Source organism: Salvelinus alpinus, chromosome 29 (genome assembly GCF_045679555.1).
Source record: "Salvelinus alpinus chromosome 29, SLU_Salpinus.1, whole genome shotgun sequence".
Lineage (NCBI taxonomy): Eukaryota > Metazoa > Chordata > Actinopteri > Salmoniformes > Salmonidae > Salvelinus > Salvelinus alpinus.
The window spans coordinates 45,487,383-45,631,561 of NC_092114.1; the positions used below are offsets into that span (position 1 = coordinate 45,487,383).

Genomic DNA, 144,179 nt, shown 5'->3' on the forward strand with positions numbered 1-144,179 from the left:
TTTTCAACACATTAATGTTTCTTATAAAAAGAAGTGATTGTGACGTGGTGAGGTTGGACCCAGGTGCAGAGAAGAGACCAGACGAGGAATCACAGGTTAAGGATAAACATAATACTTTCAAAAAGTTGAAATGTTCAGAATGGCCCAACTTAGATTGCTTGACAAAGGATTTTTGATACTATTCATACTTTTTGACTACAGTGGTAATTAGCATAAATGTGTATAAAACGTCATGGATTCAATGCCAAAAATAAGAACACCGGGGGAAAAAATTATGCTACCGCTCTTAACGACTTCAGCTAAAAACATTAAAACAACATTAAGATTTTCAAAACCATAAATACTTTAAACAAGCTAGCAAGCGCACCACATTTTCTTCAGTAAATGTACTTTTCTAGTTATTATTATTGTATTCTGCCCACTCTAGAGCTTCAACGATTTAAGCTATTCAATGAAACCAACTTCCAAATGTCCAGACTACCCCAACTTAGATTTCATTGAGATTTTTTTTTAAATAGAATTTATACTTTTTAAACTATAACAATATTTAAATGAGATCAACATCTGTTTTAATGGTCAAAAAAGGGCCATAGACTTGAATGTAAAAAAACCTCCTCTTTCACCCTTTCAGCTATCAACTCCAAACCAACGTTGAGGTGTTCAGAATGGCCCAACTCAGATTGCTTGTCGAAGAATTTTTGATACTTTTTGAACTATACCCATTTTAAATATACATAATTTGAAAGAGAGATATAGCAATACAGTGTTAGCCTTTCAACATGGTGTCACGTTCCTGACCGGTTTTCTGTTAATTTTGTATGTGTTTAGTTGGTCAGGGCGTGAGTTGGGGTGGGCATTCTATGTTTTGTGTTTCTATGTTTAGGTTAGTGGTAATTAGCCTTATATGGTTCTCAATCAGGGACAGGTGTTTGACGTTTCCTCTGATTGAGAACCATATAAAGGTAGGCTGTTAACACTGTTTGTTTGTGGGTGATTGTCTTCCGTGTCTGTGTATGTTGCACCATACGGGACTGTTTTGGTTTGTTCGTTTGATGTAGTTTGTTCCTGTTCGTGAGTTCTTCGTGTATTTATGTAAGTTCCATGTTCAGGTCTGTCTACGTCGTTTTGTTATTTTGTAGTTTGTTGAAGTGTTTTCGGGTTTTCGTCTTTTCTTTAATAAACTTCATTATGTCAAATTATCACGCTGCGCTTTGGTCCAATCCCTACTCCTCCTCTTCTTCCGAAGAGGAGGAGGACACCCGTTACACATGGTCCTGCTCCCTGGCCAACTAATCTACAAAACGAACTTTAAAACATTCAGCCTATCCTAATTTCAAAATCTTTAAACTATAACTATATAAATGTGCATACATTAGCATAATACAACCCACCAACAATAACCCTTTAACCGTTCAAGCCAGAGACACTAATTCTACTTTCACATGTTCATGCTATTCTAACTTCACATTCTTAAAGACTTTGATCAACTATAACTATACACATTTCAATAAATGTGAATAAAAGAACTCACCAACAGTAAAACTCTTGAACCGTTCAACCAAACTAACTTTCACGTGTTCAGGCTATCCTAACTTCAAATTCTTAAAAACATTTATCAACTATAGCTATATAAATGTACAGAAATTAGCATAATATAACTCACCAACAGTGACTCTTGAACCGGTCAAGCTAGAGGCACAAAACACACTTTTAAATGTTCAGGCTATCCTATCCAATCAATCAGCCAATCAATCAATACATGTTTAAATAAAGCATGTATTGATTCATTGGCTGATTGATTGGATAGGATAGCATACTTACTTTCATTTATATATTCACAAGGAGGAAGTATTTTCTTATGATGAGTTATTATTATGAGAGAAAATAGGGGTCTTTCAGCAATGTTGAAATGTGTTTGTCTTTAATTTGTAAGGTGCCTTGGCCACACAAATGGGGACATATTATCTATTATATTTTAAAAAGGTGATCCATGTGAGAGACCCTTTAATGATCAATTATCCCTGTTTTCAGAGAGCTGAAGAGACATCGGATTTGATGAGCTGTGAATGTGTGAAAAGCCCCCACTCTCGTTTATACAGAGACTTAAGGAGATTCACTGTTTTATATGTTGATTTCGAATATGATGGACAGTGTTAATCATAGCAAACTGTAGTTAGTGGCTGGTGACAGTAGTTCCATTTGATATTCTGTGATGTCTTACCGCTTTTCAACACATTGGGATCAACTGATCCAGAGAGGATTGTCAGGAGCCCAAATTAATGCGCACAACAGCCCTCGAGGAATTGAGCTTAACGCCTTTCTAATTAAGATACACATTGATATTTCCCCCGCTCCGAGCTTCCAGACTTTACAGCAGCATTTCCTTTAAGAACCTAGCTCTACAAATAAAGCCCTAAGTTTAGCAACAGCTGTTCAGATGCCATGCTTACCTGGCTGCTTCTGCCATGTCAGCTGTTCTTGTAGTCCACTGCCTCCACCATCCATTCATCCTGAACTGTGCCACTCAGAGGATTGGTATCTGTCCAAAGGGTCAGGCCTCACCTCAGTCTGTGACCATGTGTGTGAACTAGCTAACAAGGAGACAAGCATGAGACAAAGCATGAAAAACATGATAACCCCCGCCATTCCTACACATGTATTGTGTGAAAAGACTCAAGAATAAGCAAGTGTCCTTTTTCTGTTTTGAAAGTGCTTTTGAAATGGAGTGTGTTGTCACTCTCTATAATAGCCTACTGGTATGGTTTAAGATTGAGGCTCGAGGTTGAACAGCCAAAACATTATATGGTTTACCTCAGTGTTTGTCATGTAGACGGATGTTTGCTTTGATAAGCGACTCATGCTTCCTGCCGGACTATGGGCGGGAAGCATGAGTCGCGTAGCCTAGGCCAACATGTAAAATGGAAAAGAAATGAGAGGGATGATGGAAGCTGATTTTTGACAGTCAGGTTCTAAATTCTGTCCAGTTGACAATATATTGTCACAACAGTGATACAGTAGCCTAGGGCTATTTGGTTAACCATCTATGAATAATTAGCAAATTCTTCCTGTTATAAAAAATAAATACATTTGAGCAGTTGCCAAATAAACAACAGGCCTACCTACAGCTGGAACCAGCCTTCCATCCGACCATCCCCATTTTGAAGCATGCTGATGAGATTCTTCATTGATGTCATACGTTCTTACAAGTTCTCAGTGGAACTAGAGTCGGCATCTGTTCCATTGTCGGGACCAGACGGTGCAGGTTGTCTAGGGAATTCTACCCGGCGTCCGCCATGCACCCAGTAGGCTAGGTTACAGATGGCTTATCTCACAATAAATGACTCAGAAAACAATAAAATGTGTCCAAATCACCTAAAGGTTATCTCCCTTCACTAATGGAATACGATTTTTTTAAGGAGGAGAATGTCAATGGATTAGGCTATAGCACTCCCTTGGTAAGCTTTTTTGAAAATCAAACTAACATTAATCATCATTTCCAACATTCTCCAAACATGCAATCCTCAGGCTAATGTCAAGCAATAACTGATGGTGGCAACACATGAGCTATCATGTTACTTACACGCAGATGACGATATTGAGTCGCTTCATTTTACCGTCCAAAGGGAATGTATGCAGCCGGCTATACACTCGTATCCCACGTGGACCGGTTTTTGTACGTCTCCATTCAGGCTGCAAAGGCATCAATGTCCTCTTGAATTAGATTTAATGGCAAAAAGGTGGGTGAAAAAACAGAGAAAATATGCACACTTTCTTTGGCTAATGCTAATTCCTGACATTGCGTACAGCGTTCAGACCAAGGGTAAACAACAGACTGTTGCAACTTGACTGGCTGAACACGATACACAACATCCAGGACTAGCATTTCGACGCTAGCATGGTGGAGGAAAATAGTGTTTCATAAAGATAGCATGGATAGTTTCCATGTTTTTTTTCCGCCTTCTCACTATTAAATTGAGTTAAGGAGGAAATCGACACCTTTGCAGCCTGAATGGGGAATGTTTTATGTACGAACCGGTCCACGGGGGATACGAGTGCATACATTCCCTTTGGATGGTAAGATGAGGCATTTATTCTTGAAGTGATGATTTATCTTATAACCAGTTTAGCCCAAAGAGCCAAAAGAGCTACAGTACATCCTACCTCTACCCCCAGAAAACATAAATAAATCATGCAAAATGTAAGTATTAAATTAATGTACAAGTCTAAAGGAGACTGACTAAGCCTGTGCATGCAGAGAGCCAAGGTGACAACTATCTATCTTTCAATTAAACCCATAAATGTCAGATATAATCAGGTTTTAATATCTATAATTGCAACGAGACACCAGTTAATGTTCCTCTGCACCTCTTTCACCTCCAGCTAAACAGCTTTGTCATTGGAGTGAAAAGCAGGAGAGAGATAGAGAGAAGAGAGAAAGAAAGAAAGCAGGAAGCACAATCATTCCCAATCCTCATCCTGAGGACACAAAGGGGTGCACTTAGCACTAAGTAACACTTGATTCAATGAAAAAACGTATCATCAAGCATTTAGTTGAATCAGGTGTGTTACAGTAGTCCTAGGGAAAAAACAAACATGCACCATTTTGGGTCCCCAGGACCTGGATTGGGAAACAGTGACGTAAAACATGAAAGAGAAATCTAACTTGCCCTCTTTTCTCTCTGATGTGGACATTACTGCATCTGATATACAGTTGAAGTCGGAAGTTTACATACACCTTAGCCAAATACATTTAAACTCAGTTTTTCAGTGTTTTAAGAATGTGGAATGTCAGAATAATAGTAGAGAGAATGATTTATTTCAGCTTTTATTTCTTTCATCACAAGTTGAGTGTAAGTTTACATACACTCAATTAGTATTTGGTAGCATTGTCTTTAAATTGTTAAACTTGGGTCAAACGTTTCGGGTAGCCTTCCACAAGCTTCCCACAATAAGTTGGGTAAATTTTGTCCCCTTCCGGCTGACATTGCTGGTGTAACTGAGTCAGGTTTGTAGGCCTCCTTGCTCGCACACGCTTTTTCGATTCTGCCAACAAATGTTCTATAGGCTTGAGGTCAGGGCTTTGTGATGGCCACTCCAATACCTTGACTTAGTTGTCCTTAAGCCATTTTGCCACAACTTTGGAAGTAGGCTTGGTGTCATTGTCCATTTGGAAGACCCATTTACGACCAAGCTTTAACTTCATGACTGATGTCTTGAGATGTTGCTTCAATATATCCACATAATATTCTTTCCTCATGACGCCATCTATTTTGTGAAGGGCACCAGTCCCTCCTGCAGCAAAGCACCCCCACAACATGATGCTGCCATCCCCGTGCTTCATGGTTGGGATGGTGTTCTTCGGCTTGCAAGGCTCCCCCTTTTTCCTCCAAACATAACGATGGTCATTATGGCCAAACAGCTCTATTTTTGTTTCATCAGACCAGAGGACATTTCTCCAAAAAGTACGATCTTTGTCCCCATGTGCAGTTGCAAACCGTAGTCTGGCTTTTTTATGCCGGTTTTGGAGCAGTGGCTTCTTCCTTGCTGAGCGGCCTTTCAGGTTATGTCAATATAGGACTCGCTTTACTGTGGATATAGATTCTTTTGTACCTGTTTCCTCCAGCATCTTCACAGGGTCCTGTGATGTTGTTCTGGGATTGATTTTCACTTTTCGCACCAAAGTACGTTCATCTCTAGGAGACTGAACGCGTCTCCTTCCTGAGCGGTATGATGGCTGCGTGGTCCCATGGTGTTTATACTTGCATACTATTGTTTGTACAGATGAACGTGGTACCTTCAGGCGTTTGGAAATTGCTCCCAAGGATGAACCAGACTTGTGGAGGGCAACAATTGTTTTCTGAGGTCTTAGCTGATATCTTTTGATTTTCCCATGATGTCAAGCAAAGAGGCACTGAGTTTTAAGGTAGGCCTTGAAATACATACAGGTACACCTCTAATTGACTCAAATTACATCAATTAGCCTATTGACATCTAAGCATCTAAAGCCATGACATCATTTTCTGGAATTTTCCAAGCTGTTTAAAGGCACAGTCAACTTAGTGTATGTAAACTTCTGACCCACTGGAATTGTGATACACTGAACTAAAAGTTAAATAATCTGTCTGTAAACAATTGTTGGAAAAATTACTTGTGTCATGCACAAAGTAGATGTCCTAACTGACTTGCCAAAACTATAGCTTGTTAACAAGAAATTTGTGGAGTGGTTGAAAAACAAGTTTTAATGACTCCAACCTAAGTGTATGTAAACTTCCGACTTCAACTGTATGTGTCAGTCCCTTTTGTAGACTTCTCCGGTTAGCGTACCAAGATTAGAGAGAAACTGACAGGGGCACAGGGAGCGAGGGGAGGAGGGACGGGGAGAAAGACTGAGGGAGATAGATGTGTGGAGACATGAATGGCTTGCAGGTGTTTTGTGGTGAGCAGAGCGAGAGAATGGGGGATGGAGAGAGAGACAGAGAGATGGAGTAGTAGGTTGGTTTTCCCCACGTTGTCATTATGTTTTATGGGTGCTAAGTTTGTGCTCTCAAGTGGAGATATATTACTGTAAGCACAGGCCATGTGATGAAGGTGTTAGTGTGGATGAGTGGGTTGTGCGTGTCAGTATGTAGGATGGAAATAGTTCAAATGAGTATATGAGAGAGGGAATGGGGGAGCAAGATCTTAACAGGAAAAGACAAGGACCAAAACAGAAATCGAAGATAAACACACAAACTGTAAGAGAAAGAGAAAGTTTAGGGCAAGGTAAGGTGGAGGTGAGATAGAAGATTAAAGAAGAAAAAGAAACATAAATGGAGACTGAAAGGTCGTGCTAAATCCAACAAGCTCTCACAGTTTGTCAGAATTAGACATTCATCCATGTTTCTCAAACGTCAAGTGTTTAGTAACTTCTCCGTATCATTCCAAGGTTAAGTTTAGGCATTAACTCATAATTCTTAAGGTTAGGCATTAACTACAAATGGTTAAGGTAAGGGTTAAGGTTAGGGATAGGCTTAAAACAAAAAAACAACTTTCTATCGCTGGATTCGAACATGCAACCTTTGGAACCGCCCTAGCAAAACCAAAGCCTCCTTGAAGGTAACAACACTCACTGCTGCTCCTAGTGGCCGGTTTCCACGTCATCTCCCGACGTCCTTAGACATGGATGGACATCTAATACTGACTTGTATCACGGGTGACGAGCCTGGCTAAATCATTCTTAGAAAGAACGTTCCTGACAAAACAACTTAGCAACTGAAAAATTTAACTTAGGATATAGATGTATAAAGACTTTTTCTAAAAGTATGATTTTTATTGTCATCATTTTAATCATTGTCATTCTTAGTTCAATTTACATGTTTTTAAATGGATTCTTGTCAAAGGTAAACACAATTCTTGTTGTTGTCTCCAACATTAGTAAATGCTTTTTTTTAACCCCCCCGGCCCCTAACATAAACTAACATTACTGAAGCACATACTCTCTCTCATACACTCCTGCATATTCAGATCCTACAAACAAGTCCCTCAACGAATACGAAAAGTCTAAAATGCACACATACTCGACAGCGCGGACAAGCACACTCCTAATACATAAATACGCACAATAATGTGCACGCATATGCCTTTTCTCTCTCACTCTCTCTGACACACACACACACACACGAATTCAGCCCCTACCAGCATGTCTATAAAGTTATATTACAATGCACTATCGTCATTTCTCGTGTCAAGAATTTTAAGTGCAGCACTGGAGGAGTGATGGTTTTTATCCAGTATCACCTCTCCTCTTATTTCCCCCGTGCTGCTGGCATAAATGCTATGGTTAAATGTAATGCTTTATAACATGTGAGAAGAATAGTTACACCTCTCCTCAAAAGTCTAAACTGGCATACATCCATGTACTGTACTTAACAGAAGCAAATGCTTTAGCAAAAATAAAAAAGTAAAAAACATTTGGTACAATAGCTTAATGAAAAAATACTTGGAAATGTACACGAATAAACAAGCAAATCAATAAATAATGTAAACAAATGTGTAAATAAATGTTAATAAACCATACAGCATTGTCATCGAAAATGCAATCCTAATATTGTCAGACTTTATAGTATAAAACAGTAAATCTGTGGACTGCTGTCTGTTTGCACATTCACGCATGTTTACAAAATGGCGACTAAAGCAATCTGTGACACAAATCAGTTTCCTCAGGCACTGTGACTACTGTATTTGTTAGTTACCACAGTGACTGAGATTGCAATAATGAACAGCCCTGATTCGGTAACCTTTGAAAGTGATGGGGACAAAATAATAATAATCAGGTCTGGATTTGTAGGGTATTTGTTGTTATGAAATGTTTAATATTGTAATTTGTGGCAATAGAAACCATTCTGTTGACTATTGATACAAGATTGCTACCTGGAACACAGACAAAGTGTTATGGGTAGATGCATCAGGCAAAAACACAGACCTGTGCTTCTGGAAATGCCCTCAAAGCACAGGTGCAGTCTCTTTTATTCCAGTTAATAAGGTTTGAAGGCAGATATGAAAACAGATCTAGGACCAGTTCTTGAAGGGCACCGTCTATTTTGTCCTTGACATGTGGGCTTTGGACCTTTCTATGCACCACAAAGCCACAGTTAGAGAACATCTAGAGGAGATGGATAAGGGCTCTCGAAAGCCTTATAGAGATTCTCTTAACATATTTCTGTCTTCCGGTCAACACCATCAACACCTGGGCATCGGTGTGACCAACTCGTATCTATGACAGTAAAAGATGTGTTAACAGCCGGTAGAATGGCAGCAGTGTAGAGAAATGGCTGCAAGTTTATGGCACAGCACAGTGGATCTTGGCAGATTCCAGCATGGTCCACAGTACTGCAGCACTGCCAAGTCCAGTTGAGTCCCGTCCATCAAAGCCCATTGGACAGTCCATTGGTCAGGCTCAGTGGAGCCCAGTCCAGTTATGTCCATCCTACTCCACAGAGCTCAAAGGTCCTCCATATTGGGACTAGCTGAAGACAATGTCATGCGAGTTCCTTCGCAGATAGACAGGCAGCCATACTCCCATTACAAATCCCACTGCACATGTCCTACTTTAACTGTGTGTGTTTAGCCAGAGGCAGCCTAGGCATGTTGGCAGTATCATGTCTAAGTCTGAATGCCATTTTCTGCTTTTGGTCTGTGTGGTGGCACACCAAATGCATGAAATGCAGTGGCACATATGCAAGTAGTGTATGCCCGACAATGCATGAACCAAAGATGCCATGTCGCACAAACTGTGTATCAACAGTGACTACAGTTGAGTTAAGATAGAATTGAGTGAGTACGATTTGAGAGTAAGTCCTGTTTTTATGGTAGTGTCAAATTGATTGTAATTCTGGCTTTTGATTGGTTGAATTGTATGACCTTTACTTGGTTCCCTCTCACTTTCTAATTGAACCCAGGGTCAATGGATACAGAGCCCTTCAGTCCAAGCGGTTCAGGTATCCATGTGATGTCACTCGAGGACACAGTCGCTAGGAAACCAGGAGGGCGGAGATGAGCAGTGTTGCCACGGTGAGCAGAAGGCGATCGCGTGATCGGCTGCTGCCACTGACGCTCTTCTCCAGTTTGGGAATTTCAGGGTTAAATTCATCTGTGGAGAGAGAGAAAAAGAGAGAGAGAGAGAGACAGAGGGAGCGCGAGAGACAGACAGAGACAGACCGAGAGAGTGCGAGAGAGTGAGAGAAACCATCAAATGACACATTAACTCAATCAATCTACAGCCGATGTTGTGCAATGCATACAAATAATGCACATCCACATGTAGAGAACAAACAGAGAAATGTAACAAAAATCGGCAATTATCACCAGTGCTGCTACATATGATGCCGTATTCCCTCTTGGGAGGAGGAATAAACACACTTTGTTGTTCATCTTTTAAAATGTACGCATATTTTTCTTCTAATGATTCGACTTCATCTAGCAGGATTTGCAATTAAATTAAATTAACATAGAACAAACCCATTGATTAGGCACAATCCTGCATTAGCTGGAGAGAAAGAGAAAGAGAGAACAGGGAAAAAATAACTCTCATTCTCAAAGTAAGCTTGGGGTGTGTGACCAGAATCCTGAGCCTCCCTATAGGCGATAGATTGTGGCTTGGGGTGGCAGGTAGCCTAGTGGTTAGAGCGTTGGGCCAGTAACCGAATGGTTGCTGGATCGAATCCCCGAGCTGACAAGGTAAAAGTATGTCGTTCTGCCCCTGAACAAGGCAGTTAACCCACTGTTCCCCGGTAGGCCGTCATTATAAATAAGAATTTGTTCTTAATTGACTTGACTAGTTAAATAAAGGTGAAAAAATAGGCCCCTATGGGGACAGACACTGAAGAGTTAACGAACTAAGAGAGACACACACACAAGATGTGACACTGATACGACGAATGACACTTGGCGGCAGATTTTTTTTCCCGTTGACTCAAGAGAAAGAACAGCATCCAACTCGACCGGTTTGTCTGTGCGTCTGTCACGTCAAAACCATTCTTATAAATATTAGGAAACATGTCTGTCGGCTACGACGATGACACAACCCTGACATCTACACCAGTGACATGGTCAAATAAAGTAATATGGTAAAGTGATAGGGCTGAGTCCAGTTGAGTACATGTGGTAAACTGAGACTGTTCCAGCTGACAGCCCATAAAGTTAGATAGAGGACTCCAGATGGATATAACCCATTTTACCATGCCATTGAGGGCCTCTACCATTTTAAAGCAGTCAACTGGGTGGGGATTCCTATGGGTTTTGAGCGATCAGATGGGATGGCCTATGGTCAGTTAATGGCTTTAAGCTAAATCACCACCATCTAGTCTCAATAATAAACACAGAAGATTTGATTCAGGACTCCAGCACTGCAGGTGGTGGTAAATCAACAATATTAACTTTACACTTCTTTCAAACACAAAAGAAAAAGAACATTGACTACTTGAAGATAGCCTCAATAGCAATGCCCATGCTGTCACAGATGCCATAATTGCACAAATACAAAGATGAGTTCTTTATTTAACTCTATGAGATTAGCTGACAAGGTATTCATCAGTATGTTATCTCAGACAGGGAGGGGCGTTGAGTGAGTTTGTTTCATAGAAACTGTAAGTGAGTGTTAACCTGAACAGGAAGTTAGTATGCTGCAAAGTTAGAGAATATTGACACTGTATTAGGTGGAATAGTGTCCCTGATTGTATGAAGTAGATTGTATAAATGATTGTATAAATGACAGGGTAGATCAGCTTTAATATTGAAGATAGATTGTGACTTCTATCAATGTAATTCTCTGCATCACTTCCAATACCCCACATATTTGTTTGTAAATATATACTGAACAAAAATATAAACGCAGAAATTTCAAAGATTTTACTGAGTTCATATAAGGAAATCAGTCAAATTAAATAATTTCATTAGGCCCTAATCTATGGATTTCACATGCCTGGGAATACAGATATGTATCTGTTGGTCACAGATAACTTTAAAAAAAAAAAAAAAGTTGTGGCGTGATCAGAAAACCAGTCAGTATCTAGTGTGACCACCATTAGCCTCATGCAGCGCAGCACATCTCCTTATCATAGAGTTGATCAGGCTGTTGATTGTGGCTTGTGGAATGTTGTCCCACTCCTCTTCAATGGCTGTGCGAAGTTGCTAGATATTGTCGGGAAATGGTACATTGAGTATGCAGGCCATTGAAGAACTGGGACATTTTGAGCTTCCAGGAAATGAGTACAGATCCTTGCGACATGGGGCCGTGCATTTTCATGCTGAAACATGAGGTGATGGTGGCGGATGAATGGCACAAGAATGGGCCTCAGGATCTCGTCACGTTATCTCTATTGACATCGATAAAATGCAATTGTGTTGTCCGTAGCTTATGCCTGCCTACTCCACGACCCCCACCGCCACCAAGGGGCACTGTTCACAACATTGACGTCAGCAAACTGCTAGCCCACACGACGCGGTTGTGAGGCCGGTTCTCCAAAACGACGTTGGAGGTGGCTTATAGTAGAGAAATTAACATAAAATTATCTGGCAACAGCTCTGGTGGACATTTGCACGCTCCCTCAAAACTTGAGATATCTGTGGCATTGTGTTGTGTGACAAAACTGCACGTTTTAGAGTGGCCTTTAATTGTCCTCAGCACATTACCTGTGCAATGATTATGCTGCTGAATCAGCTTCTTGATTTGCCACACCATTCAGGTGGATGGATTACGTTGGCAAAGGAGACATTTTCACTAACAGGGATGTAAACACATTCATGCACATTTGAGAGAAATTAGCTTTTTGTGCTAATGGAATTTTCTGGGAACTTTTAACATGGGACCAACACTTTACATGTTGCGTTTATATTTTTGTTCAATATATATATATATATTTTAATATATTCCCCTTCTTTATTATTTTTCGCAACCCCTACCACCCCTCCCCTAATTGGAGTAATACTTAGGCTTCTACTTCCAGCTTATACATACCATATACATTTTACGGACACAATATATTTTACATTAGTTATATATTTTTTTTGTTTTTAGTCCCACCCTCCAGCTACCCTCAACCCCTTCCATATATCTCTGAAGGCCATCCAGTTTTGATTTATAATTGCAATATATTTTTCCACTGTGCTATGATGTTTCACCACATTTGTGAACCTTTCTATTCTCATAGTTTCTACAGATTGTAAATTAAAGACAAACATTTTTTCTAAGAGTATTCTTATGTTATTGATCAATTGACTATGACTTTTCAAATCACGCAGCAGTGCTATATGCAGAGTTAGCTCCAGGTAAATGCTACAATGCTGATGCTCCAGATACTCAACTAGTCTAAAGAAGGCCAGTTGTATTGCTTCTTTAATCAGAACAACAGTTTTCAGCTGTGATAACAATTGCAATAGGGGTTTCTAATGATCAATTAGCCGTTTAAAATTATAAACTTGGATTAGCTAACACAACGTGCCATTGGAACGCAGGAGTGATGGTTGCTGATAATGGGCTTCTGTACGCCTATGTAGATATTCCATTAAAAATCTGCCGTTTCACACTACAATAGTCATTTACAACATTAACAATGGCTACACTGTATTTCTGATCAATTTGATGTTATTTTAATGAACAAAAAATGTAGTTTTCTTTCAAAAACAAGGACATTTCTAAGTGACCCCAAACTTTTGAACGGTTGTGTAACTCCACCAGTCCTATTTTTTTTAAATGTTGAAAAAAATGATGCTTTTTTTCAATCAATTTGTTAATTCTGGTGCTTAAACTGAAATTGCAACCAGATTTCAATTTTTTTTTTATGTTGAAAAAAATGATGCTTTTTTTCAATCAATTTGTTCATTCTGGTGCTTAAACTGAAATTGCAACCAGATTTCTATGACTTGTACATGGCCAGCGAGGCCATCAGGGTTACACAAGTGTTTATGGGTTATGACTTCTATTGTGTCCTCTTTATTGATGCCACTAATCCATAAAGTACAGAAAGATGCATCAGGAGGCCCCAAGGCATTTGGGTTGTTTGGACTATGTGCGTTTACTTTATTTATTTTCCTCCATAAATTCGGTCATGAGCCATCCGGCCACCATTGAACAACTGTGTGTGTGTGTGTGTGGTTGTATGGGTTTGTGACAGAGAGAAAGAAAGAAAGATAAATAAATAAATATAATGATGTGTGTGAGTGTGTGCCTATCAAGGTGGTATTCAGAACACATATAAATAATATTATGCCATTACTGAGAGAAAAAGAGGGGGGGGGGGGCAGCAAGAGCGGGGGAAAGCGTCAGAGAGAGCACATCAGGATAGAATTGAGAGCACTCACCAATGTTGTGTATTTTGATATTGGGCCTGACTGTGTAGTCAGGTGGAGTCTGACTGGAATCATCACCATGGGAGACTTAGAGAGAGAGGAACACAAATATGCAAAGTCATTAAAATGCACACACTACCTATTTTACACAGAAACTTCCTTATAAAGTGCACTACTTTTGACCAGAGAGCGGGTTCCATCTCAAATGGCATCCTATTCCCTATATAGTGCACTACTTACAGTGCCTTAAGAAAGTATTCACACCACTTTACTTTTCCCCAATTTTATTGTGTTACAAAGTAGGATTAAAATGGATTTAATTGTCATTTTTTTGTAAACAACTTACACAAAACTCTGTAATGTCAAAGTGGAAGAAAAATTCATACATTTGTAAAAAATGCATGAAAAATAAAACACTAATATATCTTGATTAGATAAGTATTCAAGTCAATACATGTTAGATTCACCTTTGGCAGCGATTACAGTTGTGAGTCTTTCTGGGTAAGTCTCTAAGAGCTTTCCACACCTGGATTGTGCAACGTTTTCCCATTATTCTTTTCAAAATTCTTCATGCTCTGTCACATTGGTTGTTGATCATTGATATACAACTATTTTGAGGTATTGCCAACTCCAAAGTAGATTTGGCCTTGTGTTTTAGGTTATTGTCCTGCTGAAATGTGAATTCATCTCCCAGTGTCTGGTGGAAAGCAGACTAAACCAGGTTTTCCTCTGGGATTTTGCCTGTGCTTAGCTCCATTTAATTAATGTTTTATCCTGAAAACCTCCCCAGTCCTTAAGGATTATAAGCATACCCATAATATGATGCAGCCACCACTATGATTGAAAATATGGAGAGTGGTAAGCAGTAATGTGTTATATTGGATTTGCCCCAAACACAACACTTTGTATTCAGGACAAAAAGTTAATTGCTTTTCCAAATGTTTTGCAGTATTACTTTAGTACCTTGTTGCAAATTTTTTATTCTGTACAAGCTTCCTTCTATTTATTCTGTCAATTAGGTTAGTATAGTGGAGTAACGACAATGTTGTTGATCCATCCTCAGTTTTTTCCTATCACAGCCATTAAACTTTGTAACTATTTTATAGTCCCCATTGGCCTCATGGTGAAATCCCTGAGCGTTTTTTTATTTTTTATTTATTTAACTAGGCAAGTCAGTTAAATACCAAGGCCCTTCTCCCCCGATTGCTCAGTTTGACTGGGCAGCCAGCTCTAGGAAGAGTATTGGTGGTTTCAAACTTCTTCCATTTAAGAATGATGGAGGCCACTGTGTTCTTGGGGACCTTCAATGCGGCAGACATTTTTAGTATCCTTCCCCAGATCTGTTCTTCAACACAATCCTGTCTCGGAGCTCTACGGACAATTCCTTCGACCTCATGGCTTGGTTTTTGCTCTGACATGCACTGTCAACTGTGGGACCTTACATAGACAGATGTGTGCCTTTCCAAGTCCATTTAATTGAATTTACCACGTGGACTCCAATCAAGTTGAAACATCAAGGATGATCAATGGAAACAGGATGTACCTGAGTCTCATAGCAATGGGTCTGAATACTTATGTAAATAAGATATGTTTTTGTTTTGATTAAATTTGCAAAAATATCTAAAAACCTGTTTTCACTTTGTCATTATGGGGTATGGTGTGTAGATTGACGAGGAAAATGTTTTATTTAATCCATTTTACAATAAGGGAAAGGGTCTGAATTCTCTCCGAATGCACTTTATATAGTGCTACAGTTTATAGTACACCGTATAGGCCTAGGTCAGAAGTAGTGCACTATAAAGGGAATACGTGCCATTTGGGACACATCTTGTGTGAATGCCAGGATACTCCAGTCCAGTACATAAAGATATACTATGAGGTGAAGCTATCGAGCAGAAGATGAAGGCATATTCACTGAGAGGGAAAGTACTACGCACACTGATAGTCTAGACTTGGCATTACATTAACATCAGCTCAGTGAGATTTTAAATGAGAATGCACATTGCTTATCCATATTCTATTGCACTGCAAAGAGGGATGTAGCATATGGCACAAGATACGAGGCATATGGTAAGTATGTGTATTTGTAGAGAAAAATGGTCTCAAAACAAAAGGGATAGGGAAGAGATAAAGTGGAATGAGAATAGCAGATAGCAATTGGGTTCAGATGATAGCTAGGCTATTAAGCAGACCTTGCAGAGTAATGGTTGTCGTTTGTAAAGTAAACACTATCACACACATTGGAAAACACACGGACACACACACACTTTATATCCACTTTATACCCCAAAACACACACAAGTGGACACTTCAATAGATTAGCCCTGACACTCAGAGAGGAGGTTAAGGTGATGTGTACACAGAAGCTGACACTGGCCTGAGTGTGGGATGTATTAATGCTGACAAGGTTAGAGAAGTAGGGAGAGCTTTCAGCACAGGGCTTTGATCAAAGGCCTGCAGGGGAGAGAGGCTACTGGAGTTAAAATTACACAGAATGTCACTATCAGAGAGAGAATCAACTATCAGAGCGATGGGGAGAGGAGAGAGCGAGAAACAGAGAGAGAGAGAGAGAGAGGGAGAGGGAAGTTGAAGGGAGAGGCAGAGAGAGAGGATAGAGAGAGGGAGAGAACGAGAGAGAGCAGAGCGGCTGAGAAAGGGGGAAAGCATCAGAGGGAGAGAGCACATCAGGATAGAAGAGAGATTTCCTATCAAACACTATTAGAGCACTGAGACCCAGAATAACACTGTACATTACTACCAATGCCCTGGAACACAGAATAACATAGATCATCATACAACCCTGGAACACAGTGATATATATAACCTCACTATAAGAACACTGGGAAATCACTGTCAAAACCTGTAGCCTCAGGTCTCCAGTGTCAACTTTGTGTGTGCATGTGACTGAGCGTCTGTATACCTGAGAGAGAGAGAAAGAGATAGAGGGAGAGAAAAAGAAAGAAAGAGAGAGAGAGAGAGAGAGAGAGAGAGAGAAAGAGAGAGAGAGAGAGAGAGAGAGAGAAAAAGAGAGAAAACGAGAGAGAGAGAAAAAGAGAGAGAGAGAAAGAGAGAGAGAGAGAGAGAGAGAGAAAGAGAAAGAGAGAGAGAGAGAGAGAGCGAGAGAGCGAGACCCACCCGTGGAGCAGCAGACGTAGACTCTCAGTCTCAGGCAGCTGTGGCCGTGGTGATGGGTGGGCGTGGCTTCAACAGAACACAGATACAGGTCAGCCATGTGCCATCTAGAGGCCAGTCTATGAACTAACATGGCTTTGGCTTTTTTGGCACAATATGGTTTTGTCCCATACGGCACCATATTCCCTACATACTGCACTACTTTGACCTATATACCCTGGACAAAAGTGCAGTACATAGGGAATAGGGTGCCAAATGGGATGCAACCAAAGTGAAATGGTCATTATAGTTTATTACAGCAGTTTAACACAGTTACTGTATAGTGGTACGTTTATTCAAAGAACAAAGTATATTTAGGAGTGTGGTGTAAGAGTTAAATGACCTAAAGTAGTTTAATGACTCACAAATTGAATGCTGTTATAGTCCAACTCTAACTTACTAAGGTATGTGGGTGAGTGCTACACATTGCTAATAGCTGAAGCGAATTCCCACTTACGATGTAAAGTACCTGCACTTGGGAAAGAGCTATATAGATAGCCCATGCAACCTATTGTCATTACTTGACTATAACACTATGTAGAGAATGAGTATCTCAGCTCCTTACAGATGTAGTAGTACAATCATCATTACATCATTATTATACACTACCGTTCAAAAGTTTTAGAACACCTACTAATTCAAGGGTTTTCCTTTCTTTTTACTATTTTCTACATTGTAGAATAATAGTGAAGACATCAAAACTATGAAATAACACATATGGAATCATGTAGTAACCAAAAAAGTGTTAAACAAATTAAAATAGATTTTAGATTCTTCAAAGTAGCCACCATTTGCCTTGATGACAGCTTTGCACACTCTTGGCATTTTCTCAACCAGCTTCACCTGGAATGCTTTTCAAACAGTCTTGAAGGAGTTTCCACATATGCTGAGCACTTTTTGGCTGCTTTTCCTTCACTCTGCGGTCTGACTCATTCCAAACCATCTCAATTTGGTTGAGGTCGGTGGATTGTGGAGGCCAGGTCATCTGATGCGGTCTAGGACACTGCATCTCAGTGCAAGAGGTATGAATACAGTCCCTGGTTCGTATCCAGGCTGTATCACATCCGGCCGTGATTGGGAGTCCCATAGGGCAGCGCACAACTGGCCATCATTGTAAAATTTGTTCTTAACTGACTTGCCAAGTAAAATAAAGCTTTAAAAAAAATGCAGCACTCCATCACTCTCCTTGGTCAAATAGCCCTTCCACAGCCTGGAGATGTGCTGGGTCATTGTCCTGTTGAAAAACAAATGATAGTCCCACTAAGACCAAACCAGATAGGATGGAGTATCGCTGCAGAATGCTGTGGTAGCCATGCTGGTTAAGTGTGCCTTGAATTCTAAATAAATCACAGACAGTGTCACCAGCAAAGCACCCCCACACCTCCTCCTTCATGCATTACGGTGGGAAATACACATGCGGAGATCATTTGTTCACCCACACCGCATCTCACAAAGACACGGCGGTTGGAACTAAAAATCTCAAATTTGGACTCCAGACCAAAGGACACATTTCCACCGGTCTAATGTCCATTGTTCGTGTTTCTTGGCCCAATAAAGTACATTTGTATTATTGGTGTCCTTTAGTAGTGGTTTCTTTGCAGCAATTTGACCATGAAGGCCTGATTCACACTGTCTCCTCTGAACAGTTGATGTTGAGATGTGTCTGTTACTAGAAGTCCGTGAAGCATTTATTTGGGCTGCAATTTTTGAAGTTGGTAACTCTAATGAACTTATCCTCTGCAGCAGAGGTAACCCTGGGTCTTCCATTCCTGTGGCGGTCCTCATGAGAGGCAGTTTCATCAAAGCACTTGATTGTTTTTGCGACTGCACTTGAAGAAACTTTAAAAGTTCTTGAAATTTTCCGTATTGACCTTCATGTCTTAAAGTAATGATGGACTGTTGTTTCTCTTTGCTTATTTCAGCTGTTCTTGCCATAATATGGACTTTGTCTTTTACCAAATAGGGCTATCTTCTGTATACCACCCCTACCTTGTCACAACACAACTGATTAGCTCAAATGCATTAAGGAAAGAAATTCCACAAATTAACTTTTAAGAAGGCACACCTGTTAATTGAAATGCATTCCAGGTGACCACCTCATGAAGCAGGTTAACCTGTTAGTGTGTAGGGGGCGCTATTTTCACTTTGGGAAAAAATCGTGCCCAAATGAAACGGCCTTGTACTCTATTCTAGATCGTACAATATGCATATTATTATTACTATTGGATAGAAAACACTCTTAAGTTTCTAAAACTGTTTGAATTATATCTGTGAGTAAAACAGAACTCATTTTGCAGCAAACTTCCAGACAGGAAGTGAAAAATCTTATATCGAGGCTCTGTTCCAGGGCCTGCCTATTCAACTGGCTTATATCTATCGATATACATGCACTTCATACGCCTTCCACTAGATGTCAACAGGCAGTGGGAGGTGAAATGGGGTGTCTAGCTTGATCTGAGGTCGAACAAGAGCTTTTGGAGTGACAGGTCTGGAAATTTCATTGTCTTCGAAGGCGCGAGAAGGAACCCCAGATTGCCTTCTGAAAAGCGTTCGGTATACACGGCTAATATCTCCGGCTCTGATTTTATTTGATACATGTGAAAATATCATCGTAAAGTATGTTTTTTCAACAGAGTTTTATCAGATTATTCAACGTTTATCGGGACTTTTGGAGTTTTTCGTTGTTTGCGTCGAGAGAAGATGGACATGTTCGCGCCACTTGGCTAGCTAAGGTTGCTAATTCGACAGGAGAAAAGGACATTCTAAAACCAAACAACGATTTATTCTAGACCAAGGACTCCTTGTACAAGATTCTGATGGAAGCTCAGCAAAAGTAAGAAAACATTTATGATGTTATTTCGTATTTTTGTGTGAAATGTTTAGTCCTATTCACCGCCCTTTTAGCGGGCGCTGTCTCGCAATAACGCAAGCTGTATGTCGTACTAAAGTTATTTTTAAAAATCTAACACAGCGGTTGCATTAAGAACCAGTGTATCTTTCATTTGCCATACAACAAGTATTTTTATGTAAAGTTTATGATGAGTTATTTGGTCAGATTAGGTGAGTGTCAGAAATATATCTGGACATTCTGGGAAAAAGTTGCTACATTTTCACAATGTATAACCACGGTTTTCAGCTCTAAATATGCACATTTTCGAACAAAACATAAATGTTTTGTGTAACATGATGTTATAAGACTGTCATCTGATGAAGTTGTCCAAAGGTTAGTGATTTATTTTATATTTATTGCTTGTTTTTGCAAAAGCTATCTTTGCGGTGAATAAATGCGGTTGTGTGTTTGGCTATTGTGGTAAGCTAATATATTTCTATATTGTGTTCTCGCTGTAAAACACTTTAAAAAATCGGAAATATTGGCTGGATTCACAAGATGTTTATCTTTCATTTGCTGTACACCATGTATTTTTCATAAATGTTTTATGATGAGTATTTAGGTATTTCACGTTGCTCTCTGTAATTATTCTGTCTGCTTCGGTGCTATTTGTGATTGTAGCTGCAATGTAAAACTATGATTTATACCTCAAATATGCACATTTTTCGAACAAAACATAAATGTATTGTGTAACATGTTATAAGACTGTCATCTGATGAAGTTGTTTCTTGGTTAGTGACTAATTATATCTATATTTTGTCGGTTTTTGAAAGCTACCTATGCGGTGGATAAATAGCGTTGTGTGTTTGGCTATTGTGGTGAGCTAACATAAATATATATTGTGTTTTCGCTGTAAAACATTTTAAAAATCGGACATGTTGGCTGGATTCACAAGATGTTTATCTTTCATTTGCTGTATTGGACTTGTTAATGTGTGGAAGTTAAATATTTCAAAAAAATATTTTTTGAATTTCGCACTCTGCGAAGGCAGCGGAATGTTGTGGGTGTTCCGCTAGCGGAACCCCGGGGCGAGAAAGGTTAACTTCTTTGGGGTAGAACAACAAGGAGGAATTTGGACATAAATGATGGACATTATCGAACAAAACAAACATTTATTGTGGAACTGGGATTCCTGGGAGTGCATTCTGATAAAGATCATCAAAGGTACGTGAATGTTTATAATGTTATTTCTGACTTATGTTGACTGCACAATATGGCGGATATATTTGTGTCTTGATTGGGCTCTGAGTGCCGACTCAGATTATTGCATGGTTTGCTTTTTCCGTAAAGCTTTTTTGAAATCTGACACAGCAGTTGCATTAAGGAGAAGTGCATCTAAAATTCCATGCATAACAGTTGTATCTTTTAGCAATGTTTATTATGAGTATTCCTGTAAATTGATGTGGCTCTCTGCAAAATCAAAGGATGTTTTGGAACTTCTGAACGTAACGCGCCAATGTAAACTCAGATTTTTGGATATAAATATGAACTTTACCGAACAAAACATACATGTATTGTGTAACATGAAGTCCTATGAGTGTCATCTGATGAAGATCATCAAAGGTTAGTGATGAATTTTATCTCTATTTCTGCTTTTTGTGACTCCTCTCTTTGGCTGGAAAAATGGCTGTGTTATTCTGTGAATAGGCACTCACCTAAGATAATCGTTTGGTTTACTTTCGTCGTAAAGCCTTTTTGAAATCGGACACTGTGGCTGGATTTACAACAAGTGTATCTTTAAAATGGTGTAAAATACATGTATGTTTGAGGAATTTTAATTATGGGATTTCTGTTGTTTTGAATTTGGCGCCCTGCAGTTTCACTGGCTGTTGAAGAGGTGGGACGCTACCGTCTCACGTACCCTAGAGAGGTTAAGAGAATGCCAAGAGTGTGCAAAGCTGTCATCAAGGGAAATATAAAATATACACCGCTCAAAAAAATAAAGGGAACACTAAAATAACACATCCTAGATCTGAATGAATGAAATATTCTTATTAAATACTTTTTTCTTTACATAGTTGAATGTGCTGACAACAAAATCACACAAAAATGATCAATGGAAATCAAATTTATCAACCCATGGAGGTCTGGATTTGGAGTCACACTCAAAATTAAAGTGGAAAACCACACTACAGGCTGATCCAACTTTGATGTAATGTCCTTAAAACAAGTCAAAATGAGGCTCCGTAGTGTGTGTGGCCTCCACGTGCCTGTATGACCTCCCTACAACGCCTGGGCATGCTCCTGATGAGGTGGTGGATGGTCTCCTGAGGGATCTCCTCCCAGACCTGGACTAAAGCATCCGCCAACTCCTGGACAGTCTGTGGTGCAACGTGGCGTTGGTGGATGGAGCGAGACATGATGTCCCAGATGTGCTCAATTGGATTCAGGTCTGGGGAACGGGCGGGCCAGTCCATAGCATCAATGCCTTCCTCTTGCAGGAACTGCTGACACACTCCAGCCACATGAGGTCTAGCATTGTCTTGCATTAGGAGGAACCCAGGGCCAACCGCACCAGCATATGGTCTCACAAGGGGTCTGAGGATCTCATCTCGGTACCTAATGGCAGTCAGGCTACCTCTGGCGAGCACATGGAGGGCTGTGCGGGCCCCCCAAAGAAATGCCACCCTACACCATGACTGACCCACCGCCAAACCGGTCATGCTGGAGGATGTTGCAGGCAGCAGAACGTTCTCCACGGCGTCTCCAGACTCTGTCACGTCTGTCACATGTGCTCAGTGTGAACCTGCTTTCATCTGTGAAGAGCACAGGGCGCCAGTGGCGAATTTGCCAATCTTGGTGTTCTCTGGCAAATGCCAAACGTCCTGCACGGTGTTGGGCTGTAAGCACAACCCCCACCTGTGGACGTCGGGCCCTCATACCACCCTCATGGAGTCTGTTTCTGACCGTTTGAGCAGACACATGCACATTTGTGGCCTGCTGGAGGTCATTTTGCAGGGCTCTGGCAGTGCTCCTCCTTGCACAAAGGCGGAGGTAGCGGTCCTGCTGCTGGGTTGTTGCCCTCCTACGGCCTCCTCCACGTCTCCTGATGTACTGGCCTGTCTCCTGGTAGCGCCTCCATGCTCTGGACACTACGCTGACAGACACAGCAAACCTTCTTGCCACAGCTCGCATTGATGTGCCATCCTGGATGAGCTGCACTACCTGAGCCACTTGTGTGGGTTGTAGACTCCGTCTCATGCTACCACTAGAGTGAAAGCACCGCCAGCATTCAAAAGTGACCAAAACATCAACCAGGAAGCATAGGAACTGAGAAGTGGTCTGTGGTCACCACCTGCAGAACCACTCCTTTATTGGGGGTGTCTTGCTAATTGCCTATAATTTCCACCTGTTGTCTATTCCATTTGCACAACAGCATGTGAAATTTATTGTCAATCAGTGTTGCTTCCTAAGTGGACAGTTTGATTTCACAGAAGTGTGATTGACTTGGAGTTACATTGTGTTGTTTAAGTGTTCCCTTTATTTTTTTGAGCAGTGTATTTTGATTTGTTTAACACTTTTTTGGTTACTACATGATTCCATATGTGTTATTCATAGTTTTGATGTCTTCACTATTATTCTACAATGTAAAAAATAAAGAATGAATGAGTCGGTGTTCTAAATCTTTTGACCGGTAGTGGACTTCTATACAGACTTAGAATAGAAATATTCCACTCACATATGTAGTAGTACTCGTGACCCACGTTGAACTCGTAGCCCAGGGAGAAGGCGCTGTAGCGCTGGAACTTCTCAGAGAATTTGATGGGTGCGTGGGGCGCGTGTGGCCGGTTGCACTCCCAGCGCTTGAAGCCCATCTGGGGGTCGCAGGTGCGGTAGCCACGGTAGCTGACCATGTAGAGGACGTACTGCTCGGCCACAGTGCGCTCCAGTGTTCCCCGCTGGTTGGCGGCGGTAGTGTTGTAGTGTGGGCAGTAGATGTCCAGGTAGTCGTTCACCGCCACCTGCACCGTGTAGCCCTCCCTCCGTAGACTGGCGAGAGAGAGAGAGAGAGAGAGAGAGAGAAGAGACAGCAGGATGGAGGGAAGGACAGAGAGGGAGGGAGGGAGAGAGAGTGGGGGAGGGAGGGGGAGAGAAAGGAGAGAAAGGTGGAGGGAGATGGAGGAAGAAGAAATAAAGACAAAAGGAAGGAAAAAGAAAGGAAATACAATGGTGAGTAACAGCATAGTATAACACCCTTATCAGGAAGGGACTACTTTACAAATAGTAATGTTCTCACTCTATTCACAGTCCCAAAACCAACCAGGGTTTCTGCAGAAAATAATACCCAATCCTTCAAGCCTACTGTCATTCTCATGAGCATGACATAGTCTGGGTCAGTGAGGCGGAAGGAGATCATGCCATTGGAGACATGTAGCTCTTCTACCACAGGAAGGAGGGATACACTGACATGTGAAGAGTCCCATGCACCCACGGCGACCGAACACAGTGTACCAGTGTGTTAGCAGGTACCGAAGGTCAGTCTAGGGTTGGGAGATGTGAAGTGTGTGTGTGTGTGCGTATACAGTCAACGCTTTAGCCTTAGGTGAGGAAATGAGGTGACATGATTTAACATCCTACCCAATAACATGGTTGTTAATCATACCATGTACAGTTGAAGTTGGAAGTTTACATACTCTTAGGTTGGATTCATTAAAACTCGTATTTTCAACCACTCCACAAATTTCTTGTTAACTTCTTATGGCTGGGGGGCAGTATTGAGTAGCTTGAATGAATAAGGTGCCCAGAGTAAACTGCCTGCTACTCAGGCCCAGAAGCTAAGATATGCATATTATTATTCGTATTGGATAGAAAACACTCTGAAGTTTCTAAAACTGTTTGAATGATGTCTGTGAGTATAACATAACTCATATGGCAGGCAAAAACCTGAGAAAAAAATCAAACCAGGAAGTGGGAAATCTGAGATTTGTAGTTTTTCAACCCTTTGCCTATCCAAGATAGAGTGGAAATTTGGTCCGATTGCACTTCCTAAGGCTTCCAATAGATGTCAACAGTCTTTAGAACCTTGTTTGAGGCTTCTACTGTGAAGGAGGAGGGAATGAGAGCTGTTTCAAAACCAGAGGTCTGGCAGAGTGCCATCAGCTCATTCTCGCTCACTCCCGTGAGAGTTAGCTGCGTTCCATTCCATTTCTAAAGACAAAGGAATTCTCCGGTTGAAACATTATTGAAGATTTATGTTAACCTCTTATGGCTCAAAAATCAGCAGTAAGTATCAGCAGTGGAAAGAGGTGGCCATTTCAAACGGCCTCGTACTCAATTCTTGCTCGTTCAATATGCATATTATTATTACCTTTGGATATAAAACACCTTCTAGTTTCTAAAACAGGTTTAATTATTTCTCTAAGTGAAACATAACTCTTTTTACAGCCCATTTTCTGTAAAAAGTGACATTTCCAAGAAGCTATGTCTCTCTTCAAGATACTCTCTATAAAAGGCCTTGGCACTTAGGACTGTACAAACACGTCACACATCTTCCCCTGGTTGTCATGCGGAAGTGAGAGAAAAAATGACTTGATTATCTCTGTCAGGGACTGAAAAGAACATCTTTGAGTGATAAGTGCGCACTTTATTTTTTTTTCTGGGCGCGAAGTAGGAACTGGACTGCGCTCCTGGAAAACACTCGTTATAGGTGAATATGACCTCCAGCTTCGATTTTCTTTGATACATGTCACAATCTCATCCTAAAGTATGTTTTTTCAATATACTTTAATTATATTATTGAAATTTATTCTGGACTTTAGACGTGATGCGACGCAAGAATTTTGTCAAGACGGAGAGGTTAGCACGGCATGGCCAGTGTGCCATGCTAATTCAACAGGGACATCGTTCGTTCTAGGTCCAAATGAACACGGTTCTGAACAAAGGACCCTTTGGAGAACATTCTGATGGAAAATCAACAAAGATAAGGAACCAATTTGGGATGCTTTTTCATATATCTGTCGAACTGTGCTATCGCTAGCGTTTGACTAGAATCAATGCTGCTGTGTGTTAGCTATTGTAGTAAGCTAATATAACGATATATTGTGTTTTCGCTGTAAAACACTTCAGAAATCGGAAATATTGTCTGTATTCACAAGATCTTTCTCTTTCATTAGCTATCCACCATATATTTTTCTGAAATCTTTTCTGATGTGAAATTAGTAGTTGACGTTGGTGTCTGTTTTCTCTGGCTACTGCCGTGCGATTTCTGACTGTAGCTATGATGGTGGCTAAGATGGTAGCAGTAATGTAAAACTGATTTATAGCTAAAATATTCAACTTTTTCGAACAAAACATAGATTTATTGTGTAACATGTTATAGGACTGTCATCTGAGGGAGTTTTTTCTAGGTTATTTAGGTTAGTTCTAGGTTAGTTAGGTTGGCTTTGCATGCTAGCTGCATGCTAGCTGCATGCTACCGGTGCTGTGAAAAATATCTGTCTCTCTTTTTGTATTTGGTGGTGAGCTAACATGAATATATGTGGTGTTTTCGCTGTAAAACATTTAAAGAATCTGAAATATTGTCTGTATTCACAAGATCTTTCTCTTTCATTAGCTATCCACCATATATTTCTCTGAAATGTTTTCTGATGTGTAATAAGGTAGTTGACGTTGGTGTCTGTATTTTCTCTGGCTACTCCCGTGCGATTTCTTACTGTAGCTATGATGGTAGCAGTAATGTAAAACTGATTTATAGCTAAAATATGCATTTTTTTTGAACAAAACATAGATTTATTGTGTAACATGTTATAGGACTGTCATCTGAGGTAGTTTTTTCTAGGTTATTTAGGTTGGTTTTAGGTTAGTTAGGTTGGCTTGTGCATGCTACTTCATCCTACTTGTGCTGTGAAAAATGTCTGTCCTCTTTTTTATTTGGTGGTGAGCTAACATAAATATATGTGGTGTTTTCTCTGTAAAACATTTAAAAAATCGGACATGTTGGCTGGATTGACAAGATGTTTATCTTTCAAATGCTGTATTGGACTTGTTAATGTGTGAAAGTTAAATATTTTACAAAAATAGATTTTGAATTTCGCGCCCTGCACTTGAAGTGGCTGTTGTCATATTACGCCCGGTGCCGGGCTTGCAGCCTGAAGAAGTTAAAAACATCCTAAAGATTGATTCTATACATCGTTTGACATGTTTCTACGACCTGTAACGGAACTTTTTGACTTTTTGTCTGGACCTAGTGCTCGCGCCTCATGAATTTGGTTTTGTGACCTAAACACGTGAACAAAAAGGAGGTATTTGGACATAAATGGACTTTATCGAACAAAACAAACATTTATTGTGGAACTGGGATTCATGGGAGTGTATTCTGATGAAGATCATCAAAAGTAAGTGAATATTTATAATGCTATTTCTGACTTCTGTTGACTCCATAACATGGCGGGTACCTGTATGTCTTGTTTTTGTGTCTGAGCGCCATACTCAGATTATTGCATGGTGTGCTTTTTCCGTAAAGTTTTTTTGAAATCTGACACAGCGGTTGCATTAAGGAGAAGTGGATCTATAATTCCATGTATAACACTTGTATTTTCATCAACATTTATGATGAGTATTTCTGTAAATTGATGTGGCCCTCTGCAAAATCACCGGATGTTTTGGAAGCAAAATATTACTGACCATAACGCGCCAATGTAAACTGAGATTTTTGCATATAAATATGAACTTTATCGAACAAAACATCATTATAGTGATTTTTGGATATAAATATGAACTTTACCGAACAAAACATACATGTATTGTGTAACATGAAGTCCTATGAGTGTCATCTGATGAAGATCATCAAAGGTTAGTGATGAATTTTATCTCTATTTCTGCTTTTTGTGACTCCTCTCTTTGGCTGGAAAAATGCCTGTGTTTTTCTGTGACTAGTTGCTGACCTAACATAATCGTTTGGTGTGTTTTCGTCGTAAAGCCTTTTTGAAATCGGACACTGTGGTGGGATTAACAACAAGTTTATCTTTAAAATGGTGTAAAATACTTGTATGCTTGAGGAATTTTAATTATGAGATTTCTGTTGTTTGAATTTGGCGCCCTGCACTTCCACTGGCTGTTGTCATATCGATCCCGTTAGCGGGATTTCAGCCGTAAGAAGTTAACAAACTATAGTTTTGGCAAGTCGGTTAGGAGATCTACTTTGTGCATGACACAAGTCATTTTTCCAACAATTGTTTACAGACAGATTATTTCACTGTATCACAATTCCAGTGGGTCAGAAGTTACCATACACTAAATTGACCTTTAAACAGCTTGGAAAATTGCAGGAAATTATGTCATGAGGGTACCACGTTCATCTGTACAAACAATAGTACACACGTATAAACACCATGGGACCACGCAGCTGTCACACCGCTCAGGAAGGAGATGCGTTCTGTCTCCTAGAGATGAACGTACTTTGGTGAAAAAGTGCAAATCAATCCCAGAACAACATCACAGGACCCTGTGAAGATGCTGGAGGAAACAGGTACAAAATAATCTATATCCACAGTAAAGCGAGTCCTATATTGACATAACCTGAAAGGCCGCTCAGCAAGGAAGAAGCCACTGCTCCAAAACCTGCATAAAAAAGCCAGACTACGGTTTGCAACTGCACATGGGGACAAAGATCATACATTTTGGAGAAATGTCCTCTGGTCTGATGAAACAAAAATAGAGCTGTTTGGCCATAATGACCATTGTTATGTTTGGTGGAAATAGGGGGAGGCTTGCAAGCCGAAGAACACCATCCCAACTGTGAAGCACGGGGGTGGCAGCATCATGTTGTGGGGATGCTTTGCTGCAGGAGGGACTGGTGCACTTCACAAAGTAGATGGCATCATGAGGCAGGAAAATTAGGTGGATATATTGAAGCAACATCTCAAGACATCAGTCAGGAAGTTAAAGCTTGGTCGCAAATGGGTCTTACACATGGACAATGACCCCAAGCATACTTCCAAAGTTGTGGCAAAATGGCTTAAGGACAACAAAGTCAAGGTATTGGAGTGGCCATCACAAAGCCCTGACCTCAATCCTTTAAAAAAAATTGTTGGCAGAACTGAAAAAGCGTTTGCGGGCAAGGAGGCCTTACAAACATGACTCAGTTACACCAGCTCTGTCAGGAGCAATGGGCCAAAATTCCCCCAACTTATTGTGGGAAGCTTGTGGAAGGCTGCCCCAAACGTTTGACCCAAGTTAAACATTTTAAAGGCAATGCTACCAAATACTAATTGATTGTATGTAAACTTCTGACCCACTGGGAATGCGATGAAAGAAATAAAAGCTGAAATAAATAATTCTCTCTGCTATTATTCTGGCATTTCACATTCTTAAAATAAAGTGGTGATCCTAACTGACCTAAGACAGGGAATTGTTACTAGGATTAAATGTCAGGAATTGTGAAAAACTGAGTTTAAATGTATTTGGCTAAGGTGCATGTAAACTTCCGACTTCAACTGTATACTCATTATCATAATTGTACAAAGCATTATTATACAAACTTATTATGCTTATCTTGAAGGGATGGAAAGGACAATTGATGAGATGTGAGGTATCCTTAGCTGTGTCAGGATAAATGGCAGGGGAAATCTGCAACAACTGGAGCGGTATTTACTACTATGTAACATTAGGCGGCAGTATTGCGTTGCATTCAGCCCTAGGGTTTCCTCTCTCACCCTCTTCCTCTCAATTACAATCTCTCTCACACACACACACACACACACACACACACACACACACACACACACACACACACACACACACACACACACACACACACACACACACACACACACACACACACACACACAGAGAGAGAGAAAATGAGGAAACGCACACATGAGTGAACGGTCACACACATGCACGCACGCACGCACAGACACAATACTAGGTCAGGTCTCAAGGGAGATTATTATTCAATTACAAAATGAGGATCACCTCGCTCTCTCTCTCCCTCCCTCTCATTATAGTGTAGTAACATTGCTCCTTTTCTGGGTATTTGTCTCTACCACAACCGATACCTCTGTCTTTTCCCTTCTCTTTGTTTGCATTACACACATGCAGAGAGAGAAGAACATCATATCCCTTAACCACTGTTCTTTCCCTGGCATCAATCTTATCTCATCGCTCGTACCCCACTCCTCTCTCAGATGTTGGATGACAGATTTTTGTCTCGCAGTGTTGTAAAAAGAAACACAGCCATGCTTCAAAGGGACTATATTTAGAGAGAGTGGGAGAGACGGGAGGGAAGAAAACGAGAGAGGGGAAAGAGAGAGAAAGAGATGGAGAGAGGGGGGAGGGGAGACAGAAGACTAGAGTAAGAGATAGTAAAAGAGGGAAAGGAAGAGGAATGATGGAGAATGTGATGACGGGGAAACTTGGATGCAACTGGGGTATAAATACATAGGGAAAGGAGCTTCTGTCATTGAGAGAGTAGGCGGAAAGGAATGAGTGAGGGTGTGCATTTACAAGTGGGTGTGTATATTATGTGTGCATGTGTGTGTGTGTGTGTGTGTGAGTGAGTGAGTGAGTGTTGAACACCGAGGCTTTAGTAGCACACTCTATGCATAACACATAACACAAGGACAGAATGTTAGATCACAGTTCTGTCATAAAGGCACAGAAAGAGTCAGAGGAGGGAGGAGGATGCTTTGTAGGTGTGTTGAATCATAGACTTATATACAAAACAAAAATATGAATGCAACAATTTTATTGATTTTGCTGAGTAACAGTTCATATGAGGATATCAGTCAATTGAAACAAATTCAATAGGCCCTGATTTCACATGACTGGGAGTACAGATATGCATCTGTTGGTCACAGATAAAAAATAAATAAAATGGGCCTCACAATGGGCCTCAAGATCTCGTCACGGTATTTTTATTCATTCAAATTTCAATCGATAAAATGCAATTGTGTTTGTTGTCCGTAGTTTATGCCTGCCCATACCACCCCACCGCTCACCCACACAACGCCATACACGTGGTCTGCGGTTGTGAGGCCGGTTGAACGTACTGACAAATTCTCTTAAGTGACGGAGGCGGTTTATGGTAGAAAAATTTACATTCAGTTATCTGGCAACAGCTCGGGTCGATATTCCTGCAGTCAGCATGCCAATTAGAAGCTCCCTCAAAACAGACATCTGTGGCATTGTCCTGTGTGACAAAACTGCACATTTTAGAGTGTTCTTTTATTGTCCCCCAGCACAAGGTGCACCTGTGTAATGACCATGCTATTTATCAGCTTCTTGATATGTCACACCTGTCAGGTGGATGGATTATCTTGGCAATGCTCACTAACAGGGATATAAACAAATGTGTGCACAACATTTGAGAGAAATAATCTTTACGTGCATATGGAACATTTCTGGGGATCTTTTATTCCAGCTCATGAAACATGAGACCTACATATTTTATATTTTTGTTCAGTGTATAAGCAGTCCACTTAGTGACCCATGACACTTTAGGTGTTGGGGCAAGGACTGGTGGGGAGAAGGGAGGAAGATTTAACAACAGAGAAAGGGAGAAGAGGAGGAAGAGGAGGAGGGCTAGTAGGGGAATCTAAGCAGGACAAAGAGAGGAAAAACACAAGTGAATAAAACGGAGAGTAAGTGAGGCAGAGGGAGAGACAGAGATGTAGTGCACCCCAGGGATACACATATATGTAGTAGTGCAGGGAAAAAAGAGTGATGGTGCCTTTCTTTCTCATCCTGTCTCGCTCTCTCTCTCCCCGCTGTGCATTGTCTCTGTGTCGTTTCTGCTGTATCATCATCATTTTCCTATGAGTGGGAAAGCACTGCTCGTTAGTACAGCCGGCAGAAGCTGGTGAAGACAGCCTAGCAAGGGGGGAGCGAGGGAGAGAGGGGAGTGACCAAGACAAAGAGGGCACCACTGTACCTTGCACCACTAAAACAAGCATTTTGAGAATACAGCCGCTATCAATAAATAACAAAGATACTGTAAAAGAGAGAGACCACAGTGGACAGAAACTAGTGGTCTGTTCTGCAGTGGAAGATCTAAACAAAATCCAAAATCCAATTTCCAACCAAACCAACCTCCATTGTGAATGAGCATAAACAAAATGTCCATTACATCACAGACAATAATACTGTTAGAGTAACAGCATTGACTGTTAGTAATAGTATATCTACATGCTGTTTACATGCAGGCTGCTGTCTGACCATCATATCCAACCAAACCTCTTCATTGTGGATGAGTATAAACAATATGGTCATTACCTTTACATCACTGTCAATACCCTCACAGTTAAAGCATTGACTGTTAGTAATAGTAGATCTCTAGATCTACACGCTGTTCACATGCACGTTGCTGTCTGACCTAGCCTGACGACTCACACTAAATTATTCCGCTGCTCTATAAATCACTTCATACTTTAGTCTGAGATTGCCATCGCACACATAAAATGGTCAATACCGTTACATGATTCATTATGTTACATGGTTCATTATAGTTACATTCATGTCCCTGCTGTTACAGTAACAGCATCGACTGTTAGTATTAGTAGTGTTAGTGTACAAACATATAAAGGCAACATGTAAAGTGAGCTGAAATAAAAGATCCAAGAAATGAAAGAAATGTCCCACAAAAAGCTTATTTCTCTTAAATGTTGTGCATAAATTTGATTACATCCCTGTTAGTGAGCTTTTCTCCTTTGCCAAGATAATCCATCCATCTGACAGGTGTGGCATAAAAGGAAGCTGATTAAACAGCATGGCCATTACACAGGTGCACCTTGTGCTGGGGACAATAAAAGGCCACTTTAAAATGTTCAGTTTTGTCATACAACACAATGCCATACATGTCTCAAGTTGAGTGAGAGTGCAGTTGACATGCTGACTGCAGGAATGTCCACCAGAGCTGTTGCCAGAGAATTTAATGTTAATTTCTCTACCATAAGCCGCAGCCAACATCCTTTTAGAGAATTTGGCAGTACGTCCATACCATTCCTGCCAAAATATGATCAAAGAACAGAACAGGACCATGTTTTGGTGTGGTTTGCATTCAGCAGTGAGCAAATGTTGCAAGATATTGAAGAAAATTAAGATAATATGATAAGTCCAAACGGCCTCACAACCACTGACCACGTCTAACCGTGCAAGCGCAGGACCTCCACATCCGGCTTCTTCACCTGCGGGATCGTCTGAGACCAGCCACCAGGACAGCTGAACAGCTGATGAAGCTGAGGAGTATTTCTGTCTGTAATAAATGCCTTTTGTGGGGAAAAACTCAATTCTGATTGGCTGGGCCTATGCCCTCCGAGGCCCACCCATGGCTGCGCCCCTTCCCAGTCTTGTGATATCCATAGATTAGGGCCTAATTAATTTATTTCAATTGACTGATTTTATTATATGAACTGTAACTCAGTAAAATTGTTGAAATTGGTGCATGTTGCATTTCTATTTTTGTTCAGTAATACATGCCGCTCACATTCAGGTTGGTTTCTTAGTCTGACCATCAAACAACCTTCATTCAATCCCAATACAAGCATCATGACATCTTCAATCATCTCCCTCAAGGTCACCATTAAGGATTTACAGTTGAAACACAGGCGCAATCATGGAATAAGTGTACCAGTAACATAGTGATGCACAATCAGTTTCTTCCTCTGATTTCTCCAATCGTCTAACTAATAAAAGGCCGACAGGCTCCTCTAGCTGCGGGACGAGACAGGGACAGGCTCTGCTGCTTTTCCCCGTACCTTAGCACCAAAAGTCATTACATCGTCTCCAAGTAAAAGTACACACAGTCTCCAGCAAATCCTCCCTCCGCTGATTGGGTTAGCCTCGTAATTAGTGCACGGTTTACAGTGTTCCGATCCAAAATGGAGGCTGAAAATAAATGCTGAGGCGTGGGGGGGAAAAAAGAGCTAGATGCTACAGCCTTTCAGGTCTGGGATTACCCCTGGATCTGACTGGAGTATACTGTAGTGATGATTCAGAGATGACTCAGAATAGTGGTGGTGGGTGCTACTCTACACATTACACACACACACACACACACACACCACCAGTCTGTGTAATTCAGTCTGACTGCACACATTAGGGAAACAGGTCCCCATAGTGGAGCAAGGTCTGGCTGCAGATTGGAGCTACTAAATGAATACAGTCCAATGACTGTAGTGATTCCAGCATGTGACAGTCTCTATCTCAGGCAAAACAGCCAATAGAGGGAGCAGGTGGAAACTGTCCGCTCTCTGATTGATGGAGAGCTGATAGTGAAAGACCACCAGGTGATGTCACACAACAACAAATAAATGGCAGACTTTGAAGTACATTCTTTACAGTGTACTTTAGAAGTACAGAACTACTAGCCTATAATAACTTATGTTCTATCAACAGAAGTATGAGAGTGTGCCAGCATCCCAAATGGCACCCTATTCACTATTCTGTGCACTACTTTTGACCAGGGCCCGGTTTCCCAAAAGCATCTTAAGGCTAAGTTCATCACTATTGGATCCTATGTTCTAACAATGAACTTAGCCTTATGATGCCTTTGGGAAACCGGGCTCTGGTCAAAAGTAGTGCACTGTAAGGAATGGGGAGCCATTTGGGACACAGCCCCATCTCTGAAGGTGAGTCTCTAATTGTGAGTGGATATTAAAAGGCCTCCAGCTCACCTTTATTCATTCTCAAAGTGCCTCCTGATGAAAAGCAGATCTCATTCTCCCTCTCTCTTTCTTCATCTAATACCTCGTTCTCTCAGAAGAGCTGTATTGATACCAATACAAAAAGCTGTGGTGCGGACGAGCCTCGCTCTGCTCGCTCTCTGAGAGCGCACTCTAAATGGGTTCTGTCAGAGAATGGAGACTCTCATCACAGTCAATTCTCCACAGTGCCCATCTCAGTGGGAATGTCAGGCACATGTGTTGCGGCGAAGGCATACGAGAACACAGTGCTTATCTTGTAGACATGCCTCCTCTCAGGCTACAGGCCACATTGATGAGACAACGGTGTAGAAGAGCCAAGGGGTAAGAGGACTCCCGGAGGAGGTATGTGGACACGCATGCGCGCACAGACACGTGCGCACAATAGGACACACATACGCACTCTAGCAGCACTCACGCATGCAAACACACACAAATATGAAATACTTTATTTGAATCCACAAATCACATTACACTCGAGAAGGATTCCAACATTTCTAAGGACACGGATATTTGGACACTTATGGATACAGATAGCACCTCCTTCTCCACAGAGCTAGGCTGCCCATGACTGCTGACACGGAGCAGTACCTTGTTAACTGCTTTGCCTCGGTCTTATGCAGGACTGCAATCTGAAGACCATGTACCGTCAGCCTATGTAGATGGCCGAGACTCCCGAATATCAGCACCACAAGCTTGCACTGATAACCGAGGTTGTTCAGGCGTGACACGAGAGGCTGGTATTTCAGTAACTTGTCAGCAAAGGCCTGCTCCATGTATGAGTGAAAAGAGCAACTCACTTCCAAAATAAGCACCTCCCTCTGGCGTCCCGCCTCAACAACAATATCTGCCATAGTTTGTATACAAGAAAACACATCATCGTCAACATCGAACCAGCCTCCAATGACAAGAGAATGTCTGTGAATGTGTGCTGTCGGTGATGCTACCGGTCTCACCTCAGTACCTATCAAGTCGACAAGGCAGTCATGTCTAGCTATGTACAGGTCTTGTACGAACGGCAACCATTAACAACATGTGCAACAGACTCCATTACATTTGACTTGTGTGAGACACACACACACACACACACACACACACACACACACACACACACACACACACACACACACACAAACACACACACATTGTCAACAGACAAACACATAAATCGAAGAACAAAGATTGCCAGCGAACAGCCCGAGGAATAAAAAAGTAAACCCAGGACGAAACACACTGAAGCCATAAGACAACAGAACCATACCTACTTCTAAGGTTTCAAAGAGCAGTGTCTGAGCTTTGAAGTGTGGGGTATGAGAGCCTCAGCAGCTCTCATAGGAAGTCTGCTACAGTGGGGTGTTAGCTTCACAAACCTAACTCTTTAAGCCTCTCCTTTGGGTTCGCACAGACAGCGGGAGAGAGGATGGAGAGGGAGAATGATGAGAGAGAGTATGAGAGAGCAAGAGAAAGGGAGAGAGGAAGAGAGAGATAGAGAGAGAGAGAGAGAGGGAAAGAACAGAAGAGAGGAAATTGGAGAGAAGTAGAAAGGGAGAGAGAGAGGAGAAAAGAATGCTACTCATATTGTCTGGGCCTTCAACAGTGCCAACCTCAGCAAGCCCAATAGAGTAAGGTGGACTTTTATGTCTGAGCCAGAGTAACTGCAGTGATTTATGCAAACGTACACACACACACACACACACACACACACACACACACACACACACACACACACACACACACATACGGACGCACACAAATCCACGGTATGCAAATTTAGCTCCATTTTGTTTAATATTTGTCCTGAAACTCACCAGTCCTTAATTACAAGCATACCCATAACATGATGCAGCCACCACTATGCTTGAATATATGGAGAGTGGTACTCAGTAATGTGTTGTATTGGATTTGACCCAAACATAACATTTTGTATTCAGGAAATAAAGTACATTTCTTTGCAATATTATTATATTACTTTAGTGCCTTGTTACAAACAGGATGAATGTTTTGGAATATTTGTATTCTGTACAGGCTTCCTTCTTTTCACTCTGTCAATTAGGTTAGTATTGTGGAGTAACTACAATGTTTTTGATCCATCCTCAGATTTCTCCTGTCACAGACATTAAACTCTGGAATTGTTTTAATGGTGAAATCCTGAGAGCGGTTTCCTTCCTCTCTGGCAACTGAGTTAGGAAGGACGTCTGTATCTTTGTAGTGACTGGGTGTATTGATACACCAATCAAATGTAATTAATAACTTCACCATGCTCAAAGGGATATTCAATGTCTTAATTTGACCCATCTACCAATAGGTGCCCTTCTTTGCGAGGCATTGGAAAAACTCCTTGGTCATTGTGGTTGAGTCTGTGTTTGAAATTGACTGCTGGACTGAGGGCCCTTACAGATAATTGTACATGTGGGGTTTCAAGATGAGGTAGTCATTCAAAAATCATGTTATACACTATCACACCCTTTGCCATAACAAAGGGGTTGAATACTTATTGAATGAACACATTTCAGCTTTTCATTTTCTATGAACTTGTAGAACATTTTTAAAACTCTTCTTTGACATTATGGGGTATTGTGTGTATGCCAGGGGTGTGAATACTTTCTGAAGGCACTGTATATCCCATAAAGCAAACCGTGTGAAAATAATTACAACATACACATACAGAAACAGCAGGGGAAAAAAACACTATGTATGCTCCAGAGAAGGCCTCTTTCTGCCTGGAGCAGTACTGAGGACACGGGAGCAGTGCTGTGGACACTGGAGCAGTGCTGTGGACACTGGAGCAGTGCTGTGGACACTGGAGCAGTGCTGAGGAAAATTCAAGTATCGGCTAATCTGTATCCTGATATGAGGTGAGTCCGTGCCATACAGGTTTAGAGCAGCAAGAGCAGAGCGGCGGAAGATGGACCATATTTTGCTTCCTGAATAATTGACTGGCACAAGAACATTTGGTATCTCTCTCTGTTTATTCCATCTCTCGCTCTCTCAGGGCCATGACTTGGGCGGCAAGTACATAAAGACCTTACTTAACAGGAGAGAATACATACGTTCAAGGTATTCTCTGTGATAAAGCATTGAAGTGAGTGAACCTTTGTCAAGCTCTTCTCCAAAGTAAGTTCCTTATTCTGACTGTCTATGTAATACCCAGACAAAGACAGTCTGCAAGTTTACTTAAGCTGTAGGATGACTATTTTTCTTCTAATATGGATTCAAGGTTCTGATGAATGGAAATAAGGGACCACAATGTAAATAAGTAATTGACTGTCATCCCTGACAAGTGTTAAAATGTGCGTGTTTTGACAAGACAATAACCAAAAATGTTAAATTGTCAAATAAAATCATTGAACAGTTCATTGGCTGGCTCGTCAAGGACTGCCAACTATATTGAGAAGACAAAGATGGGCATTAGCTGGAATTACATGGCAAAGGAAGTAAACTCAGCAAAAAAAGAAACAGCCCTTTTTCAGGACCCTTTCTTTCAAAGATAATTCGTAAAATCCAAATAACTTCACATACCTTCATTGTAAAGGGTTTAAACTCTGTTTCCCATGCTTGTTCAATGAACCATAAACAATTAATGAACATGCACCTGTGGAACGGTCGTTAAGACACTAACAGCTTACAGACAGTGGGCAATTAAGGTCACAGTTATGAAAACGTAGGACACCAAAGAGGCCATTCTACTGACTCTGAAAAAACCCAAAAGAAAGATGCCCAGGGTCCCTGCTCATCTGCGTGAACGTGCCTTAGGCATGATGGAAGGAGGCATGAGGACTGCAGATGTGGCCAGGGCAATAAATTGCAATGTCCGTACTGTGAGACGCCTAAGACAGCGCTACTGGGATACAGGATGGACAGCTGATCGTCCTCGCAGTGGCAGACCACATGTAACAACACCTGCACAGGATCAGTACATCCGAACATCACACCTGCGGGACAGGTACAGGATGGCAACAACAACTGCCCGAGTTACACCAGGAACGCGCAATTCCTCCATCAGTGTGCAGACTGTCCGCAATAGGCTGAGAGAGACTGGACTGAGGGCTTGTAGGCCTGTTGTAAGGCAGGTCCTCACCAGACATCACCGGCAACAACATCGCATATGAGCACAAACCCAACGTCGCTGGACCAGACAGGACTGGCAAAAGTGCTCTTTACTGAAAAGTCGCGGTTTTGTCTCACCAGGGGTGATGGTCGGATTCGCGTTTATCGCTTAAGGAATGAGCCTGAGGCCTGTACTCTGGAGCAGGATCGATTTGTAGGTGGAGGGTCCGTCATGGTCTGGGGCGGTGTGTCACAGCATCATCGGACTAACGCTGTGCGTTACAGGGAAGACATCCTCCTCCCTCATGTGATACCCTCCTGCAGGCTCATCCTGACATGACCCTCCAGCATGACAATGCCACCAACCATACTGCTCGTTCGGTGCGTGATTTCCTGCAAGACAGGAATGTCAGTGTTCTGCCATGGCCAGCGAAGAGCCCGGATTTCAATCCCATTCAGCACATCTCGGACCTGTTGCATCGGAGGGTGAGGGCTAAGGCCATTCCCCCCAGAAATGTCCGAGAACTTGCAGGTGCCTTGGTGGAAGAGTGGGGTAACACCTCACAGCAAGAACTGGCAAATCTGGTGTAGTCCATGAGGAGGAGATGCACTGCAGTACTTAATGCAGCTGGTGGCCACACCATATACTGACTGTTAATTTTGATTTTGACCCCCCTTTGTTCAGGGACACATTATTCAATTTCTGTTAGTCACATGTCTGTGGAACTTGTTCAGTTCATGTCTCAGTTGTTGAATCTTGTTATGTTCATACAAATGTTTACACATGTTAAGTTTGCTGAAAATAAACGCAGTTGACGTTTCTTTTTTTGCTGAGTTTGTGTGCTCAACCAAGTGCAGCATAATAATAAACAATCTCATACTTTCCAAATTCACAGAACCCACCATCATTGAAATCCCACTCCAGAACTGGTTGTTACGTTCCCCACCAAGAAAACCAAATAATGTCGCTCAAACAGAAGGGGGAACTAACAAAGAGTCACTGACAACAACCAAAACAGGTGGGGTTATAGGAGGGGTTCCAAACTTAATGACCGGAAGCAAACAAAAAAGTCTAGCAAAACTAAAACAGGGAAAATCAGACAAATGGATGTTTTTCTATAAATCAATTAGCGAGAGCCAACTAAAGGTGTGGACCATCCGCATCTCTCAAGACAACAGGAGCAGGACCTGTACGCTCTCGTTGGCTGCCCCTCGCTTCATACTCGTCGCCAAACCCACTGGCTCCAGGTCATCTACAAGTCTCTGCTAGGTAAAGCCCCGCCTTATCTCAGCTCACTGGTCACCATAGCAGCACCCACCCGTAGCACGCGCTCCAGCAGGTATATCTCACTGGTCACCCCCAAAGCCAATTCCTCCTTTGGCCGCCTTTCCATCCAGTTCTCTGCTGCCAATGACTGGAACGAACTGCAAAAATCACTGAAGCTGGAGACTCATATCTCCCTCACTAGCTTTAAGCACCAGCTGTCAGAGCAGCTCACAGATCACTGCACCTGTACATAGCCCATCTGTAAATAGCCCATCCAACTACCTCATCCTCATACTGTATTTATTTATTTATCTTGCTCCTTTGCACCCCAGTATCTCTACTTGCACATTTATCTTCTGCACATCTACCATTCCAGTGTTTAATTGGTATATTGTAATTACTTCGCCACCATAGCCTATTTATTGCCTTACCTCCCTTATCCTACCTCATTTGCACATGCTGTATATAGGCTTTTTCTACTGTATTATTGACTGTATGTTTGTTTATTCCATGTGTAACTCTGTGTTGTTGTATGTGTCGAACTGCTTTGCTTTATCTTGGCCAGGTCGCAGTTGCAAATGAGAACTTGTTCTCAACTAGCCTACCTGGCTAAATAAAGGTTAAATAAAAAATAAATAAAAAATTGGGCCAGACACTCTTAAATATCACCTGGGCCAGCACAGGTGAAACACCTTCCCACTAACGAGATGGAAACCAACACAGGTGGAGCACATACTGACTAACAAGGAGCGCCCTGTGTGCTAATGAGCTATACGTGCTAAAGTCCAACCTCAAAACATACATGGAAAAACCAAAGCCTGTAACACTGGTCATAGAGCACAATGTATAATCTTGTACTATCTTAAAATTGAATGTATTAAGTCCATGTTGTAGTGTGTAGCCTGTGCCTATGGAGATCATATTAATGAATGTGTATGCTTTGCCATTTCAGACATTCCTAGTGACATCAGCTGAGAAGCAGCAGATTACAGAGAAAATAAAAATGATAGACCACGACAAGTGCCCAGCAGAGATAGAGAGGTATCATCCCATCTCTAGATGTTGGAAAGTGGCTAGAATGGTCGTGGGCAGCAGATTCCTGCCTGGCGCGCTGTCACACCTCGGTATCGAAGACGATTGCAACAAAGCCTTGGCTGTGTCGTCTGCCTTTGCTGTGGGGCCCAACCTGTGCTGGCCTGGCGTACCGTGGCCCAGACAACACAAACACTTTAGATAGGATAGCCATATCTGTCTGGCTATATTTGGGATGATACAGCTCTCTCCCTCCCACCCCCATCTTCTGTGTCTCCAGCTCCGTCTCTCTTCCACTCCCTCCCTCCCCATCTCTCTCTCGCTCAACCCCCCTTCCACCCTCTTTCTCGTTCTCCCCTCTCTCTCTCTCTCCCCTCTCCTCAGAGTGGTAGGTACTGCAGCTCAGCAATGTGCTGGTGCCTTTTCATAATTAATATAGTTTATCTTAGATTCGGTTCTGAATCTGTGCAGCTGAAAGAGTCACTTAACCAAAAACACCCCATGCAGTCAGGGGCTTGGTGTGGCTGAGGGCATCATTCTCAATCCACCATACAGTGGATGCATCCAGTAAGACTACACCAGTAAGACTATATCAACACCTTCAATGGGCAGAATAAACACTTTAATGTAGCCTAATATGGGACCATACATATTTCGAAGGACAACATAGCATAGTAGAAAAATATGGAGTTTTTTTAGACACTGCAGATTGATATTGCACTTCTGGGTTAAAAACTGGTGTTGTTTTCATCTGTGAAGGTGGTGTTTATGGAAACAAGACATGGTGAGAATGAGACAAAGGGGAAAACACACATGCAAACGTGAGTGAGCACACACACACACGTGCGCACACAAGACCAAACACATACACACAGAACCATCCGAACTGCCAAGATCCCACAGCTGTGCCTCTCCCTACTCTGACACCCTGGCCAGATGATTGACACTTTCACAGTCTAACACACACCCAGTCTCACATGCACACATACCCACCCTGTGTCACACACACACACACACACACACACACACACACACACACACACACACACACACACACACACACACACACACACACACACACACACACACACACACACACAGTTGTGTCTTGCTACTGTATACTTGTGAGGACTTTTAGGGAACCAACTATTGATTCCAACTATTGATTTCCCTAACCCCTAACCCTAACCTTAGCCCCTAACTCCCAACTCCCAACTACTAACCCCTAACCCCTAACCCTAATTCTAACCCTAATTTTGGGGACCGGCAAAATGTTCTAAATTCTCTGAATTTTTGCTGGTTTACTATTCTTGTGAGGACTTTTGGTACTCGTAAAATGTTTACACACCGACACACACACTGAATGAGAGAGCCTTGTTAACTACTTTAATCAGTGTTAATCACTGCAGACTCTCGTCTCACTGTCAGACAGACCATATAACAAAGAGAGAGAGAGGAAGAGAGGGGGGGTGAGAGAGAGGGGGGGAGAGGAAGAGAGAGAGGTGGGAGAGGAAGAGAGAGGAAGGTGGAGAAAAAGAGGCACAGAAACAGCTTGTAAAAATGTGGAATGGTATCTAAAAATATACAGTGCCTACAGAGCCGTGAGTCCGTGGCAGTTTTGATGTACTTTATCGTATACTTCAAGGTTTATTTCTTAGGCCCATATGGCTGGGCCTTGGCGGGAGAGGTGGACAGGCCTAGCCATCATGGTCAGGTTTTAATTTCAGTCAGGGCCAGGGGGACAGCACGGAGGGCGGGGAGCGAGCGACCACGGAATGCAGAGCGAGCCAGGCGGAGAGATAGAAAAGAGGGGAGGTAAAGAAGGAGAGATGAAGGGATATAGGGGGAAGAGATAAGGGGAGAGAGGGAGGCAGTGGGGGGGATGAGAAAGGAACGGCAGCACAGAAATGGAGATAGAGGAGAGGTGATGTGCTTTACACAGAGGAGAAGAAAGAGAGGCTGAGACGGAGGGAGGCAAAGGGGGGAAATTGAAAGATAAGAGGGAGAGATTATTAAGAAAAGACGGGTAATGTATAAATAAACTTGGAGCGAAACGGAGAAAGGCAGCCAAAGAGAGAGAGGTGGAGGGAGAGAGTTAAGATTTGTATTATTTGTGGATAAACACAATGTGTTTTTCTTAAAGAAATGGCTTTGGCCTTCACGGTTTAACCTAAACTTTGTAGAAAGCTTAGCTGCCTGCATAGCAGGAATAGTCATCATAACAGTAATGCCTGTGTTTGGTGATTAGAATTTCAGATAGCCTGATCAGCCGGAGTTCAGGGAGAGACTATTTTGCGAGGCCCTAATGCAGCCAGTTTGTTCAGTGGAGCATGCAGGAACTCAATGTGACCTTATGTGCGTAAAGATAGAAACACAGTTGATGTTGTATGCTATTTTAACGAGCATGTGAGCGTACGAATGGCATGTTTAGGCGTGCATTCATATGCGCAGCTGGAGCATAATGGAGAGGAGGGTGTCAACGTAATCGTGTGTAGCATAGGCTACCCTACAGAACACACTGGAGTGTGTGTGGCTCGAGACTTGCCAAACAGCACTCGTGAGGGTTAAGTGTTTCAGATTTGTGTGATCTGCTAGCCAACATACTTTGTGCTCTGGTGGGCCTGGCGGATACATACAGACACACACACGTGCACATGTAACGGATGTGAAATGGCTAGCTAGTTAGCGGGTACGCGCTAGTAGCGTTTCAATCAGTTACGTCACTTGCTCTGAAACCTAGATGTAGGTTTCAGTAGGCCGCGGCCTTTGTGGAGTGATGGGTAACGATGCTTCGTGGGCGACCGTTGATGTGTGCAGAAGGTCCCTGGTTCGCGCCCGTGTCGGGGCGAGGGGACGGTTTAAAGTTATACTGTTACACACACACAGGTCACAACAACTCCCTGCTGTTGCTACCTTGGCAGTGTGTGTGCACGCGTGTGTGTGATTGACATCTGTCAAATGACAGAGCACCAGGAGGAGGAAAAGAAGAGAGGGAGAGGTGTCAGAGTATAAGTGAAAGCCAGATGGAAGGACAAAGATAAGGGAAGAAGAAACACAGAGGGGAAAGATAGGGATGAGGGATGATAGATGGATAGATGAGGGATGGATGGAGGGAAGAAGGGAGTGCCCCCCCCCCCCCTTCCCTCTGTCAGTGTCTGTGATCATCTATTCCTACTGTTCTGTATATCAGTGACTTAGTAACCCTCAGCACAAGACCCAAGTTGAGATGATGAATTGAGACGCATACAGGAGAAAGGACAGAGATTAGAAAACACAGACAGATGATGAAAAATGAAAAACAGAGAGAGGGGCTTGGAGAAGAAGAGAGAGGAAAGTGGAAGAGAGAGGGCAAGGTGACATTGAGAGAAGTGTAGAGGTGACTGCTCCTGGCTTTTAGCTGGAGGATGGACACAGGATGACATTAGTGTAACACACTTTGGCTACACCTGCTGTGAGAGAGGCCCACACACACATGCACAGACAGAGACGCACACACACACACAGGTAAAAATAATAATTTTAGGCAGATTCCATACTTAACCTGTGGGGGATCTTGCCTCCCAATCACCTCTATTCTAGTTTAACTACCTTGATAAACTTCCCATGTGCAGTACAATATATGGTCCACAAAAACAGTGATGGTAGTTTCTGAAATGAGTAACCTGATTAAATAAACTATCATTACTCTTTGGGGTGGTTTTCCATACAGAGATTAAGCGTACTCCTGGATTTAAAAGGATTTTCAATTGAACTTGCTTTTAAGTCCAGGACTAGGCTTAATCTGAGTCCGGAAAACCGTCTCCGTATGTGGTTATAGCCAATACATGGACATTCTTATCAGCCATTTTATCTTCATGTCGGTCACATTTTAGTGGATGTGTTGTTTAAACAGTTTAAAACACAAAAAACAGCCGTATCAGATAATGTCATAATCTTCTACTGTTTACCTTCACAGGCTCAATACACCTGGGATTGATAGTAAATGGCAGTGAAGACGCTGGTGGCCATACAAAACACGTGGTCTACCGATGAGGCTGAAAATGGAATTTAGAACGTCCTCTAAAAAACACAACACTACCAAAACAACATTTTCTGAAGGGTGCCCTGTAATGGCGACCATGCTTGGTGAAGTGAAAACCAAAGACCTGCCACAAGTCACACGCCAGAGTTTACATGGAGAAGAAATAGAGGGGGAGTAGAAAGATGGGAGGGAGGCGGAAAAACGAGATGGAGAGGACAAAGGAAAAGGGAAAATGAGGAAACGGGTGGAAAAAAGATGCATTCATCGATGAAAAGAGCATTATTGCCCCCCCCCCTTCCTCCCCCGACACAAACACAGTGGCCTTTACCTCTCCCTCGGAGCGAGACATAAGCGAGTGGAATGACAGACAGAGAGAGCCAACGGGCCCCCTCCCCAGAGGGTAAACGCACTCATCCATACTGATCTTAAAACAACAGCCTCACCCCCCTCTCTCTCTCCCCCTTCCTCCCTCCCTCGCACCCTCTCTCTCCCCTGACTCACGACCTCCCACCCACTCTCTCTCTCTGTGTCTCCAACACCCTTTCATTCATCCTCCCTTCTCTTCTCCCTTTGTCTCTTTCGTTGATCTATTTAACCACTTTTTTGCATTTGCAATGGTTTCTCATCATCCTTCCATGTCTCCCTCTACTGCTGTGCTTTACCCCAAAGTCAGTCCGAATTATCGTCTTCCTCCCTCATATCCTATCTTTACATATACCCATTTTTCTGAGTCTCTTTCTCCACATTCTCATCGATCGATCATTCTGCGATACACTTTTCAGTCTCATAAGAGTTTGACCCTGTGTCATCTGACCCTTTCACCACAAGCTTCTCTGCCTCCTTTATCGTTCTCTTGTGTTTTCCTCTTCCACTTCAGAATCAATTTGTTACATGAGCTCTCCAAACGGTGAACTTAGTTTTCATTGTAAAGCCCGCATTTAAAACGGAGCACAGTCAATCTCCTCAACCCTGATTCACATCTATACTCAGACTAAATAAGAAAGCATTTCTCGACTCTGACGCCGGTGAAATGCTGCTGATGCATTTCAGCGGTAGACAAATGAGGCGACAAATTGACTTCTCTGAAGCATTCGGAAACAATAAAACACCCAAAGCAAATCTCACTTAACTAAACACTGGAAGTAATCGCACAATAGGACTGGGGGCTTATCACACATTATTTATTTCTCTCCCTTCCTGTCTTTCCTCCTAATCTCCCTATCCCCTCTTTCTCTCTTTCCCCTCTCTCTCTCCCCATCCCTGTTTCCAGTGGTTTGTGCCCAGACGTACATTGACCCTAGCGCTGTGGACCCAGTAGGGGGCCTTGTTCCTCTGCGTCGCTCCACTGCACATGACTGACGTACTTTGTAAGGGAGGGAGAAATGGAGGAAGGAATGAGGGTGGGAGGAAGACGGAGGGAGGAAAGCATAGCAGAGTGCTAGCTGCGCTGAGGGAGGAGAGGGAGCTGAATGTGATTTATGATCAATGGTGCTTCTCCAATTACATTCCAATTAAAGTAGCGTCTCGAGCATGGCTCTAGTACAACGTGTCGACAGAAGGGCTTTTGACAGTCTTTGTATGGGCATGCTACTATGCCCATAATAATGGGCTAGTGCACACAGTCATACATACACACAAATGTACGCAAATATACGCACCCCCCCCCCCAGAATAAGTCTCTCTCCAATAGTGTTGGTTTGTGTGCGTGTGCATGTGTGTGGGTGCCTACGAGAGATTGCAGCCCACCTTATGAGTTTATTTAAAGTCAGATTAAGGGCAGTTCAAAGGGCTAATGCCCACTATTACATTGATGCTAGTTTAACGCCACCTTACACTCTACAGTCAATAAAGAACAAGGGAGAAGGAGGGGAGAGGGCAGCTGACCAGATCAAGCCTGGCTGGAAACTGGAAGTTAGACTGGAGAAAATAAATGGACTTCGAAGACTGTAGCATAGCTTCAACCAGTTTTTTCTGTCTCTCTCTGATTTCAACATGCTACTCACTAAATGTTGCAGTGCATTTAGATGTGGATTGACATGTTGAATGCATGCGTATCCAGCGGAAATAATCACTCCAAGTTTACCGTGGTACAACCAACCAACAAAGCATTAGGGACTGCACTATTACGTGGTAGAAACCAGTAATTATTTGTGACAACAGGTTAGTCATCACAAACGTCCTCTTGGCAATTTGCACTCTAGCATATTGGCATTAGTAACACATAATCATCGGCGTTAATTACAACAAGCAACCTGTAATAATGTTCCAAGATGGCAACCAAAGACAGAGGGTTGCCTTGCTTCAAGTCCTTACAAAACTTTGCAGTATTTCGTTTTTGTATGTATTATTTCTTACAATGTTAGCCTAGAAAATCTTAAGTGTTATTACACTCAGCCGGGAAGAACCATTGGATATCAGAGCAACGTCAACTTACCAGCACTATGACCAGGAATAGGACTTTCCCGAAGCGGATCCTTTGTCCGAACGACCAAGGGCATCTGAACTGATTCCAGAGGCTGACACAAAACAACGCTGCAGGAGAAAAGGAAGATGGAGCGATCTTCTGGTCAGACTTCGGAGGAGCACACAGCACCCACCGCTTCCGAGAATATTACTCGCTAATGTCCAGTCTCTAAATAATAAGATCGACGAAATCAGGGCAAGGATTGCTTTCCAGAGAGACATCAGGGATTGTAACATACTCTGTTTCACAGAAACATGGCTCACTCGAGATATGCTGTCGGAGTCGGGAACAGCCACCTGGATTCTTTGTGCGTTGCGCCGACAGGAATAAACATTTCTCCGGGAAGAAGAATGATTAATGACTCATCGTGTAATTGCAACAACATACAGGAACTCAAGTCCTTTTGTTAGAATTCCTCACAATCAAATGCCGAATGTATTATCTCCCAAACGAATTATCTTCGGTTATTGTCACAGCAGTGTATATCCCATTTTGCTCCTCCCTTCCAAAAGGCAGAAACTCAAACAGGATGTACCTGTGGCAAGGATTATTCAACGCTGGTTTGACCAAATCGGAATCCACGCTTCAAGACTGTTTTGATCACGCGGACTGGGATATGTTCCAGGTAGCCTCAGAGAATAATATCGACGTATACGCTGATTCGGTGAGTGAGTTTATAAGGAAGTGTATAGGAGATGTTGTACCCACTGTGACTATTAAAACTTATCCTAACCAGAAACCGTGGATAGATGGCGGAATTAGCGCAAAACAAAGCTCGAACCACCGCATTTAACCATGGAAAGGTGACTGGGAATATGGTTGAATACAAACAGTGTAGTTATTCCCTCCGCAAGGCAATCAAACAAGCAGAATGTCAGTATAGAGACAAAGTGGAGTCGCAATTCAACGGCTCAGACACGAGACGTATGTGGCAGGGTCTACAGACAATCACGGACTACAAAAGGAAAACCAGCCACGTCACGGACACCGACGTCTTGCTTCCAGACAAACTAAACACCTTCTTTGCCCACTTTGAGGATAATACAGTGCCACCGACGTGGCCCGCTATCCAGGACTGTGGGCTCTCCTTCTCCGTGGCTGAAGTGAGTAAGACATTTAAACATGTTAACCCTTGCAAGGCTACTGGCCCAGACAGTATCCCTAGCCGTGTCCTCAGAGCATACGCAGACCAGATGGCTGGTGTGTTTACGGACATATTCAATCTATCCCTACCCCAGTCTGCTGTCCCTACATGCTTCAAGATGGCCACCATTGTTCCTGTACCCAAGAAAGCAAAGGTAACTGAACTAAATGACAGTCGCCCCATAGCACTTTGAGAAAAGTGCCTTGAGAAACTAGTCAAGGATCATATCATCTCCACCTTACCGGTCATCCTAGACCCACTTCGATTTGCTAACCACCCCAATTAGGTCCACAGACAATGCAATCGCCATCACACTGCCCTATCCCATCTGGACAAGAGGAATACCTATGTAAGAATGCTGTTCATTGACTATAACTCAGCATTCAACACCATAGTACCCTCCAAGCTTATCAGGTGGTCCTGGGTCTCAACCCCAACCCTGTGCAATTGGGTCCTGGACTCCCTGACGGGCCGCCCCCAGGTGGTGAGGGTAGGAAACAACTCCTCCACTTTGCTGATCCTCAACACTGGGGCCCCACAAGGGTGCATGCTCCTGTACTCTCTGTTCACCCATGACTGCATGGCCATGCATGCCTCCAACTTAATCATCAAGTTTACAGGCGCCACAACAGTAGTAGGCTTGATTACCAACAACGATGAGACAGCCTACAGGGAGGAGGTGAGGGATCTCGAAATGTGGTGTCAGGAAAACAACATCTCACTCAATGTCCACAAAACAAATGAGATGATCATGGACTTCAGGAAACAGCAGAGGGAGAACCCCCCTATCCACATTGACGGGACAGCAGTGGAGAAGGTGGAAAGGTAAGTTCCACGGCTTACACATCACAGACAAACTGAAATGGTCCACCCACACAAACAGTGTGATGAAGAAGGCACAACAGTGCCTCTTCAACCTCAGGAGGCTGAAGAAATTTGGCTTGTCACCTAAAACCCTCACAAACTTTTACAGATGCACAATCGAGAGCATCCTGTCGGGCTGTATCACCGCCTGGTACGACAACTGCACCGCCCACAACCGCAGGGCTCTCCAGACGGTGGGGTGGTCAGCACAACGCATCTTAGGGGGCAAACTAACTGCCCTCCAGGACACCTACAGCACCCGATGCCAAAACGATAATTAAGGACAACAACCACCCGAACCACTGCCTGTTCACCCCGCTACCATCCAGAAGGCGAGGTCAGTACAGGTGCATCAATTCTGGGACAGAGAGACTGAAAAACAGCTTCTATCTCAAGGCCATCAGCCATCACAGAGGTTGCTGCCTACATACAGACCAGAAATCATTGGCCACTTTAATAAATCACTAGTCACTTTAGTAATGCATTTTTTTAATTGATTTTTTATTTTCAATGACGGCCTAGGAACAGTGGGTTAACTGCCTTGGGGCCACAGTGTCTCCCGACCCCTCCTGTCTCAGCCTCCAGTATTTATGCTGCAGTAGTTTATGTGTCAGGGGGCTAGGGTGAGTCTGCTATATCTGAAGTATTTCTCCTGTCTTATCCGGTGTCCTGTGTGAATTTAAGTATGCTCTCTCTAATTCTCTCTCTCTTTCTCTCAGAGGACCTGAGCCCTAGGACCATGCCTCAGAACTACATGGCCTGATGACTCCTTGCTGTCCCCAGTCCACCTGGCCGTGCTCCTGCTCCAGTTTTGACTGGTCTACCTGCGGCTATGGAACCCTGACCTGTTCACCGGACGTGCTACCTGTCCAGGACCTGCTGTTTTCAACTCTCTACAGACAGCAGAAGCGGTAGAGATACTCTGAATGATCGGCTATGAAAAGCCAACTGACATTTACTCCTGAGGTGCTGACCTGTTGCACCCTTGACAACCACTGTGATTATTATTATTATTTGACCCTGCTGGTCATCTATGAACATTTGAACATCTTGGCCATGTTCTGTTATAATCTCCACCCAGCACAGCCAGAAGAGGACTGGCCACCCCTCATAGCCTGGTTCCTCTCTAGGTTTCTTCCTAGGTTCTGGCCTTTCTAGGGAGTTTTTCCTAGCCACCGTGCTTCTACACCTGCATTGCTTGCTGTTTGGGGTTTTAGGCTGGGTTTCTGTACAGCACTTTGTGACATCAGCTGATGTAAGAAGGGCTTTATAAATAAATTTGATTGATTGATCTTGCCTATGCCTCTCTGTCATTGCTCATCCATATATTTATATATTCTTATTCCATTCCTTTACTTAGATTTGTGTGTATTAGGTAGCTGTTGTGGAATTGTTAGATTACTTGTTAGATATTGCTGCACTGTCGGATCTAGAAGCACAAGCATTTCACTACACTCACAATAACATCTGCTGACCAATACAATTTCATTTTATTTGATTTAATGCAATACCAGTACCAGTACCAGTCAAAAGTTTGGACACCTACTCATTCAAGGGTGTTTCTTTATTTTTACTATTTCTACATTGTAGAACAATAGTGAAGACATCAAAACTCTGAAATAACACATTTGGAATCATATAGTAACCAAAAAAGTGTTAAACAAATCAAAATATATTTTATATTTGAGATTCTTCAAAGTAGCCACCCTTTAGCTTGTTGGCCGCTTTTCCTTCACTCTGCAGTCCAACTCATCCCAAACCATCTCAATTGGGTTGATGTCGGGTGATTGTGGAGGTCAGGTCATCTGATGCAGTACTCCATCACTCTCATTCTTGGTCAAATAGCCCTTACACAGCCTGGAGGTGGTTTGGGTCACTGTCCTGTTGAAAAACAAATGAAAGTCCCACTAAGCACAAACCAGATGGGATGGCGTATCGCTGCAGAATTCTCCCAGGTAACTCTGGGTCTTCCTTTCCTGTGGAGGTCCTCATGAGAGCCAGTTTCATCATAGAGCTTGATGGTTTTTGAGACTGCACTTGAAGAAACTTTCAAAGTTCTTGACATTTTCTGGATGGACTGACCTTCAAGTCTTAAAGTAATGATGGACTGTCATTTCTGTTTGCTTATTTGAGCTTTTCTTGGCATAATATAGACTTGGTATTTTACCAAATAGGGCTATCTTCTGCATACCACCCATACCTTGTCACAATACAACTGACTGGCTCAAACGCATTAACAAATGAACTTTTAAGAAGGCACACCTGTTAATTGAAATGCATTCTAAGTGACTACCTCATGAAGCTGGTTGAGAGAATGTCAAGAGTGTGCAAAGCTGTCATCAAGGCAAAGGGTGGCTACTTTGAAGAAGCTCAAATATAAAATATATTTTGATTTGTTTAACACTTTTTTTTAGTTACTACATGATTCCGTATGTGTTATGTTATAGTTTTGATGTCTTCACTATTATTCTACAATGCAGAAAATAGTCAAAATAAAGAAAAACCCTTGAATGAGTAGGTGTGTCCAAACTTTTGACTGGTACTGTATATTTTATAGATACTTATTAATTGTATTAGTAGGTGCAGTAGTTCGTATTAGTTGTAGGACTATTAGTAGTTGTCCAAACTTTTTTTTGCTGTTAATGTAATAAAAAAACAGATGATTTTTATTAGACAGTAGTTGACATATTCTTGTTATTGTTTGTATTTTTAAACATTCTTGACAACAAGATGGTGCATCTTAAGAGAATTCATCTTGAAAAACGTCAAGCTTAAAAAAATATATATATAGTGCAATACTTTTGACCAGGTTCTATAGAGCACTGATCAAAAGTATTGCACTATAATAAAAAATATAGTTCTAATAGTTCTCCATGATCTCATCTGGCAAGGCTCAGACCAACAGACTCCTAAACAGCTTATATTTAAGCCTGTTAAATGGCTAACAACTACACAAGGTACTAAATAGAAACATACAGGGTTCTTCGGTTTGGCCCCATAGGGGAACCATTCTATGGTATATGGTTCTATCTAGAACCCTCTATGAAGGGTGTTAGGAATCTCCTGGTTTACAGGCCACATCAGGCCTGCAAGTCAGATTATGCTAGCTTGCAAAGTGATGTGTAATTCCTATTGAAATCCAGCCAGAGTTAGGATATCCAACAAGTGGAATTGTTAATCACCCGGATCCTGCATTCAGAATGACTGCCAGGGTAGGGAAGATTGAATACTGAGACAACCTCAACCTCAAGACAACCTATAGGGAGAAGGTCAGAGACCTGGCCGTGTGGTGCCAGGACAACATCCTCTCCCTCAACGTGATCAAGACAAAGGAGATGATTGTGGACTACAGGAAAAGGAGGACTGAGCATGCCCCCATTCTCCTCGACTGGGCTGTAGTGGAGCAGGTTGAGAGCTTCAAGTTCCTTGAAGTGAAGTCGTGAAGAGGGCACAACAAAACCTATTCCCCCTCAGAAGACTGAAAAGATTTGGCATGGGTCCTCAGATCCACCATCGAGAGCATCCTGACTGGTTGCATCACTGCCTGGTATGGCAACTACTCGGCCTCCGACCGCAAGGCACTACAGAGGGTAGTGCGTACGGCCCAGTACATCACTGGGGCCAACTTTCCTGCCATCCAGGACCTCTATACCAGGCGGTGTCAGAAGAAGGCCCTAAAAATTGCCAAAGACACCAGCCATCCCAGTCATAGACTGTTCTCTCTGCTACCGCACGGCAAGCGGTACAGGAGCGCCAAGTCTAGGTCCAAGAGGCTTCTAAACAGCTTCTACCCCTTAAGCCATAAGACTCCTGAACATCTAATCAAATGGCTACCCAGACTATTTGCATTGCCCCCTTTTACGCCGCTGCTACTCTTATTATCTATGTATAGTCACTTTAATAACTCTACCTACATGTACATATTACCTCAATTACCTCGACTAACCAGTGCCACCGCACATTGACTCTGTACCGGTACCCCCTGTATATAGTCTCGCTATTATTATTTTACTGCTGCTCTTTAATTATTTGTTTTTTTTAAACTGCATTGTTGGTTAGGGGCTTGTAAGTAAGCATTTCACTGTAAGGTCTACTACACCTGTTGTATTCGGCGCATGTGACTAATAAAATTTGATTTGACCTAAACTGGAACAAACTGGAACAACTGGTACAATAAATCCAATTACTAACAGAATGGATTAGTTATGAAAAATGTATGTGTAGCATAACATTTATCAATCAATTAATGTACAACCAATCAATGTAAAAACACAGATTACATTCAAACAAATAATTTTAGAAAATCTCCCTTCAATAGAGCACGCTGGGAAATATTATATTACATAAAAAGTATTGATATATTCCTGCTACCAATCCCGTTTCAGCCCTGTTTACATGTATTTTGTACTTTTTATGTATAAACCCACCTCAACCACTCCAGTGCCCCTGCACATTAAATAAGGTACTGACCTGTATATACTATTCTCATGTTTTTTTAACTCACATTGTAGTTATGGTGTTTTATTTGATTATACTTTCTATTATTATATATATTATTATCACTGCATTGTTGGGAAAGAACTCTCAAGGTAAGAATTTCACTGTACTGTTTTACACCTGTTGTGCACATGGCGAATACACTTTGAAACTTGAATAGGAATAGAGTGTAATTTAGGAAACAGATTAAATCAGGCCTGGCTGGTCCAGAGATGGATTGTGTAGAGGCTGAATTTATTGGTCGCTCAGAGTACTGTAGTGTTCACTGTTTACATTACTGATGACTAAGGTGAACAGGGCTCTGATTCAAGGGGAAATTGCAGCCAGTTCTAGCCGGTTGGTCACAGTAGAGTAACAGTAGGGCAACAGTAGAGTAGCTACTATATAACCTGGGGGCTATAGATGGGGGCCACGAATCTCTGGACCGAATAGGAGTTGGACATGGTCTGTTAGATATATTATGTACGTGATAAATATGTAGCAAATACTGTAGTAATGAAATGTAATATTTAATGACTGGTAACTAGGTTGTTTTTTTGACTACTTGGTAAGTGATATCACAATATTGTGTTGACTAGTGTTAGATTCTTATTTTTCAGAGTAAATAACCCACGGACACTAGAGAAGCTTTAACCAAGTTTAATTATTCCCAAAGGTTCTGTACAGCTGTAATCAGACAGCAAAACATTTTTCACATCACAGTTATATACATCCTACTTAAGACACTCCCTCTCTCCAATCCTTAGTTTATGCCTAAGAGAAAGAAGGTAACCAGATACTGACCCTGATTACTCCCTTAAGGGGAACTGACCTCACCCCTCACCTCCTGATCCACAGATATCCATCCGTCTTCCCTATATCAACACGGTGCTCTGCTCCCGTCCCCCAACACATTCCACAGCTATCCGTCCTACAGAGAAGCCTTAACTTTCTCCTTTGATTCTATGCTTCTTTCTCGATCATTTATTTAATATCTCAATGTTCAAAATGTCAAACCCAACACTAGTGATATAGGCCATTGTCATGGGGATTACGGGGACCAATTAATTCCATGCCTGACGATTAATTCAATCAATCGCCGTTGAGTTTACCTCTTTTGCATTAGCAAGTGTTTGTTTGGAGACACAGCAATGAAAGTGTTCCCTCAATCTCTGAATATTGAGTGTTGGATAAAACATTTACACATAATCCAAGGCTTAGGCAACTGTAATGAATCTCAGATCCTATCTGGGATTATTGGATCCCGGACCACATTAATCTCTTTATAATGATATGGAGGTGACCTAGGGCACTGAAGATAATCTATTTACTCACTGCTGCCCAGGAGAATATTAATTCTGTATTCTTACAGACCGTCACCATTCAACACCACCAATAGAGAGTACACATCTCTAGCTTGGACTCCTACAAACAGACTGATACATTATATAATTATGATTGATATTGTTTAGAGATTATAATATATCTATTATTTTTGGTTAATAATCCAAGACTCTCGTTGCAGGTTTTGTCTGTCAGTTGAAGCCAACGGCCCTTTCAAACGGAGAGAGAATGATTAAAACTCCATTTCATTTCAAAACCCTCCCATTTCATTTCCTATGTCCGCAGGTGCCTCTTTCATGCTCGCTGCCTTTTTACTTCTTGCCCTCCTGATTTCTATTCCTCTGCTCTGCTCTCCTTGAATTAAATTCAATTCAATTGCATTGAACACAAATTGCTTCATTGGCATGACAAAAGAACATTTTGTGTTGCCAAAGCGTGAACAGAAACAAACAAATTGAGCTCAGAAACGATAAGTGAGAACAATAAGTGGTAATTATGAGGCCCAATTAAAGCTGTAGTCCAATGAATGAGGTATATGACAATTACAGTGGAAAAAAGGTCCCGGCGGGTCGGCTGTTTTTGCGGTACCTGCTGTTTTTTCAGGTTGTGACAGGTGGCTGCGTGCTATGCTGCCATTCCAGCACACCTCTATACCCCCTCTCCAGAGAGCTTGGGAATTAGTGATAAATTCATATTACAGTTATTTGCAGTTTGAGCACAGCCACTGTTCTCGGCGAGGGGCAAATCATCCTCTTTGTGCGGCTGACAGATAGGGACAAATAAATAACGCCTACACTACAGCCACAATATGTAAACAATGGCACGCCATCCCCACACAACTCATCTAAACACACACACACACACACACACACACACACACACACACACACACACACACACACACACACACACACACACACACACACACACACACACACACACACACACACACACACACACACAAAAACACAAACACAAACACTCTATGTGGCTATTGTGATTACGGGGGAAATAAGGAAACTGGAATTGTCACATGAAGGGAAGATGCTTTAAGCATAATGCTGAAACAAGCAAGAAACACAGACAAAAAGAGCACAGCAAATAGGCATTCTGAGGAATATTAAATAATGCAAGCCGTTTCACATTGTTGGCTAGTCACTCGCTGCTAACAAGGCACAGATCTTTCTATAGGCTTAGGAAAGGAAAAAAGCAAACAGGCAAAAAGAGGTACGGCTGTAGCCAATTGCTTTGGCATTTGTCAGGGAGAGTTTGGATGTGGTGTTTCATTAAAGGAATTGCTTTGGTCAATTGATTTTAGTGCACGTGGCGCCGCACACCGTGTCTGCAGTTTAGCCATGTGTGGATTAAGTGAGGCACTCCTTTATGGTAGTACTCCACTGATCCCCTCTTCCCGGCCCGTTCCCTTTTTCCCTGAATGAGCGTGCATCTAAATAGTCAGACATTCAGCCCCCCAATGATTTCAATAGCATCCCTTTGATCAGTCGAGTGGCACTAAATAGGATATATTTCACAGTTGCCGCACTTTCTCTCTCTCTCTCTCTCTCTCTCTCTCGTGACTTTGAGAAATGTTTTGGTTTGGTCGGGCCTACTCCCGTGAGGATTCTGAGATACTACGAGCATGAAGACTTAGTCGGTTATCACGACAATTTATAATAATTTGGGTCAATCAACAACAACAAAAAGTGTAGTTATTAATTAATGTTGATTGTCAATTTATTTATTTTATTTATTTCACCTTTATTTAACCAGGTAGGCAAGTTGAGAACAAGTTCTCATTTACAATTGCGACCTGGCCAAGATAAAGCAAAGCAGTTCGACACATACAACAACACAGAGTTACACATGGAGTAAAACAGACATACAGTCAATAATACAGTAGAAAAATAAGTCTATATACAATGTGAGCAAATGAGATGAGATAAGGGAGGTAAAGGCAAAAAAAAGGCCATGGTGGCGAAGTAAATACAATATAGCAAGTAAAACACTGGAATGGTAGATTTGCAGTGGAAGAATGTGCAAAGTAGAGATAGAAATAATGGGGTGCAAAGGAGCAAAATAAATAAATAAATACAGTAGGGGGAGAGGTAGTTGTTTGGGCTAAATTATAGATGGGCTATGTACAGGTGCAGTAATCTGTGAGCTGCTCTGACAGCTGGTGCTTAAAGCTAGTGAGGGAGAAGTGTTTCCAGTTTCATAGATTTTTGTAGTTCATTCCAGTCATTGGCAGCAGAGAACTGGAAGGAGAGGCGGCCAAAGGAATAATTGGTTTTGGGGGTGACCAGAGAGATATACCTGCTGGAGCGCGTGCTACAGGTGGGTGCTGCTATGGTGACCAGCGAGCTGAGATAAGGGGGGACTTTACCTAACAGGGTCTTGTAGATGACCTGGAGCCAGTGGGTTTGGCGACGAGTATAAAGCGAGGGCCAGCCAACGAGAGTGTACAGGTCGCAGTGGTGGGTAGTATATGGGGCTTTGGTGACAAAACGGATGGCACGGTGATAGACTGCATCCAATTTATTGAGTAGGGTATTGGAGGCTATTTTGTAAATGACATCGCCGAAGTCGAGGATCGGTAGGATGGTCAGTTTTACAAGGGTATGTTTGGCAGCATGAGTGAAGGATGCTTTGTTGCGAAATAGGAAGCCAATTCTTGATTTAACTTTGGATTGGAGATGTTTGATGTGAGTCTGGAAGGAGAGTTTACAGTCTAACCAGACACCTAGGTATTTGTAGTTGTCCACATATTCTAAGTCAGAACCGTCCAGAGTAGTGATGTTGGACGGGCGGGCAGGTGCAGGCAGCGATCGGTTGAAGAGCATGCATTTAGTTTTACTTGTATTTAAGAGCAATTGGAGGCCACGGAAGGAGAGTTGTATGGCATTGAAACTCGTCTGGAGGGTTATTAACATAGTGTCAATGGAGCCTCTTTGTTCAAACCTGCCACTTGGAGTTAATTGATCAATTTAAAGTCAATGATTTGACAAAATTGACTCGCTGGGACTAGAAGGCTGAACCAGTTCTGCCTTTTGAAGAAAAAGCTGTGGGAGCTGGAGGACTACGTACATTCAAGGACCAGGCAGAGACGGGAATGGGCAGGCACCCCAGGTTTACATGTGAATCTGCATTCATATGAAGGTTTCCAGCTAAACTTTTGTTGCGGAACTTCACGGGACGTCTGGAACAATTGTGTGTTCGTTTTACTTTCTGAGGCACAGAATTCTGAGAAGGGGAGAGAAATGCAATTACTTGTAAATAGAGCTCGCTGCTAATGCGAATTTGCCCTGGGCCTCAAAAATTTCCTCCAACACCTTAGAGGTGTGAATCATTGTGACCAGGGCCATTAAGGCCTTATCAGCCTCCACTGTGCTACTGTGCTGCTGCAGCCCACTCTTCTCTCACCCTCCTGTGTGCTTTTGAACAGTGGCAGAGTGCCCGCCTGCTCTCTCTTTCTCGTTTTCTCCAGTTTGACCCCTGTCGCGTCACCGGTCGCTCGCCTCACAGAATGGGCTTTATTTGAATGGCAGCGGCGTCCTGGGTCCGGGAGCTTTCAAGATACGTCAGACCGGCCTAATTTAATTCTGTCCTATTCACTGCTAATACGCAGGGGGCAGTGGGGCGGCGGAGCAGAGGGGACTGGGGGGGTTAAGGGAAGTGATAATGGCCTTGGATCAAACTGTTGCACATTTCTCTTGCCGCCTGCTTTAACCTTTCATCCTCTTTCCCTCCTCTCTCTGTCCTCTGGCCTCCCACGCACCGCCTTTCCCCACAGACTTCCTTAACAGTCACAATTGGCCCTCGTCACCCAGACGGGGAAAGGAGATTTTAGGAACCTCTGCCAATTCTGCCATGCCAACACATAATTTAAAACACCTGTGCTATCAGGCAGGTTTCATTAAGTAATGATGTGGTTATGTCAGAGTCAGTCAACTGAATAAGTGCAACAGCAGTCTAGGGATGGTTCGATACACTGCTCGAGTCCAATTTGAATGTGGAATCTTAAAGCACTAGTCTCTCTTAGAACATTTGAAACAAAGTTACCCCCCTCTCTCTCTGCAGATGAAGTCAGCCAATTTTCTTTCCTCAGCTCTGTTCCTGTGTGTGACCCAATCTAGTCTTTGACTCTGGACCTCAAGATTTTACATGCTGAGTCTCTGATACACCTAACTCTACAGCAGACGTTTTAAAAGCCGGTAGTTCAAACTAATAATGTTTTTTCCATTTTGTCTGGACCACACAATATTCAAACAAGGAATCTCAATCCCTATAATGAAACTATGTACGACAGGGGTCTTTAACTATTATGAACCCAATTATATGTTTCTTCCCTCTGCTCTTTCCAACCTGTTCTTGCCTCTTCCTCCTTCCACCATATTCTTCAAATCAAATCAAAGTTTATTTGTCACGTGTGCAGAATACAACAGGTGTAGACCTTACAGTGAAATGCTTACTTACAGGCTCTAACCAATAGTGCAAAAAATATATTAGGCAATAGGTAAGTAAAGAAATAAAACAACAGTAAAAAGACAGGCAGTAGTGAGGCTATAAAAGTAGCGAGGCTACATACAGACACCGGTTAGTCAGACTGATTGAGGTAGTATGTACATGTACAGAGAGTAGCAGTAGCGTAAAAGAGGGGTTGGCGGGTGGTGGGACACAATGCAGATAGCCAGGTTAGCCAATGTGCGGGAACACTGGCAATTATTATTATTTGACCCTGCTGGTCATCTATGAACATATAACATCTTGGCCATGTTCTGTTATAATCTCCACCCAGCACAGCCAGAAGAGGACTGGCCACCCCTCATAGCCTGGTTCCTCTCTAGGTTTCTTCCTAGGTTCTGGCCTTACTAGGGAGTTTTTCCTAGCCACCGTGCTTCTACACCTGCATTGCTTGCTGTTTGGGGTTTTATACTGGGTTTCTGAACAGCACTTTGAGATATCAGCTGATGTAAGAAGGGCTTTATAAATACATTTGATTTGAGGTAGTATGTACATGAATGTATAGTTAAAGTGACAATGCATATATGATAAACCGAGAGTAGCAGCAGCGTAAAAAGAGGGGTTGGGGGGGGGGGGGGCACACAAAGCAAATAGTCCGGGTAGCCATTTGATTACCTGTTCAGGATTCTTATGGCTTGGGGGTAAAAACTGTTGAGAAGCCTTTTTGTCCTAGACTTGGCACAAGCAGTAGTAGAGAGAACAGTCTATGACTGGGGTGGCTGGGGTCTTTGACAATTTTTAGGGCCTTCCTCTGACACCGCCTGGTGAAGAGCTCCTGGATGGCAGGCAGCTTAGCCCCAGTGATATACTGTGCTGTACGCACTACCCTCTGTAGTGCCTTGTGGTCAGAGGCCGAGCAATTGCCATACCAGGCAGTGATGCAACCAGTCAGGGTGCTCTCGATGTTGCAGCTGTAGAACCTCAGTTTCCTGAGGGGGAATAGGCTTTGTTGTGCCCTCTTCATGAATGTCTTGGTGTGCATGGACCATGTTAGTCTGTTGGTGATGTGGACACCAAGGAACTTGAAGCTCTCAACCTGCTCCACTACAGCCCCGTCGATGAGAATGGGAGCGTGCTCGGTCCTCCTTTTCCTGTAGTCCACAATCATCTCCTTAGTCTTGGTTACGTTGAGGGATAGGTTGTTATTCTGGCACCACCACTTCCTCCCTATAGGCTGTCTCGTCGTTGTCGGTGATCAGGACTACCACTCTTGTGTTGTCTGCAAACTTAATGAGGGTGTTGGAGTCGTGCCTGGCCATGCAGTCGTGGGTGAACAGGGAGTACAGGAGGGGACTGAGCACGCACCCCTGGGGAGCTCCAGTGTTGGGGAGCTCCAGTGTTGAGGATCAGCGTGGCAGATGTGTTGCTACCTACCCTCACCACCTGGTGGCGGCCCGTCAGGAAGTCCAGGATCCAGTTACAGAGGGAGGTGTGTAGTCCCAGGATCCTTAGCTTAGTGATGAGCTTTGAGGGTACTATGGTGTTGAACGCTGAGCTGTAGTCAATGAATAGCATTCTCACATAAGTGTTCCTTTTGTCCAGGTGGGAAAGGGCAGTGTGGAGTGCAATAGAAATTGCATCATCTGTGGATCTGTTCTGGCGGTATGCAAATTGGAGTGGGTCTAGGGTTTCTGGGATAATGGTGTTGATGTGAGCCATTACCAATCTTTCAAAGCACTTCATGGCTACGGACGTGAGTGCTACGGGTCTGTAGTCATTTAGGCAGGTTGCCTTTGTGTTCTTGGGCACAGGGACTATGGTGGTCTGCTTGAAACATGTTGGTATTACAGACTCAATCAGGGACATGTTGAAAATGTCAGTGAAGACACCTGCCAGTTGGTCAGCACATACCCGGAGCACACGTCCTGGTAATCCGTCTGGCCCCGCAGCCTTGTGTATGTTGACCTGTTTAAAGGTCTTACTCACGTCGGCTACGGAGAGCGTGATCACACAGTCGTCCAGAACAGCTGATGCTCTCATGCATGCCTCTGTGTTGCTTGCCTCGAAGCGTGCATAGAAGTGATTTAGCTTGCCTGGTAGGCTCGTGTCACTGGGCAGCTCGCGGCTGTGCTTCCCTTTGTAGTCTGTAATAGTTTGCAAGCCCTGCCACATAAGACGAGCATCGGAGACAGTGTAGTATGATTCAATCTTAGCCCTGTATCGACGCTTTGCCTGTTTACGCTTTGCCGGTCTTAGTGCCAGCATCTGTCTGTGGTGGTACAGTATGCCTCACGACGCCAGGTCAGCGGAGTCAATCACCACCTTCCGGAGACACCTGAAACCCCACCTCTTTAAGGAATACCTAGGATAGGATAAAGTAATCCTTCTACCCCCCCCCCCTTAAAAGAGTTAGATGCACTATTGTAAAGTGGTTGTTCCACTGGATATCATAAGGTGAATGCACCAATTTGTAAGTCGCTCTGGATAAGAGCGTCTGCTAAATGACTTAAATGTAATGTAATGTAAATGTGGTAAATAAACAGCCACAAAAAGTAGAGCTGAAAACTCTCTAGGCAAGTAGTGTGGCCTGCAATTTAGACGAGAAAAATCTAGAGACTTCCTTAGATATCGTGCACCAGCTGTTGTTTACTAATATGGACAGACCACCCCCCCTCATCTTACTGTGCTGTTCTAACTTGCCGGTGCAGCATATATCCCGCTAGCTGAATATCCATGTCGTCATTCAGCCACGATTCCGTGAAACATAGAATATTACAGTTTTTGATGTCCCGTTGGTAGGATATTCGTGATCGTACCTCGTCTAATTTATTGTCCAATGATTGCACGTTGGCGAGTAGTATTGACGGTAACGGCAGCTTTCCCAGTCGCCTTCTCCGGGTCCTGACCAGGCATCCGGCTCTTTGTCCTCTGTACCTGCATCGCTTCCTCTTGCAAATAACGGTGATGTTGGCCCTGTGGGGTGTTTGGAGAATGTCATGTGCGTCCTCCTTGTTGTAGAAAAAATCTTTATCTAATCCGAGGTGAGTGATCGCTGTCCTGATATCCAGAAGCTCTTTTTTGCTGTAAGATACGGTTACAGAAACATTATGTACAAAATAAGTTACAAATAACCAACAAAAAAAAACACATAATAGCACAATTGGTTGGGCGCCCGTAAAACTGCTGCCATTTCTTCCGGCGCCATTTTAACTCTTTGGATAACACCTTTATGTCTTCCTTCCCTTCACTTTCCTATCCTTCAACATCTCTCCTCTCTCACTCTCTTTCATCCTCCCTAAGCCTCCCTAAATCTATCACTCATTCACTTCATCCACTTCCACCCAAACAGTCCTCCTTTCAGATCTCTCTATCCTCCTCGGTTGTGATGGACTACAGCACCGTCACATGTGAGTGATATCAGTGATTACTCTCTTGAAGGCCTGGCTGCAGCCCGGTGCCATGCTTCATATTTCACTGTGATGATCGCCTCCGTTATTAGAGAGAGTGACTGGCCTCGGGGACAGTGAGGTACAGTGACAGCGGCGGTATCAGCCCTCCATATTGGGTATGCGTCCCAAATGGCACCCGATTCCCTACGTAGTGGAATACTTTTGACCAGGGCCCTATGGGCTCTGGTCAAAAGTAGTGCACACTGTAGGGAATAGGGTGCCATTTGCGACCCACCCTCTGATAGTAGCTTAATGTGATTTCCAATAGGCATCCATTATGTTGTCCCTGTTTCAGTGCCCCATCACTGGATGCTGTAGGATTATAGGGGAGATGGTTACAGCCTCGATTCCTCAGACATGAAGTACTTTTTCTCCATCTTGACATCTGTGCAGCTTGGAAGGATGGCAGGACTGTAATTTAGCTGAAAATATCTATTGATCGGGCCGTTTTCGCCCGTTAATGAATCTTTTCTCTCATTCTCTTGTTTTATGTATTTTTCCACATGCTGGATTCCTTCCAGGCTGGTAGGTTTGTAGCACGAGCTATTCTTAGGTTAGTATTAGGGCTTATCATTGAGAAATACACTAGTATGGTTCCACTAAATCCATTATGAATTTCACACTTTCTGTGCATGTGGGTAGTAGACTTTATGCTGACACAATAGAAACGAGCCCAAAACATCCTCTTTCTATCTCTCTATTCACCATAATGGACAACACAAGTCACGTATGCATTTTCTGATTGTCAGTATCAGCCTACAGTATACATGCCAGCCATCATAGAGGGGTCATGTATTTTTGAGAGAGGCTGATGAGGTGCACAGAGGACAGCCTTCATCACTCCCTCTCATTTACCATTTTCCTCATTACCTGTCAGTCAACAATTCCAAGGCCTTTTCTCGTTTGTCTCCCATAGTATACCGGAATATCAGTCAGCCCAAATCTTTGCATATTTTTGCGTGATAATTAAGAGAAGATTGCGACGTGACGCAGACGATCAATCTGCAAATCAACAGATCAAAATTAATCCAAATTCCAACTCTGTTCGAAGACGGCAAACTAAACAGCCTAAACTGACAAGGCTGCATTCAGGTGGCAGGAAGGACCCCCATGCCAGGAAGAGAGGCCCATGTCAGTGCCTGTGTGTAATTTGGAATTAATGGGACGGTAAAACTTTTAATTCAAAATCCCAGCCTTGGGGACAAACACATTTGCATACAAATGAACACAATTTCCTGTTTGTTCGGTATGCAAATGCAAAACAGAAGAAACTTACAGGGGGCTGCCAGCCGATGCCGCAGCTCTTGTCGAGTGCAGAATGCAGGCACCCAACCGAGCACTTCAAACACAGCCCTGTTTGAGATATAAGGCTGGGGCAGAGGGTGAGCAGTGCTCCTCCTGGAGGACCACAGCATCCTGTGGGGTTCGGAGAAACCTTTCTCTCTTCAACTAATTTACACCTGGAAATAACAGGTGAGATGACTTCCTCTAAACATGGAATCCAATTATATGACTACCAATTAGAGATGGGGAAAAAACTATTTTAAAGGCGTTACTTTTCACAGTGTAATTATCGAATTACTCTATGTTGCGGTTTTTTGTTTTGATACCCTATATGACGCTCTACTCGAAATACACTGAGCGTACAAAACATTAAGGACACCACTTTCCATGACATAGGGTGACCATATAAATCCAGGTGAAAGCTATGATCCCTTATTAATGTCACTTGTTAAAGCCACTTTAATTAGTGTAGATGAAGGGGAGGAGACAGGTCAATGAAGGACTTTTAAGCATTGAGACAAATGAGACACGGATTCTGTACGTGTGCCATTCAGTGGGTGAATGGGCAAGACAAAAGATTTAAGTGCCTTTGAACGGGGTATGGTAGTACAGTAGGTGCCAGGCGCACCGGTTGTGTCAATAACTGCAACTCTGCTGGGTTTTTAAAGCTCAACAGTTTCACGTGTGTATCAAGAATGGTCCACCACCCAAAAGACATCAAGCCAACTTGACACAACTGTGGGAAGCATTGGAAACAGCATCCCTGTGGAACACTTTCAGCACTTTGTCGTCAATGCCCCAACAGATTGAGGCTGTTCTAGGGGCAAAGGGAAGGTGTTCTTAATGTTTTATACACTTAGTGCATGTCTGTTGCTATTCCTGAGTTTTTCACACAAGCCACGCTGAATAATGATCATACCACATCAAATGCTACTAGATTCTGAATCTTTTATTTAAAGCCTCAGCTATGCCCTGAATCAAAATAGTAAAATAGGGATAAAAGGGCACGATTTGATAGCAAAACAGAATTCATCACAACCAACATGAAAGAGACTGTTGAGGCAAAACATGTTTACATTAAGATGCTGTAAGTGACTGAAGTGTTGAATGGGACACAAACAAACAGCTTATTGAAAAATTACAGGGAGAGGGCTGCCAGCTTGGAATTGATTTAGAACTGTGCACTTAATGCTGCCGAGTGTTTACATTGTGTGAGATGTGCGTAATCAAGGTGATATTTACAGTACATGAGAAAGTGCCATAATGCCATTTTCACAGCAATCACACATACACATAAACATAGCCCACACTATATCAAATTGCAACATTTGTAATCAATGCTTTCCTCGTCATTTAAAACAACCCTACGTATCAGGATAAGTTGAAATACAGCGTCTCCAACAACCACTAGGCCTAGCAGCAACTAGCAATTCTCCCCAGAAACTCTGAAGGTGACACAGCACTTTCAAAGGACCTTGATGGGCCACTGGGGAGCTGTATTTCAGATCACATAAGTGCTTCTCCACGGTGGAGGATGCTTTTACAATCAGCCACAACCATTAAGGACGGGTCTCTCTCTGGCACAGAAAGGGTGTTTTCTGACTCTTCTACGTCCTAAAACGGAGAGGCTTGTGTTGTCTGCCAGTAAATTAAAGATGAAACTCTTCCAGATCGTTTCAGCCCTGCTGCACATGTAATCCAATCACTAAATCATTAATTAATCAAGTGTTTACATCAACAGTAAATCACGCCACTCTCCCAAAGGAACGTCCTTGTGTCTCAAGCCTCCTCAGCAACTTAACACACTAAATCAGCGGGTTAGGGGATGTTTGAAGGGGCTTCACCGTCTTCACACAGAAAGGGAGAAGAAAATAAGAAATCAGAAAGTGAGTGAGAAGGGTAATTGCTCATTAAAAAGCTAACTGTCCAGGAATATTTGCATGGACTCCGGCCCAATTTACAAGTCAGAATCAGGGCCTCCCTCTGTCTCGCCCACAAGGCCAATCCTCTGTTACCGGGCTGGAAACCCACGGCAACCCGGCCCACGCCGACAAGCCTTCAGTTAACAGACGGATCGCATTCCATATTCACATCCCGACTGCCGGCCTGATTAAATCTGTATTTAATTGGATAAAATGTAGTCGTGATGGAGCGCTCCCCCCAGTATTTAACCCACAGTCCTCTGTCAAGCAAAATATTAAAAAAATACTACTGGGGAATTAAGAGCGAGAAATTAATACCAATGATAGCAGTTGCTAATAGTAAGCTGCTCTGGAGGTGAGGACCACACCTGCAGGTTGGTGCTGGGAATCAGAGGCACTGGATTCTTGGAATCAGAGGTAACTGCATCGAAATGATACCCTTTGCATTTATAGTGCACTACATGGAATCAGATGTAGCTGGCAACTTGGAGTGTGGTCTGGAGTCTTGGGGTAAACAGCTGGATACGTATTGCGCGAGTCCCACTAAATTGCTCTAGTGATTGCGCCTGGATGCTGTGTGGAAAGACGGACAGGACTAAAAAGTGTGAAGGGACTGATGTGGTTACTAAAAAGGTTTTGGGTCTGGATGGAGATCAGAGGTAGCCTAGTTCCTCCCACAATGACTGACAAATCTAATTCAAGATTTCAGCAAAAGGAATCAGAACAGAAGTCAAATTGTGATGTTACATGCTATCTACTTAATGCTTTGTTTTGTGCTTCTACATATAAGCCCAAGTCCATTGTGTTCAGTTTCTCTAAATCCAGTGGTTGACAGAAGTAAACCTAGACATACTGGGAAAATAATCCAAACAGTAGCATTAGCTACAATACAGCGGCTAGCTAACGTGGGCCTCTGTCACTCCACCTGGGTCCATGCATGAGCCTGGAGTTGAGTGATTAAAGGTGTGATTCCATGAGGTCACCTTGATGGTCAATGGAACCCTGGGTAAGGCTGCGGTATCGAGTGCCTGTGAATGAACACAAGGCTGATTGAAAAATGTACATTTGCATACAAAGCTATTGAGTGTCTGACAGCGAACTAACTGGCTCTGTGCAGTAGTGGGAATGAGGCCCTTATTATGAAGTAGAAAAGCATAATTTGCTTAGGCACCGAGCACTTCTACACAATAGCCTGACACTAAGCCTCAAATGTACTGAAAACGAAATAAGGAACCTGCAGTGTGTTTAAAATTAATGTAGTTCTGCTAATAAATAATACATGTGCTGATAGATTGCTGATGAGCTGTCTAATGAGGTGGGGGGGGGCTTGTTGCTTAAGAACTGTAATTTTTTAAAAAAATTGGGGGGGGTTTAAAAACTGGAACCTTGTATGCAAAGCACGAAGCAAGAATACTAATGGTGTTGGCATTTTATAACGAGACTGGTATCTTCCCCTCGTCATGTATCAGATATGAAATGTATTCTACTGAGAACTAGCTGCAATGCATATACTGTATATGGCATCTAGGATGCACATTTCGGTACATTCTGCTGCTGACTAACCGACCTGCATTAACTGGTCAACAAACTGTAAAAAGATTTACAAACCATAAAATGACGTGACTAACATAAAACACTTTGCATGCATACAAGGAATGGACATTTTTTCATTAAGAGTTTAATGTATGCAACAACAGCAAGCCTATTGTCTTACAGTCAAAAGGCTATAGCCTATTATTAAACATGCAACTGCTTTAATGAAGCAACTCATTTAAAAAAAACATAACTTTCAAACGGTTGCCAAAATGCTACCGTTTCGTGGGAAAACACCATTCGTGGGAAAACACCGCACCTAATCTGACACAGATGAAAATCTGTTAGAAACATAGAAAGAGGGGAATATAAAGACACAAGAACTAGGAAGGGTTGTTAATATGACTAGAATTGAGACTTTGGCTTCTGGACAACGAAAGAAAGTTGATATGAGAGAAATGTTGTTTAATGGCATGAGGAAGTCTTTATAAAATAATTGCTTCCATATTTTTATGGTTGGATTTTGGCTACGTTACTTTGAAGCAAGGTAAGACAATCATCATTATTTGAAGTAAAGTAAATCGTTTAGGTTTAAAACAATTATACTGCCTCAAGCTCATATTGTAAAGTGGTGGGTGGCGAATGGGAATCCAATGTACTTGAATGGTGAATGGGAAGCGGGTTTTAATTAATAAGTTAATAAATTGAGATTGAGAAATAAAAATTGAAGCTCTTTTGAATCAAGGCCATCAAAACAGTTTTAACATGTGATTGCATTTAGAATGGTTATTTGTTGCGCAATGACTGGGCTTATAAAAGCATGTTTCATTCCAGTACCAGCTTTTTGAGGAGCTGCTCTCATGCCATCTGACAGGTGATACATCAATCCGCTCCTCAACCAAGCTTTGTATGCCGTGAGTGTGTGATAAATAAGATACATGACGACTAACGGAAATATAAACGCAACCAATTTAATTCCACAAAATTATGCAAATAAACCTTTAGACCGATAAGCATGAATGGTAAAATGTATTTTCAGCAGCTAACTGATTAACGGTTAACCGTTAAGATCCCTAATGGCATCACATTATATATCACGTGCATAGAAACGACTGCTAGAATTACAGAACAGTTAGAATTATGGAACTAGTACAGACCTAATTAATGTTGATTGAAAATGAGTTTGTTTAATTAGATAACTAAACAAAATACACAACATCAAAAGTAGAGAAAAATAGCAACTGTAAACAGTATTTTAGCATCATATGGCACATCATATGCACAGAAACAAATGTTGGAGTTCAACCGTAATGTAACTACTGATTGTAATTAATGTTGACTGCAAATTAATTCAGTTTTAGTAGGATAAACACCACAAAAAGACACAAAATGTGTAAAATAAATGAGAAATAGCAACTGTAAACAGTATTTCAGCAGTTTTATGATACCCTGCACCAGGAGTGTCCTATACTGGCATATACAGCTTCAATAGTGATTTATAGATATTGGCAGAAATGTACAATGTTGCCAGGAGTATTTACAAATCCAGCTATATTTTGATAGAGACTTGACTGTGAAGTGGGGCTTGTGTTCCAATCTACTAAATGTAACATCAAACAAAGACAATCTTGTAAACTCAACAAAAAAAGAAATGTCCCTTTTTCAGGACCCTGTCTTTCAAAGATAATTCGTAAAAGTCCAAATAACTGCTCATCTGCGTGAACGTGCCTTAGGCATTCTGCAAGGAGGCATGAGGACTGTAGATGTAGCCAGGGCAATAAATTGCAATGTCCGTACTGTGAGACGCCTAAGACAGCGCTACAGGGAGACAGGACGGACAGCTGATCGTCCTCGCAGTGGCAGACCACGTGTAACAACACCTGCACAGGATCGGTACATCCGAACATCAGACCTGCGGGACATGTACAGGATGGCAACAACAACAACGTCTGGGACCTGTTGGATCAGAGGGTGAGGGCTAGGGCCATTCCCCCCAGAAAATGTCAGGAAACTTGCAGGTGCCTTGGTGAAAGAGTGGGGTGTAACATCTTACAGCAAGAACTGGCAAATATGGTGCAGTCCATGAGGAGGAGATGCACTGCAGTACTTAATGCAGCTGGTGGCCACACCAGATACTGACTGTTACCTTTTACGTTGACCCCCCCCCTGTGTTTAGGGACATATTATTCAATTTCTGTTAGTCACGTCTGCAGAACTTGTTCAGTTTATGTCTCAGTTGTTGAATCTTGTTATGTTCATACAAATATTTACATGTTAAGTTTGCTGAAAATAAACGCAGTTGACAGTGAGAGGACGTTTCTTTTTTTGCTGAGTTTACACACAATTAGTTTGGGGATTTTTCCTCAGCCACAGACCTCTTTGTTGCTAATACTAGCCTACTCCGTGCTTCTGGGTACAAAGGGCTTGGTGGTATATATCAGGCTTGACCAATTTTCACAAGGAAAACATCATTGCTTTAATATGCTACAGTTGCTTATCCATCATGAACAACCACCCTAACCACCATATGTTATTTTTTCCCTGCATCATTTAACAGAATATATTCCACTCATCTTCTACCCTTCGACAGTATTCATACTCTCTCCCACCATATTAATTCTGGTTTCACCTTCTCTCTTTCCCTTTCTAGACAGCAGTGTGCTTGAGCCTGTCTGTTTGGCTGTCACCCTTGAATGAGAGGGTGTCTCTCCCTCACAAACCCGCCCCTGCTCACATTCTATTGAGCGTGTGTGTGTATGTATGTATGTATGTATGTATGTATGTATGTATGTATGTATGTACGTACAGTGGGGCAAAAAAGTATTTAGTCAGCCACCAATTGTGCAAGTTCTCCCACTTAAAAAGATGAGAGAGGCCTGTAATTTTCATCATAGGTACACTTCAACTATGACAGACAAAATGAGAAAAAAAATCCAGAAAATCACATTGTAGGATTTTTTATTAATTTATTTGCAAATTATGGTGGAAAATAAGTATTTGGTCACCTACAAACAAGCAAGATTTCTGGCTCTCACAGACCTGTAACTTCTTCTTTAAGAGGCTCCTCTGTCCTCCACTCGTTACCTGTATTAAATGGCACCTGTTTGAACTTGTTATCAGTATAAAAGACACCTGTCCACAACCTCAAACAGTCACACTCCAAACTCCACTATGGCCAAGACCAAAGAGCTGTCAAAGGACACAAGAAACAAAATTGTAGACCTGCACCACAAATCTTTGGAGGGAGTTGAAAGTCCGTGTTGCCCAGCAACAGCCCCAAAACATCACTGCTCTAGAGAATTAAAAATCCTACAATGTGATTTTCTGGATTTTTTTTTCTCATTTTGTCTGTCATAGTTGAAGTGTACCTATGATGAAAATTACAGGCCTCTCTCATCTTTTTAAGTGGGAGAACTTGCACAATTGGTGGCTGACTAAATACTTTTTTGCCCCACTGTATGTATATACACTGCTCAAAAAAATAAAGGGAACACTTAAACAACACAATGTAACTCCAAGTCAATCACACTTCTGTGAAATCAAACTGTCCACTTAAGAAGCAACACTGATTGACAATACATTTCACATGCTGTTGTGCAAATGGAATAGACAAAAGGTGGAAATTATAGGCAATTAGCAAGACACCCCCAATAAAGGAGTGGTTCTGCAGGTGGTGACCACAGACCACTTCTCAGTTCCTATGCTTCCTGGCTGATGTTTTGGGCACTTTTGAATGCTGGCGGTGCTTTCACTCTAGTGGTAGCATGAGACGGAGTCTACAACCCACACAAGTGGCTCAGGTAGTGCAGCTCATCCAGGATGGCACATCAATGCGAGCTGTGGCAAGAAGGTTTGCTGTGTCTGTCAGCGTAGTGTCCAGAGCATGGAGGCGCTACCAGGAGACAGGCCAGTACATCAGGAGACGTGGAGGAGGCCGTAGGAGGGCAACAACCCAGCAGCAGGACCGCTACCTCCGCCTTTGTGCAAGGAGGAGCAGGTGGAGCACTGCCAGAGCCCTGCAAAATGACCTCCAGCAGGCCACAAATGTGCATGTGTCTGCTCAAACGGTCAGAAACAGACTCCATGAGGGTGGTATGAGGGCCCGACGTCCACAGGTGGGGGTTGTGCTTACAGCCCAACACCGTGCAGGACGTTTGGCATTTGCCAGAGAACACCAAGATTGGCAAATTCGCCACTGGCGCCCTGTGCTCTTCACAGATGAAAGCAGGTTCACACTGAGCACATGTGACAGACGTGACAGAGTCTGGAGACGCCGTGGAGAACGTTCTTCTGCCTGCAACATCCTCCAGCATGACCGGTTTGGCGGTGGGTCAGTCATGGTGTGGGGTGGCATTTCTTTGGGGGGCCGCACAGCCCTCCATGTGCTCGCCAGAGGTAGCCTGACTGCCATTAGGTACCGAGATGAGATCCTCAGACCCCTTGTGAGACCATATGCTGGTGCGGTTGGCCCTGGGTTCCTCCTAATGCAAGACAATGCTAGACCTCATGTGGCTGGAGTGTGTCAGCAGTTCCTGCAAGAGGAAGGCATTGATGCTATGGACTGGCCCGCCCGTTCCCCAGACCTGAATCCAATTGAGCACATCTGGGACATCATGTCTCGCTCCATCCACCAACGCCACGTTGCACCACAGACTGTCCAGGAGTTGGCGGATGCTTTAGTCCAGGTCTGGGAGGAGATCCCTCAGGAGACCATCCGCCACCTCCTCAGGAGCATGCCCAGGCGTTGTAGGGAGGTCATACAGGCACGTGGAGGCCACACACACTACTGAGCCTCATTTTGACTTGTTTTAAGGACATTACATCAAAGTTGGATCAGCCTGTAGTGTGGTTTTCCACTTTAATTTTGAGTGTGACTCCAAATCCAGACCTCCATGGGTTGATAAATTTGATTTCCATTGATAATTTTTGTGTGATTTTGTTGTCAGCACATTCAACTATGTAAAGAAAAAAGTATTTAATAAGAATATTTCATTCATTCAGATCTAGGATGTGTTATTTTAGTGTTCCCTTTATTTTTTTGAGCAGTGTATATTAGAGGTCGACCGATTATTGGAGGACAAAAAAAGCCGATACCGATTAATCGGCCAATTCAACAAAAAAAAAAAAATATATATATATATATATATATATCATACACACACATTTTTGTAATAATGACAATTGCAACAATACTGAATGAACACTTTTATTTTAACTTAATATAATACATAAATAAAATCTATTTAGTCTCAAATAACATGAGAACATATGTTAAAACGAACCACCACCAGCTTTCATGGGTCTTCAATATTCCCAGTTAAGTTTTAGGTTGTAGTGCAGAAAGCAGAGCTTGTCTGCATGGTCCCCTATCAGTCTGCTCCTCCGCGAAACACAGACCTTATTTGAAATAGATCAAGACATTCTCTATGGAAGACATGAACTGTAAAATAACGAAGGAACCCCTTTCAAGTTCAGACGCAAGTTATCACAGGAATTATAACGCGTCGACTATTTCTCTAAACCATATACCTTTGACTAATCCGGAAACTATCACCTCGAAAACAAAATGTTTATTCCGTTCCGTATTTTATCTAACGGGTGGCCTCCATGAGTCTAAATATTGCTGTTACATTGCACAACCTTCAATTATGTAAAATTCTGGCAAATTAGTTTGCAAAGAGCCAGGCGGCCCAAACTGTTGCATATACCCTGACTCTGCGTGCAATGAACGCAAGAGAAATTACACAATTTCACCTGGTTAATATTGCCTGCTAACCTGGATTTCTTTTAGCTAAATATGCAGGTTTAAAAATATATACTTGTGTATTGATTTTAAGAAAGGCATTGATGTTTATGGTTAAGTACACATTGGAGCAATGACAGTCATTGATTGATTGTTTTTTATAAGATAAGTTTAATGCTAGCTAGCAACTTACCTTAGCTTACTGCATTCGCGTAACAGGCAGGCTCCTCGTGGAGTGCAATGTAATCAGGTGTTAGAGCATTGGACTAGTTAACTGTAAGTTTGCAAGATTGGATCCCCCGAACTGACAAGGTTAAAAATCTGTCGTTCTGCCTCGTTCCTAGGCCGTCATTGAAAATAAGAATGTGTTCTTAACTGACTTGCCTAGTTAAATAAAGATTAAATAAAAGGTGTAAAAAAATAAAAATAATAATAAAAATCGGCAAATCGGCGCCCAAAAATACAGATTTCCGATTATGAAAACTTGAAATCGGCCCCAATTAATCGGCCATTCCGATTAATCGGTCGACCTCATATATATATATATATATTAATCTCCAGACGCTGGCAAGGATTTCCAAGTCCTGATACAGCAGTAACTGGTGTGTGTGGGAGTGAGTCAATGTTCGCGGTCTCAAAGTCGGCCAACTGAGCAGGTGTTCAAGGCCAAAGTTGTAGCACAGGTAGAAGATGGGGAAATAAGGAACGGGTCACCTCTCAACTAGTTAAGAATACATCATGAGTTGAATTATTAGGTGTTTGCATGCTAGTTTTGTCTGGTGTAGTGAGTCATTTTGGAAGGACTACAGTATGTGAACATTTCTCTCTCCAAGCTTTGTGTTTTAACATGTTGCTACCTGTGGATGATTATTGTGTTTCTGGAAGCATTCCCAATGTGAATTGTCAGTGTCTGATTAATTAGTCTGATCCAAGTAACTGAGTACCCAAGTATTGTGCTTATGCGATGTGCTTATGTTGTTTGTGTGTACAAAGATACCATGAGTGTGTGTGTGCGTGCGTGCGAGTGAGTGAGTGGGGTGCTGGTCTGTGAAGAAACTCCATTCCCTGACACAGGGACATTAATATTCTCTATGCCAACTCTCCCTCCCCCTCCATCTCCTATCTTATTTTAAATCTCTGCCCTGGCTTATAGCTACCTCCTCTACCTCTCTTCCTGCCATTCTTCCAATCGTCCTATCTTTTTTTAGCTGGTTATTTCTGCCTTACCTTGTTCTACCTCTTTCTGTTGCTCTCCCTCTCGGGAAATGGCACAGAATCCTTTAACTGCTGTAAAAGCAAATATATTTATCATAACCATGTATCTCCTATATTTACTATCAGAAATGCACAAAAAAACACACACATACACAGCCTGCAGCTAGCACAAATAGATTTTAGCCAACACACGCGCACGCACACACACAATACTGTAGCATGGTAAATGAAAGGGGGTTAATGTGCGGCAGTGTCCGCTCTCCTCCAACGCACGGCAATGCGGTTTAGTGTGGTCTTCTGGGACTTCCCATTGTCTCCACACAAGGTGAGAACAGAACAGCAACAGAAGGCTGGGAAGAACCACTTCAAATACACCACCGAGAGTGAAGACAGAAGAGAAGGGCTACTCTCGATGTAGGAACATCCCCACATAGCAGCAGCCATGGTCTGCCGTGTACTCAGTCAGAATGAAAAACACACATCAGGTAGGAGAAAGAGCGAGAGAGAGCAAGACATTGAAAACAGGCTGAATCAGTATTCTGCACTCCCAAACAATCACAAAGATAGGCTAGATATTCACCCACCCACACACACAAACCTTGACACACTGCCACCCAATCATAGACATACACTGTCCCTTCCATGCAAAGTCTTACACACCAAGACTCAAGACACATGCACTCACACACTCCATATACACGTTAATACATTGAGAGAGAAAGAGAGAGTGCAGCAGGACATTGATATTCAGCACACCCACACACAATGTGGTGAGGATCTGGAATCTAGGATCTGGGCTCATCTCTCTGTGTGTCTCCCAGTTTACATACTGAACTGTTCTGTTCTGTACAATCACTTGACACACACACACAACACTGCACACTGTCGTCTACACAAACAACTATACATTAAGCGCAAAATCTGAAAAAGACACTAAAGTAACAATTACAGTAGCCATTACACAGACATAAGGACATAGGCGCACAGGCAAAAATAACATACACATACTGCACTATCCTTGAAATAGAACAGCAAACAAAGCAACCCACACACACCGGACATAACAGATACTTTTACACACATCCTCACTGCATCGCTTGAGACATACCCACACTCGTTTTCGAATACACAAACAAACACACACACTTCTACTAAACACACTAGTGAACCAGAGAGAACACGTCCAATGATAGAGGACACTATGAGTGAGATTTGAGTCACATATATTCCTGTATACATCAATGACAATAACACAGAGATTACAACATGTGCATGTGTGTGAAGAGAAAGGCATGATTATGCATGTGCCGTAGCTCATGTATTAACCATAACCAAATGTATGTAATTTAAAAAATGTAATTACATTTGTTTTACCTTTTATTTAACTAGGCAAGTCAGTTCAGAACAAATTCATATTTACAATGCCGGCCAAACCCAGACGACGCTGGGCCAATTGTGCGCCGCCTATGGGACTTCCAGTCACGGCCAGATGTGATACAGCCTGGATTCGAACCAGGGACAGTAGTGACGCCTCTTGCAATGAGATGCAGTGCCTTAGACCGCTGCACCGCTCGGGAGCCCAGAGGGGAGGCGAATTAGGTCAGCAGTTTGGGAGTTGCAATCTATGCAAAACACAATGACACAAACTTCTTGTCTTGTATGTCAAATAATACTATTAGCTTTTCTGTAAAATGGGCTGCTTTTAGGTTAGTCTTTTGGCTTGGCAAAGGTGGGACTTCTTCCATCAAGGCTCCCCAGCCCTATATGGCTTACTAACAAGAATTCTTCTTCCATCCATGCCTTGAGGTAGTGGCCTCCTGTCCATTCCACTTATTTGACTTTCAAGCTCTAAAGACTTCCCCTATCATATTTGTAATAGAACTTTCACTTGAAGTTGTCCCCCTTCAATATAACCGGACACATTAAACTTCTGGAGGCAGCAGTGGCTGCCTGCTGCCGTTGAAGGAGGTCAAATTACATTTAGTCATTTTGAATGTGCAAAGCACTGGAGAGAGATTTCAATTTCTTTAGATGTTCTCATTACAGAGACGACGGCTGCCAAAGGGTCTCAGACCTTCCTATAATTACAGCTTCAATAGGCAAATTCTCAATTATAACAGAATACCTAATTATTACATCCATATTCAGAATTGGCCCCCTTGATAGATACACTAAAAAGCACTCCCATCCAATGAACTCGAGGAGAGCTTCCGTTCCGCTGCCTGTTCATGTGACTGCATTGTTGTAAAATACTCAGCAGTATTACAGCAAAGACATGGCTTAAGGCCTGTAGGGGGATGTTAAGACAACAAGATATGTGACCCGATTCAGGAAACTAGGCGTATGTCGCAACTCACGACTTCACAGGAGAGCCGTTTGAACGTTTAAAAAAATATTGGGCGGAAGTGCCTTCTCGAACATGTGAACTTTCATGTGCCTTAATGACAAACTTGTATGCCATCTGCAAATACGAATACAATTGTTATATTACGGGCCTTGTTGGTTAAGCCACAGAAAAAGCAACCTTCCCACTAGACATGATTGGCTGAGATAATGAGTGGGCTGGACATGCCGAGAGTGTGCTGACGTTATTATTCGTATGCTGACGTTATTATTCGTAACCCAGAGCTGTTTGCTTTGCTAGTTACAGCCTAATGTTAGCTGGTTGGTTAACTCCCAGCATATTCATGCAGTGTAGTAATGACATGATTTGGCACTATGTTCATTGTTGCTTAACTAGCTAAAGTTAGCTGCCTGGCTCGTTAGCTAACGTGTGATTTTACACATTGTTTACCTAACTAGGTTCATTGTTTACCTAGCTAGCTACATGTTTTAAGCTAAAGTGTACTGTTAGCTAGCTAGCTAACATTATCTGGCTGGCTCCCTAGCTGACGTTGTTATTCGTATCCCACAGCTGTTTGCTTCGCTAGTTAGAGCCTAATGTTACCTAGCTAACATTGAACCTGAATGGGTAGCTCCCAGCATATTCATGCAGTGTAGTAACAACATGATTTGGCACTATGTTCATTGTTGTTTAACTAGCTAACGTTAGCCTGGTCTAAGGCACTGCTTCGCAGTGCTAGCTGTGCCACTAAAGATCCTGGTTCAAGTCCAGGCTCTGTCGCAGCCAGGCCGCGACCGGGAGACTCATGGGGCGGCGCACAATTGGCCCAGCGTCATCCGGGTTAGGGGAGGGTTTGGCCAGCAGTGATGTTCTTGTCTCAAAGTGCACTAGCAACTCCTGTGGCGGGCCGGGCGTATGCATGCTGACACAGTTGCCAGGTGTACGATGTTTCCTTCGACACATTGGTGAGGCTGGCTTCCGTATTAAGCGAGCAGTATGTTAAGAAGCTTGGCTGGGATGTGTTTCGGAAGACGCATGGTACTCGACCTTCGCCTCCGTACAGGAGTTGCAGCGATGGGACAAGACTGTAACTACCAATAGGATACCACGAAATTGAGGAGAAAAAGTGGTAAAAAATAATAAACTAGCTAACGTTAGCTGGCTGGCTCGTTAGCTAATGTTACGTGTGTGATTTTACATGTTGTTTACCTAGCTAGGTTCATTGTTTACCTAGCTAGCTACATGTCTTAAGCTAAAAAGTGTACATCACGTGTTGAATATGGTCGGTGTTAGTAAATGTCTGCAAAGAAGCGTAATGAAATTGTTGCCAGCAGAGCTGGTTAGGCTGTTTTCATGTTATCCATAGGTGTACAAATCATCGGCCAGAGCGTCAAGTGTGCGCTCTGAACGCTCCGAGGGCGAAACAAGATGGGTGGGGCTAAAGCTTTCAGAGGGTGTGAACGATGCTGAATGGGTGTAGACATAGAAGAGCTCTTCACTAGATTTCAAAATATTCAAAGGTCATTTTCTCAAAAGTTAGCTAACAAGTTTGTCAACTTTCAAAGCAGAATTACTTTCCCATTGTTCCTCAACAATACACTATGATATACCATTTTGTAGCTCTGAGTCTCTACTTTTATCCAATGTAAAAAACACAATTTCAAATTTTGCTACATAAGACCAAATCCAGGTGGTGAGTCACATATGACAAAGCACAGCCTTGTGACTAAGTGCTTTTTCCCACCAAAAATGTTCAATTGCGAAGTATAGTTATCTTTTGAAGAGGTACTGGCTAACAAAAACTACAGACCCAATCTTCACACCAGAGAGGTTTTCTTATCGACAAAAGATAACGTATTTTCCAGGCCCTGCAGCAAAGTCCATGACAAGATACTATGGCCAGTGACCATCCATTTATCAATGACTTTTATATTTTTCTACATGGGGAACAATTTGCTTCACAAGAGCAATGCAATTTCCTGGCAGCAACCTAACAACACTGGTAGCATAACACACTCCAGAGACGAACTGGCCATAGAGCAGTACTGGCAAATGCCAGAAGGGCTGGTCCATCTTAAGCTTATTTGGGCCTGTCTAAATTGGGGGTTTTGTGCAGAATTATCATTATTTGGCTATTAATGGGGGGGCCTTGAGGGGGGGGGGGGGGGGGCAGATGTGGGGGCCTAAAGTTAAATAATGGGCCGGTGTGTTAGAAATGCCCGTGCCAATTTCTAGTACGTCCCTGCTCATACCACTACTAGCATAATGTACCATACACTGTAGTGGAACTTAGAGGAGGCGGCTCAGGCTGAGAGCTGGAAGGACTCCTCTGTAGGAGTATTTGTATTCAAATCATTGAGTCTGAAATTGGTTCTACCTGTCTGGATCAGGGCTATCTCCTGTGGGTTTACAGAGCCGGCTAAGTGCAGCCTCTATAACCTTGGAGCGCCTGGAATACTAATGACTTTTGATGGCATGTGAAGGGGCCTTGTGTGTTCTCTCTGTGTTCATCTGAAGAAGGCATGCACTAACTTTCAGATTAGTCCCATGACACTTCCCCAGTAGGGCTCTTGATATGAACAGAGAGAAAATACACAGTGGTTGTGTCCCAAATGGCATCATGTTACTCAAGAGCTCTCTCCCTCATTATTGAGTGGAATTTTCATGGTGGGCATTGGGTGTATTTCAAATGGCACCCTATTCCCTATATAGTGCACTACAATATATAGGGAATAGGGTGCCATTTGAAACACACCAATCTTATGAACCTCTTAGAGAGAAAGAGCTTTCCATACAAGAGATACGCCTCTTCTCTATAGTCTACGACGTGACCAGTCTTCTCATCAATCTATAGCTGGATCATGTCTCAAGAAGTCCCATTATTGTATAATACAGTAACTGGAAATACACTACATGATCAATCATCGAACATCTCATTCCAAAATCATGGGCATTAATATGGAGTTGGTCCCCCTTTGCTGCTATAACACTCTTCTGGGAAGGCTTTCCACTAGATGTTGTAACAGTGCTGCAGGGACTTGCTTCCATTCAGCCACAAGAGCATTAGTGAAGTCAGGCACTAATGTTGGGCGATTAGGCCTGGCTCGCAGTCGGCGTTCCAATTCATCCCAAAGGTGTTTGATGGGGTTGAGGTCAGGGCTCTGTGCAGGCCAGTCAAGTTCTTCCACACTGATCTCACAAACAATTTCTGTATGGACCTTGCTTTGTGCATGGGGGCATTGTCATGCTGAAACAGGAAAGGGCCTTCACCAAACTGTTGTCACAAAGTTGAAAGCACAGAATCGTCTAGAATGTCATTGTATGCTGTATCGTTAACATTTCCCTTCAAAATTAAATAAAGTTTAAAAATGTAAAAAATGTAATACCATTTTTTATATCGTCCGATTAATCGGTATCGGCTTTTTTTGGTCCTCCAATAATCGGTATCGGCGTTGAAAAATCATAATCGGTCGACCTCTACCCAAAACCCTGACAAACTTTTACAGATGCACAATCCAGAGCATCCTGTCAGGGTGTATCACAGCCTGGTACGGCAACTACACCGCCCTCAACCACAAGGCTCTCCAGAGGGTGGTGCGGTCTGCACAACGCATCACCGGGGGGCAAATTACCTGCCCTCCATGACACCTACAGCACCCGATGTCACAGGAAGGCCAAAAAGATCATCAAGAACAACAACCACACGAGCCACTGCCTGTTCAAACCACTATCATCCAGAGGTCAGCAAGGTCAGTACAGGTGCATCAAAGCTGTGACCGAGAGATTGAAAAACAGCTTCTATCTCAAGGACATCAGTCTACTAAACAGCAATCACTAACTCAGAGAGGCTGCTGCCTACATTGAGTCCCAATTACTGGACACTTTAAAAAATGGATCACTAATCACTGTAAACAATGCCACTTTAATGTTTAATGTTAACGTATCTTACATTACTCATATCACATGTATATACAGTATTTTATACCATCTACTGCACCTTGCCTATGCCGCTCAGCAATCGCTCATCCATATACTTATATGTACATATTCTCATTCACCCCTTTAGATTTGTGTGTATTAGATAGTTGTTGGAGAATTGTTAGATTACTTGTTAGATATTACTGCAATGTCGGAACTAGAAGCACAAGCATTTCGCTACACTCACATTAATATCTGCTAACCATGTGTACGTGACCAATACAATTTGATTTGACTCGTTTTTTTATCAAATAGGGCCATCATCTGTATACCACCCTTACCTTGTTACAACACAAATTATTGGCTCAAACACATTAAGGAAAGAAATTCCACAAATGAACTTTTAACAAGGAATACCTGTTAATTTAAATGCATTCTAGGTGACGACCTCATGAAGCTGGTTGAGAGAATGCCAAGAGTGTGCAAAGCTGTCATCAAGGCAAAGGATGGCTACTTTGAAGAATCTCAAATATAAAATATATTTTGAGTAGTTACACTTTTTGGTTACTACATGATTCCATGTGTGTTATTTCATAGTTTTGATGTCTTAACTATTATTCTACAATGTAGAATAAAGAAAAACCCTGGAATGAGTAGGTGTGTCCTTACTTTTGACTGGTACTGTACATATCTATCTCAATTCCCCCTCCACATCGGCTAGGTACTGGTACTGTCACGCCCTGGCCTTAGTTATCTTTGTTTTCTTTATTATTTTAGTTAGGTCAGGGTGTGACATGGGGGATGTATGTATTTTGTATTGTCTAGGGTTTTTTGTATGTTTATGGGGCAGTGTCTAGTCTAGGGGATTGTATGTCTATGGTTGCCTAGATTGGTTCTCAATTAGAGACAGCCGTCTATCGTTGTCTCTGATTGGGAGCCATATTTAGGCAGCCATATTCATTAGGTAATTTGTGGGTGATTGTCTATGTCTATGTGTAAGTTGCCAGTGTCTGCACTTATTGTTTGTATAGCTTCACGGTCGTCGGTTTGTTGTTTTTGTTTAGTGTGTAAAGTGTTGTTCGTTTCCTCTTCTAATAAAAAGAAGATATAGTTATCACGCAGCGCCTTGGTCCTCCTCTCTTTCACGTAACGACGATCGTGACAGGTACCCCGTGTATATATAAGTTATTGTTACTCATAATGTATTTTGCTTTATATTGGCCAGGTCGCAGTTCTAAATGAGAACTTGTTCTCAACTGGCCTACCTGGTTAAATAAAGGTGAAATAAAAAAAAAATATATTTTTTTTATTATATTATATATTTTTTCTATGCATTGTTGGGAAGAATTTCACTGTTAGTCTACACCTGTTGTTTACAAAGCATGTGACAAGTAACGTTTTATTTGATTTCAAGAATGAAAGCTAATTAACTCTGCTGGATTTGCGCTGGATTTTGTATTCTCCTGATTCGGAGCACCTCCCTACCTAGCTTGTCGACGTGCTGGAGTTTTCCTAACTGGTTTGTGTTTCTTAAAGAAGTTAAGAGTTTTATCACAAGCGCCATCGGCAATACATATGACTGCAGGGTTTCAGCGTTGGTTACTGGTGACTAATTCCAGCAACTTTGGTTCCTTATATATACAGTGGGGAGAACAAGTATTTGATACACTGCCGATTTTGCAGGTTTTCCTACTTACAAAGCATGTAGAGGTCTGTCATTTTTATCATAGGTACACTTCAACTGTGAGAGACGGAATCTACAATAAAAATCCAGAAAATCACATTGTATGATTTTTAAGTAATTAATTTGCATTTTATTGCATGACATAAGTATTTGATCACCTACCAACCAGTAAGAATTCCGGCTCTCACAGACCTGTTAGTTTTTCTTTAAGAAGCCCTCCTGTTCTCCACTCATTACCTGTATTAACTGCACCTGTTTGAACTCGTTACCTGTATAAAAGACACCTGTCCACACACTCAATCAAACAGACTCCAACCTCTCCACAATGGCCAAGACCAGAGAGCTGTGTAAGGACATCAGGGATAAATTGTAGACCTGTACAAGGCTGGGATGGGCTACAGGACAATAGCCAAGCAGCTTGGTGAGAAGGCAACAACTGTTGGCACAATTATTAGAAAATGGAAGAAGTTCAAGATGACGGTCAATCACCCTCGGTCTGGGGCTCCATGCAAGATCTCACCTCGTGGGGCATCAATGATCATGAGGAATGTGAGGGATCAGCCCAGAACTACACGGCAGGACCTGGTCAATGACCTGAAGAGAGCTGGGACCACAGTCTCAAAGAAAACCATTAGTAACACACTACGCCGTCATGGATTAAAATCCTGCAGCGCACGCAAGGTCCCCCTGCTCAAGCCAGCGCATGTCCAGGCCCGTCTGAAGTTTGCCAATGACCATCTGGATGATCCAGAGGAGGAATGGGAGAAGGTCATGTGGTCTGATGAGACAAAAATAGAGCTTTTTGCTCTAAACTCCACTCGCCGTGTTTGGAGGAATAGAAGGATGAGTACAACCCCAAGAACACCATCCCAACCGTGAACCATGGAGGTGGAAACATCATTCTTTGGGGATGCTTTTCTGCAAAGGGGACAGGACGACTGCACCGTATTGAGGGGAGGATGGATGGGGCCATGTATCGCGAGATCTTGACCAACAACCTCCTTCCCTCAGTAAGAGCATTGAAGATGGGTCGTGGCTGGGTCTTCCAGCATGACAACGACCCGAAACACACAGCCAGGGCAACTAAGGAGTGGCTCCGTAAGAAGCATCTCAAGGTCCTGGAGTGGCCTAGCCAGTCTCCAGACCTGAACCCAATAGAAAATCTTTGGAGGGAGCCGAAAGTCCGTATTGCCCAGCGACAGCCCCGAAACCTGAAGGATCTGGAGAAGGTCTGTATGGAGGAGTGGGCCAAAATCCCTGCTGCAGTGTGTGCAAACCTGGTCAAGAACTACAGGAAACATATGATCTCTGTAATTGCAAACTAAGGTTTCTGTACCAAATATTCAGTTCTGCTTTTCTGATGTATCAAATACTTATGTCATGCAATAAAATGCAAATTAATTACTTAAAAATCATACAATGTGATTTTCTGGATTTTTGTTTTAGATTCCTTCTCTCACAGTTGAAGTGTACCTATGATAAAAATTACAGACCTCTACATGCTTTGTAAGTAGGAAAACCTGCAAAATTGTCAGTGTATCAAATACTTGTTCTCCCCACTGTATATACACACTGCTCAAAAAAATAAAGGGAACACTAAAATAACACATCCTAGATCTGAATGAATGAAATATTCTTATTAAATACTTTTTTCTTTACATTTACATTTTACATTTTAGTCATTTAGCAGACGCTCTTATCCAGAGCGACTTACAGTAGATAGTTGAATGTGCTGACAACAAAATCACACAAAAATTATCAATGGAAATCAAATGTATCAACCCATGGAGGTCTGGATTTGGAGTCACACTCAAAATTAAAGTGGAAAACCACACTACAGGCTGATCCAACTTTGATGTAATGTCCTTAAAACAAGTCAAAATTAGGCTCAGTAGTGTGTGTGGCCTCCACGTGCCTGTATGACCTCCCTACAACGCCTGGGCATGCTCCTGATGAGGTGGCGGATGGTCTCCTGAGGGATCTCCTCCCAGACCTGGACTAAAGCATCCGCCAACTCCTGGACAGTCTGTGGTGCAACGTGGCATTGGTGGATGGAGCAAGACATGATGTCCCAGATGTGCTCAATTGGATTCAGGTCTGGGGAACAGTCCATAGCATCAATGCCTTCCTCTTGCAGGAACTGCTGACACACTCCAGCCACATGAGGTCTAGCATTGTCTTGCATTAGGAGGAACCCAGTGCCAACCGCACCAGCATATGGTCTCACAAGGGGTCTGGGGATCTCATCTCGGTACCTAATGGCAGTCAAGCTACCTCTGGCGAGCACATGGAGGTGCACACGCTGTGCGGCCCCCCAAAGAAATGCCACCCCACACCATGACTGACCCACCGCCAAACCGGTCATGCTGGAGGATGTTGCAGGCAGAAGAACGTTCTCCACGGCGTCTCCAGACTCTGTCACGTCTGTCACATGTGCTCAGTGTGAACCTGCTTTCATCTGAAGAGCACAGGGTGCCAGTGGCGAATTTGCCAATCTTGGTGTTCTCTGGCAAATGCCAAACGTCCTGCACGGTGTTGGGCTGTAAGCACAACCCCCACCTGTGGACGTCGGGCCCTCATACCACCCTCATGGAGTCTGTTTCTGACCGTTTGAGCAGACACATGCACATTTGTGGCCTGCTGGAGGTCATTTTGCAGGGCTCTGGCAGTGCTCCTCCTTGCACAAAGGCGGAGGTAGCGGTCCTGCTGCTGGGTTGTTGCCCTCCTACGGCCTCCTCCACGTCTCCTGATGTACTGGCCTGTCTCCTGGTAGCGCCTCCATGCTCTGGACACTACGCTGACAGACACAGCAAACCTTGCCACAGCTCGCATTGATGTGCCATCCTGGATGAGCTGCACTACCTGAGCCACTTGTGTGGGTTGTAGACTCCGTCTCATGCTACCACTAGAGTGAAAGCACCGCCAGCATTCAAAAGTGACCAAAACATCAGCCAGGAAGCATAGGAACTGAGAAGTGGTCTGTGGTCACCACCTGCAGAACCACTCCTTTATTGGGGGTGTCTTGCTAATTGCCTATAATTTCCACCTGTTGTCTATTCCATTTGCACAACAGCATGTGAAATTTATTGTCAATCAGTGTTGCTTCCTAAGTGGAAAGTTTGATTTCACAGAAGTGTGATTGACTTGGAGTTACATTGTGTTGTTTAAGTGTTCCCTTTATTTTTTTGAGCAGTGTATATATATATATATATATATATATATATATATATATATATATATACATACACATACAGTTGAAGTCGGAAGTTTACATACTCCTTAGCCAAATACATTTAAACTCCGTTTTTCAAAATTCCTGACATTTAATCCTAGCAAAAATTCCCTGTCTAAGGTCAGTTAGGATCACCACTTTATTTTAAGAATGTGAAACGTCAGAATAATAGTAGAGAGAATTATTAATTTCAGCTTTTATTTCTTTCATCATATGCCCAGAGGGTCAAAAGTTTACAAACAATCAATTAGTATTTGGTAGCATTGCCTTTTAATTGTTCAACTTGGGTCAAACATTTTGGTAGCCTTCAACAAGCTTCCCACAATAAAATTGGGTGAACTTTGGCCCATTGCTCCTGACAGAGCTGGTGTAACTGAGTCAGGTTTTTAGGCCTCCTTGCTCGCACACGCCTTTTCAGTTCTGCCCACACATTTTCTATAGGATTGAGGTCAGGGCTTTGTGATGGCCACTCCAATACCTTGACTTTGTTGGCCTTAAACCATTTTGCCACAACTTTGGAAGTATGCTTGGTGTCATTGTCCATTTGGAAGACTCAATTGCGACCAAGCTTTAACTTCCTGACTGATGTCTTGAGATGTTGCTTCAATATATCCACATCATTTTCATTCCTCCTGATGCAATCTATTTGGTGAAGCGCACCAGTCCCTCCTGCAACAAAGCACCCCCACAGTATGATGCTGCCACCCCTGTGCTTCACGGTTGGTATGGTGTTCTTCGGCTTGCATGCCTCCCCTTTTTTCCTCCAAACATAACGATGGTCATTATTGCCAAACAGTTATATTTTTGTTTCATCAGACCAGAGGACATTTCTCCAAAAAAGGACTCGTTTTACTGTGGATATAGATAATTTTGTACCTGTTTCCTCCAGCATCTTCACAAGGTCCTTTGCTGTTGTTCTGGGATTGATTTGCACATTTCGCACCAAAGTACGTTCATCTCTAGGAGACAGAACGCGTCTCCTTCCTGAGCCGTATGACGGATGCGTGGTCCAATGGTGTTTATACTTGCGTACTATTGTTTGTACAGATGATTGTGGTACCTTCAGGTGTTTGGAAATTGCTCCCACGGATGAACCAGACTTGTGGAGGTTTACAATATTTTTCTGAGGTCTTGGCTGATTTCTTCTGATTTTCCCATGATGTCAGGCAAAGAGGCACTGAGTTTGAAGGTAGGCCTTGAAATACATCCACAGGTACACCTCCAAATGACTCAAATGACGTCAATTAGCCTATCAGAAGCTTCTAAAGCCATGACATCATTTTCTGGAATATTCCAAGCTGTTTAAATGCACAGTCAACTTAGTGTATGTAAACTTCTGACCCACTGGAATTGTGATACAGTGAATTATAAGTGAAATAATCTGTCTGTAAACAATTGTTGGAAAAATTACTTGGGTCATGCACAAAGTAGATGTCCTAACCCACTTGCCAAAACTATAGTTTGTTAACAAGACATTTGTGGAGTGGTTGAAAACGAGTTTTGATGACTCCAACCTAAGTGAATGTAAACTTCCGATTTCAACTGTACAGTCGTGGCCAAAAGTTTTAAGAATGACACAAATATATATTTTCACAAAGTCTGCTGCCTCAGTTTGTATGATGGCAATTTGCCCCAGAATATACTCCAGAATGTTATGAAGAGTGATCAGATGAATTGCAAAGTCCCTCTTTGCCATGCAAATGAACTGAATCCCCAAAAAACATTTCCACTGCATTTCAGCCCTGCCACAAAAGGATCAGCTGACATCATGTCAGTAATTATCTCGTTAAGACAGGTTTGAGTGTTGATGAGGACAAGGCTGGAGATCACTCTGTCATGCTGATTGAGTTCGAATAACAAGCTGGAAGCTTCAAAAGGAGGGTGGTGCTTGGAATCATTGTTCTTCCCCTGTCAACCATGGCTACCTGCAAGGAAACATGTGTCGTCATCATTGCTTTGCACAAGGGCTTCACAGGCAAGGATATTGCTGCCAGGAAGATTGCACCTAATTCAACCATTTATCGGATCATCAAGATCTTCAAGGAGAGCGGTTCAATTGTTGTGAAGAAGGCTTCAGAGCGCCCAAGAAAGTCCAGCAAGCGCGAGAACTGTCTCCTAAAGTTGATTCAGCGACGGGATTGGGGCACCACCTGTACAGAGCTTGCTCAGGAATGGCAGCAGGCAGGTGTGAGTGCATCTGCACGCACAGTGAGGCAAAGACTTTTGGAGGATGGCCTGGGGTCAAGAAGGGCAGCAAAGAAGCCACTTCTCTCCAGGAAAAACATCAGGGACAGACTGATATTCCCGAAAAGGTACAGGGATTGGACTGCTGAGGACTGGGGTAAAGTCATTTTCTCTGATGAATCCCCTTTCCAATTGTTTGGGGCATCCGGAAAAAAGCTTGTCCGGAGAAGACAAGGTGAGCGCTACCATCAGTCCTGTGTCATGCCAACAGTAAAGCATCCTGAGACCATTCATGTGTGGGGTTGCTTCTCAGCCAAGGGAGTGGGCTCACTCACAATTTTGCCTAAGAACACAGCCATGAATAAAGAATGGTACCAACACATCCTCCGAGAGCAACTTCTCCCAACCATCCAGGAACAGTTTGGTGACAAACAATGCCTTTTCCAGCATGATTGGAGCACCTTGCCATAAGGCAAAAGTGATTACTAAGTGGCTCGGGGAACAAAACATCAATATTGTGGGTCCATGGCCAGGAAACTCCCCAGACCTTATTCCCATTGAGAACTTGTGGTCAATCCTCAAGAGGCGGGTGGTCAAACAAAAACCCACAAATTCTGACAAACTCCAAGCCTGTATTAAGCAAGAATGGGCTGCCATCAGTCAGGATGTGGCCCAGAAGTTAATTGACAGCATGCCATGGCGGATTGCAGAGGTCTTGAAAAAGAAGCGTCAACACTGCAAATATTGACTCTTTGCATCAACTTCATGTAATTGTCAATAAAAGCCTTTGACACTTATGAAATGCTTGTAATTATACTTAAGTATACCATAGTAACATCTGACAAAAATATCTAAAGACACTGAAGCAGCAAACTTTGTGGAAATTAATATTTGTGTCATTCTCAAAACTTTTGGCCACGACTGTATATATAGTAAAGACACCAAGAGACAACAAAAATACTATTTACACACTATTCATATATACATTCTTATTTCAGTTCAATTAGATCTTTAGAAAGATGAGAGGTGCAGTGATACAAGATGTTTTTTAAAGCTAAACTTGCTTTTTGCCTGAGTAACCTCCGGTGGTAGAGTATTCCACGATGACATGGCTCTATACATAACTGAGCGCTGCAATAAATCTGTTTTTGGTTTGGGTACTGTGAAGAAACCCATAGTGGCGTGTCTGGTGGGTTATGCATGTCTGTTTGAAGTGTATGCAAATATACAAGTGGTTAGGCATTTTCAACACACAAATGTTTCTTGAAAAGACTAGAAGAGAAGTAGAAAATGTATCCTAAACCCTCAACCATGAAAGATTATCATGCATGTAGTTGATGTTAGTTCTGCGTGTGCAGTTAAGGGCAAGGCATGCTGCTTTGTGCGATGTGCAAGGGTACGAGGTGACTAGGCAACAGGATAGACAATAAACAGTAACAGCAGCGTATGTGATGTCTTTCGTCTCTGACTCATTGAAGTAGAAGTCCTCATCCAAATTGAGGTTAGTTATAGCTGTTCTGATGTCCAGAAGCTCTTTTCGGTCATAGGAAACAATGGCGGAAACATGTTAAAAAAGAGTTAAGATCAACTCAAAAAAAATACACAAAATAGCACAATTGATCAGGAGCCCGTAAAACAGCTGCTATTCTCTCCAGCACCATTCTCTTTTTCATTCACTTTGGAATCAGTGTCGCTCACAGATTCCCATTCAGCACTATAGCCATCAACTACAAGGCAGGAAATAAATAAATATATAATGCAGTTTGAGACAGTTGTGTGTCACGGTGGCATGACGAATGTTGAAAAGAACAAATTGAATGTCAGTGAGTAAGATGCATTTGTATGCAAACTTGGCGAGACTGTTCAGTGAGCAAGCCAGACAGACAGCCTTGCATGTAATCAGCTAGAAAATCCACTTGTGTCTCACGCGTTGCGCTGCACAGTATTGCATAGGGCCAGGCCTCTGCTATTGTCTCCGAGCACTGGTCCACATGAATAACCCTGCGTGTCCACATTAGCACGGGTCACCTCCCATAAGTATAATCTCTCCAGAAACAGCAGCACATTCGCCAAATAACTTTAATTTCCACAAAAGCTCACTGCCTCACTCTCCCTCCCTGTCTTTGGGCTCTCAATCATTCTCAAAATATCCTCTGCCTCACTCTACCTTCTTGGCACACTTTCCATTATTCTACCAGGACTCCATATTCTCCATCACTACTCCCCACCCCTTTCTTTCAATACCGTTCTCCACATTTTTCCTCTTCTCCATCTCTATTTGTCTCCCTCTGTGTGTTTATCTATCTATCATCTTCCCTATAAATAATCTCACAGAGAAGATCAGAAACCTCTCTACCCAAAGTGTGTTGGGGCTCCCCTCTCCTCCGCCACCACACAGTGCCACCACCTCTGAGTTGCTGGTCCTCCACCCACACATCTTCAGTGGGGCGGTTGAGTAAGACAGCAGCTCCGCTCCACATTGATCATGAGGAGCCCCCACGCCTCTTACTCTCAGGGAAGCTATTTGTCAAGGTGATAATTTATTTTGTAACAACCAGGCAGGCAGGGAGGGTTGCAAGCAGGCAGTGTTTTCTTTATTTGGTTTGGAGGCCTGACAGACTCAATTTCAGGTCTCAAATCGGGTTCACAATACGTCGTACAATGAACGCACATAGCGCAATAACACACTGAGGTTCCACCTTTCATCTTGTTTAGGAGGCAATGGTAGGCCGATTTTACAGTAAGGTGGGCAACATTTTCACACCATGGGTTCCTTGCTATTCCCTCCCACACCTGTGCAAATGACCTGCATGCCCTGATCTCCTGCTAAGTTATGATCCTTAGGAGCGACATTGAGTGATTGAAAGCCACATTATTGTTTTGATCATGTTGAACATCCAATTAAGACGCTACAGTTTGTGGCTGTGTCCCAAATGGCACCCTCTCCCCTACATAGTGCACTACTTTTTTGTACTATATAGGGAATGGGATGCCATTTGGGACTCAGATTGTGTCACTGGCAAGGCCAACACCACTCACATGCGCTCCTCAAGATGTTCCACATCTCCCCTCTCTAATTGGCAGATGGCCTCAGATGCGAGATGATTTAATGGCCTGCGTGTGTGTTTTTTCCTGCTTCAGTCAGCCATTAGCAGGGACATTTTTAACGAGTTGGCTTAGGCTTGCCGCTGTGAGCGGAAGCTGGGAGCAACTCTTTCTAAAGGAGATGGAGGTAGATAACTGTGCTGCAACTCTGACTGCTGCAATCAGGGCACTTCTTGTATCTCCAACTTTTGTTACGGTATCCCAGTCTTTCCTTTTCAAACTAGTCTTCTTTTTTAAAGTGGTGCTGGAGTGGCCTAAAGCCAAAAATAAAAAATATATTCATATAAATGTTATATTAAGGTGCTGATGTGCCAACACTTGATGAATGATTAGACCATACAATGCCTAGGCGTACTCCTCACGCTGTGCAAGTCATTCTGGATAGAACACAAGCCAAATTAATAATGAACAATGATAGATAATACTAATACAGAATGTGACGCTCACAAACCTGCAAAATCCTCACAGCACTTTGAACATGCACTAGCAATGCTAATGAGTCTCATCTAATATACCTCTCCTCTATTCAGATTCTCACTGACATACTTAATTGCTATCGCAACCAGAGCTGGTTGGAATTTTTATGAGGCGTTCGTTTGCACTGTTTGTTGTGTGATTGAGATACCTCGATTATAAAAAACTGTCTGTAAGCCTCACATGCCCAGAATCCTTAATTGATTATCTTTCAGATGCATTCAAACAACTTTATCCTATGTAATTATCTTTGTGCACCTTTCATTCTGGGCATGTGTCCCAAATGAGACCCTATATATTGTGTACTACTTTTTATCAGAGCCCTATGGGCCCTGGTCAAAAGTAATGCACTATAAAGGGAATAGGGTGCCATTTGGGGTACAACCTGGGTTTTGGAGGTGAATGATGAAACAGGAGCAGATGGGGGGTGGTAATGAGATGCACACAAAAAAAGGAATTGAGGGGGACAGGCTGGCCATAGAGACAGTAGAAAAATAAGAGAGAGGGAGGAAAATAACCAAGTATGAAATCGAGAGAGGCCATACAGGGGAGAGGCCAGTGTCTGAGGTGAATATAAATGGGCGAAAGGAGGAGGAAAACAAATAGAGAGAAAAAGAAAGAGAGAGCAAACGAGAGAGAGAGCAAGAGGTAGGGTGAGGGGAGAAGATAAAACAATGTGAGAATGATGGATTCAATGTAAAATAAAGAGAGGACAAAGGCACCAGATACCCAATCGATCTCTGCTGCAGAGGTATTGAGTTAGAGGCATGGAGACGCTTACCTACAGTATTGTAACCTACTGTAGTAGGATGGAAGGGGGACAAAGATGGCAGACAATATCAGAATGGATTGCACTCAAATGCGTAGGATTGTGTAAAATGGAGAGAGAGAGAGAGAGAGAGAGAGAGAGAGAGAGAGAGAGAGAGAGAGAGAGAGAGAGAGAGATGGGGTTCATTGAAGACAGATACGAGTCATGGTTGAGGAAGAGATGGACAGTGAGAACTGAGTTGGCCATATTAAATATTCATATAGAACACCAGGGTACACGCTAACATGGTGGAAAGGAACATTACAATAACACAGCTGCCTGTTATTGGCTATTATACTGTGTGTCTATGTGTGTTATTGGCAATAGGCAAAATCCGTAATTCACTGTGGAAATAGCCTACAATTTGTGGAAGGGGAAAATAAAGTTATGGCATTAACATAAAGACTACTTTTTATGCTTATTTTAAAAAGGAACAGTGGGCATTTATCACACAATTGACAGAATGATTTATACATAGGCCTATCAGTTCACATTTGAATCCTGTAAAAGTCACACTTCATGATTTAAACTTGGATTATTTTTGTTTCACGTTTTTAGAAATTAGGGATGATCAATTCCTAATACTGACATCTGTCGTCAAATTAGGTCCACAGCAACAAATAAAACCAAGATGATAGTCTGTCCTACTGTATTACGCCCATATCTGTAGGCTAGTTTACTTACTGTAAATTTGAGCTGTTCCAATAGACGGCATGTCGGTCGTTGGCTCGCGTCAGGTGCAAATGTGAAAAGGCGAGCGCTATTAGACAGAGAGAAACGGTTGCGAGAGCCATAATCCCACTGTTCCTCGTTCTCTCTAGCCTACCTTCTTCGCTCTCAGTCCCTCCGTCCCAAACAGCAGGTCGCTGTCAACATCCCAGCGGTAACACAACCTAGTTGAAGTTTCCAGCGACGTTTGGAACGGACGAATACTTCTTCAGCACTAATTCCATTGCGACTACGAACCCCATTTCGGCATCCTCCCCAACCCTATGTTTACTTACTTTGCCTGCTGCGCACTTTGAAGTCACTGTGCTTTGAGTATTCCTTTTATGTTCCCTAATCCTCTCCACAGACTGAAAACAATAATGTTCAGAAGGAGAAGTGATAAGGCAAATTAGACCGCAATATTTGACAATGACAACTGAAGTCCCGTGTTGATGAAACGTTGCAAACCACCTCAATGTAGCCTCACATCAAGACAACCTTTCGTATTGGACAAGCACAGCTGGCGTTGAAATTCTATCATCAAAGTTCGTCAAAATTTGTTTACATTATCCTCCTGTTGGTAGGTTTCCTTTTTCTTTTGGACTGTAAATGTAATTGTCTACATTGTCATTTTAAATTAGTCTCAACTCAGTCAGTGTCCGTTGAGACTTTTAGGTTTCTACCTGCCGCCGCTTCCAGACTAGCCACACACTGCGCACCCGTTGACTCTACAATCCCGCCCTCTGATAGACAAGATGCGCTCGCTCTGTCCATCCAGCAGCCCCGCCCCACCACCACTGTGTGTGCGCGTGTGTTTGATGCGCGTGCGCATGTTTAATATCCTAAAGAAATTTTAATTAACCTGTTCAATTTCATCAATGGTGGATTGTAAAACCATGCTCTTGGCCAGTGAAGTAATTACTATTCATTTAACTATTTTAGTCATCACTGTGTTTGATTAAATATGCACATTCTCTAGGCTTGTTAAAACAGATTTTTATCATATCTTTGGTGTAACTTTCATAAAAGTGGTTTTGGTGATGTGAGACTTGATTTAGTCCCCTTAATGTGGGTGTCTATAAACTGTCCTTGAGTATAGCCTACTAAATAATGTGTACCTTGTGATTAGTTCTCACTGAAGTTCAAGTTTAGAATACTTCATTGTAGAAAATTCTAAATGCCAAAAGCACAGTAGGTCTACAGCCCTACTCTTTCCTACTCACACCCCTTCTCTCATGCCCACACACACAAACACACACACACACACACACACACACACACACACACACACACACACACACACACACACACACACACACACACTGTCTATTTTGCTCTCGTTTCCCTTCACTCACTCTCCCCCTCTGTTGTTTTTGTCAGTGATGACGCCTCTCTTGAGTGCCCTCCAGGCATGTTGCCGTGGTGACTGGGAAAGGGGGATGAAAGAGAAAGAGAGAGTAGGCTACTAACACTTTTCCCTAACTCTCCCTCTTCTCTGTCGTTGCCTCTGTCTGTTCTTACTATGCCAGATCACTTGCTACTACCATTTGTCATCCCTTCACCCCTCACTGCATCTCCTTGGCAAATCCCTCCATCTCTTCACCAACATTCTCTTTTGTATATTCTACACCTCATATTGTATATACTATCAATGACGATCCGAAAATATTGAAATGTATATATTTAAAATTCACATATTCCTATTTGAGAAACATGAACCCTATAGTAGCCCCTATACATGGAAGGGTAGGCCTATGTATGCGTGTGAGACTGTGAGTTTCTCAATGTAGGCTTTGTACGTACATAGTATGGGAGAAGGAGGCATGGTCTCTAGTGGATTTCTTCATGTCATCAATAATCAAATATGTTTAGATTTGATGTGTTGCGGATGTGCACATAGCATGTTTGTAACGTCCTGACCAGAGTTATGTGTTTTGCTTGTTTAGTGTTGGTCAGGACGTGAGCTGGGTGGGAATTCTATGTTGTGTGTCTAGTTTGTCTGTTTCTATGTCCAGCCTAATATGGTTCTCAATCAGAGGCAGATGGTAATCGTTGTCCCTGATTGAGAATCATATATAGGAGGCTTGTTTTGTGTTGGGATTTTGTGGGTGTTTGTTTCCTGTCTCTGTGATTGTCTGCACCAGATAGGTCTGTCTCGGTTTTTGCACATTTGTTATTTTGTATTGTTGTTTGTAGTGTTTCACTTGTTCTTTATTAAACATGTTTAACACTAGCCGCGCTGCACTTTGGTCCTCTCCTTCACCCCTGGAAGAAAACCGTTACAATGTTGTTCTTTCAACGATGCTAGACATTTGTAGCCTTACACTAGAGTAGGTTGTTACCTTGTTTACTCTATATGCATAATGATTAATTCATGAATGGTACCGGTATGGACACATTGATTATTTAGATCATATATCATCAATCTATCTCTTCGTATTCATATATCCTCATTGGCTTATTATTCATTTACTAACATAATTAATATACAGAGATTTTTTTTTTTATGTTGTGCTTTGTTTCTCATCCATTTTGTCCTATCTCTATTTACCACTCTATTTTTCTCTCTTTGTTTCTTTCATTTCTTATCTCACTAAATAATATTCATATTTTAAATTCAAACACCAAAGACCCACTTTGAATGAAGTGTTCACAGAATTCTGTGAATGAGGGGGATCCAAAATAAACACATTTAATGAGTGTAACCAACCATTATTCATAAGACAAACAACAATATTTGGTCAAAGAAAGTTTAGGGAGGAGGAGAGAGAAAGACAAAGGACACCATAACGTGGCTGTTATGATTATTGGCAATTAGGAGGATGGCAGGTCTGAACTCCAGGTGGGCCTTACTGCTCAAATCAAATCAAATGTATCACATGCGCCAAATACAACAGGTGTAGACCTTACTGTGAAATTCTTACTTACAAACCGTTAAGCAATAATGCAGTTTTAAGAAAATATTTACTAAATAAACTAAAGTTTAAAAAAGTAACACAATAAAATAACAATAACGAGGCTATATACAGGGGTTACCGGTGCTGAGTCAAATGTGCGGGGGTACAGGTTAGTCGAGGTAATATGTAGGCAGGTAGGTGAGCGTGGTGCTTAACCTGATTTGCTCCAGCAAGTACCCAGCTGTACAAATGGCTAATGTGATTGTGAAGATATCGGCCAGGGATAATGGCATCTGCCAAGCCATCAAGAACAATGTTCTGTATTGTCAGGACATGGTGAAAAGAGAGAGAGAGAAAGTGAATGAGTGGATGAAGGGTGAGCCTTCAGGGAATGAGCTGGGGATTGGTAAAGGATCGTGGTGAATGAAAAAGAAGGGATAAGGGGAATGGGGGCATGCTGTATGTCCTAGCAATATTGATGAGAGATATCATAACAGAGGCACGAGACACATGAATAATAAGTGATTGACTTTTGTCTGTGTGTGCATGCGTGTGTGTGCGTGCGTGCAAAATGGTGGTAGTGTGTTTGCAAAATTGAGGTAGCGACAATAATGGAACAATGGCATACAAACATGAGGAAAAAATGAAATAAATGATGGCAATCATTGCAGCGAGGGTCATCATCACCAAACATGATGGTCCCAACGGAGATGATTGAGAAGCAAGGGGGGTGAAAGAGTCAAGGAGAGGGATGTCTAATGATAGCAAATCATGTTTTAACAGTCAGGAGGTGGTAGGGCATGGGAAAACGCCAGAACAGATGCACTTTCAATGGCATGAAATATTGAAGAGAGGAGAGGAACAAACAAGAGATGGGAGAGCAGCATGGGTCTGATGAAAAGACAAAAAGTATTATTTATTATTATAAGTATTATTATTAGCATGAGTGACGCATGGAGTATTACAGTAGAAAGAAGGAGGGAGGAGAAAGGAGGGAGATAAGAGGGGGGATGGTCAAAGGTATTGGGGAAAGTCTTAGTGCTCTCTTACCATTGACTAAAAATCTATAGAAATAATATCACATCTCATTGCTAGCTGGGTGTATAACGGGGCGGCAGGTAGCCTAGTGGTTAGGCCAGTAACCGAAAGGTTGCTCGATCGAATCCCCGAGCTGACAAGGTAAACATCTGTCGTTCTTCTCCTGAACAAGGCAGTTAACCCACTGTTCCTAGGCCGTCATTGTAAATAAGAATTTGTTCTTTTAACCGACTTGCCTAGTTAAATAAAGGTTACATTTTTTATTTTTTATTATGGAGCAGTACCTTGAAAATGTGATGACGCTTACATAAGCTATATACAACAACACTTGACAGGTACAGGAACAAATATTGACAAGCATGATGACAGGCTGTAGCCTGGAAGCCATAACTTCTACTTGAGAAAACTGTAGGGTAAGCAAAACAACTTAAGAGATGATAGTTGACTGTACTGTACCTCAAGTATTTGGTAGAGCCAAGCGTGCGTTTCTTTTTATAGAGCTTCTCTCTTATTAAGCCTCTGAGAATTGGTTATGTATAAAGGAAATGCACAATCAACGACAGGGTCAATATCCAGCTCCTCCCAAATCAGCAGTCTCAACTGAGCAAGGATGCGTACCAAATGGCACCCTATTCCCTTTATAGTGCACTACTGAGCCCTATGGGCCCTGGTCAAATGTAGTGCACTATAAAGCATAAGGTTGCCATTTGGGACGTCGCCCAAGCAACGGGACGAAAATCGATTTACGGAAGCAATTAAGTAAGGTGCTCAATGAATCCATAGATGTTTCTCTTTCCTTTTCACCTCCTTCCATCGCTCTCTTTATTTCTCTCTCTCTCTTTCAAATTCTCTCTTTACATCAATCGATAACGGTGGTGTGTAAATGTACTGTAATAGTTTGATAGTGAGCATCATCATTTAATTTGGTGTGCTTCTCATTGTCATGAGGTGTTGATGGTACAGTAGAGTACATTTTGGATTGGCTGAGTTGCACTCTACATCCTCTCTTGTTTCACCACCCAACACTAATGAGAATCTATGAGAAGAAAACTACGCTGGCAGAGTGAACTCAATGGCAGAGTGAATCAGAGTCAAAGGCGATATTAGTCTAAGTCTTCAGGATCACAGCCGTAGGGCCTGACGGGAACCTGGTTTACTCCCTTGGACATTGAGTTATAGTGATAGGACATCAGCACCAAACAAGAATAGAGACAGAATAGAAATAGTCACCTAAATGTTGATTGTCTCTTAATAATTGGAGATATTTTTGTTATCCATTCACCTGTTAACATCCTATGTCTAAAATAATGATATTCCTGTAGCATCCATTCAAACAACAACATGCCGACTAAACTCCAAAGTGTCACGTCGAGGGTTATTTTTCGCCTCCTCTCTCTGTAAATATTAGGTCAAAAGTTCAGTTTGAAATAATGGAGCATGTGACCGTTTTCTCTGTGAGGAGGAGATATTGCTCCTTAGGAATTGGAGCATTTTAGACGTCGACGGGGGTGAGGTGCATTGAGGCCCTCAGGTAGGAGAGGAAATGTCGCAATCCCTATCAGACCGGGGACTTGGCATGGACATCAACCTTTCCCCCGTGTGCTTTTGGAAGGAGGACACTGACAGAATTATGGCCTTACATTTGGTAAATAAACAGCGTATTGGGCTTTAGTAAGAGAGATTATATAAAAATATGACACAGCAGGTTTTGGATCCAACCACTAAATCACGATTTGAGAAGACATGCCTTGAAGGGCAGCAGTTCACTGTCACCTCCATCAAGGCTTAGTCCATTAACCTTGTCAGAGTTGATAATCAGATTTGATATGCAAGGTATAATAAAGTTATAGTCAGTATGTAAGATGTGCAACTTCCAGTAAGTTACTATCTATATGTTGGTGGTTATGTAAGGTTGCCATGAATATCTAGCACAAAAGCCTGTGGAATCTATGGCCTTAATAACCCTGCTCTAGATCAATCCATTCCCCTCAATCGGATGTCTGCATGCTATCAGAGAAAAATGAAGCACAGTCCAATCCTTCACGTGGCCCATGGTTGTACCACGTCATATGCTTGGGAACATTGCAGGGTGGGCTGGCAGGTCTACAGTACAGTGGAGGGTCAGGAGTTTAATCATGAATTTGGTTAGGTCAACCGTCCCTGGGTGTTGGACCGATTACAGCCAGCGATGTTCAGACATTCCACCGAAGGAGAGTCAGTAGGTCAGTCTCAGCAGTCTTGCACATTGTTCCTCCTGTGGGGATGGAGGAGCTGACTGACCTAATTAACTGTCTGAATAATTGCCGATGGGCTGGCGTGGGGGCAGGGTGCGGGGGCGCAGCAGCCAAGGACGGGTGGTCAATGGCCTGACCGATATGAGGAGTTTGCAGCCCTGCCCTCTCAGTCTCGCTCATTGCTCAGCCGACTGGTCAATGAGCGGCCCAGGCGGACGGCCGTGCGGACACTGGTCCGCTGTAATGAGGTCTCGTGCTTTTTGTGCTGCCTGGCCTGCATGGTCCCTGTCTGATGGATAGATGGCTCACCCAGCCTCTCCTCTCCGACAGGGATATTGACCCTATTGGCTGTCTGTGGGCCAGCCGGCTGAAAGCCACAGTGCAATATCTGCCTCTATTTAAACCCCTTTCATCTACCATCTATTGTGCTGGTCAGGGTGAACGACAGGGGGGATAGCCGAGCCAAAGCCCGGAGAGCTATTTTAGGCAGGGGACCAGGATCTCTCAATTGTAAGCACTTGTAAAGGGGCAAGTGCAATGCCTTGGAGGAGCATTATTAGGCAGTAGTCTATTGGTATATAGCAATGAGGCTATCAGAGGGGTTAAGTGTTCACCAGTGACACAGCTTGTATGCCCTATCAGGCACCGCATTGCCAATGACTTCAGTAGTATATAAACATCTGCAGAGATTCAGTACATAGAAAAATAGGCTGTCCCAAATGGCACCCTTTTCCCTATATACAGTAGTGCACCTGGTCAAAAGTAGTCCATTATAAAGGAAATAGATGCCATTTGGGATGCAGCCATGGACTTAAAACTATGACAGCCATCTTGGTTGAGCATGTTCTCTCCTCTGATGAACTAATATCTGCAAGAGCAGCACTTAATACAGTAAAGCCCTTCACACTTCATTGTTCTTTTTCGCTTTATCGTTGTACCAAATTGAGTCGCTAATAATGTGATGAGTTTGCTAATGCTAATTAAGGTTTTGAAAGAGAGCATGGTAAAAGAGTGAGAGAGGATGAAAAAATGTATGAATAAAGAGGATAATATGTAGGATGAAAAGAGATATTCGAAGGAGATATTTGAGGAGATACACTTACTTTGCAACTCTCCTGTCAAACTTTTCTGAAAGATAAAGGTTGTCAGGGTTTTTTCTCTGATTGAGGATGTCTCATTATTAGAGGTGTTGTGAATCGCACCGAAGCAGCTTATTACCATCATCCGCCCTCGATAATTGAGATGGAGGTGATCCACTTCTGAGCCCTGGGCAGAGCGGTTTTGTGCTTTTGATTTGGCTGTGAAGAGGTGCTTGTGTTTAAGGCCACATTGCAGTCTTTCATTAAAGACAATTATACTTTCTATCACATTTTGCACACCAATGAATACATTTTCTGATAATGAAGTTGCTTTTATGTTGTTGTTGTTTCTGAGACAGCTCCTGAAGTTAAGTAGCTATGTGCCTCGCTCAGGGCTTACTAGATGGTTAAAGAGAAATACATAATTTTTCAGCCTGAAGAAAAAAAAACAGCATTAATCATAAAGTCTCGGCAAGAGACTTGATTGATTTTGTAATTCCCCCCTACAAATTGCAAAAGTTATATTTTAAACTCAGAAACTACTCTGAGTTTCACATGCTGTTTGAATCTATAATGCTTGGAGGCTTTTGAATAGTGGCTCAAAAACATTGTGGCTGCCCTATCGGCCCTGGACAAAAGTAGTACACTATATCGGGAATGGGGTACCATTTGGGACACACTTTAGGACAATGAATACACTTGGTTCTGGATCAGTTAGAGCCATGACCCCAAACTTCACTCACTGCTTCCTGGAAGTGGTACTCTAGAACCCTTTTTTGTTGTTGCCGAGGGCCCGTTTTATGGCAAGCCATTCAGTATTAGCATTTTCGAAAGGGCAATCGAGTCCGAGCGTCAAAAACAGTGAAAGGTCACCAGGTTTCCTGCCTGTTAGAACCTCCACACTCTATCAAACTCTGCCTGGCTGCCACTGAAGGGCTCCCGCCAAATCGAGAGATGGCTCTGTGTTCTTGCCGGTGACATTAAAAGGGTCATTTAGCACTTCAACTGGTAAATCCTGATCACGCTGAACAAGGGCCTTTACACTGAAACCTCACGGACTCACACACAGTCTACAGTGGAAACGAGTTGGAGAGACTGAGTCCCAAATGGCCCCCTATTCGCTATATAATCCACTACTTTTGACCAGGGCTAATAGGGCTCACCAGGGCCCATAGGCGCACTATGTAGGGAATAGGGTGCCATTTGGCACACAACCATATGTTGCCATTTGGAACGCAACCATCATACGCCTCCAGACAGCAGCAGGACTTGGCTGTGACCTGGCTGACTGGCACCGAACCTCGAGGGTAGAGAGATGGGTGGAGGGTGGTAGTGGTGGTGGTGGTGCTGGGGGGATTTCTCTCTAAGCGCCTGTCTCCCTTCCAGTGAAATCGTCGGTGCATGCCTCTTCGCTCGTCGTGTGCTGTGTGGCAAAGCCAGCTCGGGGGCCCCCACGGAGGCTAGTTCCAACAGTCGGGAGAGATGTGCTTACACGGATGAGTTAGCTAAGCCTGGAGATCCAGAGGGGACCCAGGTGTTGGTTGGGAGAAAGAGGGAGCGCTCCTGCGACTCGCATGGCACTGGCTGAGGATAAAAGTGATGGCTCAGAGGCCCTGGGTTGACCTTGGCAAGCTCCTGCTGGCTGTCACCCTGTCAACTTGTTATAATGATGTTATAGATATGGAACAGCCACATTCTCTCATATCTGGTTGCTAGGAAGTGTTTACTGTACTTTGTAGTGTATGAATGGAGAGAGTCAGAGTAATGTGGTTTGTCATCTTTTTGACTCGAGAGTGATTTTCCCAACTTTGTATGATTAAATCATGTCTCGATTCTAACTAAGCTTAATACACAAATGTGAATCAGCACATTGAATCTCAGTCGACAATCATTTCCCCTAACTCTTTGCCTCTATTTCAATCTGTAAATCTGAACATAATGTTTCCATCTGTTACACTCATTGTCAGCACGTTATCATCGCTTAAACACCTCTCTTTCTCTTTCATCGCCCTCTTCTAACCTCACACTCCCAATCACTCTTTCTCTCCACTCCCTCTCCTCACCTTGCTTGCCCAGTCTCTCTCTCCCTTCATCACCCTCCCCTCACCTCGCTCGCCCAGTCTCTCGCTCCCTCTATCGCCCGTTCCTCACCTCTACTCGCCCAGTCTCTCTCTCGCTCTCGCTCTTTCTCTCTCTCTCTCACTCTTTGACTTTTGCCTGGGCATCATACGGTGAGCAGGTAAATAAATCACTAAGCAGCTCCAGCTCAGATAATGAGGCGATGGGGGATACTCCACCACTGCAGATGTGTACAGATGCTTCGCCTCAGGCCAAATGGAGAAAGACCATGACGCCAGAGACATTATACACCACTATACTGTATGTTGACTGACTACACCACCAGAAAAACACATGGTATTTTTTATTTATTTCACCTTTATTTAACCAGGTAGGCTAGTTGAGAACAAGTTCTCATTTTCAACTGCGACCTGGCCAAGATAAAGCAAAGCAGTGCGACAAAAACAACAACACAGAGTTACTTATGAAATAAACAAACGTACAGTCAATAACACAATAGAAAAATCTGTATACAGTGTGTGCAAATGAAGTAAGGAGGGAAGGCAATAAATAGGCCATAGTGGCGAAGTAATTACAATATAGCAATTAACACTGGAGTGATAGATGTGCAGATGAAGATGTGCAAGTAGAAATACTGGTGTGCAAAAGAGCAGAAAAACAAAAACAAATATGGGGATGAGGTATGTAGTTGGATGGGCTATTTACAGATGGGCTGTGTACAGCTGCAGCGATCGATAAGCTGCTCTGACAGCTGATGCTTAAAGTTAGTGAGGGAGATATACGTCTCCAACTTCAGGGATTTTTGCAATTCGTTCCAGTCATTGGCAGCAGAGAACTGGAAGAAAAGGCGGCCAAAGAGGTGTTGGCTTTGGGGTTGACGAGTGAAATATACCTGCTGGACCGCGTGCTACGGGTGGGTGTTGCTACGGTGACCAGTGAGCTGAGATAAGGCAGCAAAGACTTATAGATGACCTGGAGCCAGTGGGTTTGGCGACGAATATGTAGCGAGGACCAGCCAACGAGAGCATACAGGTTGCAGTGGTGGGTAGTATATGGGGCTTTGGTGACAAAACGGATGGCACTGTGATAGACTTCATCCAATTTGCTGAGTAGAGTGTTGGGGGCTATTTTGTAAATGACATCACCGAAGTCAAGGATTGGTAGGATAGTCAGTTTTACAAGGGTGTGTTTGGCAGCATGAGTGCAGGATGCTTTGTTGTGAAATAGGAAGCCGATTCTAGATTTAATTTTGGATTGGAGATGCTTAATATGAGTCTGGAAGGAGAATTTACAGTCGGGCCAGGCGCCTAGGTTTTTATAGTTGTCCACATATTCTAAGTCAGAACCGTCCAGAGTCGTGATGTGATCGGTTGAAGAGCATGCATTTAGTTTTACTAGCATTTAAGAGCAGTTGGAGGCCACGGAAGGAGTGTTGTATGGCATTGAGGCTCGTTTGGAGGTTTGTTAACACAGTGTCAAAAGAAGGGCCAGATGTATACAGAATGGTGTCGTCTGCGTAGAGGTGGATCAAAGAATCACCCGCAGCAATAGCGACATTACATTTACATTTACATTTAAGTCATTTAGCAGACGCTCTTATCCAGAGCGACTTACAAATTGGTGCATTCACCTTATGATATCCAGTGGAACAACCACTTTACAATAGTGCATCTAACATCTAACTAAGGGGGGGGGGGGTTAGAAGGATTACTTTATCCTATCCTAGGTATTCCTTAAAGAGGTGGGGTTTCAGGTGTCTCCGGAAGGTGGTGATTGACTCCGCTGACCTGGCGTCGTGAGGGAGTTTGTTCCACCATTGGGGTGCCAGAGCAGCGAACAGTTTTGACTGGGCTGAGCGGGAACTGTACTTCCTCAGAGTTAGGGAGGCGAGCAGGCCAGAGGTGGATGAACGCAGTGCCCTTGTTTGGGTGTAGGGCCTGATCAGAGCCTGAAGGTACGGAGGTGCCGTTCCCCTCACAGCTCCGTAGGCAAGCACCATGGTCTTGTAGCGGATGCGAGCTTCAACTGGAAGCCAGTGGAGAGAGCGGAGGAGCGGGGTGACGTGAGAGAACTTGGGAAAGTTGAACACCAGACGGGCTGCGGCGTTCTGGATGAGTTGTAGGGGTTTAATGGCACAGGCAGGGAGCCCAGCCAACAGCGAGTTGCAGTAATCCAGACGGGAGATGACAAGTGCCTGGATTAGGACCTGCGCCGCTTCCTGCGTGAGGCAGGGTCGTACTCTGCGAATGTTGTAGAGCATGAACCTACAGGAACGGGTCACCGCCTTGATGTTAGTTGAGAACGACAGGGTGTTGTCCAGGATCACGCCAAGGTTCTTAGCACTCTGGGAGGAGGACACAATGGAGTTGTCAACCGTGATGGCGAGATCATGGAACGGGCAGTCCTTCCCCGGGAGGAAGAGCAGCTCCGTCTTGCCGAGGTTCAGCTTGAGGTGGTGATCCGTCATCCACACTGATATGTCTGCCAGACATGCAGAGATGCGATTCACCACCTGGTTATCAGAGGGGGGAAAGGAGAAGATTAATTGTGTGTCGTCTGCATAGCAATGATAGGAGAGACCATGTGAGGATATGACAGAGCCAAGTGACTTGGTGTATAGCGAGAATAGGAGAGGGCCTAGAACAGAGCCCTGGGGGACACCAGTGGTGAGAGCACGTGGTGCGGAGACAGATTCTCGCCACGCCACCTGGTAGGAGCGACCTGTCAGGTAGGACGCAATCCAAGCGTGGGCCGCGCCGGAGATGCCCAGCTCGGAGAGGGTGGAGAGGAGGATCTGATGGTTCACAGTATCAAAGGCAGCCGATAGGTCTAGAAGGATGAGAGCAGAGGAGAGAGAGTTAGCTTTAGCAGTGCGGAGCGCCTCCGTGACACAGAGAAGAGCAGTCTCAGTTGAATGACTAGTCTTGAAACCTGACTGATTTGGATCAAGAAGGTCATTCTGAGAGAGATAGCAGGAGAGCTGGCCAAGGACGGCACGTTCAAGAGTTTTGGAGAGAAAAGAAAGAAGGGATACTGGTCTGTAGTTGTTGACATCGGAGGGATCGAGTGTAGGTTTTTTCAGAAGGGGTGCAACTCTCGCTCTCTTGAAGACGGAAGGGACGTAGCCAGCGGTCAAGGATGAGTTGATGAGCGAGGTGAGGTAAGGGAGAAGGTCTCCGGAAATGGTCTGGAGAAGAGAGGAGGGGATAGGGTCAAGCGGGCAGGTTGTTGGGCGGCCGGCCGTCACAAGACGCGAGATTTCATCTGGAGAGAGAGGGGAGAAAGAGGTCAAAGCACAGGGTAGGGCAGTGTGAGCAGAACCAGCGGTGTCGTTTGACTTAGCAAACGAGGATCGGATGTCGTCGACCTTCTTTTCAAAATGGTTGACGAAGTCATCAGCAGAGAGGGAGGAGGGGGGAGGAGGGGGAGGAGGATTCAGGAGGGAGGAGAAGGTGGCAAAGAGCTTCCTAGGGTTAGAGGCAGATGCTTGGAATTTAGAGTGGTAGAAATTGGCTTTAGCAGCAGAGACAGAAGAGGAGAATGTAGAGAGGAGGGAGTGAAAGGATGCCAGGTCCGCAGGGAGGCGAGTTTTCCTCCATTTCCGCTCGGCTGCCCGGAGCCCTGTTCTGTGAGCTCGCAATGAGTCGTCGAGCCACGGAGCAGGAGGGGAGGACCGAGCCGGCCTGGAGGATAGGGGACATAGAGAGTCAAAGGATGCAGAAAGGGAGGAGAGGAGGGTTGAGGAGGCAGAATCAGGAGATAGGTTGGAGAAGGTTTGAGCAGAGGGAAGAGATGATAGGATGGAAGAGGAGAGAGTAGCGGGGGAGAGAGAGCGAAGGTTGGGACGGCGCGATACCATCCGAGTAGGGGCAGTGTGGGAAGTGTTGGATGAGAGCGAGAGGGAAAAGGATACAAGGTAGTGGTCGGAGACTTGGAGGGGAGTTGCAATGAGATTAGTGGAAGAACAGCATCTAGTAAAGATGAGGTCAAGCGTATTGCCTGCCTTGTGAGTAGGGGGGGAAGGTGAGAGGGTGAGGTCAAAAGAGGAGAGGAGTGGAAAGAAGGAGGCAGAGAGGAATGAGTCAAAGGTAGACGTGGGGAGGTTAAAGTCACCCAGAACTGTGAGAGGTGAGCCATCCTCAGGAAAGGAACTTATCAGGGCGTCAAGCTCATTGATGAACTCTCCAAGGGAACCTGGAGGGCGATAAATGATAAGGATGTTAAGCTTGAAAGGGCTGGTAACTGTGACAGCATGGAATTCAAAGGAGGCGATAGACAGATGGGTCAGGGGAGAAAGAGAGAATGTCCACTTGGGAGAGATGAGGATCCCAGTGCCACCACCCCGCTGACCAGAAGCTCTCGGGGTGTGCGAGAACACGTGGGCAGACGAGGAGAGAGCAGTAGGAGTAGCAGTGTTATCAGTGGTAATCCATGTTTCCGTCAGTGCCAAGAAGTCGAGGGACTGGAGGGAAGCATAGGCTGAGATGAACTCTGCCTTGTTGGCCGCAGATCGGCAATTCCAGAGGCTGCCTGAGACCTGGAACTCCACGTGGGTCGTGCGCGCTGGGACCACCAGGTTAGAGTAGCAGCGGCCACGCGGTGTGAAGCGTTTGTATAGTCTGTGCAGAGAGGAGAGAACAGGGATAGACAGACACATAGTTGACAGGCTACAGAAGAGGCTACGCTAATGCAAAGGAGATTGGAATGACAAGTGGACTACACGTCTCGAATGTTCAGAAAGTTAAGCTTACGTTGCAAAAAATCTTATTGACTAAAATGATATAGTACTGCTGGCTGGTGAAATAGGCTAGCTAGCAGTGGCTGCGTTGTTGACTTTGTTTGAAAGTGTAGCTGGCTAGGTAACCTCTAACTGGCTAGGTAACCTCGACAATTACTCTAGACTACACAATTATCTTGGATACAAAGACGGCTATGTAGCCAGCTAAGATCAAACAAATCAAACTGTTGTACTGTAATGAAATGAAATGTAATACTACCTGTAATACTACCTGTGGAGCAAAGCGGAATGCAACTACTCGCTCCAAACCAAACCGGAAGTGCGTATCGTAGAGGGAGAGGCAATAGAAGTGTTGTTTCTTGTATTATTGTCTTTTGTGTCTTTAGAGGACTGCTTCACCTTAATGTCCCCTTTCCCTTTTCTTCTGTCCTTATTTTGTCCCACTTTGTCCCTTCTTTGTCCCTTCTTCTCTTCTGCCAACTAGACACTCCTTGTTAGCTAGCTAGCTTCTTTCAGGAATGTCCCTAGCAACTGCCTAGCAACAGGTAAACAACTTAGCTAGCTAAGAAAACGGTATAATTTTATGAAAAATTGTTACTTTTTCAAAAGCCTTTCTTCTTTGTTTGCTGCTTGTTTGGTCTCCTATTCAGTTTGCAGTTTTCTTTTGATTTTTTTTCGATGTACTTTACTCTAAAAAAACATTTAAATTTCAACATCATTGATATATACCGAGAAAAGAGTCGGCCCGAGAATTGAACTCTGTGGCACCCCCATAGAGACTACCAGAGGTCCGGACAACAGGCCCTCCAGCAGGTACTTCAGCAGGTACTTGTATGAAATATGAAAAAGACAGCCAGCAGTGCACTCACTGCTTAGTTGTATCCTCAGCAGTCACAATGGATGCATTTTGGCCATCAACAACCAGATAACAACCAGATACAGCAACCAGAGAGATAGAGGGAGAATGGAAGAGAGTGTTGCCATTGTTCCACCTCTCTTTCACCCTCTCTGAATCCTCCACTCTTCCAAACGGATTCCTCAGTTCCCAACAGGGAGAGAGAAAAAGAGTGAAAAAAGCACAATATGTATGCACAGCAAAATCTGCAGTACTTTATACATAAAGAAAATATAAAAGGTATCATTGCAGGAGAGAGGGAAAAACCAACACTGACAGTAGAGTAAGGGGGAGATTTTTAAAAAAGGAATAAAAAAAAGAACAAATAGAGTGAACATAAGATCTCAGGTCTGGATGGATCCAAAGTCGTTTGTAGGCAATTGGGTGAGGCAGGAGAACAGCAGAAAAAGGGATCAAAAAAACGTTGAGCGTACAATTAAATCCCCTAACATACAGCCCGATTATTCAGAGCGCCCATTAGAGAAAGATATCTTTTCCTCATTTCTCATTTGCTATGAGAAGAAGGAGGGGGAGGGAGAGGGGGGATAAAGAAAACCACCAGAGAGATATCCATTTACCAAATGACACTAATGAGCAATGAAGAGAACAGAGGAACACCGAGACAAATAGATCGACCAACAGCCAGTGTGGTGGGTAAAAAAGATAAATGAGTGAGGAAATATTATCTGAGCACATTATACACCAGCACATTTTCATATGATTACATTATACTGTTATAATTAATGTCATAGTGAATGCTTTGATAGATAAAGGATCTAATTATGAAGTGATGCAGTGTGTCTGTATATGTGGATGTGTGTGAAGAGCGGGCAGAAGTTACTGCATGACATTGAAGACTTTTGTGCATGTTGATGAGACAGGTGAAGTAGTACAGTTCATTAGGATTTGCTCTGCTAAATGGTTCATTGCATCGACACAATTATTTATTTATTAACTCTTCTGCCAGCCAGCCATTGGGAGACCAAAAGGAGGCTCAATTTAGGCAAATAAATTAGAATTAAGGCAGAAATGTGTTGCATTTTCATTTGAATTAAATGTGTTTATTATTCACTTTTTGTACATAAAAATTATAGCAAGGGGAACAAGGGGGAATGAAATGCCCGGCTAGTCTATAATGCCATGGCACACAGACTCTGACTGGAGAAGTTAACCAGATAAAAAGTTTGTATGGCAAAAAAACTAAATGGCTACACAATACCATAAACGATAAATAGGACATGATACATGGTATGATTGTTTTAAAGCATTGCCACATATCCATCCATATCAAAATATTAGTCCCTGTGATCATAACCATGCTGAATACATTAACTAAGCCCTGCAATGCGATAAGGGTATCAACACCATATCTTTACACAAATCATATTAGAGTTGCCACCGAGTCAATTCTTAATATTATTGCTGAGTCTCTGTGATATTTGTCCCGAGAAGGAACGGAGCAAGGCCTGACACGCTGCGATTGAGAGACATGCCGCTAAATGCCAGTAATACAGAGGAGGGGTGACACACATTGTGTCATCGATGTCACGGCAACCCATCCCTGCTGTCTTGCTCTGTATCATAGCCAGTTTTGGCATCAGCCGAGCCTTTACTGCCATGCCAATATGGCTGCTTGGTGTATGGTGCCCAAAATCTGTCTCGCTGTACTATTGTGCTGAAGAAGTTAGAAAAGAGGCCATCTCTATCGCAAAACCAAATGTGTCAAATGTAGAATTAGCTTCAGTTATGAAGCTGAAAGCTCACAGTACTTTCTGATTATGATCTGACTCACAACAGGTGGCAATATCACAACACAAAGGCTCATATACATATTTTGTGAAGCAGGGGATTAAATCATTACCTCTTTAAGTGTAGCTTTGGAGTTGGTGGCAGGTCTAATACATTGCATAATTGTTCCCATGACCATTTGTCCTGCATTAGCGCCCTCTCTGATTTGCAGTAGGAGTAACATGGTAGGTTTTTTGCAAATGTATATATAAAAAAAAAACAGAAATACCTTATTTACATAAGTATTCAGACACTTTGCTATGAGACTCGAAATTGAGCTCAGGTGCATCCTGTTTCCCTTGATCAGCCTTGAGATGTTCCTACTACTTGATTGGAGTCCACCTGTGGTAAATTCAAAAAAACTGTTTTTGCTTTGTTTTTACGGGGTATTGTGTGTAGATTGATCAGGGGGAAAAAACTATTTAATCCATTTTAGAATAAGGCTGTAACGTAACAAAATGTGGAAAAAGTCAAGGGGTCTGAATACTTTCCGAATGCACTGTATGCCTCATATTCTCATTTTCTACTTGGGTGCATACAAACATGAATCAGACCTTCATTAGACTTTCATGAGGGTCCAGAAAGACAACCCACTGCTTTTACTGTATCTACTTTACATTAGATCCCCAGTCACAAAGGTATAGGGAAGTGTTTGGCAAACAATGATGTATGGCACATACCCACAACCATGCATTATCATAAAGAGCAGCACAATGGTTAGATAATAGAAGAGAAGAAAAAAAATTCAGCCCCTGAGCCAGACAGATTGGGAGGCAGCTTTCAGAATGTAACTACTAAGTATTGGGTGTAAATTAGGCATTCATTCTCTGGAATGAGACCCTGCATAGCAATTCACTGAGTTGATGGAGGCAAAGAAATTAGAGGGATAATGAGAGATTGAAAAGATATGAGGGAAAGAGAATGAACAACCGACAGGGATCATGGCCTAGGAAAATGAAGTCAGGTAAGAAGAAAGAAAGAAAGAAAGAGACGAAACAAGTCCATTAGGAAGCTAGGCAGAGAAAACCGAGGGAGGAGAGGCAGTGAGAGAAAGGGCAGATTGGGAATAATAACAACAGGAAAGTGCATGTATAAACATGTCTCTATAGTAACCAGCTGGTAATTTGGCTGGTGGGAGAGAAAGAGGGGGAGATAGCGGGATTTATCACCGCCATCAGAATCCGACTGGTTATTATAGTGAGAGAGGGAGAAAAAAGATAGAGCGAGAGAGAAAAAGAGAGTGAGAGGAGAAGGAGGAGTTAGAGGGTGAAAATAAAATAAAGAATAGATCGAAAGTGAGAGACAGCAAGATACAGACAAAGGAGTAGAATCAGAGGTGAACGAAAAAGAGATAGAGGGGATAAAACATGCAGATTTGCAGAAAAACAAGAGATGATTGTCCTCCTTCCCCGGAACAAAATAAAAAGGAGGTAATCTTCCCTTGGGTTCCATAATTCTGGTGATAGTGCTGTAGTTTGGCCCTGCTGTGGGAGTGGTTCCATCTCACTGTCTGCGTCCGAAAGGGCACCCTATTCCCTCAATAGTGCACTACTTTTGACCATGCGGGCCCTGGTCAAAAGTAATGCACTATATAGGGAAAAGGGTGCCATTTCGGACACACCCTCTCTTTACTACACCGTTCTCAGGGTGCTTTACCCTGGCTGTGTAAAATCACAAGCATTTACAGCCAACCTATACTAGGAGGCAATAATGTTGTTAGGAAGAGACAAAAAGGGGTGAGATTGGGCATTTAAGATAGAGGTCATTTGTACTGTATCGCTACGGGCTCAACATACTACACCATTTCCCTTGTGAGGACATTTCCCAGGTCCCCACGAGGACAAAGGCTATTTTAAGCTTAGGGGTTAGGTTTAGGGTTAGAATTAGGGTTAGGGCAGTGGTCACCAACCTTCGCTGAGTCTAGATCACTTTCTGGATCAAAATGCAAGCGGAGATTCACCGCTCAGAGTTTTTTTTAAGCATGACTTAACAAACGTAAGCCTAGGCAACATTTACTAATTAAAAACAGTTCTGTAGCAATGATGTTCGTGCATTAGGCTATAGGCCCAATACATTATCACTTCATATTGGCTATGCTTCAATTGCCCTGCCAATGTTGTTCTTCTCAGATCATTCCTATGACCAGAGAAAGTGAAATATTCCTTGATATTAAAAGACGCAAACTGCTAATAATAACAATGCAAGCTTATCGGAACACTATACCCATTCATTGCAGCTGCAGTGCTAGATACACGTATAAAGCTTATATGGCTTATAAAGGTGTTGAACAAAAGGAAAGGGGGACACCTAGTCAGTTGTACAACTGAATGCATTCAACTGAAATGTGTCTTCCGTATTTAACCCAACCCGTCTGAATCAGAGAGGTGAGGGGGCTGCCTTAATCGACATCCACGTCATCGGCACCCGGGGAACAGTGGGTTAACTGCCTTGCTCAGGGATAGAATGACAGATTTTTACCTTGTCAGCTCGGGGATTTGATCCAGAAACCTTTCAGTTACTGGCCTAATGCTTCTACCCGCCAGGCTACCTGCACTGTCACCAACGTGTTGACAGTGCTGAATAACAACTCAAACATGAACTTACAAATACAAACAGCAGCTCTTTGCTATATTTGTTGAGTCTCTAGTCATGGTTTTAAAAGTTCTGAAATTTCACAGTATCAACTTTGCTGTTCGTTCAAGGCTTCTTTTTACAGTCTATCGCTCGAGGAAACTGTGCAGACATGGTGAGCTACACTACATGAGTATGTGGACACCTACTCATCGAACATCTCATTCCAAAATCATGGGCATTAATATGGAGTTGGTCCCCCCTTTGCTGCTATAACAGCCTACACTCTTCTGGGAAGGCTTTCCACTTGATGTTGGAACATTGCTGCAGGGACTTGCTTCCATTCAGCCACAAGAGCATTAGTAAGGTCAGGCACTGATGTTGGGCGATTAGGCCTAGCTCGCAGTCGGTGTTCCAATTCATCCCAAAGGTGTTCGATGGGGTTGACGTCCTGGCTCTGTGCAGGCCAGTTAAGTTCTTCCACACCGATCTCAAGAAACCATTTCTGTATGGACCTTGCTTTGTGCATGGGGGCATTGTCATGCTGAAACAGAAAAGGGGCTTCCCCAAACTGTTGCCACAAAGTTGAAAGCACAGAATTGTCTAGAATGTCATTGTATGCTGTAGCGTTGACTTTACAGTTGGCACTATGCATTGGGGCAGGTAGCGTTCTTCTGGCATCCGCCAAACTAGTCTGTTGGACTGCCAGATGGTGAAGCGTGATTCATCACTCAAGAGAACATGTTTTCACTGCTAAGTCCAATGGCGGCGAGCTTTACAACACTCCAGCTGACGCTTGGCATTGCGCATGGTGATCTTAGGCTTGTGTGCGGCTCCTTGGCCATTTCATGAAACTCCCAACGAACAGTTATTGTTGCTTCCAGAGGCAGTTGCAACCGAGGACACACGATTTTTACACACTTCAGCACTCGGTGGTCCCATTCTGTGAATTTGTGTGGCCTACCACTTCGCGGCTGAGCCGTTGTTGCTCTTAGACATGTCCACGTCACAATAACAGCACCTACAGTTGACCCGGGGTAGATCTAGCAGGGCAGAAATTTGACGAACTGACTTGTTGGAAAGGTGGCATCCTATGACGGTGCCACGTTGAAAGTCATTGAGCTCTTCAGTAAGGTTATTCTAGTGCCAATGTTTGTCTATGGAGATTGCATGGCTGTGTGCTCAATTTTATACACATATCAGAAACGGGTGTGGCTAAAATAGCCGAATCCACTAATTTGAAGGGGTGTCCACATACTTTTGTATATATAGTGTATCTGATTGGCCAGTGGGAGGCCTAAAGGTGCACTTGATTTGCTCTCTGGGCCTGACAGGTAGGCGGAGATCTACCATTAGACACCTGAAATGGTTCAAAATGGGAACACTTTGCCTTCCCCGGCACTAGGGCTGCTGAATCAAGTGCACCTGCTGCCAACAGCGTTGGGTTTTTACAGAAATGTTTGGTGATCGACCACTGGATTAGGAGTTAGGTTTACAGTTTGGGGTTAAGGATAGGGTTAGAGTTAAGGTTAGGGTAAAGATTAGGGTTGGGTTAGGGTTAGGGAAAATAGGATTTGAATATAAATAAATTGTAGGTCCCACAAGGATAGTAATACCAAAAATATGTGTGTGTGTGTGTGTGTTGTTCCTGTTGCTATGGCTGTTCTGTCACCTCCACGTTTCTTTCTGTCAGGGGGGGGGCAATGCTTTTGTTATGTGACATGCTGCATGAGAAGCACATGCTCTTTCCGTCACACACTCAGAAACACACACACACTCAGACACACAAATCAAATCTTATTTGTCACATACACATGGTTAGCAGATGTTAATGCGAGTGTAGCGAAATGCTTGTGCTTAGTTCCGACAATGCAATAATATCCAACGAGTAATTGGATAACCTAACTATAACCTAACAAATTCACAACAACTACCTTATACACACAAGTGTAAAGGAATGAATAAGAATATGTACATACAAAAAAAATATATGAATGAGTGATGGTATAGAACGGCATGGCAAGATGCATTAGATGGTATAGAGTACAGTATATACATATGAGATGAGTAATGTAAGGTATGTAAACATATAAAAGTGGCATTGTTAAAAGTGGCTAGTGATACATTTATTACATCAAGATGGCAAGATGCAGTAGATGGTATAGAGTACAGTATATACATATGAGATGAGTAATGTAGGGTATGTAAACATTATATGAAGTGGCATTGTTCAAATACACTAGGAGACAAAGAGCACATGTTACAGGTCCCAGTTTTGGGACTGGTGCAGCAGATAATAGTTCCTGTAACACTGGATAAATGATGAAACAGAAGAACGTGGCTTCTCTTTAAAAGGTTCTCTCAATTATTTTATTGTGCAAATCATCTTTCTGTCTTTTCATTGTATTTCAACGTTTTCTTTTGTTTTCTTTAAAGTCTATTTAATAATTGGTCTTATAAATCCCTGACATATTATTTCAGAAACATAAAAAAATACATACAAATATTAATTCCAACCCAATTCACATCCTAAAATTCTTTACATTTCTACCTCAAAAACATTTACTCTTAACTTATGTTATAATTATGTAGTTGGCTGTTGCCCACTGTAGCCCTATAGGAGACTCTAAAACATGAAAGCCTTTAAAAACGGGTATAACTCATTAAAAATTACTTTATACCCACCCATCTGGGCCGATTCCGGCTGAGAGTCGGGGTACTCAGCTGAGCCGCCTTCGGCAGAATTACTTATGGCTAGGATGCGGGGATTGAGCTCGGGCCGATTCCGGTATGAGTTATCTGGCCCAAATGTATTACTTGGGGCTCGGGCTGATTCCGGTATGAGTTATCTGGCCCAAATATATTACTTGGGGCTCGGCCGATTCATGTTGAGAGTTATCTGGCCCAAATGTATTACTTGGGGCTTGGGTTGATTCTGGTGAGAGTTATCCAAGAGTTATCCAAGAGTTATCTGACCCAATGTATATTGTGTTTGGCGCTGACAGAGATGGATGCCTCGCTTCACGTTCTTAGGAAACTATGCAGTATTTTGTTTTTTTACGTGTTATTTCTTATACTGTTACCCCAGGACATCTTAAGTCTTATTACATACAGCCGGGAGGAACTTTTGGATTTAAGAGCAACGTCAACTTACATACGTTATGGCCAGGAATACGACTTTCCCGAAGCGGATCCTCTGTTTGAACCACCACCCAGGACAATGGATCAGATCCCAGTAGGCGACCAAAAACAACGGCGCCACCGAAGGGGTAGGCGGAGCGGTCTTCTGGTCAGGCTCCGTAGAATGGCACATCGCCCACCGCTCCCGAGTATACTACTCGCCAATGTCCAGTCTCTTGACAACAAGGTAGATGAAATTCGAGCAAGGGTTGCCTTCCAGAGAGACATCAGAGATTGTAACATTCTTTGTTTCACAGAAACATGGCTCACTCGGGATACGTTATCAGAGTCAGTACAGCCATCCGGTTTCTTCACGCATCGCGCTGACAGAAACAAACATCTCTATGGTAAGAAGAAGGGCGGGGTGTATGCCTTATAATTAACGAGTCATGGTGTGATCATAACAACATACAGGAACTCAAGTCCTTTTGTTCACCTGACCTAGAATTCCTTGCGATCAAACGCCGACTCTATTATCTACCAAGAGTATTCTCTTCGATTATAATCACAGTTTTGTATATCCCCCCCAAGCAGACACCTCGACGGCCCTGAAAGAACTTCATTGGACTCTATGTAAACTGGAAACCACATATCCTGAGGCTGTAACGGTTCTCATTGGTGGAAGGAGAGGAGGACCAAAATGCAGCGTGGTACGTATCCATAATGTAATTTAATGAGAACGAATACAAAATACAAAAAAAGAACAAGAGAATCAAAATGAAAACCGAAACAGTACCGTATGGTGCAAACCCTAACACAGGAAACACTCACCCACAAAACACAATAGAAAACAGGTTTCCTAAATATGGCTCTCAATCAGAGACAACGACTGACACCTGCCTCTGATTGAGAACCATACTAGGCCAAACCCATAGAAATATAACATACAGAACAAAACATAGAAAAACAACATAGAATGCCCACCCCAAAATAAAGACATAAAAAAGGAACTAAGGTCAGAATGTGACAGAGGCTGTATTTATTGTAGCTGGGGATTTTAACAAGGCTAATCTGAAAACAAGGCTCCCTAAATGTTGTTAGCATATCGAATGCGCAACCCGGGCTGGTAAAACTCTGGACCATTGCTACTCTAATTTCAGCGACGCATACAAAGCCATCCCTCGCCCTCCTTTCGACAAATCTGACCACGACTGAATTTTGTTGCTCCCAGCCTATAGACAGAAACTAAAACAGGAAACGCCCGTGCTCAGGTCTGTTCAACGCTGGTCCGACCAATCTGATTCCACGCTTCAAGATTGCTTTGATCACGTGGACTGGGATATGTTCCGGATAGCATCGGACAATAACATTGATGTATACGCTGATTCGGTGAGTGAGTTTATTGGCAAGTGCATCGGTGATGTGGTATGCAAGGTGAATATTTAAACCTTCCCCAACCAGAAACCGTGGATTGATGGCAGCATTCGCGCAAACCTGAAAGCGCGAACCACTGCTTTTAATCATGGCAAGGCGACCGGAAACATAACCGAATACAAACAGTGTAGCTATTCCCTCCGCAAGGCAATCAAACAAGCTAAGCGTCAGTATAGAGACAAAGTAGAGTCGCAATTCAATGGCTCAGACATGAGACGTATGTGGCAGGGTCTACAGTCAATCACGGACTACAAAATGAAAACTAGCCCCGTCACGGACACCGATGTCTTGCTCCCAGACCAACTAAACAACTTCTTTGCTCGCTTTGAGGATAATACAGTGCCGCTGACACGGCACGCTACCAAAACCTGCGGGCTCTCCTTCACCGCAGCCAACGTGAGTAAAACATTTAAACATGTTAACTCTCGCAAGGCTGCCGGCCCAAGCGGCATCCCTAGCCGCGTTCTCAGAGCATGCGCAGACCAGCTGGCTGGTGTGTTTACGGACATATTCAATCAATCCCTAACCCAGTCTGCTGTTCCCACATGCTTCAAGAGGGCCACCATTGTTCTTGTTCCCAAGAAAGCTAAGGTAACTGAGCACTCACTTCCGTCATCATGAAGTGTTTGAGAGACTAGGATCATATCACCTCCACCCTACCTGACACCCTAGACCCACTCCAATTTGCTTACCTTCCCAATAGGTCCACAGACAACACAATCGTAATCACACTGCACACTGCCCTAACCAATCTGGACGAGAGGAATACCTATGTAAGAATGCTGTTCATCGATTACAGCTCAGCATTCAACACCATAGTACCCTCCAAACTCGTCATTAAGCTCGAGAACCTGGGTCTCGACCCCGCCCTGTGCAACTGGGTCCTGGACTTTCTGACGGGCCGCCCCCCAGGTGGTGAGGATAGGGAACAACATCTCCACCCCGCTGATCCTCAACACTGGGGCCCCACAAGGGTGCATTCTCAGCCTTCTCCTGTACTCCCTGTTCACCCATGACTGCGTCGCCATGCACGCCTCCAACTCAATCATCAAGTTTGCAGACGACACTACAGTGGTAGGCTTGATTACCAACAACGACGAGACGGCCTACAGGGTGATGGCCCTCACACTGAACGTCAACAAAACAAAGGAGATGATCGTGGACTTCAGGAAACAGCAGAGGGAGCATCCCCCTATCCACATCGACGGGACAGTAGTGGAGAAGGTGGAAAGTTTTAAGTTCCTCGGCGTACACATCACGGACAAATTGAAATGGAGAAGAAATTTGGCTTGTCACCAAAAACACTCACAAACTTTTACAGATGCACAATCGAGAGCATCCTGTCGGGCTGTATCACCGCCTGGTACGGCAACTGCTCCGCCCACAACCATAAAGCTCTCCAGAGGGTAGTGAGGTCTGCACAACGCATCACCGGGGGCAAACTACCGGCCCTCCAGGACACCTACACCACCCGATGTCACAGGAAGGCCATAAAGATCATCAAGGACAACAACCACCCGAGCCACTGCCTGTTCACCCCGCTATCATCCAGAAGGCGAGGTCAGTACAGGTGCATCAAAGCTGGGACCGAGAGACTGAAAAACAGCTTCTATCTCAAGGCCATCAGACTGTTAAACAGCCATCACTAACATTGAGTGGCTGCTGCCAACATACACACTCAATCTCTAGCCACTTTAATAATTAATAATTGGATGTAATAAATGTATCACTAGTCACTTAAACAATGCCACTTTATATAATGTTTACATACCCTACATTACTCATCTCATATGTACAGTATATACTGTACTCTATACCATCTACTGCATCTTGCCTATGCCGTTCGGCCATCGCTCATCTCTATATTTATATGTACATATTCTTAATCATTCCTTTACACTTGTGTGTATAAGGTAGTTGTTGTGAAATTGCTATATTACTTGTCAGATATTACTGCACGGTCAAAACTAGAAGCACAAGCATTTCGCTACACTCGCATTAACATCTGCTAACCATGTGTATGTGACCAATACAATTTTATTTTATTTTATTTACTTGGGGCTCGGGCCGATTCTGGTGAGAGTTTTCTGTCCCAAAGGTATTACTTGGGGCTCGGGCCGATTGGGGCTACTCTCTGGCAGATGATTACACTGACAGCTTTATATAATTAATATTTCATTATTTATTTTTCCATATTTTCACATTGTTTCTGTGATCAAAAAATACAATTCACTTTTAAATGAAATTCTTTAAGAGTCCTGTGTAGTATTTTAGTATTTTGATACTTTGATAAACATTAAAAACTTTGGATGGAACTTCCCGAGTGGCGCAGCGGTCTAAGTGCAAACTACATTTCTACAGATGCTGGTTCGAGACCGTGCCGACCGGGAGACCCATGAGGCGACGCACAATTGGCCCAGGGTCGTCCGAGTTAGGGGAGGGTTTGGCTGGCCGAGATATCCTTGTCCCATCTCGCTGTAGAGACTCCTGTGGCGGAGTAGGCGCATGCACGCTGACACGGTGACCAGTTGTATGGTGTTTTCTTCGAGACAAAATGTTTTTTTGTGGATGGTATAATTTGTATGTATAAAATGTCAAATAGTAATATTAAAAATGACTAAATCGGGTAATTTTGTATACATTTCTTGAAATTTGCATCGGGCCGCTTCTGAGGGGATTCTGGTAACATGCCGGCAAAGTCGCCTGAATTCTGGTAGACGGAAACGGCCCGATGTACTTGGGCGGGAATTGTTGTACTAATTCAAGGGTTTTTCTTTATTTTTTCCTTTTTCTACATTGTAGAATAATAGTGAAGATATCAAAACTATGAAATAACACATATGGAATCATGTGGTAACCATAACAGTGTTAAACAAATCAAAATACATTTGAGATTCTCAAATAGTCACCCTTTTCCTTGAAGACAGCTCTGCACACGCTTGGTATTCTCTCAACCAGCTTCCCCTGGAATGCTTTCCCAACAGTCTTGAAGACGTTCCCACATGCTGAGCACTTGTTGGCTGCTTTTCCTTCACTCTGCGGTCGGTCTCATCCCAAACCATCTCAATTAGGTCGGGGGATTGTGGAGGCCAGGTCATCTGATGCAGCACTCTCCTTCTTGGTCAAATAGCCCTTACACAGCCTGGAGATGTGTTGGTTCATTGTCCTGTTGAAAAATAAATTACAGTCACACTAAGCCCAAAACAAGTGGGAATGCGTATCGCTGCAGAATGCTGTGGTAGTCATGCTGGTTAAGTGTGCCTTGAATTCTAAATAAATCACAGACAGTGTCACCAGCAAAGCACGCCCACACCATAATACCACCTCCTCAATGCTTTACAGTGGGAAATACACATGCGGAGATCATCCGTTCACACACCGTTCACACCCCCTACCTTGTCACAACACAGCCGCAAGACGACATCTGCCAGGAGGACAGCCCCGAGGGTGAGGAATGTGCCGTTCCGAACGGTGAAGGTGGAACTCTCGGATGATGTTTGGATCTAGAATGTCGTCCACTGGAACCCAACACTGCTCCTCTGGACTGTACCCCTCCCAGTTCACCAGCTGCTTGAGCCGACCCCCCACAACGTCGGGAGTGCAGGAGGGTTCTGACGGCATAGGCGGAGCTTCCCTCGATGTCCAGAGGAGGCAGAGGGGTGTCGTGGGGGAAAGCATCAGTCAGGGGACCAGGAACCACCGGCCTGAGGAGGGAAAGGTGAAAAGAGGGTGAGGGAGTGCCTGAGTGCTGCAGCGGCCTAAGGCACTGGTTCGCAGTGCTAGAGGCTTCACTACAGACCCAGATTCAGTCCCAGACTATGTCGTAGCCTGCCGCAACCGGGAAACCCATGAGACAGCACACAGTGTCATCCGGGTTAGGGGAGAGTTTGACCGGCCGGGATGTCCTTGTCCCATCGTGCTCTAGCAACTACTTGTGGCGGGTCGGGCGAGGAGGAGTGACAAAGTGAGTTCTGGGCGTACCCCGCTCAGGGAAGAATCCGGGCCCACTCTCCGTGCTGGTCCGGACAGTGAATCCTCAGGAGCATGAGTTGACATCGTGGGCGACGTGCTGCGCTAAGGTGGGCCACCAGTACTTCTCGGAGAGGGATTGGATGGTGCTGGTGATACCTGGGTGTCCAGCGGTGAGGGGTGTGTGTGCCCAGGTCTTTTGGCGAATCTCTCACCCCCGTGGGGACATAAATGCTTTTTGGAGGGCAGTTAGCAGGAGCGGGTTGCCTCTCCAGAGCGGATGTCCACATCTACGTCTCAAAACACGGGGCCAACAATACGGGAGGACCGGCTGGTGGGCACTCACAGGACTCTCAACCGGCGTGGAACCACAGGGTACGGAGAAGCAGGTCCTCCAACATCCTGGTCCCTAGGCGGTGATTTTCATGCCGGATCCCAGTGGTTTTGTATTTAGGGCTTAGACAGGAAAAGGAGAGGAGAGCAGGTATGAGGTTAAGTTAGGGAGGAGGCGAGGGCCTGGTCGATGAAGTTCTCAGCAGCACCAAAGTCCACTAGAGCTGTAGGGACAACACTTGAGGTAACGCCAGCCAGTGAAATAGGAACCATAAAGGGTTTGGCGGAAAACAATGATACTAGAATACTCACGCCTACCCTGGAAGACGAAATGTCACAGGCCGCCCCTCTGCTCTAGTGGACCCCGGGTTAGGGCGCAACGGACACCACTGAAGCTGGTGCCACTCCTGGCCGCAATAGGGACAGAGCTCCAGTCTCCGGCTCTGCCGCTCTAACGCGGAAAGGTCTGTGGCCCCTAACTCCATGGGTTCTGGCTCTGCCTCAGGACAGCCAAAGGAGGGAGGCGAGTGGGGAGGTGGAAACCGGCACTCCTGAAGAAGGTTATCCAGACAGATGGCCATAGAGATGAGAGCGTTCAAGGATATGTTGTCATCCTGACATGCCACCTCCGTCTGGACCTTCTCGCGCAGAACTCTGCGGAATAGAGTACGGAGTGTGCCGGCTCATTCCATTTGCTGGAGGCTACCACAGCGTGAAAGGTGAGGGCGTACTTTGCAGCAGTCTGGGCACCCTGCCGGAGCAGGAAAGTTGCTCACCTCCCTCTCTGCCCTCTGGAGGATGGTTGAAGACCTCCCTGAACAGAGCCTTGAACCTCTTATATGAACCCAGCTCCTCTTCTCCTCTCTCCCAGACGGCTGTAGCCCACTCCAACGCCCGTCCGGTCAACACGAAAATGACCGTGGCAACCTTGGACCTCTCGGTGGTGGGGGTTCCCGTCTGATAGATGAAATAGAGGGAGCACTGGAGTAGGAGTACCGTCATATATCTCCGGGCAGTCGGGTATCGCTGACCTCGGCGGACGGCTAGGTAGGCTGGGGGGCTGGCTCACTGTGACGACCCTTGGTAGGAGGCCCTCTGATAGGGATATGGAGAACCTCTCTGGTGGTGTCGAGGAGGTGGAGAACGCGGAGGACCTCCTCCATGGCCGTACCCAGTTTCGCCAGCTAGTTGTGGTGTTGATGGAGTAGATAACCTTGTTCGTTACCCGTCTGGAAGAGGATTGAAGCACCGGAGATGGGGAGTTGGAGTAGACTTGACAATGCCACGTATTCCAAACTGTATCAGACATACGTGTGTCCTACTCTGGACTATTCAGCAGGAGTGTGGGATGCTACGACATATCGAAAAATCATAATTTTTTAGGTGTCCACAAGTTTGCGCCTATATTGCCATTAACTTGGGACATGGGCTCGGAACCCATGAGGTCGTGCATGGTGAGACTTTGGAATAGACTGTTGGATATGCTAATTGCTAGAATATCTAGCAGTTTTTCAGTAGGATCTCCTTATAGGGGGAGCCTGGGCAACCATCATTTCTGACCTTTTCCAACAGCCTGACTGTGAACATTTTGTGTGTGAGAGATATATTATGTACAACCTACCTAAAAGCAAGAGATCGCTATCAATGTTCCCTCTCATTTTTTCCGACACCGAGCAAATTTCAGGTTTTACTGTGATCACGGAGGCTGTACCCACTTTAATTTACTGTTTTAACAGTGGCTAAGTAGACTACTGTGGTTATTTGATCATAGTTTAGGCCTACCAGGGTGGCCTAATGTAAAAAAAACTATCCCGAAAAAATGCTTTACATAACATTTTAACATGGAAATAGCGGTTCTATCATTCAGCCTACAGTAGCAGCCAATATGACTGAACATTTTGTTGCGTTGTTTGATGCAAGAAACCACTTTACAAAATAAGATGCATTAGTATTCCCATACCAAACTTTGCTACCCTCTGCCTACAGGCTTATTCAAGCCTGTCTTAAAATACAACACTGCCCCTTTAAGACATAAGAAAAAGAGCTTTACCTGACTTGCTTTTCAAAGATTGCTAGAAATGGTCACGTTTTGTGCTCTTGTAGGAAGCAATCACTCCTACATTTCTGACTTCAAATTAGCTATAATTGGGCTAATAACTCACTAGCTAGCAAAGAATATAAACAAATGTGAACACGTGGCTACGTGCAGCTCTCACTTTGATCTCAAAACAAGCACATAATAATCGCAACCGCTCATGCTGTAAAACAGTCCAGTTCAAAGTGAATGGCAGTAATCCATATATAGCAATGGTCTATTTGCATATAAGCCTACTGCAGCTCTGATTGGTTATGGCGCACCGGTCTGTGTAGAGTATGGGCCTGAGTCATGCCTGTGTCAGTGTAATGGAATCCTGCTCCGATGAATCTCTTGCATAGTTCGTTTTGAAAGTGGCAAATATTGTATTGATTCGATCACAACTCACACAGTAAAGGGAAACTCTAGAAAGTTGAGTGAAGTTCAATCTCATGCTGACACTGATATTTCTTCTGTGCGGCAGTCCCAGGGGAGCGGGAAGATTAGAGGAAGCACATGCTCAGTTTAGAGGGAACATTGATCGCTATGTGCACAGGTAAGATCAGGGATATTGCCCCTGCGTACTGAAACAGGTAAGATCAGGGATATTGCCCCTGCGTATTGAAGCAGGTAAGATCAGGGATATTGCCTCTGCGTATTGAAACAGGTAAGATCAGGGTTGTTGCCTGTGTATTGAAACGCGAAGATCAGGGATATTGCCCCTGCGTATTGAAACAGGTAAGAACAGAAATATTGCTTCTGCATTTTGAAACAGGTAAGATCAGGGATATTGCCCCTGCGTATTGAAACAGGTAAGAACAGAAATATTGCTTCTGCATTTTGAAACAGGTAAGATCAGGGATATTTCCTCTGCGTATTGAAACAGGTCAGATCAGGGATATTGTCTCTGCGTATTGAAACAGGTCAGATCAGAATTTCTAAGCAAACAGCTGGAGGCAGGGCTTTCTCCTATAGATCTCAATTTTTATGGAATGGTCTGCCTACCCATGTGTGGGATGCAGACTCGGTCTCAACTTTTAAGTCTTTACTGAAGACTCATCTCTTCAGTGGGTCATATGATTGAGTGTAGTCTGGCCCAGGAGTGTGAAGGTGAACGGAAAGGCTCTGGAGCAACAAACCGCCCTTGCTGTCTCTGCCTGGCCGGTTCCCCTCTCTCCACTGGGATTCTCTGCCTCTAACCCTATTACAGGGGCTGAGTCACTGGCTTACTGGTGCTCTTTCATGCCGTCCCTAGGAGGGGTGCGTCACTTGAGTGGGTTGAGTCACTGACGTGATCTTCCTGTCTGGGTTGGCGCCCCTCCCTTGGGTTGTGCCGTGGCGGAGATCTTTGTGGGCTATACTCGGCCTTGTCTCAGGATGGTAAATTGGTGGTTGAAGATATCCCTCTAGTGGTGTGGGGGCTGTGATTTGGCAAAGTGGGTGGGGTTATATCCTTCCTGTTTGGCCCTGTCCGGGGTTATCATCGGATGGGGCCACAGTGTCTCCTGACCCCTCCTGTCTCAGCCTCCAGTATTTATGCTGCAATAGTTTATGTGTCGGGGGGCTAGGGTCAGTTTGTTATATCTGGAGTACTTCTCCTGTCTTTTCCGGTGTCCTGTGTGAATTTAAGTATGCTCTCTCTAATTCTCTCTTTCTCTCTTTCTTTCTCTCTCTCGGAGGACCTGAGCCCTAGGACCATGCCTCAGGACTACCTGGCATGATGACTCCTTGCTGTCCACAGTCCACCTGGCCGTGCTGCTGCTCCAGTTTCAACTGTTCTGCCTGCGGCTATGGAACCCTGACCTGTTCACCGGACGTGCTACCTGTCCCAGACCTGCTGTTTTCAACTCTCTAGAGACCGCAGGAGCGGTAGAGATACTCTTAATGATCGGCTATGAAAAGCCAACTGACATTTACTCCTGAGGTGCTGACTTGCTGCACCCTCGACAACCACTGTGATTATTATTATTTGACCATGCTGGTCATTTATGAACATTTGAACATCTTGGCCATGTTCTGTTATAATCTCCACCCGGCACAGCCAGAAGAGGACTGGCCACCCCTCATAGCCTGGTTCCTCTCTACGTTTCTTCCTAGGTTTTGGCTTTTCTAGGGAGTTTTTCCTAGCCACTGTGCTTCTACACCTGCATTGCTTGCTGTTTGGGGTTTTAGGCTGGGTTTCTGTACAGCACTTTGAGATATCAGCTGATGTAAGAAGGGCTATATAAATACATTTGATTTGATTTGATGATCAGGGATATTGCCTCTGCGTTTTGAAACAGGTCGGTATAATGGTGAAATGGAAGAGTTTCCTCTTCGACTATGTAACTATTGTGACTTCGAAGAGATAGAAAATGTAATTCCTTTTATCCTCTATTGCACTTTCTACCACGATATACATTTGTTCGTATTCCAGAAAGCCCACCAGATATACCGGTAAGATTTTATTATTTTGGTCCATTGTGTATTTCCGTTTGCAGAATCTTTAGATAAAGTCTGCAATAAAAAAAAAAGGGTGACCTATAGGCTAATTAAATTTTCCAAACTATTTAGCTCCAGATATATAGCAAAGGTCACTTGCTGTATGTAGCCTATATAGATTGTGTGTAGGCATGTCTCTTCTCTTTGTGCTGGACTGAATTAAAACGCCTTCCGTTTCATATTTCTGTATTTATTTGTCTGTATACATTTTTATACTTTTTTATACTTTTTACTGCTCTGGTTATTATTATTTTTATTTATTTATTTATTTAATGTTTTTATTTTAATTTTTTTAATTTGTAAAAAGTTTTAATCCCATTTTCTCCCCAATTTTTGTGGTATCCAATCGCTAGTAATTACTATCTTGTCTCATCGCTAGAACTCCCGTACGGGCTCGGGAGAGACGAAGGTCGAAAGCCATGCGTCCTCCGAAGCACAACCCAACCAAGCCGCACTGCTTCTTAACACAGCGCGCCTCCAACCCGGAAGCCAGCCGCACCAATGTGTCGGAGGAAACACCGTGTACCTGGCCCCCTTGGTTAGCGCGCACTGCGCCCGGCCCGCCACAGGAGTCGCTGGAGCGCGATGAGACAAGGATATCCCTACCGGCCAAACCCTCCCTAACCCGGACGACGCTATGCCAATTGTGCGTCGCCCCACGGACCTCCCGGTCGCGGCCGGCTGCGACAGAGCCTGCGATGCAGTGCCCTAGACCACTGCGCCACCCGGGAGGCTGGTTATTATTATTGCTTAGATAAATGTATTTGCTGTTATGTATTAATTTATTTTTCATAATTTTTTCAGTGTGCACTGCACAGAACACCGGAAGAATTATCACTGTTAATTGTTATTTATGTGTCAATTAATTCCGTAAAGGATGGGTTGCCAACTGGAAATTTGGCACGAAAATAGAATGCCATTCGTCATTCATATATCAAATCGTCTACTAAGAATCTCTGAATCTCTTAGATGTGAAAGGAAAGAAATCTTAATCTATAACAATGATTTCCATCACCATAAAGTCCACCGTCACCATTTTTGCTAAGAAAGAGATCGGGCTTAAGATACAGACACATCTATATACGTAAGCAATTCACACTCATCTCCGTCTGAAAGCTGGAGAGGGAATGTCCTGTTAATCCCTCTCCTCCTCTCTTCTCCTACTCTCTCCCTTGATAAGAATCCACGATAAGACACCGGTAAACAACGAGAGGCCCAGACTCACCAGTTTGCAGTGTCACCAGAGACCAGGGTATCCCTCACAGGGACTAACAAAGGCAGCGATAAATAACAGTGCACAGTTGACTCCTAAGACACAACAGACACAACACAAGACTTGAGAATTAATCACAAAACGCTATGCAGCTGGGTCCCATTCCCAGAGCCTATCCTGTATGCAGTGGTGACTACAGTAATATTAGTCAGAGGGTACTTCCCAAATGTCACCCTATTACACAGCCTCAGCATATGGTTGTCTGTGTGAGTGATGGTGGTACAGAGTCTCAGGTGAGGTATCTCACTGTTGTATAAACTCCACACGGACGTCATGTGACACCAACTGAAAGCGTGTGACCCATTCCATCCGCAGCTCTGTGCTGTCATACGTGGGAAGCGTATTCCACATGGACCCTACGGTTACATGCACGCACACGAGGATGTATCGTTTATGTGTGTTCGACACATACCAATACACACAAGATAGATTAAAACAGTGGCACAAATCATAGAAAAACATAGATGCCAACAACCGTAATGTAAGTATGTGCAAGAAGAGAAATATAGAATAAATATCCATATGTAAGTGCATTTTGTTCATTCCTTGGCACCTTAAACTAATGTGTTCCATAAACAAGTACTCTGAGTGTACAAAACATTAGGAACACCTTCCTAATATTGAGTTGCACCCCCTTTTGCCCTCAGAACAGCCTCAATTTGTCGGGTATAGACTCTACAAGGTGTCAAAAGCGTTCCACAGGGATTGTGGCCCATGTTGACTCAAGATGGCTGGACCATTCTTGATACTCACTCAAACCGGTGTGCCTGGCATCTACTACCATACCCCGTTCAAAGGAACTTAAATATTTTGTCTTGCCTATTGAATGGTACACATACACAATCCATATCTCCATTGTCTCAACGATTAAACTTTCTCCTTTAACCTGTCTCCTCCCCTTCATCTACACTGATTGAAGTGGATCAATAAGGGATCATAGCCTTCACCTGGATTCACCTGGTCAGTCTATGTCAAGGAAAGAGCAGGTGTTCCTAATGTTTTGTACACTCAGTGTATTTTTGGATGGTAGCTATATTATTATTTTATGGTTTATTATGGATTTGGATTTGGGCAGCCTGCTGTATTATTTTATCTTTGATTGTTGAATATAATAATTGAGAGAAAAACAATGTCGTCTTCTCTCCAATATCTGGGGCACTGTTTGAGAATCAGATTACGCTATGCAAATTCAGGATACTTTATCAGTGAGACAAAGCTCGAAGTTTAGGTGCAGAGAAAGAAAATCACTCAGGGAGGAGAGCATGTTGGGCCCAAAACATGGAGGATATAAAGCAAAGACCATCCATTTTGCATGTGATAAACAAAAGAAGGAAGAATCCAGGCCGCTAGAAGGTGCTTCAGTCTCAGTCCCCTCTTTGAGCCATTGTGTGCATCCTAAATGGCATCCTATTCCCTACATAGTGCACTACTTCTGACCAGAGCCCAATGGGTCCTGGTCAAAAGTAGTTCCCTAAATAGGTATTAGAGTATAATTTGGGAGTCAGCCCTAGCCTTAAACGCTGTATTACAGAGACAGTGCCCTTACAGACTTCCAGGGCTGCCGGTGTTTGCCTATCTGTCCAGGAGGATAGAGTCCTATCACTGGAGCGTTTGGGCTAATCCCACTAATCCCAGCTCTCCCCGTGGGCGCCTCGTGGCTCTTGGCTTCCCTCCTTTGATCCGAGGCTGTTGTAAAAAGCGCCCGTATTGTCCACAACTACGGGGCTCTTCCCACTTCTGCCGGTTATTCTCCACACGCAGGTCCAAAGGGAAAAGAGGAGCTTGGCAGTAGCCACCTTTCTCTCTCCTCCAAAAATATCCTCCTCTCTAATCCTCCTGGAGCAGATAGGAAGAGAAGAAGGGAATGGTACAGGTTGTCTTCCAAGGTAGAATATTGGATTCTACTCAATGCCCATTTCAATCCCATAGAGCCTTGGTGTGATGAGTAATCAAGTCTAAACGGAGTGGAATTTTACGGAGGACAGCCTTCTTTACTGATGAAATTCCGTACAATCAATGATAAACAATATCAGTTGAATTAGGGTCACAGAAGCGTAAAGCTTTTACTTTGAAAGACTGCTGTTCCTAAAGACAAATCCGGGGAAACCGCTGGTAGGCTTGACGAAACAAAATGAACTGGCAACAGACAAACAGAGAACACAGGTATAAATACACTGGGGATTATGGGGAAGATGGGCATCACCTGGAGGGGGGTGGAGACAAGCACAAAGACAAGTGAAACAGACCAGGGTGTGACATGCATCGACACATTTTGTAAATAAACTAAAACTACTGAAATGTCATGTCACAATGCAGTAATTGGCTAGTGTTGTAAAACATAGATATTGAGCGTATTTTGTTGTTCAGGCTCCTGACAGATCAATGTTTACACATGGATCAAGCTTAGCATTTTCAGCTCATTTTGACAAAAGGATTTCACAGGGATTATTTATCATCATTCCTATCAAAGGGGAAAATCTAATTATGGTTACCCTTTTACACTGTTAATGCGATCATTGCATCTTTATGCTAATGGTATTGTTTTTTGCTTTTTTTATGTTTGTGTGAAATTGCATGTGTTGGCTTATTTGGATATTAGTGTGTATATATTAGTGTGTGTGTGTGTGTGTGTGTGTGTGTGTGTGTGTGTGTGTGTGTGTGTGTGTGTGTGTGTGTGTGTGTGTGTGTGTGTGTGTGTGTGTGTGTGTGTGTGTGTGTGTGTGTGTGTGTGTGTGTGTGTGTGTGTGTGTGTGTGTGTGTGTGCATGTGTAGATGTCATTCAAGGAACGGACTGTGAATTCTGTGAGGCTGCGATAAGCATAAACATTACATGCTGTTGTTTCTCGTTTCCTGTTCACTCTGAATTATCTAAAGGTGCTTCTTTTTCCTCTGTACCTCGCTCTCAAACTTCAAGGAAATGACCTGGAAGGGGTTTGACCTTTCCTTGTCTAGTTTTTCCCAGCAAACTGTCAATAACAATGATGACAGTAATGTAATCTGCGAAGAATATTCATAAAAACAACAGAGATTAGATATTGGCTACAAAATATGCAAATTAATAATAAAAAAGAATCTGTTTTGTTTTCTATCATATTAAAAACCTCTTAGTATTCCAGTATCTCCTACCACAGAGAACCCATATATCGGTACAAAAACTAAAAATGTCACTATTAAGCACTTGAACTGTCATTCACATATTTTCTCTGATTCCACCATAATCCCCAAAGTGTTCCCTTTCAATTGACACCATGATTATAAGTGTCTCCTATTTGCAAACTTAAAAGCCTTTAAATGTCCATATGGTAAAAAAAAAAATCCCTACTTCTTATTCCCTTTATGTGACATTCATTAATTATGCTTTCATATTTCTCCAAAAACCTTTACACCTTTTGATGAAGAGGTACTCCCAGTTTCACACTGCATGAAGAGTAAACAGTATAATCAGTGGTGGAAAAAGTACCCAATTGTCATACTTGAGTAAAGGTAAATATACTGTAATAGAAAATGATAATAGAAAAAGTCACCCAGTAAACTACTACCTGAGTAAAAGTATTTGGTTTGAAATATACTTAAGTATCAAAAGTAAATGTAATTAATCAAATGTACTTAAGTATCAAAAGTAAAAGAAAAAATAATTTCAAATTCCTTATATTAAGCAAAACAGAGGGCACGATATTGCGTTTAAAATTTACGGATAGCCACAGGGGCAAGTTCTCCAACACTCAGACAAAGCATTTGTGTTTATTGAATCCGCCAGATCAGGTAGTAGGGATGACAAAAGAATGTTCTCTTCATAAGTGTGTACATTGGACCATTTTCCTGTCCTGCTAAGCATTTAAAATGTAACAAGTACTTTTGAGTGTCAGGGAAAAAAGTACTTTATTTTCTTTAGAAATGTGGTGAAGTAAAAGTAAATGTTGTCAAAAATGAAAATAGTAAAGTAAATTACAGATACCCCAAAAAACGACTTACAGTTGAAGTGGGAAATTTACATACACCTTAGCCAAATACATTTAAACTACATTTTTCACAATTCCTGATATTTATTCCCAGTAAAAATTCCCTGTTTTAGGTCTGTTAAGATCACCACTTTAAGTTAAGAAAGTGAAATTTCAGAATAATAGCAGAGAGATTGATTTATTTCAGCTTTAATTTCTTTCATCATATTCCCAGTGGGTCAGAAGTTTACATACACTCAATTAGTATTTGGTAGCATTGCCTTTAAAATGTTTAACTTGGGTCAAACGTTTGGGGTAGCCTTCCACAAGCTTTCCACAATAAGTTGGGTAAATTTTGGCCCATTCTTCCTGACAGAGCTGGTGTAACTGAATCATGTTTGTAGGCCTCCTTGCATGCACACGCTTTTTCAGTTCTGCACACACATTTTCTATAGGATTGAGGTCAGGGCTTTGTGATTGCCACTCCAATACCTTGAATTTGTTGTCCTTAAGCCATTTTGCCACAACTTTGGAAGGATGCTTGGGGTCATTGTCCCTTTGGAAGACCCATTTGCGACCAGACATTCCTGACTGATGTCTTGAGATGTTGTTTCAATATATCCACCTAATTTTCCTGCCTCATGATGCCATCTACTTTGTGAAGTGCACCAGTCCCTCCTGCAGCAAAGCACCCCCACAACATGATATTTCTACCCCCGTGCTTCACGTTTGGGATGGAGTTCTTCGGCTTGCAAGCCTCCCCCTTTTTCCTCCAAACATAACGATGGTCATTATGTCCAAACAATTATATTTTTGTTTCCTCAGACCAGAGGAAATTTCTCCAAAAAGTATGATCTTTGTCCCCATGTGCAGTTGCAAACCGTAGTCTGGCTTTTTTATGGCGGTTTTGGAGCAGTGGCTTTTTCCTTGCTGAGTGGCCTTTCAGGTTATGTCAATATAGGACTCGTTTTACTGTGGATATAGATACTTTTGTACCTGTTTCCTCCAGCATCTTCACAGGGTCCTTTGCTGTTGTTCTGGGATTGATTTGCACTTTTCGCACCAAAGTACGTTCATCGCTAGGAGACAGAATGCATCTCCTTCCTGAGCCGTATGACGGCTGTGTGGTCCCATGGTGTTTATACTTGCGTACTATTGTTTGTACAGATGAACGTGCTACATTCAGGCGTTTGGAAATTGCTCCCAAGGATGAACTAGACTTGTAGAGGTTTTGGCTCATTTCTTTTGATTTTCCCATGATATCAAGCAAAGACGCACTGAGTTTGAAGGTAGGTCTTGAAATACATCCACAGGTACACCTCCAATTGACTCAAATGACGTCAATTAGCCTATCAGAAGCTTCTAAAGCCATGGCATCATTTTCTTGAATTTTCCAAGCTGTTTAAAGGCACAGTCAACGTAGTGTATGTAAACTTCTGACCCACTGGAATTGTGATACAGTGAATTATAAGTAAAATAATCTGTCTGTAAACAATTGTTGGAAAAATGAGTAGTGTCATGCACGAAGTAGATGTCCTAACCGACTTGCCAAAACTATAGTTTGTGTGGTTGAAAAGCGAGTTTTAATGACTCCAACCTAAGTGTATGTAAACTTCCGACTTCAACTGTAAGTTGTACTTGAAAGTAATTTTTACTTAAGTACTTTACACAACTGAGTATAATGTGCTACCAGCTGCCTGCTGTGAATAGGCCCTCTCAGAGCCTCCTGTCCCCTTGGCTGCTGGTGCTCAGTGAATCGTCATGGGCCCTTCTCTCCCTCTCCCTTCTCTCTTTCCTCTCCAAACATATTCTCCTTCATTTCCCTCTTCTAATTTTCCTCCCTCTTCTTTTTTGTCTCCTTCTTCTGTTTCCTCTCCTTCTCTTCCTCCTCTCTCTCTTCTCTCTCTCCTCCCTGTCTCTTCCTCTTCTTTCTCCTCTCCTTCTCTTCCTCCTCTCTCTCTCTCTCTCTCTCTTCTCTCTCTCCTCCCTGTCTCTTCCTCTTCTTTCTCCTCTCCTTCTCTTCCTCCTCTCTCTCTCCTCCCTGCCTCTTCCTCTTCTTTCTCCTCTCCTTCTCTTCCTCCTCTCTCTCTCTCTCTCTCTCTCTCTTCTCTCCTCCCTGCCTCTTCCTCTTCTTTATCCTCTCCTTCTCTTCCTCCTCTCTCTCTTCTCTCTCTCCTCCCTGTCTCTTCCTCTTCTTTCTCCTCTCCTTCTCTTCCTCCTCTCTCTCTCTCTCTCTTATCTCTCTCCTCCCTGCCTCTTCCTCTTCTTTATCCTCTCCTTCTCTTCCTCCTCTCTCTCTCTCTTCTCTCTCTCCTCCCTGTCTCTTCCTCTTCTTTCTCCTCTCCTTCTCTTCCTCCTCTCTCTCCTCCCTGCCTCTTCCTCTTCTTTCTCCTCTCCTTCTCTTCCTCCTCTCTCTCTCTTCTCTCTCTCCTCCCTGCCCCTTCCTCTTATTTCTCCTCTCCTTCTCTTCCTCCTCTCTCTCCTCCCTGCCTCTTCCTCTTCTTTCTCCTCTCCTTCTCTTCCTCCTCTCTCTCCTCCCCGTCTCTTCCTCTTCTTTCTCCTCTCCTTCTCTTCCTCCTCTCTTTCCCCTCCCTGCCTCTTCCTCTTCTTTCTCCTCTCCTTCTCTTCCTCCTCTCTCTCTCCTCCCTGTCTCTTCCTCTTCTTTCTCCTCTCCTTCTCTTCCTCCTCTCTCTCTCCTCCCTGTCTCTTCCTCTTCTTTCTCCTCTCCTTCTCTTCCTCCTCTCTCTCTCCTCCCTGTCTCTTCCTCTTCTTTCTCCTCTCCTTCTCTTCCTCCTCTCTCTCCTCCCTGCCTCTTCCTCTTCTTTCTCCTCTCCTTCTCTTCCTCCTCTCTCTCCTCCCTGTCTCTTCCTCTTCTTTCTCCTCTCCTTCTCTTCCTCCTCTCTCTCTTCCCTGCCTCTTCCTCTTCTTTCTCCTCTCCTTCTCTTCCTCCTCTCTCTCTCCTCCCTGCCTCTTCCTCTTCTTTCTCCTCTCCTTCTCTTCCTCCTCTCTCTCTCCTCCCTGCCTCTTCCTCTTCTTTCTCCTCTCCTTCTCTTCCTCCTCTCTCTCTCCTCCCTGTCTCTTCCTCTTCTTTCTCCTCTCCTTCTCTTCCTCCTCTCTCTCTCTCTCTCTCTCTCTTCTCTCCTCCCTGTCTCTTCCTCTTCTTTCTCCTCTCCTCTGTTCCTTCCTCTCCCTCAGACTGTAGCCTCGCGGCCCCTGTCAGTGTCACCGTCTCCAGCTGCTGTGTTTGCTCAGGGCTTTCTGTGGGTAAGCAAAGCACAACTCCTGCTTCTCACCCCGGATCATGGCGCACCGTGTGAGGAGTGTCTTTATCAGGATTAGGCCCCTGATAATGACGAGAATGGGGAGTGGACCGGCCGAAGGCTATGTTAGAACAGCGCTGGGACGGATTAACGCAGCACATAAGTGTTTGGTCGGGCCGCAATACTGTGTTTAAGAATCGGAAGCCTCATAATTTTTTTTTAATCATATGTAGATGTTCCGAAGGGTTCTGATTATGGTATTACTATAGGGAAGAGCTCAGTAGGACTTGCTATTCCAAACAAGCTTCTTAAACCGAACATAAACTAGGCCTACATCTAGTCAACAAAAATGATGGGGGCATCAGATATAAATCAAAAACAAATATGTAGACGTTCGGAGGAGTTATGTGTTTGGTATCCAAGCTGTGTTACTCAACAGTAATTCTATATGGTATGTACTCACTAGTGTTGCACAGTATACTGAAACTTCTGTAGTTTTTTGATTCTAGAACATAAAAAACGTTTCGGTACTAGAATTTTCGTTACTTTCGTTACTTCTGTCAAATGTGTCTCATGGATCAAGTCGGTCATTCAGCGCATCCGATGTCACCCTTATAGCGTGAGCGCACCGTGCCTACTCCACTTAGCCTGCACTGGGAGTCTGGGCTGCATCATGTTAGCTCCCCACTCATGCACAGAAGTTAACTCACTTTAATAATGCATCACAGCATATACAAATGTTGAAACTGTTAATGACTGTTCGGAAAACAATGTCCATACAGGCTAGAACACTTTACAATGCAAGAAGATACCGGTCGCTTCCAGCTTTAAAGGCTAAGTACCTTGCTATTTTACAGATAAAGCTATAACATCATTTCAAAGATGATTGCCACCAAAACTTTATTAATTCACTTAAGTCTTTATCACATCTTTCCCAAAGATTATCTATTGCCTCAGAGAGCTAATTGTGGTGTGAATAGGGCTCCTACAGGCGACCTCCCTCTTGATGGTTAAAGAGACAAGGCACACTTTTATCAAATAAGCTACTTCTATGAAAATGTTGTTGATCAGTACATTAAAATAAGTCCCAAATGTAAGGGAAACAGATTGTTTGTCATCTGTAGCCGCATAAAATCAGCCAACAAACTCAATAATTTAATGCATGCACACACTCCTATAGACTGCATTCACCTGTATTGTGAATAGGTCTAGGCTATATCTTAATTTACCTAGTTTATCAATAGAGATGTACCATTCAAATAAATGATTACCATTAGGTTGTTATGTAGTTAAATGGGTAAGAACAAAGTCAAATTGATTGTATAATTGATTTATTAATGCATGCACTGTCACGGATCCCCCCGGTACTGCTGCTCATTCTGCTCACCAGTTCCGGAGGTCTACGTCACCGGCTTTCTAGGCTTCACTGAACGGGATTCATTATCATCAACCCCGGACTGTCTTGTCTGATTACACACACCTGGTTCCCATTTCCCCTGATTAGTATGTTATATATGTGCCCTCTGTTCCCTCTGTCTTTGTCAGTTATTGTTCCCATGTCTGTTGGTGGTGTGAGTACCTATGTGTTGGTGCAGCTGTTATGCTGTGTGCTTTATATATTGTGTATTACGGTTATCGTCCCGTGGTGTTCAACAAGGTTAACCCTCGCTCTTTTGTTTGGGTACAGCCCAGTGTTTTTGTATACGTGCTTGTTTTGGGTGTATTAAAAACACCTATTGTGTATTCCTGCGCCTGTCTCCAAAATGATTTACACCAGCGTGGCATGAACATGGCTGTCCCTTAATGCATACACATGCAAAAGGTTTAAAATGTAATGTTACTGAACTTGAAAGATACCCAACAATTGAACAGAGCAGTAGTTGAGTTTATCTGTCCGGATAAAGTCCCATTCATATGCCTTCTTTTTTATAGCATGGTACCGTTTTGATATTGTTTTGGTATCAAGTATCGTGATGATATCAAGTATCGTGACAACACGTATACTCGCATTAATGCTACACACATTAGTAGTGATTACATTGTAGCAGATATTATGGGACTTAGTCATGCGAGTTAACTCCCCTCAGAGCTCTGTGACAGATACCTGGGACAGAAAGAAAAGATTGTGTGGCAGAAAGAGTCACCTGGGTCCCAAAAATCAGGTGCAACCCTAATAAATATTGTGTCGTACGGCCACAGAATAACTGTCCACTTTAATTTCACATTTTCCTACAGTATTTGCCTGCATAATTAAGACTCTGAGGAGCCTCTCAAACCATCTGTGCAGGTAAACTAATGAGTGCATCTTTCTCTTTCTCATCCCTTCATTCTCTCTCTCCTCTTGGACAGAGAGAATGACGGGATGAGAAAGAGAAAGATGCACTCATTAGTTTAGCCTTAGACGGTGTTCATTGTGGAAGAATTACGTAGTTTGCAAGACAGCCGACATGTCGCCTGGATACCGAACGCCTCGCGCAAGAAAAGTTTAGAAAAGTTAATTATTCAACAGTCTCTCTCTCTCTGAATGTGTGCGTGTGTCTTACGTTTATTAATTCAATTTAGAAGACAAACACAGAGGCACAGCAGACAGCAAGAGGGCACCCAGAGAGAGAAGCAGAAAACATAAGGAGAGAAAAATATCTGGTTTTATGTCTCTCCCAGACTCCCATATTCAATGAGACTATTCTTTACATAACTCTCTCCGATACTGTTCATTGGGTTTAGGAGAATATACATTACTCCCACAATAAAGTGAGGAAGATGGGACCAACAGGTGAGAAAACACATTTAAAAAGAAAGAGCGGTCAACAGACCTTGGCCGTGTCCTAAATGGCACACCCTATTCCCTAAATAGTGCATTTCTTTTGACTGGTCAAAAGTAGTGCACTATATAGGGAATAGGGTGCCATTTGGCATACACATCTCAACTCCCACAACAACAAGCTGGTCCCTAAGGTAAAAGAGAGATGAGAGGCGCCATCAAGACCATTGGGAGGGCTAGAATACATTACTGTCATTCCAGAACACAGATTCAAAGGAGACTCAAAGGAGGTAGAGTAGTGCTAAAGAAATGTTGCAGGAGAGTACGTAGCAAAAGAATGTGGCAAATTCTGAAACATTTTGAAACATGGGAGTTGTAGTGTAAAACTGATATTGAGATGACATACGTCAACAATATATGTAACTGAAGCCATGGTACAGTATGTTAGACATACAGGAACCACTCAGAGCATGTCAAGGCAAACACAGGAGAAAAGGTTGGATGTAATGTATTGAACAGTGAATGAATGTAGTAAAACACCAATGTAGTACAGCACATAACATCCTGTAGCCTTCAGGTGACATCACTCATACCATGTTCTCCATGGACTTTTCACATGTTTTAAAACTGACTGAGCAATGAAAATCATATTTTAATCAATTAATCCATTTGTATTGTTTAAATAAACATCTTATACGGAGGTGAGAAAAGAAATGCATGATAATTTGTCATATATGATGTCAGTCATCATGATAGATCAGATTTTCATGATAAATTATTGGTTCAATATGTATGGTAAAACAAGTCCCAGAACACATATCGTTAACATAGTGGATATTATGCTTAGGGTGAACCAGATTACTGTCCACTGTTACTTTTTAAATTAGTCATTTCATGGCCCTCTCAAGGCTTTTAAATAGACCATAATGTGGTATAGCTTTCAAGGCATCATCTTTTTGATAATTGCATTCTGCATAGGAAGGTCCTCCTTTCATTTAACAATTATGTGTCTCTGAGACTCTAAGTGGCATATTCTTTGCTTGCTTCCCAAATGGCACTCTATTCCCTATGAGTCATGGTCGAAAGTAGTGCACTATGTAGGGAATAGTGGACCACTTGGGACGCAGCCTTGAGAGTGAGTTATATTTGGTACAGTTTTTTCTTTCCTCAGATCTAAAAAGGCTCTGACGAGAAGGATAGGAGTCCTGCGAAGTCTTTGAAGCAACTGTGAATTTTAGAATTTTCAAAGGAGCGTGGGGAAAAGGAGAAAAGGGAAGGAGTGAGAGTGTAACAAGAGGAATGTATAGAGAAATAGCTTGAGAGAGAGTGTGTTTAGGAGACAGAGGGGAGGGGAAGAGGGAGTGAAGGAGAGAGGGAGGGAGACAGAGAGAGAGAGTACAGTTCCGCCCTGTGAGAAGAGAGTGCAGTGGCCGTGAAAGTTCTTAAATAAACACTGCAAGAGAGTAGGAGAGGAAGAGGGCCACTCAGAGGAAGAAAGAGAGCAAAGAGAGTGAGAGAGAGCAGGTCATCCTTACGGGCAGGGGAGAAGGCTAGGGAGAGTGTCCACTCAGAAGGAGGGAGAGAGTGAAAGCCAAAGAGAGAGTGAAAGCCAAAGAGAGAGGGAGAGAGAGAGAGAGGGAGGGAGATGGAGGAGGGAAGAAGGGAGGGAGAGAGGGAGAGCCACATAGAAAGAGTGAGAAAGAGCAGGACACTTGGAGAGAGAGAGAAGAAAATCCAAAATCACTCCCTTACCCTTCCCCTCGCCCCATCAAATCAAATGTTATTTGTCAAATGCTTCGAATACAACAGGTGTAGACCTTACAGTGAAATGCTTACTTACAAGCCCGTAACCAACAATGCAGTAAGAAAATACCTTAAAAAAGTAAGAGATAAGAATAACAAATAATTAAAGAGCAGCAGTAAATAACAATAGCTTGGCTATATACAGGGGGAACCGGTACAGAGTCAATGTGCGGGGGCACCGGTGACGGGGTAATTGAGGTAACATGTACAGTTGAAGTCGGAAGTTTACATACACCTTAGCCAAATACATTTAAACTCAGTTTTTCACAATTAATCCCAGTAAAAATTCCCTGTCATAGGTCAGTTAGGATCACCACTTTGTTTTAAGAATGTGAAATGTCAGAATAAGAGAGAGAATGATTTATTTCATCTTACATTTCTTTCATCACATTCCCAGTGGGTCAGAAGTTTACATACACTCAATTAGTATTTGGTAGCATTGCCTTTTGGGGTAGCCTTCCACAAGCTTCCCACAATAAGTTGGGTGAATTTTGGCCCATTACTCCTGACAGAGCTGGTGTAACTGAGTCAGGTTTGTAGGCCTCCTTGCACGCACACCCATTTGAGACCAAGCTTTAACTTCCTGACTGATGTCTTGAGATGTTGCTTCAATATATCCACATAATTTTCCTGCCTCATGATGCCATCTATTTTGTGAAGTGCACCAGTCCCTCCTGCAGCAAAGCACCCCCACAACATGATGCTGCCACCCCCGTGCTTCACGGTTGGGATGGTGTTCTTTGGCTTGCAATCATCCCCCTTTTTCCTCCAAACATAACAATGGTCATTATGGCCAAACAGTTCCATTTTTGTTTCATCAGACCAGAGGACATTTCTTCAAAAAGTACGATCTTTGTCCCCATGTGCAGTTGCAAACCGTAGTCTGGCTTTTTTATGGCGGTTTTGGAGCAGTGGATTCTTCCTTGCTGAGCGGCCTTTCAGATTATGTCGATATAGGACTTGTTTTACTGTGGATATAGATACTTTTATACCTGTTTTCTCCAGCATCTTCACAAGGTCCTCTGCTGTTGTTCTGGGATTGATTTGCACTTTTTGCACCAAAGTACGTTCATCTCTAGGAGACAGAACACGTCTCCTTCCTGAGCGATATGACGGCTGCGTGGTCCCATGGTGTTTATACTTGCGTACTATTGTTTGTACAGATGAACGTGGTACCTTCAGGCGTTTGGAAATTGCTCCCAAGGATGAACCAGACTTGTGGAGGTCCACAATTTTTTTCTGAAGTCTTGGCTGATTTCTTTTGATTTTCCCATGATATCAAGCAAAGAGGCACTAAGTTTGAAGGTAGGCCTTGAAATACATCCACAGGTACACCTCCAATTGACTCAAATGACGTCAATTAGCCTGCCAGAAGCTTCTAAAGCCATGGCATCATTTTCTTGAATTTTCCAAGCTGTTTAAAGGCACAGTCAACTTGTGTGTGTGTATGTAAACTTCTGACCCACTGGAATTGTGATACAGTGGGAAGGGAAATAATCTGTCTGTAAACAATTGTTGGAAAAATGACTTGTGTCATGCACAAAGTAGATGTGCTAACCGACTTGCCAAAACTATAGTTTGTTAACAAGAAATTTGTGGAGTGGTTGAAAAACGAGTTTTAATGACTCCAACCTAAGTGTATGTAAACTTCCGACTTCAACTGTAAGTTGTACTTGAAAGTATTTTTACTTAAGTACTTTACACAACTGAGTATAATGTGCTACCAGCTGCCTGCTGTGAATAGGCCCTCTCAGAGCTTCATGTCCCCTTGGCTGCTGGTGCTCAGTGAATCGCCATGGGCCATTCTCTCCCTCTCCCTTCTCTCTTTCCTCTCCATACATATTCTCCTTCATTTCCCTCTTCTAATTTTCCTCCCTCTTCTTTTTTGTCTCCTTCTTCTTTCTCCTCTCCTTCTCTTCCTCCTCCCTCTCTCTTTCTCTTTCCTCTCTATCCTTCCTGTCTCTTCCTCTTCTTTCTCCTCTCTGTGGTTGAAAAACGAGTTTTAATGATTCCAACCTAAGTGTGTGTAAACTTCCGACTTCAACTGTACATGTAGGTGGAGTTTTACTAAAGTGACTATGCATAGATAATAGCAGAGAGTAGCAGCAGCGTAGAAGAGAGTGGGGGGGGGGCAATGCAAATTGTCTTGGTAGCCATTTGATTAGCTGTTCGGGAGTCTTATGGCTTGGGGGTAGAAGCTGTTTAGAAGCCTCTTGGACCTAGACTTGGCGCTCCGGTACCGCTTGCTGTGCTGTAGCAGAGAGAACAGTTTATGACTAGGGTGGCTGGAGTATTTGTGGCTAGAGGCCGAGCAGTTGCCATACCAGGCAGTGATACAACCAGTCATTATGCTCTCGATGGTGTAGCTGTAAAACTATTTGAGGATCTGAGGACCCATGCCAAATCTTTTCAGTCTCCTGAAGGGGAATAGGCTTTGTCGTGCCTTCTTCACGACTGACTTGGTGTGCTTGGACCATGTTAGTTTGTTGGTGATGTGGACACCAAGCAACTTGAAGCTCTCAACCTGCTCCACTACAGCCCCATCAATGAGAATGGGGGTGTGCGTGGTCCTCCTTTTCCTGCAGTCCACAATCATCTCCTTTGTCTTGATCACGTGGAGGGAGAGGTTGTTGTCCTGGCACCACATGGTCAGGTCTCTGACCTCCCTATAGGCTGTCTCATCGTTGTCGGTGATCAGGCCTACCACTCGTGTCATCAGAAAACTTAATGATGGTGTTAGAGTCATGCTTGGCCGTGCAGTCATGAGTGAACAGGGAGTACAGGAGGGAACTGACCACGCACCTACCCTTACCATCTGGGGGCGGCCTGTCAGGAAGTCCTGCTGGATCCAGTTGCAGAGGGAGGTGTTTAGTCCCAGGGTCCTTAGCTTAGTGATGACCTTTGAGAGTACTATGGTGTTGAACGCTGAGCTGTAGTCAATGAATAGCACTCTCACATAGGTGTTCCTTTTGTCCAGGTGTGAAAGGGCAGTGTGGAGTGCAATAGAGATTGCATCATCTGTGGATCTGATGGTGCAGTATGCAAAATGCGCGTTCACTCGCGTCTCCACCATATGCACAAGTGTCCCAAAGCTGAGGGAGTGAAAATTATAGAGGTTGTAGGGGCTAATTACACCCTCCGAGGCTACAGGCTTCAGAGCAAAGTGCTACCCTGACAAGCACCGCGATACAGTGCCTTGCAAAAGTATTCATCGCCCTTGGCGTTTTTCCTATTTTGTTGCATTACAACCTGTAATTTAAATTGATTTTTATTTGTATTTCATGTAATGGACATACACAAAATAGTCAAAATTGGTGAAGTGAAATGAAAAAAATAACTTGTTTAAAAAAAACAAAAAAAAAAACGGAAAAGTGGTGCGTGCACATTTTGCTATGAAGCCCCTAAATAAGATCTGGTGCAACCAATTACCTTCAGACATCACATAATTAGTTCAATAAAGTCCACCTGTGTGCAATCTAAGTGTCACATGATCTGTCACATGATCTCAGTATATTCAGTATGTTCTGAAAGGCCCCCAGAGTCTGCAACACCACCAAGCAAGCGGCACCATGAAGACCAAGGACAACTTTTGTCAGGGACAGTTGTGGAGATGCACAGATCAGGGTTAGGTTATAAAAAAATATCCAAAACTTTGAACATCCCACAGAGCACCATTAAATCCATTATTTAAAAAATGGAAAGAATATGGCACCACAACAAACCTGCCAAGATAGGGCCGCCCACCAAAACTCACAGACCAGGCAAGGAGGGCATTAATCAGAGAGGCAACAAAGAGACCAAAGATAACCCTGAAGGAGATGCAAAGCTCCACAGCAGAGATTGGAGTATCTGTCCATAGGACCACTTTAAGCCGTACACTCCACAGAGCTGGGCTTTAATGAAGAGTGGCCAGAAAAAAAGCCATTGCTTAAAGAAAAAATGTGGTGTTTGCCAAAAGGCATGTGGGAGACTCCCAAAACATATGGAAGAAGGTACTCTGGTCAGATGAGACAAAAACTTTAGCTTTTTGGCCATCAAGGAAAACGCTATGTCTGGCGCAAACCCAACACCTCTCATCACTCCGAGAATACCACCCCCACAGTGAAGCATGGTGGTGGCAGCATCATGCTGTGGGGAGGTTTTTCATCGGCAGGGACTGGGAAACTGGTCAGAATTGAAGGACTGATGGATGGTGCAAAATACAGGGAAATTCTTGAGGGAAACCTGTTTCGGTCTTCCAGAGATTTGAGACTGGGACATAGGTTCACCTTCCAGCAGGACAATGACCTTAAGCATACTGCTAAAGCAACACTCGAGTGGTTTAAGGGGAAACATTTAAATGTCTTAGAATGGCCTAGTCAAAGCCCAGACCTCAATCCAATTGAGAATCTGTGGTATGACTTAAAATTGCTGTACATCAGCGGAACCCATCCAAGCTGAAGGAGCTGGAGCAGTTTTGCCTTGAAGAATGGACAAAAATCCCAGTGGCTAAATGTGCCAAGTTTATAAAGACATACCCCAAGAGACTTGCAGCTGTATTGACTTTGGGGGGGGGGTGAATAGTTATGCACGTTCAAGTTTTCCCTTTTCTTTTATTTTTTTCACAGTAAAAACTATTTTGCATCTTCAAAGTGGTAGGCGTGTTGTGTAAATCAAATGACACAAACCCCCCCAAAATCTATTTTAATTCCAGGTTGTAAGTCAACAAAATAGGAAAAATGCCAAGAGGGTGAATACTTGGAGTTGCGCAATGTAATACAAAAGAATGGAGAGGCCTGACTAATTATATGTCACATATACAGTACAAGAAAGATTTGGACATACCTACCTATTCCAGGGTTTTTCTTTATTTGTGACCCGATTCATGAAACTAGGTGTATGTCGCAAGTCACAACTTCACAGGAGAGCCGTTTGAATGTAAAAATGTTTTTATCAAAATGCGTTTTTTGGCAGAAATGCCTTCTCGAACATATGAAATTTCATGTGCCTTAACAACAAACTTGTATGCCATCTATAAATACGAATAAAAATGTTAAATTACGAGCTTTGTTGGTTAAGCCACAGAAAAAGTAATCAACCTTCCGGCTAGCCATGATTGACTGAGATAATGAGTGGGCTCGACATTCGAGTTCGGATTGGTCTGCCATATTGAATGCTTCTGTCTATT

General features: G+C 43.2%; 1 protein-coding gene across 2 annotated transcripts; it reads right to left on the reverse strand.

The window, feature by feature from the left end:
- Positions 1–7,297: 7,297 nt before the first annotated feature.
- Positions 7,298–93,892, reverse strand: LOC139558820 (ephrin-A3-like). 2 transcript variants are annotated; one of them, XM_071374294.1, is made up of 5 exons: positions 93,224–93,892; positions 23,565–23,875; positions 16,960–17,025; positions 13,837–13,911; positions 7,298–9,628 (listed from the first exon to the last, which is right to left on the reverse strand). In XM_071374294.1, the coding sequence occupies exons 1-5, from the start codon at positions 93,331–93,333 to the stop codon at positions 9,510–9,512; spliced, it is 681 nt and encodes a 226-aa protein (XP_071230395.1). In that variant the 5' UTR covers positions 93,334–93,892; the 3' UTR covers positions 7,298–9,509. The 2 variants fall into 2 exon arrangements, with proteins under 2 accessions (XP_071230395.1, XP_071230397.1); XM_071374296.1 differs by lacking the exon at positions 16,960–17,025 and having other exon boundaries at positions 9,377–9,628; positions 93,224–93,460.
- Positions 93,893–144,179: the final 50,287 nt, after the last annotated feature.

Bases quoted from the DNA above. Each gene is read 5' to 3' on its own strand.
- LOC139558820 (XM_071374294.1), bottom strand. From the start codon at position 93,333: ATGGCTCTCGCAACCGTTTCTCTCTGTCTAATAGCGCTCGCCTTTTCA. The intron at 23,876-93,223 runs GTAAGTAAACTA...CTCTCTCGCCAG, and splicing joins TGGAACAGCTCAAATTTACA to TCTACGGAGGGAGGGCTACA. The intron at 9,629-13,836 runs GTGAGTGCTCTC...CTCTCTCCACAG, and splicing joins TATCAAAATACACAACATTG to ATGAATTTAACCCTGAAATT.